Source organism: Eleginops maclovinus, chromosome 1 (assembly GCF_036324505.1).
Source record: "Eleginops maclovinus isolate JMC-PN-2008 ecotype Puerto Natales chromosome 1, JC_Emac_rtc_rv5, whole genome shotgun sequence".
NCBI classification, from domain to species: domain Eukaryota; kingdom Metazoa; phylum Chordata; class Actinopteri; order Perciformes; family Eleginopidae; genus Eleginops; species Eleginops maclovinus.
In genome coordinates this window covers 27,427,496-27,570,223 of record NC_086349.1, presented here as the reverse complement: position 1 = coordinate 27,570,223, position 142,728 = coordinate 27,427,496, and the positions used below count along the sequence as shown (strand labels likewise).

General features: G+C 42.8%; 8 protein-coding genes across 13 annotated transcripts in view; 1 reads left to right on the top strand and 7 right to left on the bottom strand.

Annotated features, from left to right (window-relative positions):
• nr4a1 (nuclear receptor subfamily 4, group A, member 1) overlaps nucleotides 1-7,643 on the bottom strand; it is an 8,204-nt gene extending 561 nt beyond the window's left edge. The window contains exons 1-7 of the mRNA XM_063893613.1: nucleotides 7,448-7,643; nucleotides 4,916-5,633; nucleotides 3,775-3,904; nucleotides 3,429-3,595; nucleotides 3,101-3,303; nucleotides 2,833-3,011; nucleotides 1-965 (exon numbers count right to left, since the gene is read on the bottom strand). The exon at nucleotides 1-965 is cut by the window's left edge and continues 561 nt beyond it. Coding sequence (XP_063749683.1) covers nucleotides 709-965; nucleotides 2,833-3,011; nucleotides 3,101-3,303; nucleotides 3,429-3,595; nucleotides 3,775-3,904; nucleotides 4,916-5,623 — 1,644 coding nt within the window. The 5' untranslated portion in view covers nucleotides 5,624-5,633; nucleotides 7,448-7,643 and the 3' untranslated portion in view covers nucleotides 1-708. The remainder of the gene's footprint in view (nucleotides 966-2,832; nucleotides 3,012-3,100; nucleotides 3,304-3,428; nucleotides 3,596-3,774; nucleotides 3,905-4,915; nucleotides 5,634-7,447) is intronic.
• A 16,502-nt stretch (nucleotides 7,644-24,145) lies between these two features.
• tamalin (trafficking regulator and scaffold protein tamalin) lies at nucleotides 24,146-38,291 on the bottom strand. Its single transcript, XM_063894875.1, has 8 exons — nucleotides 38,014-38,291; nucleotides 34,276-34,328; nucleotides 32,315-32,369; nucleotides 30,412-30,514; nucleotides 28,720-28,813; nucleotides 26,320-26,386; nucleotides 25,172-25,238; nucleotides 24,146-24,896 (listed from the first exon to the last, which is right to left on the bottom strand). Exons 1-8 carry the CDS (start codon nucleotides 38,203-38,205, stop codon nucleotides 24,466-24,468), a joined length of 1,062 nt encoding a protein of 353 aa, XP_063750945.1. The 5' UTR covers nucleotides 38,206-38,291; the 3' UTR covers nucleotides 24,146-24,465.
• Nucleotides 38,292-40,269: 1,978 nt separating this feature from the next.
• dgkaa (diacylglycerol kinase, alpha a) lies at nucleotides 40,270-69,033 on the bottom strand. Its single transcript, XM_063886940.1, is given in 25 exon segments — nucleotides 40,270-41,558; nucleotides 42,005-42,065; nucleotides 42,650-42,744; nucleotides 42,746-42,768; nucleotides 43,859-44,045; nucleotides 44,120-44,210; nucleotides 44,650-44,714; nucleotides 44,799-44,959; nucleotides 45,453-45,542; nucleotides 45,633-45,718; nucleotides 46,124-46,198; nucleotides 46,281-46,354; nucleotides 46,841-46,927; nucleotides 47,064-47,162; nucleotides 47,724-47,843; nucleotides 47,930-48,018; nucleotides 48,539-48,656; nucleotides 51,861-51,977; nucleotides 52,491-52,565; nucleotides 52,666-52,715; nucleotides 52,904-52,978; nucleotides 53,558-53,684; nucleotides 55,253-55,329; nucleotides 56,597-56,676; nucleotides 68,956-69,033. Coding segments are annotated over 24 exon segments (2,193 nt in total). The 5' UTR covers nucleotides 56,673-56,676; nucleotides 68,956-69,033; the 3' UTR covers nucleotides 40,270-41,483.
• Nucleotides 69,034-70,417: 1,384 nt separating this feature from the next.
• Nucleotides 70,418-76,757, bottom strand: rnf41 (ring finger protein 41). Of its 2 annotated transcripts, none has more exons than XM_063894800.1 (7): nucleotides 76,627-76,757; nucleotides 74,783-74,873; nucleotides 74,577-74,692; nucleotides 73,487-73,758; nucleotides 72,846-72,981; nucleotides 72,594-72,697; nucleotides 70,418-71,851 (listed from the first exon to the last, which is right to left on the bottom strand). In XM_063894800.1, the coding sequence occupies exons 3-7, from the start codon at nucleotides 74,664-74,666 to the stop codon at nucleotides 71,497-71,499; spliced, it is 957 nt and encodes a 318-aa protein (XP_063750870.1). In that variant the 5' UTR covers nucleotides 74,667-74,692; nucleotides 74,783-74,873; nucleotides 76,627-76,757; the 3' UTR covers nucleotides 70,418-71,496. The 2 variants fall into 2 exon arrangements, with proteins under 2 accessions (XP_063750870.1, XP_063750861.1); XM_063894791.1 differs by having other exon boundaries at nucleotides 74,774-74,875; nucleotides 76,628-76,742.
• A 1,575-nt stretch (nucleotides 76,758-78,332) lies between these two features.
• Nucleotides 78,333-103,441, bottom strand: ankrd52a (ankyrin repeat domain 52a). Of its 2 annotated transcripts, XM_063878807.1 has the most exons (29): nucleotides 103,240-103,441; nucleotides 101,375-101,458; nucleotides 100,714-100,792; nucleotides 98,344-98,414; nucleotides 98,056-98,256; nucleotides 97,227-97,314; nucleotides 96,405-96,547; nucleotides 95,367-95,543; nucleotides 94,563-94,775; nucleotides 94,341-94,419; nucleotides 94,138-94,252; nucleotides 93,689-93,771; nucleotides 93,494-93,611; nucleotides 93,331-93,399; nucleotides 92,377-92,517; nucleotides 92,215-92,277; nucleotides 91,973-92,084; nucleotides 91,815-91,886; nucleotides 90,839-91,040; nucleotides 90,311-90,398; nucleotides 90,116-90,233; nucleotides 89,526-89,745; nucleotides 89,361-89,448; nucleotides 88,928-89,011; nucleotides 88,676-88,821; nucleotides 88,434-88,516; nucleotides 88,276-88,358; nucleotides 88,062-88,153; nucleotides 78,333-87,877 (listed from the first exon to the last, which is right to left on the bottom strand). In XM_063878807.1, the coding sequence occupies exons 1-29, from the start codon at nucleotides 103,264-103,266 to the stop codon at nucleotides 87,603-87,605; spliced, it is 3,414 nt and encodes a 1,137-aa protein (XP_063734877.1). In that variant the 5' UTR covers nucleotides 103,267-103,441; the 3' UTR covers nucleotides 78,333-87,602. The 2 variants fall into 2 exon arrangements, with proteins under 2 accessions (XP_063734877.1, XP_063734887.1); XM_063878817.1 differs by lacking the exon at nucleotides 95,367-95,543.
• Nucleotides 103,442-104,135: 694 nt separating this feature from the next.
• Nucleotides 104,136-109,353, top strand: coq10a (coenzyme Q10A). The gene is made up of 5 exons (XM_063902297.1): nucleotides 104,136-104,776; nucleotides 105,582-105,731; nucleotides 106,260-106,452; nucleotides 107,015-107,116; nucleotides 107,223-109,353. Exons 1-5 carry the CDS (start codon nucleotides 104,634-104,636, stop codon nucleotides 107,388-107,390), a joined length of 756 nt encoding a protein of 251 aa, XP_063758367.1. The 5' UTR covers nucleotides 104,136-104,633; the 3' UTR covers nucleotides 107,391-109,353.
• Nucleotides 109,354-111,103: 1,750 nt separating this feature from the next.
• On the bottom strand, nucleotides 111,104-124,044 carry cs (citrate synthase). Its single transcript, XM_063902167.1, has 11 exons — nucleotides 123,855-124,044; nucleotides 119,452-119,499; nucleotides 118,491-118,598; nucleotides 117,859-117,924; nucleotides 117,299-117,430; nucleotides 115,637-115,825; nucleotides 115,083-115,282; nucleotides 114,770-114,899; nucleotides 113,710-113,811; nucleotides 113,279-113,488; nucleotides 111,104-112,474 (listed from the first exon to the last, which is right to left on the bottom strand). Exons 1-11 carry the CDS (start codon nucleotides 123,903-123,905, stop codon nucleotides 112,301-112,303), a joined length of 1,410 nt encoding a protein of 469 aa, XP_063758237.1. The 5' UTR covers nucleotides 123,906-124,044; the 3' UTR covers nucleotides 111,104-112,300.
• Nucleotides 124,045-126,169: 2,125 nt separating this feature from the next.
• On the bottom strand, nucleotides 126,170-136,187 carry LOC134865531 (inactive dipeptidyl peptidase 10). Of its 4 annotated transcripts, none has more exons than XM_063885149.1 (19): nucleotides 136,065-136,187; nucleotides 135,138-135,258; nucleotides 134,260-134,414; nucleotides 134,091-134,188; nucleotides 133,692-133,815; nucleotides 133,127-133,168; nucleotides 132,422-132,526; nucleotides 131,616-131,707; nucleotides 131,455-131,502; nucleotides 130,567-130,685; nucleotides 130,338-130,385; nucleotides 129,762-129,860; nucleotides 129,529-129,595; nucleotides 129,252-129,443; nucleotides 129,117-129,171; nucleotides 128,531-128,630; nucleotides 128,382-128,440; nucleotides 128,195-128,267; nucleotides 126,170-127,763 (listed from the first exon to the last, which is right to left on the bottom strand). In XM_063885149.1, the coding sequence occupies exons 3-19, from the start codon at nucleotides 134,374-134,376 to the stop codon at nucleotides 127,540-127,542; spliced, it is 1,662 nt and encodes a 553-aa protein (XP_063741219.1). In that variant the 5' UTR covers nucleotides 134,377-134,414; nucleotides 135,138-135,258; nucleotides 136,065-136,187; the 3' UTR covers nucleotides 126,170-127,539. The 4 variants fall into 4 exon arrangements, with proteins under 4 accessions (XP_063741219.1, XP_063741303.1, XP_063741379.1 ...); XM_063885383.1 differs by having other exon boundaries at nucleotides 127,533-127,763; nucleotides 128,382-128,454; XM_063885233.1 differs by lacking the exon at nucleotides 136,065-136,187 and having other exon boundaries at nucleotides 135,138-135,331.
• Between the last annotated feature and the right edge of the window lie 6,541 nt (nucleotides 136,188-142,728).

The following is a 142,728-nucleotide window of genomic DNA, read 5'->3' as shown; positions in this document are numbered from 1 at the left end:
AGAGACAGCTTACGGAGAATAAAGAGGGGATGGATGTCCGGTGGGTCTGCGGGGGACGAGTGGCAGGCAGCAGGCTGACACTGAGACTGAGATTTCTGATCCTTTCTTTACTCTCCTTTTTTCTGGAGAGGAAGTAAAGAAACCGGAGCTCTGGATCTATTTGTTGTTGGAGGAGCGATATATGACTCACAGCTTGAAGACGTGAAGACACGATTATTTTAATGCAGGATGTTCACCTGAAAGTGGGCGGGGCTTCATTTAAACCGGAAGTGTCTTTTAGTTTCCCCCTGATTGTCTGATTGTGTTCACCTGTTGCCCTCCAGCTGTGTCTTGTGATTAGTCTTGTGTGTGTATAATCTTGTCATCCCTTGAAAATTAATCGCAATTAGATATTTTTCCCCAAATGGTTCAGCCCTGCTTTGATATTTAAGGTGCAATTTAAAGTCAAAAGACTGTTAAAAAAGAAATGTAAGCACTTTTTCAAAATGCTAAATCCTTTGTGCTCGTTACAGATATTAATTGCATTAAATGTGTAACTGTTTTGGCAGTGCAATCCTCGTCCCTCCATCAGAAATGCTTCCAGCTTGTTGCATGTAAACAGTCAGCTTTAGGTCCAGAAGCCGCGGTGCAGTTTTATAACTCACTGCTTCTACTTCTTCAGTCTGTTGTTTTATACAAAGTCCAGATTTTATGTCCCAGATTTCCTTCTCAGAACGGGAGCGTATCCATGAAGATTTTGTCCACGATGGGCGGCGGGGGGACGAGGTCTTCCAGCTTCAGGTAGAAGATGCGCTGCTGTCCCTGAGTGCAAAGAGTCCGGAGCTCCGGAAGCTTCCCCAGCAGTCGGGATAGATAATGAGGCTGGAGGGAGTCGGATCCGCAGCCCGAGAGGTGATCCTTTAGGGAGGTGATGAGCTGGTTCTGCAGGTCCTCCACTCGCTTTGGCTCTTTGAGACCATGTCTGTCTGCAGAGGAGACAAAGAGACAGGTTGAGACTTAATGAAGCTTGGAGTTAGTTATGTTGCTACAAAGCTAAGGTCACATGACTTCACGTAACCACCGCTAAGCTAAAGGAGGCTAATGTTGGGCTATAAAGGAACTACAGCACGGTCACATGACTTCACCTCACCACCGCTAAGCTAAAGGAGGCTAATGTTGGGCTATAGAGGAACTACAGCACGGTCACATGACTTCAGGTAACCACCGCTAAGCTAAAGGAGGCTAATGTTGGGCTATAAAGGAACTACAGCACGGTCACATGACTTCACGTCTCCACCGCTAAGCTAAAGGCGGCTAATGTTGGGCTATAGAGGAACTACAGCACGGTCACATGACTTCACGTCTCCACCGCTAAGCTAAAGGAAGCTAATGTTGGGCTATAAAGGAACTACAGCACGGTCACATGACTTCACGTCTCCACCGCTAAGCTAAAGGAGGCTAATGTTGGGCTATAAAGGAACTACAGCACGGTCACATGACTTCACGTCTCCACCGCTAAGCTAAAGGAGCTAATGTTGGGCTATAGAGGAACTACAGCACGGTCACATGACTTCACGTCTCCACCGCTAAGCTAAAGGAAGCAAATGTTGGGCTATAGAGGAACTACAGCACGGTCACATGACTTCACGTCTCCACCGCTAAGCTAAAGGAAGCTAATGTTGGGCTATAAAGGAACTACAGCACGGTCACATGACTTCACGTCTCCACCGCTAAGCTAAAGGAAGCTAATGTTGGGCTATAAAGGAACTACAGCACGGTCACATGACTTCACGTCTCCACCGCTAAGCTAAAGGAAGCTAATGTTGGGCTATAGAGGAACTACAGCACGGTCACATGACTTCACGTCTCCACCGCTAAGCTAAAGGAAGCTAATGTTGGGCTATAAAGGAACTACAGCACGGTCACATGACTTCACGTCACCACCGCTAAGCTAAAGGAGGCTAATGTTGGGCTATAAAGGAACTACAGCGCGGTCACATGACTTCACGTCTCCACCGATAAGCACATAGCACTTCAGAAAACTTGCAATATAAAAAAGGATAGTGTTAATATCAGTTATGAAGGGGGGGAGTCTCGTGGTGATATCTGTTGGTTATTTGTTTACCCTGTTCATCTGCACTGCCTCCCTTTATAGATTTGTAATCTGGACGCTCTGTGCTGTCAGGAGTGTGTATGACGCTGCGGTGCAACGATTCCCGGCTGTAAATGTATACGGCATTGTGTTGTTCAGCATGCTGTGATAATATATATAACTTCTGTCCCATACATGAGGACGTGTCACATACTATCTCACAGCTGTTGTGTCCGTCCTGTGGTGTGCCTCGTATTGTCCTCTTGCAAACTCTGGGTAAAAATAAGTTGGATTTTTAAGTTTTGGCGTTTGGAGCCTGGTGTAAAATAATCTTTACAATTAAAAAGGTGCAAATTGACCCCTTGTTGACCTGTTTCGCCCAAGTTAAGAAAAAGCAACTTTCTTCCATAAAATATACAAATAAATGTACCTTTTTTTGGCATACATATTTTTGGGGGTTTATTTATATTATTTGTATTATTATTGTTATAAATTAAAACGATTTAGTATTATTATTATTATTATTATTATCTATTTATTCGTCTTTTGGGATATTTATTTTCCTGCTATTTTCTATTAATGTCTTGCGTTTTATTATTAGTAATTTAACAATGATTATTTATTTTCATTTTATTTGTCTTATATTTTTTTATTAAATGTCAAATGTTACTTTTAAATAGTTTTTATTATTTTTGAAATTGTTCCTGTAGCTGACAGAGGCAGGACGAGGTGTTATGATTATTGTCAGAAACCGCTCTTACCAGCAATGAGGACGAGTGCTGTGAGGCAGGAGAAGGAGGACACGTCCAGCTTCATGCGATGAAGGCTCTGAGAAAACTCTAAAATCGAGTCGATCCAGTCCCCGAATCCTCGGACGCACTGAGCTCTGTGCAACACGACGCCGTTACAGAAGACCAGCTTCTCCAGATCAGGGTCCGAGCTGTAGGAGATACATACACAATATTCTGTTAAATGTATCCCGGGCATCAGGAGTATCACATGCCAGCTTTATGATAGACAGGCACTCACCGGTAAGCGAGGCGCAGGATGAAGAGTTCGAGGAAGGCCGACTCTAGCAGCAGCTCCCGGTCCTCGGAGCAGAACTCGGAGAACCCCGGGATGCTCTGAGACCATCTCCTGACGACCTCCATGGAGGAGGTGAGCAGCTCGTAAAACTGCTGGACGTCAGCGGCGTCCACTTTCGGATTCGGACTCACTTCTGTCTCCTCGTACTGAAATACAGACGGTAGGGTTTTTAGAGAGACCGCTCGGGTCATCCATGGTGCATCAGGACCCCTGCTGGCTCTAACCTACAATGGCCGTAATAAACAGCCAGATATCAGCTACGTTTGTTTACCTTGGAGTAATCCAGCTTCCCTATTCCCGGGTTGGAGTCGATGTGCGCTCTGACCAGAGCAGCAATCAGGCTGACCGGAGAGACGGCGGCCGGCATCGCCTCAACAACGACCTTCGGCTTCGACGGCAGACGACCTCTGCGACCTTTCAGACTGTCCGTCCTCACAACTGGAGGACATGGAGACAAATCAGCTGTTAATGAAGGCGTACCCTCTTCATTCTGCACAATATACACCCTGTGTGTGTGTGTGTGTGTGTGTGTGTGTGTGTGTGTGTGTGTGTGTGTGTGTGTGTGTGTGTGTGTGTGTGTGTGTGTGTGTGTGTGTGTGTATGTGTGTGTGACTCACCTTCCCTAACCATCCCCACGCTCAGACACTTCTGAAAGCGGCAGAACTGGCAGCGGTTTCTCCTCCTCTTGTCCACCGGACACTCTTTGGAGGCGAGGCAAACGTACCGGGAATTCTTCTGAACTGTTCGCTGCGAAACCAAAGAGAAGAATTATTCTAAACCTGCATCAAAAACTGGAACAAACCCCCCCAACATCAGCAGGAGAGGACTCTTTAAAGTAGAGACTCTACATACTGATATACACCTGAACATCAGCAGGAGAGGACTCTTTAAAGTAGAGACTCTACATACTGATATACACCTGAACATCAGCAGGAGAGGACTCTTTAAAGTAGAGACTCTACATACTGATATACACCTGAACATCAGCAGGAGAGGACTCTTTAAAGTAGAGACACTACATACTGATATACACCTGAACATCAGCAGGAGAGGACTCTTTAAAGTAGAGACTCTACATACTGATATACACCTGAACATCAGCAGGAGAGGACTCTTTAAAGTAGAGACTCTACATACTGATATACACCTGAACATCAGCAGGAGAGGACTCTTTAAAGTAGAGACACTACACACTGATATACACCTGAACATCAGCAGGAGAGGACTCTTTAAAGTAGAGACACTACATACTGATATACACCTGAACATCAGCAGGAGAGGACTCTTTAAAGTAGAGACTCTACATACTGATATACACCTGAACATCAGCAGGAGAGGACTCTTTAAAGTAGAGACACTACATACTGATATACACCTGAACATCAGCAGAGAGGACTCTTTAAAGTAGAGACGCTACATACTGATATACACCTGAACATCAGCAGGAGAGGACTCTTTAAAGTAGAGACACTACATACTGATATACACCTGAACATCTGCAGGAGAGGACTCTTTAAAGTAGAGACTACATACTGATATACACCTGAACATCAGCAGGAGAGGACTCTTTAAAGTAGAGACTCTACATACTGATATACACCTGAACATCAGCAGGAGAGGACTCTTTAAAGTAGAGACTCTACATACTGATATACACCTAAACATCAGCAGGAGAAGACTCTTTAAAGTAGAGACTCTACATACTGATATACACCTGAACATCAGCAGGAGAGGACTCTTTAAAGTAGAGGTGGTTACCTTGAAGAAGCCCTTGCAGCCCTCGCAGGTCCGGACCCCGTAGTGCTGACAGGAAGCGTTGTCTCCGCACACAGCGCAGCAGCCGTCGTTTCCTGCGGGGTTCTTTAACTTGGGTGATAAGCTTCCGTCCAGCTGCTCGGACCCCCCCTCCATGCCCAGACCGGGGGGGAAGCTCATTGGTTGGGGGGGAGGCTGCTGGGAGAAAGGATCCTGATGATGGGTCAGATCCTCCACGGAGCTGAAGGTGAAAAACGATGCCTCCTGGGGCCCCGAGGGATTGTCCGGACCCCAGAAAGAGGAGCTGTAAGCCGGGTCCCAGCCGGAGGAGGGCTGGAAGCGCGGTGTGGAGGGAGAGGATGTGTAATCCGACCCCACTGGGGAGGCAGCCTCATCGGGGAAGCTCAATGTGAAGGCCCCCCCTGGGTAGCAGCCGTACACCTGGAAGTCGTCCAGTTTAAAGGGGGTCTCCAGGCCCGGAGTGGGGGGGGCCGGGGCCGCCGTGAACTGACAGGAATAAGAATCAAGGTCGTGGGGGTCGGCCAGCGAGGTGATGCTGGGCAGGGCCGGGGCAGTGGGGGGGCCCTGGGGAACGTCCATGATGAGTCTGGAGATAAAGTCCGAGCTCTGGAGGTCCGAGCTGCCCAGGCCAAGATCATAGAGCGGGGGCCCGAGCTGAGGGGGGGCGTGCTGAGGGTGGATGCAAGTCATGACTGCAGGACTGAAACACAAAGACAAAGACAGGTGTTCGGTGTGTCTTCAGGACTAAAGTGAAGTCAGCCTATCGGGCTCTCTGTCTGTGGACGGTGCTCATGTGATCGAGTCATGGGTGGATTATAGAACACAGGTCTTGGGGCCCAAACCGTAAAGGGGGCCCCTGATGTAATCCATCCATTTTTACATAAGTAACTCAAAGACACACGCACAAGCTTAGAGACTCAAATTTACTATAAAACAAAGAAGCAACCACAAAAAGACCGTTCATGACCACAGATGGACTAAAAAAGAAAACACAACAAACTGGAACTACAAAAAAGAGAATCAAAGAGACACAACGACTGAAAGACACAAAGCAAGTTACATAAAACTACAAGGAGACACAAACAGCTACAGAGAGACACTAAGCTACTAGAAAGAGACACAAAGGGACAGAGGAAGACAGTCCATGACTACAGGAGAACCAAACAGCTACAAAAACAAACTACAACCAGACTCAAAATGACTGCAGTGTGTGTGTGTGTGTGTGTGTGTGTGTGTGTGTGTGTGTGTGTGTGTGTGTGTGTGTGTGTGTGTGTGTGTGTGTGTGTGTGTATTAATTCAAGTACATCCAGAGTGTCTCTGCTTATAGCATCAGCAGTAAATCAGTGTGTCATATATTACTATATAGTGTGTGTAGGGGTGACTTTGAGTCTGGAGCTCAGTGCCAACACAAACACACACAATACACACACGATACACACACGATACACACACAATACACACACGAGACACACGTGTTCATACCACACTATAAATACTGTGCATATCAACCGCTTAATGTATGTATACTGTGTTACATTTATCCTTAATATTACATTTAATATTAGTTATTGCATTTTGTAAATTGCAAAGACAAATAAGTTATATGGAATTACAATCAGGTTTACTGCCTTTAAAGGAGTTTAACTTAAAGTGAGGATAACACCAAGAGAACTGACAAGAGACAAACATTAATGTAAAATTAGCAAGTTCTGCAAAAATAACACTGTCAAATTAAGAAACACATCTGTTTAAAAGTGAATTAAGTATCAGACTACAACTACTGCACGCTGTCATTTATCCACATGTGCATGTTAAGTGTAGCCCAATCAGCTGCTGCAATAAAAACATTAGATCTTTGTTCATTTCAGAAGCTTCCATCCTATTGCATCAAACCATTTGCATATCCACTAAGCCATGTGGCACAGTGGAAACACCGGCACACACAGGCTAACAATTAACTGTGTGTGTGCACATTTTTAAAACTGAGACATGCAGGAGCTGTGGAAACACCTAGCTGAGTGTATACAGATGTTGCTCAGTAACTAGAGAAAGGCTGGCTGCTTTCTTTAAAATGAATTTAAAAAAGCAGGTCAAGAATCATGAATATAGATCAGAAAAAAATAGAATTTTAAATATGAAAATGACTATAAATGTGTGTTTTGAAAGTTGTGAATATACAGTAAAGAAGTTCTTCATTTTTAAAAACCTACATGTCACTCCACAATCAACACTCTTACTTTTATATTATAATACATGTTCTCGTACAGTAAATATGTATTTACTTTGAGTACTTTTACTACATGTATCCTATGGTAGGCTGCTGATAGAGTACAGTACAGCTGCAGATAGGTCATTGGTTGATTGACAGAAAAATAACTTCCCAAACTGGGATCAATGAAGTAGATCTACTGCAGTTTACTGCTAACAAACAAGGAGTAAACAGATGCTTCCTCTCTAATTCAAACACATTCCCTTGTCTACAGTGTTCAGACAGACAGCAGGTGCATCTCTTACCTGTGTGTGGGTCTACAGGTGTCTCTCTCTCGCTGTGATCCTCACCGAGCCTCAGTCATCCTCAAGAGTTTCCCGCTGACTCGCGTCTCTCGTTTTTATACCCCTCCGCCTGCCCGTGCCATGACGTCACAGACAGTTTCCATACAAGGCCAAGGTGGGCGGGGAGATTTCCACCCAGCGGCCAATCAGAGAGCCGCGTTGGAGAGAATAGACGTTCGATGACGCACTACGGGATTCCGTTGACGCGCGAGGCAGCGAAGAACCGCAGCATTGTCCTCCTCCTCGACACACACACACACACACACACACACACACACACACACACACACACACACACACACACACACACACACACACACACACACACACACACACACACACACACACACACACACACACACACACACACACAGCAGAGATAATATTTAAAGCAGGCAGAGGCCTCCTCACTGACGGTTTGCAGAAGTCTGTTTTGTTTGATAAAACTGACTTCTGCTGATAATCAATTATTTTATATATTTTTAATCAAAAAGTCACAGACTACTATTCTTGCAAAAACATCTACAAGACACTTCTCAGGTAAGTAAAATCGTGGAGATTGAACATTAAATTAAATAGAGATAAATCTCCATGTGATCGTTTCGTTTTCTTGTATTAAAACATGTTTTAGCCACTGAAAGGTGCAGGGGAGGTATGGAACCACACCTGGCTCTGAATATATAACTTCAAACACGTCAAGACTCTTAGGCCAACCTAAAGGTGTTCTACATACCTTTAAGAAACCCCCTGTCTCTTATTCATGGAACTGACGAACCAAAAGTCAAAGGTTTTATGGAGGTTTTTCTATGTATTTAAAGTATTTCTTGCATGAGACGAAGTTATCTGATGGTACAAGGCTTAGGCTGCAGACTGGAAACCACTAAGCTCTTCTCGCCCTGTGAAGTTTATCTCTGAGGTGAAGCCGGACTTGTCTGCTGCAGACTCCAGCGGTTATCTGATCTACGACTTCAACAACATCCTGCAGCCGCACAGACACAGAGCCTCTGAGCGCTGGGAAATGCATCGTCACAGAAACTGGCTGTTTTTCTGAAAAACTCAAGAAGCTTGACTTTAGAGATAAGTGGTTCACATAGGAAAATCTACAAACATAACGTGATAAATCTGATGATCTGCTGCAGATTAAACTGACCAACAGTGTATAAGGAGGTCAAAGGCAAACACCCTTAAATAGCAGTAAAATGCTGAAGAAATATGTGAAAAAAGTCCCAGAACGTTTGAAAATGTATTTATTAAAATGTCTAAATCATTGAACACATTGTGAAATTGATCAGAAAATCTCAAAGAAAAATTCCCACCAAAAATAAAATAAATGTCAGAGAAACACATTTTAAATAGATCTGAAAAATCCAAAAATAATCTGTAATAATATAAAAAAATATAAGATATAAAAAATATCTGATTTATGACTAAAAATGATCTTATGAAGTGTTCAATACAACACCTCTGTGTGAAGGCTTCTGTGAGAGTTTGGATGTTACAGTGTGATGTGCAGGACATGTGGCCTTTCTGTGCAACACACACACTCACATTCACAGACAGACACACACACACAAACACAGACACACGCTTGTTATGTATCATCACATGTGCACAGCCGGGTCCTCACACCACCTGTTGCTCCTCCACTGAGCTATTCCTGACCGGAGGAGATGTTTGTCATTGCAGAGAAATCCTCCACTCCAAACCCCGGCCCTCAGGAACATGTTAATCCTGTCTGATAATACATCCAGGTTCTCCATATCCTTTATTAATGCATCACAGATCTGATGCCAGGGGTCTGAAAAAAGGTCCATTTACGTGGTCAAAATGAATGAAATGATATCTGTATCTGTGAGGGTTTTATGTGCAGACTATAGCCTGACAGGTACCTTACCCTTACAAATTAAATCACGATTATTTGTAACGTTATTCTTAATAATCACATTTATTTGTATTATTTTTATGGGATTATTCATTTCATTTGTAAAAGCCCAAAATATTGTTTGAGGTATTATTATTATTTTGTTTTTTTGGAAAGGATTATTTAAACATCTTAAATGCCCAATAAATCGGGGTGAAAGGCAAGACATATTCACTCATTCTTATGTTTTCAACTTAATGAAAGTTTGACAAAAACACCTGTTCTAATTCTATGTTTTATTAGATTTAACCGGCCAAACGTCTCATTTAAAATCTGTATGCAGGAGCACTGTGGGGATCCACAGGGAGACGGTAACAGCCCCAGCTGTGGAGTCAGATGTGCAGCAGCTCGTTGGTAGTTTGCATGCTGATGTAAATGAGATGATGCTATCAGTGAAGCGTCTTTTTCCAAACAGCTCAGGGTTCCACTGGTTATTTATAGGTCATAAAGGCTGGTTCTTTCTTTGTCTTTTATTTTAGGATTGGAAATGAACAGAGATGAGACGACGGATACAAACATTGCAGATCTTCTGATTATTTTGGATTAAAAGTCAAATAAAAACATGTTGCCAGGTCAGGCAGTCAAATGTAAAGTCAAATGAATAACAATGAATGTGTGTGTGTGTGTGTGTGTGTGTGTGTGTGTGTGTGTGTGTGTGTGTGTGTGTGTGTGTGTGTGTGTGTGTGTGTGTGTGTGTGTGTGTATAACCATCATACACACTGATGCACCCAGTAAAATAAAGAAGAATACTGTATGTTTCTCAGACTGTCTGTGCTGCAGCTCCTCTTTTCACCCTCTGTCTGAAACCAGAGCCCAGTCTGCTCTGATTGGTTAGCTGGCCGGCTCTGTTGTGTTTTGTCAATCAATTTAGAGATGGATGTCCCGCCCCCTTAGCCTATCACGTACAATGTGTTGGAGCGCTGGCCAATAGGAGTGCGAGTGTTCCATAGTGACGTCACAATGAACTTTAAAATAATAGTTAAAAGAGGGAATAGTCTCAGTAGTCAAAAATGAAAACCAAAATTCAAATTCAGGCTACCTTTATCAGAATTTTGAAACGCTCTTAGACATCCTGCTAGCAACCCCCCCCCCCCCAGTAATCTGATTACAACTGTCTTTATGTAAGAATCCTGATCAAGTAATCCATTTGTGTTTGGATGTGAATGAGCTCCAGAAGGACCTGTCACATTATAATTGAATCCGCTCTATTGTTGCAATCAGCACCGAACACTATCAGTCAGGGTGTCCAAACTTTTTCCCTGAGGACCACATACAGAAAGACACAGGAAGGTCTGGCCCCTCACTGGAGGGGAGGTATATCTCCTCATAAGTGAAGTTATGAGTTAGAAAATTAATCAAATGCAGGTACAAGTTTCTTTATACTTGAATATGCTTTAAGAAACATCTCAGCTCTCCGTAGGGTTTCAGTTCTGTAGCTGGCAGCTCAGTTCTTAAAACAGGAGCGTCAGATTGCTGATAATAAGGGGACATATGAAGGGTCTATTTCAAGTTTGTTATCCAAATAAGTTATTGGGATAGGATTTGTTTGAAACTCAATTTATTTGAAAATTGGTCTTATTAACAAATGAATACTGTGTCAGATATTCATATTTAAGAAGTAATATAGGAAAGGAAGTTTCAGGTGTGGACATATTCCATCATACATTTAGCATTTGCTGAGGGCCAATTAAAAGTGGACCGCGGGCTGCATTTGGCCCCGAGTCGTAGTTTGGACACCCCTGGTGTACATGATCCTTCAGAGCGTCCTGCCACAAAAGGAGGGTCTGCAGAGTCAGCAGAAGTGGAGAAGCCTGACAGCAGATGTCTCTCTGCTCTGAAGTGAATAAATCACCAGGCAGTCATACGGGTTCTCAGGGCTAATCAAATCATGGTTGAGCAGAACAAAGCCTCTAAGAGGACAGTGAAGGGTTTTCAGAGGGGAGGAGACGGAGGCAGTGATTTATGGGATGGCTTTACTCGTGATGTCTGATGTCCTTTTCACCAGAGAGGGGACAGGGGAACCCGATAAGGACAGCAAGGATTTAAACCAGGGGAGGAATGTGAGCGTGTGTTTGGTTAAAAAAAGAGGAACAGTCTCAGGCCGGGTCATGCTGTCGTCATGTGCAGACGCTTCTCCAAATATGTGCATTTCCATGGTCGGCATTTTGAGCTTTGTGTGGAATCGCATGGGAGGGATATTCCAGAGAAATGATCGATGGATTCATTTTTGGTTTAATGACGTTTCTGTAACCGTAGAACAGGAGGTGTAACCCCTCCACACTTATTGTTGCATCACAGATATTACAGTTTACTGTGTCAGTTTGGGAAATACAGACTGAAGTGAACATCAGCAGGAGAGGACTCTTTAAAGTAGAGACGCTACATACTGATATACACCTGAACATCAGCAGGAGAGGACTCTTTAAAGTAGAGACTCTACATACTGATATACACCTGAACATCAGCAGGAGAGGACTCTTTAAAGTAGAGACACTACATACTGATATACACCTGAACATCAGCAGGAGAGGACTCTTTAAAGTAGAGACTCTACATACTGATATACACCTGAACATCAGCAGGAGAGGACTCTTTAAAGTAGAGACACTACATACTGATATACACCTGAACATCAGCAGGAGAGGACTCTTTAAAGTAGAGACACTACATACTGATATACACCTGAACATCAGCAGGAGAGGACTCTTTAAAGTAGAGACACTACATACTGATATACACCTGAACATCAGCAGGAGAGGACTCTTTAAAGTAGAGACTCTACATACTGATATACACCTGAACATCAGCAGGAGAGGACTCTTTAAAGTAGAGACTCTACATACTGATATACACCTGAACATCAGCAGGAGAGGACTCTTTAAAGTAGAGACTCTTCATACTGATATACACCTGAACATCAGCAGGAGAGGACTCTTTAAAGTAGAGACTCTACATACTGATATACACCTGAACATCAGCAGGAGAGGACTCTTTAAAGTAGAGACGCTACATACTGATATACACCTGAACATCAGCAGGAGAGGACTCTTTAAAGTAGAGACACTACATACTGATATACACCTGAACATCAGCAGGAGAGGACTCTTTAAAGTAGAGACGCTACATACTGATATACACCTGAACATCAGGAGGAGAGGACTCTTTAAAGTAGAGACACTACATACTGATATACACCTGAACATCAGCAGGAGAGGACTCTTTAAAGTAGAGACTCTACATACTGATATACACCTGAACATCAGCAGGAGAGGACTCTTTAAAGTAGATACACTACATACTGATATACACCTGAACATCAGCAGGAGAGGACTCTTTAAAGTAGAGACACTACATACTGATATACACCTGAACATCAGCAGGAGAGGACTCTTTAAAGTAGAGACACTACATACTGATATACACCTGAACATCAGCAGGAGAGGACTCTTTAAAGTAGAGACTCTACATACTGATATACACCTGAACATCAGCAGGAGAGGACTCTTTAAAGTAGAGACTCTACATACTGATATACACCTGAACATCAGCAGGAGAGGACTCTTTAAAGTAGAGACACTACATACTGATATACACCTGAACATCAGCAGGAGAGGACTCTTTAAAGTAGAGACTCTACATACTGATGTACACCTGAACATCAGCAGGAGAGGACTCTTTAAAGTAGAGACGCTACATACTGATATACACCTGAACATCAGCAGGAGAGGACTCTTTAAAGTAGAGACACTACATACTGATATACACCTGAACATCAGCAGGAGAGGACTCTTTAAAGTAGAGACTCTACATACTGATATACACCTGAACATCAGCAGGAGAGGACTCTTTAAAGTAGAGACTCTACATACTGATATACACCTGAACATCAGCTGGGAGGACTCTTTAATTGCATGTTACTGTTGGAGCTTGAAGAGGATCTACTGTTGTCACAAAGTAAATCTTGGTTTTGTGAAGTTACCAAAGAAGAAGATAGAAAAAGGGGACTCACGGATTCTAAGACGTCCCAGAGGGCAGGACAGGTAACAGATTAAAACACATAGAAACTCAAATCAGGAACAGATGAGGGAGAAACAGGAAGTGGATGAGAGGAAGTGTGCTGTTATATCCTGCAGGAGAGGGCGAAGTGGAAGCAGGTGAGTCTGCAGGAGGAGAGGCTGAGGACCCCTGGTGGAGAGAGAGGGCAGTGCAGGGGGGGAGGAGGAAGTAAAGATACTCAGAATACTAATATCTCAAAATGTATATTAGCACTTATGCATCACTGGGAACGTTTTTTAAAAAAGTCAAAATGATGTCTTGATTTAATGCTTTATGTTATATTAGCTTTATTTTCAGCCAAATATATTTTTGGCTTGTTTTTATTGTTGTGTTGATTAAAAAATATATATCGACTGTTGTTACAATTATTATTATTATTATTATTATTATTATTATTATTATTATTATTATTATTATTATTATTATTTATTAGTATTATTATTATTATTATTTATTTTTATTATTATTATTATTATTATTTATTTTAATTATTATTATTATTATTATTATTTATTTTAATTATTATTATTATTATTATTTATTTTAATTATTATTATTATTATTATTATTTATTTTAATTCAGTTTTCTTATTTGAGTTTATATTTTTATATCCATATATTTGCATAATATTAATGATTTAAATATGATATATATATGATACTAGTTTGTATGTTTTATATATTATATGTATGTGTTTTTTTAACCCCATTTATGAGTGAATGTCCTTGCTTCATGATAAATACATAGATAATAATAATCCATCAATATATTTATAAAGTGCATGCATGTAATTGCAGTGTTTCCCCACTGGAGGGCAGCACCCTGTTATGACTGAGTTTCTCCATCTGCTTTACTTTGTTGTTTTATGAGGAAAAATAGTAAATCATTGTTATGTATTTAAAAAACACATTAAACAATATTATAGTTGTGTTTGTTTATTAGCACATCACCATACACATGAAATAATACAAATTAAAAAGGACTCAAAGACATTCAGAGGAATGCATGAAATACACATTTTCTATATGAGTTCAACAAGTGTGGAACAACCATGAAGAAAGGGACCTGTTGAAGGACTGCATGTGAGGAGGGGACTTACAGTACACAAGATTTAGATGTGAGGCGCATATATGAGGATGCACTTGTGCTCAAATCCACATACACACACACACACACACACGCTCACACACACACACACACACACACACACACACACACACACACACACACACACACACACACACACACGCTCACACACACACACACACACACACACACACACACACACACACACACACACACACACACACACACACACACACACACACACACACACACACACACACACACACACCTATAATAAAGTGAAGATTAGGATGAATGGGTCCCAGATAAATAGACCTGCCCAAACTGAGGATAAACTGTCTGCTGTCAGGTTCAACAATGCGCGTGTGTGTGTGTGTGTGTGTGTGTGTGTGTGTGTGTGTGTGTGTGTGTGTGTGTGTGTGTGTGTGTGTGTGTGTGTGTGTGTGTGTGTGTGTTCAGATCTCATTAAGTGAGAGTGACACAGGCTGCAGCCGTGATGCATTCAGAGGCTGTCTGAATAATGAGCTCTGTCTTCATGCCTGTCTTTGTCAAGAGAGGACAAAAATCTGTTCTGTCGTCCGTTTGTAGGTCACAAGAATGCCCCCCCCCCCATGTCACCCCCCCCCCCTTTGAGCCTTCCCACTCTCTCACATTTCTCACCCACCCACACACACAGACACACACAGGCACACACACACACACACACACACACACACACACACACACAGAACAATATCAGGGTAACATGTGGTTACAGTAAATGGTTTGTAGTGAAATAATTATGGAAATCTGTTTTTCTTCTGAACATAAAATGCTTTTCATTTGAGGTCAGGAATAAATTGTGTAAAGCTCCTTTATTTCTGTATCGTAAGAAATCTGGTGAGAATCATTGAACACACAGTGAGAGAAATGAGCTGTAACAATAAGAGCTGATGTTGAAAATAACAATCAAAATGTTAGAATATAGAATATCATTAGGGAAATATAATATACACAAAACAAATACATAAATATCTTTACAAATGTTGGCAATTATTGTGCCTTTAACTCCTTAAATAGATTATCATTAGTCAATCAAAATTGTGGAAAAGATATGCTTAATATAAACTAAATAATTTGAATTTGGTTTCATAAACTGTCAGAGTTCATTGTTGCAGACAGAAGGAGATTTTTGATCTTGTTGTCCACGGTGGTATGAATAGATGAGATAAATCACCACTGAGGCACACGTTAATCATTGCTTCTTAATAACTAACAGGAAAATAAGTCTCCATTACATTGTTGGTTCCTGAACGACGGATCCGGGTGCATCCCCAAAATAATCTGCGTAATTCTTAGGATTTCTTTGAGGCAGCTTTTATTCACACCTACGTTTTGAATCACTGTCCTCTCAGTTTCCAGGTCCTCGTGGCTGCAGAGGTGTGGACAGGAATTCTTTGGGAATGTTTTACTCTCTTCCTATGAAGACACTCAGGAAACATGGAAACATTACGTAAGCCAACAAAACTCTTCTTGGTCCGTCCAGAAACCCAGGAGGCAGAAAAACCTCCAGGAAGAACCTCGCTGCTTCGGTTTGATTCCTCTCCAGGCCGGGACATTCGCCATCAGAGACTCACACACACACACACACACACACACACACACACACACACACACACACACACACACACACACACACACTGGCTCTTGGCTGACGTTGGCCCTTTTTCATCTGAAACTTGTGTTTTTTCTTCAATGAGTTTCCTCTTGTTTTTTCCAGATACAGTGTGTGGATGAAACAGCGGTGTTATTGTCTCAAAGTTTCCTGGACCTATTCAAGGTCAGCAGCCAGCATGGGGACTTTCTAGAGTGTGTGTGTGTGTGTGTGTGTGTGTGTGTGTGTGTGTGTGTGTGTGTGTGTGTGTGTGTGTGTGTGTGTGTGTGTGTGTGTGTGTGTGTGTTTGCACTGATGTGAAGTGAATTCCCAAAACAATGCAAAGACTGGCTCGTGAGTGTGAGGCGGGGTTTGCAGAAACTCAGAGGAGAAATGTCAGCTGTTACAACCACAGCTGACATTCAGATGGAGGAGAACGGTGCTGCCCTGTTGTGCTCACTGTCACATTAGATCTCTTTTCAAATCACTATCAATTCCCCGGCTGCACAGTACAGTCAGCAGGAGAGGACTCTTTAAAGTAGAGACGCTACATACTGATATACACCTGAACATCAGCAGGAGAGGACTCTTTAAAGTAGAGACTCTACATACTGATATACACCTGAACATCAGCAGGAGAGGACTCTTTAAAGTAGAGACGCCATACTGATATACACCTGAACATCAGCAGGAGAGGACTCTTTAAAGTAGAGACTCTACATACTGATATACACCTGAACATCAGCAGTAGAGGACTCTTTAAAGTAGAGACTCTACATACTGATATACACCTGAACATCAGCAGGAGAGGACTCTTTAAAGTAGAGACTCTACATACTGATATACACCTGAACATCAGCAGGAGAGGACTCTTTAAAGTAGAGACTCTACATACTGATATACACCTGAACATCAGCAGGAGAGGACTCTTTAAAGTAGAGACACTACATACTGATATACACCTGAACATCAGCAGGAGAGGACTCTTTAAAGTAGAGACTCTACATACTGATATACACCTGAACATCAGCAGGAGAGGACTCTTTAAAGTAGAGACTCTACATACTGAACAGGATGACCTGTGAGATGTTTACTAGTAATCACGTTATTTAAAACCAAAAGCAGAAGAAGCTGACGAACCCCGGAGAGACGACAGCTTTGCAAACTTCCTCTTTCAAAACGTTTGAAAAGGAAAAAGGTGGATCAGTTTTCGACTTTCACAGTCGTCATCCGCGTGTCACCATCACCCATTGACTTTTCTAACTTCAGTATGAAGTCATGCTCACCGCAGATGAGTCATTTCTACCTTCTCGAAGTGAGGGTGAAGGAGTTTGAGGTGAGGTGTGAGATGAAAGCAGCTGCTACCACGGTATGAACCCACACTTTATTGAGGGCACCCCACCCCCTTACTAAGGTTGTGTTTATTATGGTAAATAACTTGTGTGTCTGCCTCGGAAATGCTCCAAAATGAAATCCCCTTTTCAAACAACAAACCAGAAATATAACCTCAGAGGCTGCAGTAGTTACAGGATTAGGGCTGTAATTAACAATTATGTTCTGTATGGAATAATCTGCCCCTCATTTTCTCAGTTAATAGATCACTTGCCTGCTGAAGGAGTCCAAAATATCCCTCTTATAATCAGACATACAGTAGGCCAGGCTTTAACCAGGAAATAGTTGGGGTTTCAGCCTGAAAATGAATAAAACAATAATAAGTTATAAAATGAAATGTGTTCACCCAATCTCAGAAATCGTGTTTTAATCCCTTTATCTGTTTAATAGGATGTTAATTATTGGGTTTGCACAGGACATGACATAAAAGAGTTTACCATGGACTACGCTGGACATGTCTCACTAAGCTGTACCGAACTGTTCGATTATTAAACATTTTTAAAGTTCTTACTTATTTTTTTCAATTTCGTTTTTTATTATTTTTCTAAATGTTTTGTTTTCTTTCCTTTTCTTTATTTTATTATATTTTTTCAGATGTACACTTTTTTAATTTTTATTTATTTGTGTTTTTTCTCAAACCTGTCCTTTAGTCAGTGCTGCCCCCAGCGCAATACGAGGCCCTGCGCACAGCGGGCTCTGCCTATAGGGAGGGCCGGCCCTGGTTACAGTACATGTTGTTTATGTTTCTGTGTGTTCAGGGTTTAAGCTTTACTGAGCCTAAGGACACTCAAACTGAATCTAAACCGCCCCCGTTTGAGTTTCAGGTGGTCTTAAAGATGGGCTGTTTCTGCAGGTCATTGCACTGAAGCATTAAGTCCTCCTCCTCCGAACAGACACAGTTATCAGGCATGTCTGTAATGTTTTCTGGGAACGTGGTACAGTATCTCTGGGCCCCGCTGTTTTCCTGGAGCAAAAATCCCCGGTGAGTCAACATCCTCTCTCCTCTTGGACAGCCTTCCTGCAGCGCTGCATTTCATTTGTTCTGGCTCGGAGGGAGACCAGGACAATATGCTGTGTACAATAAACCCCTTCAGAACAGGGTGATCCCCGCCACTTCCTGCCACTTCCTGTCTTTGGAGACAGGAAGTAGATTCTGACGCCATGCTCTGTCTCTGGGGCCCACGTGGTGATGTCTTCAGACTTGCATGTTGTGGTTAAACTCAGATATTAATTCAGGGCGAACAGTCGAACTGAGGTATTCAGATGTGTCACTGACTGGGAACATGTCTGAGGCCTCGCTGTTTGAAGATAAACTGTGGAACTTCCTGCCGTTGTGTTTGAGGACTTTCTCTTTCTCCCTCACAGCTGTCAAGGTTTTAGGTCTCAGTGTTTAACCCTATGAGGATCAGGGTTGGTTAGATATGACAACCTTGTCACCTTCAGACACTGGGTCCTCGCTTCTCTGGATGTTGTGTATTTAGAGCTGTCAACTGCCCGACTGTATGGGACGAGTGACACCAATGAATCAACGCTCTGCAGTTGATTCTTTCAAACATCTTTTGGAATGATTTCTTCCTTCCCCTAATCCACAGCCTTTCAAATTGTGACCTTAGCGTTTCTGTGTGTGTGTGTGTGTGTGTGTGTGTGTGTGTGTGTGTGTGTGTGTGTGTGTGTGTGTGTGTGTGTGTGTGTGTGTGTGTGTTAGTGATGGTATATACACTTCTGTCTGACTACGCTGGTGTAGTGCTGGCACCCAACAGTGAAGGCCCTGTGTGTGTGTGTGTGTGTGTGTGTGTGTGTGTGTGTGTGTGTGTGTGTGTGTGTGTGTGTGTGTGTGTGTGTGTGTGTGTGTGTGTGTGTGTGTGTGTGTGTGTGTGTATATGTCTGGGAGGGAGGGTTAGTTTTATTTTGCTTTATTTTATTTTTGTTTGTCTGGTTTTATTTTTAGCTGTGTTCTGCATTTTGTATTTTTGTTTATTGCTGTTATCTCCGAAAGGTGTGTTTTTGGTTCTACATGTTGTGTATTAAGCTCAATAAAAATTGTATCACAAAAAAAAGATATGATAACCTTGCTCTGGTCTTTTAATAATAATATCGTAATAAAAATGATTTATTAAAAAATAAATAATAATAATTGATTTTAGGAACCCTTTCTAAACACTCAGGGTCAAACAGTCAAACCAAATAAACATTCATGAGAGCAGTTAAAAATACCTAATGAAATATCTGATATTTCAACTTTTCCTCCAAACACTTTTTCATTTCCCATTAGTTTTTAAATAAAGAAAATAAAGAATAAAAAGTTGAATTGTTGAAGACTACAAAACCTCTGTGAATGGTAGGATCCTTTTACGGACAGCACAGTTCTTATGTGGACCACAAAATGAGCATTGACACAGCTAAGTGTTACACACATTTACACTTTCATTTTTCACTAATATGTCAAAGAGTATATTTTATTAGAGCCTTCTTCTTCATCCATCCATCTTCTCCCGCTGCTCCCTCAGGGTCTCGGAGGTAACAGCTCCAGCAGAGAGCCCCAAACTTCTCTTTCCCTGGCCACATCAACCAGCTCTGCCTGGGGGATTCCAAGGCACTCCCAGGCCAGCGAAGAGATATAACCCCTCCACCTGGTCCTAGGTCTACCCCTCTGTCTCTTCCCAGCTGGACGTGCCTGGAACACCTCCCTAGGGAGGCACCCTGGTGGCATCCTCACTAGGTGCCCGAACCACCTCAACTGGCTCCTTTCAACGCCAAGGAGCAGCGGTTCTACTCCGAGTCCCTCCCGGATGACTGAACTTCTCACCCTATCCCTAAGGGAGATGCCAGCAAGCTAACATATAGAAGACAGTATGTAACTGCTAAAATCAAGTAGCTAGCATAGAGCTAATTAGCTACTGCTAAAATTGAAATGACAGACAGAGAGCAACAGGCTAACAGTCAACAGTAAAATTCAATGGTAGATTTATAATGGAAAAAGAGTAATGTGTAGTGGACCAGAGAGAGCAGGTGGTTCCTTATCTGACTGAACGTCATAAAACAGCCGAGAAAAAGAGGAAGTCGTCTAATAACTGAACTGAAATCATACACCATCTGTACACCCACTCTGTCCAGGTTTCACATATGGAGAAAACACCTCTCAGATAACTCCAAGAGATAACCTGCAAATGATTCGATTTCCAGGTTTATTCCAGGTCTGATGTTTTACTGATGCTTTTGCAGCTGAGACACACATCCACAAATGTGTGTTAAAACCATAGGCGGTAGTTAAAACTGAGCCATCCATTGAATTAGCCTTACATGTCCACTGGGATCAGCAGCATGCAGCTGTTGTGCTTCCTGTGTTAGCATCAAAGCTACATGTTCAGGAATGACACATGAGCTGCAACGGGAAATAAAAGCACACACACCTGTCGCTCTCTTCAACAGGAAGTACTAATTAAAGTGTGGCTTTGCATGTGTGTGTATGGGTGGGTGTGTATGGGTGGGTGTGTGTGTGGGTGTGTGTGGTAGGTGTGTGGGTGGGAGAAGTCATTTAAGGACTTACTGTGAAACTGGAGAACACATAAAGAGATGTGATGTCTTTGCACCTTCATATTCCTGCAGTGGATTTCCTTTGACAAGTGAAATACTGTTCATGTGAGCCCTCTTTCTCGGTGTTTAAGATATCCCTTCTCATGTGAGCTGCTCATTTGACATTTTAATGCACATCACGGTGTGTTTCATACTGGAAAACTGTTATGGACTGTATTTGGGGAAGGGGGGCGGGGTGATACAATAAACAGCTCAGAGGCTCTAACTGTATAACTGAGCTGTTCATTAACGAGCTGCTGGCTGGAAATGATGATCATAGCTTCAGGAGAGAGGCTGTTAAAACAGCAAAGAGACAATAAAAGCTGTATGATCCCAGTGCTGCTGCTGCTGCTGGGAAACCAAATGCACTTTATATTTATTTAAGATGCAGATAATTAACTTCTAATAGGTTTTCATTGAAGGCACTGTTGAGGGTGAAGGCTTAAGCTGATATACTCTTGTCTTTTATGGACATTTTTATAAGTAAAGCACACTTTTTATTGACATTTATGAAGGCATCTCAAATCCACACCTGTCTTCTCTGGAGGCAGGTTTCCATTTTACTGCATGTTACCTGTTTGTCAAACACACACACTGACTGAAAAACATGGAGATACTAACAGGCAAACAGTCTTTTTTTAACCGACGTATTCTCTAATCTTTATGGTGTATTTCCGGCACATTTGTCACCCACATCCTGAGGCTTCACTGTCCTGTCAGACGTGAGTATTTAGATATTTCCACCTCAAACATGCTCTGTTCTTGCGTGAGGAATAATGAAGTGTGGTTCAAGTCTTGTGTCTTTGCTGTTGAGTAAATATTAAACCACTTCCTCATTTTTAACCAACAGGAACATCTGCACTGATCCATTCATTCGTCCAGAGGCAGCAACGGTTCGACAGAAAACTGTGACGCACTGTGTCTTTGAGAAATATCTCAAACACCTTCCAGGCTTCCTCTTACTGCTTCTCCTTTTACATCACTGACGTAGGAGGACCAGCTGCAGTCCAGAAAGAGATCAAAACTTCAGATTATTAGGAAGGAAATCCATCTCCAAACAATCTACCAATGTTTAAATCCTTCGCCCAAAGTTGTAGAAATTGTCCCTCTCTCTAATATGGCACTCAAAAATGTCACTTTTCAAAAATCATGTCCCAGTTTCTCAAGATAATGCAAATGAGTTGTTGTTAGCAGCTTCACGAAGGACCCATTTTCTACTTTACAGACTGACTACACACTTAAATCCTAACGGTGAAAGCGTTTATGCAAACTTCAAGTCAAAATATGAAGAAAAACTTTGAGAACGCATCAAATGCACATAGCTGAAATGAATGGACTTCATCCCAAAATGGTAAACAAAAACATCCCTCCTCATTGTGTCGACTCATGCTCGGCGCAAATGGTCTACATAAGATCCTTCCTCCTGTAGTACTGCGCAGGAGGAAGCATGCACTGAAATGACTCATCTCTTACTACATTTCACCTTTTAAGACTCGGTTATTCTGCCGATGCACGCTTCCTCCTGCGCAGTACTACAGGGGGAAGGATCTTATGTAGACATTATAGTTGGTTAACAATAAACCAAACAGTCTGTGGCTGAATCCTCTTTATTCCTAACACAAAAGAAATCTCACATCAGAAACTGAGTAGAGTTTGGATGAATTGAGTTTAACAGGATCAAACTTTATCCGTTTACAAACTTATTTTCTGATGTTTGTTTTCGGGTATTTTTAGGTTTGAGCTCATTTAGCTGATTAAACGTTGTAGAGTATTCTCACACTCAGTACTTTAACTCGGGGAAAGCTCCTGAATACTTCCTTTAACACCGCTGCCTCTCTCCCTCGGTGTTTGGGCCCTCTGTCTCTGCTAAACGGCCCTTTCACTCGCTCTGTCTTTAGTGTACCCTCCTGAATAATGACCCCCTCGTTACTCCTTCTGAACCCAAACACCGGCGTGGATTCCTACAGAAAACCCTGTTGTGGAAATGAATCCTCTTTAATCTTAGCAGCAAACTTTGTGAGAACCAGTTTACAAACTTTTATTCAGGAGTTTTTGCTTTGCTGCTTTGGGTTCTTCTCACTGTAATGCATCAAGTCCATTCTGGTGATTAACGCTGAACGCAGTGTAGTACTTTAACTCGGGGAAAGCTCCTGAATACTTCCTTTGACACCGCTGCCGCCCCCCGGGTTAGTTGCAGACCTCGGTGTTTGGGCCCTCTGTCTCACTCTGTTTTTAAGTGTACCCTCCTGAATAATGACCCCCTCGTTACTCGCACTGAACCCAAAGCACCGGCATGCTTGCATAACAATCCCCCCCCCCCCGCCCCCAGCCCTCCACTCCACCCAGCAGCAGCAGTTGGGGGGGGCTCGGACACATGGCTGCATACCATCGCTCAGCATCCTCTGCAACAAAAGGGATCAACGAGGAGAAAGTGACCAGCATGACCTCACGGGTCAGCTGGGAATGAAAAGACTCCGTGCAACCCCCGACACACACACACACACACACACACACACACACACACACACACACACACACACACACACACACACACACACACACACACACACACACACACACACACACACACACACACACACACACACACACACACACACACACACCTCGGACAACTGAAGCCCTGGGAATAAGAGAGTTTGGAAGAGGAGGAATCAGCGCTGCGGCGTGGAGCTGAAAGAGCGGTTGTGTTTGGTATTTCGGGTCATGCCTTTTCTCCGCACATTCCTCTGCGCTGCCACAATGCTGCGTGTCAGAGCCGACACAACGGCCTCCTTTCTGCACACCTCCACCACAAAGAGCCTCCAACCAGCCGAAACCAGACACTAACCTCCAGAGCTCGAGGAGCTGTGAGCAGCTGCTATGTTTAAAAGAAGAGGACACTTCTCCTCGGAGGAAATCACAAACACATTGTCTGGCAGCGGCGGGTCTGCTGTGGCGACACAAACAGCTTCTTCTGCACAAAATAACGAGCGCTCGTTCTGAAAATGACACATGTTTTTATTTTCAGAAAACGGTGACTGAAAAAAAAAGGACCAGTCTAAAGTCGATTTCAATCTTAGAAAAACGTAGGAACAATCAGAAGGGGGGGGAGCATGCAGTAAAAAAAATCTGTACATGACAAAGACAATAAATTAAATAAGTTAAAGAACAGGAGGCTGCGCAGTCTTTGGGCTCTCTTTGGTTCAGCGTCTCAGAGACAGACTTTAGTCCACATGTGTCCCATGATGCAGCTCTTCACGAGGCTTCTTCCTGCTGCGTCACGGGGTGCAGAACGATCTGGAAAGGGACCATCAGAGTCACAGTTTGCTCTCCTCCTCCTCCAGGGGCCGGTTCAGCCCCGGGATGAACTTGAGGAGTCTCCGGCGGAAGCTCTTCTGTTTGGGCTTCCTCTGCAGCGGGGTGAAGCCGCCTTGCTTCTCCCCCGACGTGTTGGAGTTCCCCCTCATGTAGCTCCGGGTGCTGGCGCTGCGAGTCAGGTTGGTCTTGGCGCTGGAGAAGAGCTCGCTGGCGGGTCGGACCTTCAGCTTCCGGTCTGGGTCGGCGGTGGTGTCGGGCCTCTGCAGGCGGGTGTAGAGCGGCTCGTCCTCGGTGCTCAGGACGCTGCTGGTGCTGCTGCTGCCGCTGCAACGCAGGGACCGCTGCGCTGCCGGGCTGGGGGTCCCGAAGCTGCCGTACACCCCCGCAGACTCCAGAGACTCGTACACCGCTGCATCACTCAGGACGATGCCTGCAGGGAGAGGAGAGGAGAGGAGGGGGTGAGGAGAGGAGGAGAGGAGAGGAGGATTCAACTTTGTTATAATGCAATTTTGACACATCAGTCAAACAGCTGACATGAAGTTCAACCGACTCAAACAACCCGGGGTTTTCTTCCATCCTTTTTACTACTAAATGTTCATATCTCCTCTCCCTATTGTACATTTTTAAATGCATGTAAAAGCAGCTTTCATACAGAGTGAACTGTCCTGGTAAAAGTCAAATAGAATGATGTAGTAAAACACTCACCGTGCACCAGCCTCTGCTCCTGCACCATCAGCGACCGATACTCGTCCCATTTCTCGTGAAGTGTTTGCTGCAGGAGGAAGACGAAGACACGGTAAAACAAACAGACTAAATGACTCCTGGTTTAAATATAAACAATGCTGCAAAAGGGAAGGATTCTACTTTCATATCTGACAACTTTTCAAAGCGACAAGAGACTAAACGATACCAAAGATAACTTCCAGACGGCTGAGCTGTGGTCAACTAAAAACCCGAATACGCATCTCAAAAGATGCATAATGACTTGTTTAGGACTCAGATGTTTATTTGTGTTGTGCATCTCGATATGACTGCAGCAGTTTATCTCGTGTTGTGCATCTCGATATGACTGCAGCAGTTTATCTCGTGCTGATTTATGAAGCTCTCTATTAGTCAGGGATTTTCCAACATGCGAGTCCACAGATCAGTCACAGAGAAAACAAGAAGCAACAGTTTCCTCTGCAGCAGCAGGTTAATCTGTGGAGCACTGGATTAGTTCCCACAGAGTGTGTGTGTGTGTGTGTGTGTGTGTGTGTGTGTGTGTGTGTGTGTGTGTGTGTGTGTGTGTGTGTGTGAGTGAGTGAGAACAGGGAAGGATTAGAGCGAAACAGCTGCTGCAATCTGTGTGTGGAAATCTTTTAAAAAACAGCCGACTGCTGATCAACAGGTGGGGCTGAGGGGGAGACAGGTGGGGCTGAGGGGGAGACAGGTGGGGCTGCAGGGGAGACAGGTGTGCATGGAGGGGGTGGGGTGTCTATAAGTAGCATGCAACACAACGTGTGCAACGCGCTGACAGACAGGGAAAAAGTGCAGAGCTCATTCTGCTGCGGAGGAGAGCAGCTCTCAACTGAAATCCTTCAGACGTGAGGAGATGCTTTTATGGCGGTTAACTCTGATACCTGCCAGAGTGCTTCATCAGAACTACAACTTGAAAAACAACATGAAAAATAATCACAAACTACTCTGAATCATCGATATGCCAAATAAAAGCGTCAGTTTCCAGCTTCTGATAATATGGAGATGAGCAGCTTTTCTGTGTGTACGATCAAAGCAGAGAGAAGGTGTTTAGTCCTTTAAAGACATCCTCTTGGACTGAGAAACCAGAGGGACTATTTCTCCAGTAAAAGTCTCACCTTCAGATACTGCAGCCGAGCCTCCATCTCCGCTTTCCGGATCGAGTCACTGTACACCGTCTCCAGCCTGTAAACCAGAAAATGAAAAGCGTTAACAGGAAGAAATAAAAGATATAAGAGCAGAAACAAAATGAAAGTCTTTGGGAACGACATGCAGCTACTTCTACTACCGATCCACAAAATGTAGACATGACTTTCTTTCCTTTTACATTTCTGTCGTCACGTTTCCTCTCCCTTCTGTATTTATCCCAAAAATACCCTTTTTTGAAATTTAGAAGCTTCTAAAAGCAGCTTACAAACGTATAAGGAAACACATACGTCCCGAAAGGCTGCTTTTATGAGGGGACGAGGAGGAGGAGGAGGAGGAGGAGGAGGGAGTCTGTAGCAAAATATGCATTTGTGTTTTTGTTGCTCCCATATTTCCTGTCCCTTTCACACTTCGTACAAAATGACTACGTACAGTAAGTAAAAGCAGAATGCAAATATGAAGGGAAGCACTTCTAAAACTAAGACTAATAAAGTCATGAAAGGCTTTTGAATGAGGTGGTGGGGGGGGGGGGGAGTCTATATTTCCTTTCCTTGTTTTGTAGAAGAAAGTAAAAGCAGCATATAAATGCAACAGGAAGCACTTATAAAAACTACAAACAGGGATTAAATGAAGTCATGAAAGGCTGTTTACGACAGCGGGAGAAATAAACAAGTTCCACTGCAACACACACACACACACACACACACACACACACACACACACACACACACACACACACACACACACACACACACACACACACACACACACACACACACACACACACACACACACACACACACACACACACACACACACACACACACACACACACACACACACACACACACACACACACACACACACACACCAGAGTAACTTCATGAGTCTGTAAAACGTGCCTCGCTGTGAGGCGTTTTTTAACACGCGCTAATTCGGCTTCTGATCTTTTACAAGCAGCGGAGGAAAAGAGCACTAACTCAAATCCATCCGACAGGTCGAGATGCTTCAGCCAGGGTTACCTCTATAAAACGAACTACAGACATTAACGAAGGCATCTCTCTCTCGGTTATTTTCAGACGTTTAAGCAGACAGTGTGCATCCTCAGAAAAGTGATATTATGAAATTCATTTTTCACGCCCAAACAAACGTCTCTAAATCTGGAGTGTTACTGCTTTGATAAAAATCATACTGTAGTGAATCTCTTTGGACATTTACAGACTGTGAGGAACTGCCGTGGACAATTTTGTCAACATGTGAACAAGAGAAACGCTGTGAAAAATATGGATCGTTATCAACAATAAATCAAATTAAAAATACCTAATTTTTGGAAGCAAAAGGGAGAAATGTGTCTTGGATTTGCAATTTAAAATGTACTTTAAACCCTATAACACCCTTCTACATTCAAACCTAAATGAGGATGGAAAAGAGGAGCAGTAAATCAAAGTTCAAATACTAAATCAAATTGAAAATCGGAAGGAGAAGCTGGTTCCTGGATGCCATGCTTAATATTTAAGTGTATTTTCTGCAGATGTTTTTCTGTGTCGCTGAAGGTGGTGATTACGTATTTTGGAACCTAAGAAGTTGAAATATTCCTCCACAACGAGAGGACAGTGAGGCCTGTAATTCCACATACCAGTTCAACTACTTTTAAAGTCTTTGTCCTGCTTCAGAAACTCTGATATTGTAGTTTCCCATCCCGCCCTGCCGCTCACCCCCCCTGCAGCCGCTTCGATAAATAACTTCTGCTGTTGAACTATGAAATGAGAATTTCTCACAGCTGGAGGCCACTTTTTCTTCCCTCTGATAATCCAACAGCACAAAACAAAAGCAGTCGGTGAAAAACAGACACTAAATGATGGGGAAGTCCTCACATTACACTCTGGAAACAGAAAAAGGTCAATAACTTTAACCAGGTTTCTGCAATGTACTTCAGTTTTGGAATAAAGGTCAATTGCTGGAAGTTATTTAGCAGGTTGACGTTAAAAGTCAGCGTTTCTCCCTGCACGCTGTTCGGCTAACGCTAACGTTAGCTCAGCTTGTGTCTCTGATAACTTCAGATCCAGACTAAAGGAAGACTTTATTTGAAAGCAGATTAACTTCAGAAGTCGCCTCTTCTTCAAAACAAACAGACCAGCTGATTAAACCCTGTAAAGATACTGAGCGGGTCAGAGGGGCTACGAGCTAAAGGCTAACATTTGGACAACTGGTTTCTCGTTTCCCGTATTTGCATTTTAAACCAATTAAGACCCCTATTTCAAGGTCAATGAAGAACAGAAGAGACTTATTTATCAGCTTGAGATTGAATGCAGGATCAGACAAACATTATTTAAATGAAGTCACATTTATTCAGCTCCTCTGAGTGTGTGTACCTGAGTGCGTTTCCACAGGCTCTGATGAGCTGCACGATCTCCTTGTGCCGAAATCCCTCCACCGTCTCCTCGTTCACACTGGAGATGGTGTCCCCTACACACACACACACACACACACACACACACACACACACACACACATACAGTCAGCATGCACTTTATTTACTGCTTCATGTTTGATTGCATGAAACTTCGACATGTGCAGCACAAATGTGAAGACGTGGCTGATTAATGAACTGTTTGAAAAAAGCTGCACGTGTGTGTGTGTGTGTGTGTGTGTGTGTGTGTGTGTGTGTATTTATATGTGTGGTGTGAAGTCTGATGTCTTTGTGAGGTTCCAGCACAAAGCTTTAATTCTGCTCTTTCAAAAACCACCACCATGTGATGAAGTCAGAGAGACATGAGGACAACAGAGAGAGAGAGACACGTGAGGAATGTAGGAAGTGATACTGAACGTCTGAGGAGGAGGAGGAAGAGGAGGAGCAGGATCCTCTTCCTCCTGTCGTGACGGAGACGTTAGACTGAGAGCAAAGCGGTTAAACCAGAGACAGTTTTAGACCGCTGACGTGCTCAACAACACGCCTCATATTCTCACTGTGAGAAACTCTTTGCTGAACAGGAACTGAAAGGTAGTCGCTAATGTTTTGCATATACAGCCTTTTGTTTAGTATCCTGGTAGACATTACAGATTTAAGATGCTGTCCTTTTATAATCGCCGCACAGCGAGAAATCGGAACGAGTTGAGGTATTTTAACGCTGTTTAAAGACACTTTTTTGCACCATCACTGACAGAGGACGGTCAGAATCATGCTGGCCTACAAATGATTGCACGATTGTATCCTGACAATAATCCAGACATGCTTCAATCTTTAAGTGGCACTAAACGCAAACTTTGGATTCCATTTAGTTAACAATTTTTTTATTGCATCCCAGATACTTTGTCCCCCGGCACAAAAAGAAAAAGAGGACGGTTTTTGTTTTAGTGAGATAATAGGTTTACTTAATTGCAACGAGAGCAAGCACTTCTATTCTATGTGAGGTCATTCACATCCCTCTTGAGTGTGTGGAAGAGATCATCTGAAACTTCAAATGAAGGTAGAAGTACAAAGCTTGCCTCTGAGATGCGTTGGAGCAGAAGTAACGTAACATTATATACAAGAACTTGAGTCTAATTTGAGGTTGTTGAACCTTTAATTACTGAGTCTTTTGACTGAGTGTGTGAAGCATTACGTGGTTAGACCCCATGTTTCACTCTCTATGCTTCCTAATGTCTCTGTAGTTACAAGTGCGTAACCTGCCCTCATGGTGCAGCAGGTCAGTGAGTTTCAAACATCAGTGAGTGCAGTGAGGTCACAATGAGACACAATCAAAAGAAGAACAGATCTAAAAAAAGGTAAAAGGAACTTGTAAATATTTCCTCTTTTAAAAACACGCTGTCACATTTTCCAAAACAGAGACGAGTGACGAGTGCCAAACTTCCTCTAAAACCGAGGGGTCGTATTTGCTCCTCTGTTTTTGGCACTTTGGTAAGAGGAGTTGTCAGAAAGGTGTCGGCTCAAAATACACACACACTGGGGCGTTTGTTGACTGGAAAATGAGAGGGCGTACACACACACACACACACACCAGAATATAAAAGACCTCACTTCCCCTCGTCTGTGTGCAGCAGCTCAGGTTATTTTAGACACTCACCGACTTTGAGTCCCGCCTCCTGCGCTGGGCTGTCCTCGTGCACTTTGCACACAAACGTGCACATCTCCACCGAGTTCTGGTCCTGGTGGTGCAGCCCGTACGTCTGAGGAGACACAAGCAACACTCTTAATCAAGGCTTTGTTCTCCTGCATTATTTTAGTTAACCGGGACAAGACATCTCCGTCAACGCACCAGCCATCAGAGACATGACATCACATGGCCCCCCCCAGAGCAACTTGCACACACTCAACCCCCACAGGAGCGATTTGGGACAGGTGTTGTAAAATCCCCTGAGAAACATCTTAAAAAAAGAGGCATATTTTGAATGCAGGACTTTTTTTGGGGTATTTTTACTCTTTAATACTGAGCTCTTCCTCCTCCTCCTCCTCCTCTGATGCATATCTTCCTGGAGTTTTATGAATCTGTCTCTGGGAGGAAAAGACGTTTTGTTTCTATATCTGGTTTGGATGTTCCCCGCCCTTCCTGCAGGACGTGATGTCACTGAGCATCTCCAGTTTGTGTCCTCTGGTGCTGAGTTCAGGGTCCAGTATGCAAAAAAGGACATTTGCCTGCCGGATATATTTGCGTGGTGATAAGTTTATCTTGCAGGCGGCCGGGCAGGAGGCGATCTGAATCTGTGCAAATTCTCCAAAACAGTCAAACATGGGTCTGAGTTTTAGTGGGAACACACACACACCTCACACACACACAACTCACTTTGAGAGTGTGTGAGCTGTGTGTATGAGGGAAAGGCCCTGCTCAGCTTCAGAGATGAAGTCAGAAAAATAAGTGTGTGTGTGTGTGTGTGTGTGTGTGTGATACTGAGTGTGTTGTAGACTCTGTGGTGACTGAAAGAAGGAAGAGCGTGCAAACACATGTGGAAGCAACAACAAACTGTTTCCAAGACAACTAAATACATGAAGAACTACAGTCCAGAGATCAGGTGAAACTCAGGTAATCGTTGTTTGATCGAGCACAAGGAGAGAGATGATCACTGGAGTAAAGTATAACCTCAGAGGCTCTGATGTAGGAGACGCTGCAGGTTCTTTAGAGGACAAACTGTCAGTGCATGGCTGTAGGAAAACATGCAGACAGAAGGAAGACTTTGCATGTTTTGTCTCCCCTGTCCACTGATATGATCTGCACCACTTCCTCTCGTGATTCAGTTTTTAATCAGCGTTTCAAAACTGAGTTATTGCGCAAAGAAAATCATTTCACTGTGTTCGTCAAATAAAGAGGGTTGTATGCTCTTCTTCTGAGCAGCCCTCCAACCTGTCGTTGCTATGGAATATGTAGGTTTTAATTGCATTTCCAGGACCAATAGCCTCTATGTTGCATGTTTTTACTGATTGTATTAACCTTTGTTATATTTAAAGAGGCCTGGTTCGGCTTTCTGTGGGTGTTGGTGCATGTAAATGGTCTGCAGAGGCTAAAATCCCAGTGTTCCCCTGCAGAGACACACACACACACACACACACACACACACACACACACACACACACACACGTATTAAAGTACTGATCTGATCATGTTTTAGTTCAATACTTGAGGAAAAGTACTTCATTACATTCCACATCTGCTATTTATAGGATGGTGCGTTCGCTGCAGGGCGACACATCGGGAGATTTCAGAGTCTGAATCGTCTGGTGGTTATTTTTTTAAACACATCAGTGTGTGAGGAAACGACACGGCTGAAAATAAAAAATGCCTGGAGAGAAACGGAGAGTTTCCTCTGGAGTCATGAGACCGACTGACTGCTGCCTGACCCCTGACCGCCGCAGCAGCAGAAAGCACGGTCGGATTAAAGGATTTTCAGGATGAGACGCTTCAGTTTATCAGAGAGATCCTGTTAGAAGCACTCCAGAGGTTAGACCCCCCCCCCACCAGATGTTAATCCTCTCACCTGGATTTCAAACCCAAACGCCTCGTCCTCCTTCTTCTCCAGCACCACCACCTTCCTGCAGAACATCAAGAAAATCACTTTAGCTACGAGCCTCAAAGCCTTTATATTATTATATGTAAACCACGCTGTAAACAAATCCACTTAGAGGCCTGTTCTGCTTTTTGGGGTTTGCTCTTTCTTCACTATGGAACACTCGCGCTCCTATTGGCTAGCGCTCCAACACAGTGCACGTGATAGGCTAAGGGGCGGGACATCTCTAAGCAGGTTGAGCAATCACAACAGAGCCGGGCCAGCTAACCAATCAGAGCAGACTGGGCTCTGGTTTCAGACAGAGGGTGAAACGAGGAAAGTACAGGCAGTCTGAGAAACAGGTTTCATAGAGATCATTTAAGTTTGGATGAAAAAAAGCAGAAGAACTGACTAAAGATCCCCGAACTCTTAGTCAGGAGTTACAGAAGCAAATGTAGAAGTCATTTTTCCGGCAAAATGTTGGGAATATGCTTTTCCAGCCTTTGAATTCTGGAGATTTACAGCTTTTCCTTGTTTTATAGGATGAAGCCTGTGAGCTGGTTCAGGCATTTTTTTCTCAGAATTTTGACTTTTCTTAAATGAGGTTTTTAAGGACTTTGACTCTCTATATGCTGCTTCTGATAAGAGTATCAAAGAAACACGCCAGTTGTCTGAAATATATTAAAGTGAATATATTTGCACATTTGAGTTGGACTCTAAGGAGCTGGGATGAACATTCTTTACTATCTATTTACTAACTATGTGTTAGCTGCAGCCCGGTAAAGATGTTCTTACATTAACAGTTATTCATAAATACTTGAATTAAACTTTAAAAAGGACAAAGTGAAGAATATTCCTCCCATTTCTTCATTAAAAAATGACTGGAACAAACGTTTTATTGAAGCTGATCTTTATGACGTTTGGTATTTGAATAACAAACACATCGAACTCTTCATTGTTCAGCCCTTAATCTATGCAGAGACAGTTAGCAGCGTCACTCAGAACTGAAGCCCTTTCTGCGCTCCGTAGAGACGCTGATTGTTGTGCATTATTCTCCGAGCGTGCGTCGTGAATATTGAAGCGTTTTTTCTGCCCTCTGCATGAGAGCAGCAGTGTTTACGCCCTACAGACGGTTACTGTACGTTTGCAGGAAACAGAGGAGCTCTGTCAGCACCCAGATATCTGCTTACGAGATTTAGATAAAGACAGAGCGGAATCCAGAGCGACGCAAGCACGCCCTCCATCCTCCGCCTGCGTAGGTCCAATAAGACTCTGGATATCAGGAATACTGAGAGGCCGAATACCGCTACTAATCCAACCTTCATTTGGGGAATTTTACATATGATTCATTCCCTAAATCATCAGAAAACATGGAGAAATCACTATATCTGAGCCAAGGATGGTGTCTACGAATCTCAAACCCATAAATTCACTCAGAGAAAAGTGTGGAAGAGCGACGTGAAACTCAGAGGCAGAAAAAGCCAAAGACTATAAATCCCACGGAGTCTTTAACTGATTTTGCACACGATTCGCTCCATAAAACATCAGGAAACACTAGACAAAATATCCTAGAGCTACACATGATGCATTCAATGCCTTCATTTATCCGACAAATATTCATTTTATAAGATAATAAAAACAGAAGGGAGCCCGGGCCTGCGCAGGTCCAATACATCTGATGGAGACACTCTCGACTCACATTGGTTTACACACCATTCAGTCTCTAAAACATCAGTGAACTGTGGGAACTGCTGAAGCCTGCAGAGATATATCCTGATTACTGAGAGGAAACAGATACAGATTTCTCACATTTATTTGGTTCATAAAGGGGAATTTTACAGATTTGACACGATGATTTGGTCCAGAAAACGTCAGAGAACTTCTAAATATCCTAGAGAAAAGTGTGACGTAGGGGTGTGTGTGTGTGTGTGTGTGTTTGTGTGTGTGTGTACCTCTGTGGTTCAGGTGTCAGGGTTAATGGTTTCCACTTCTGCACACCGCCACCCTGCAGAAGAAAACGAAACATAAAGCAAGGTGAAACACCGGAGTGACGTTAACCATGACTCATCAGGATTTCCCCCAACACACCTCCTACACACACACACACACACACACAAACACCCCCCCCCCCAACCGGTCCAGCAGGGTGAAACACACACACACACACACACACACACACACACACACACACACGAGTCCCTCACACACACACGTGTTTGTGTTTACTCCGAGGCTTCAGAGGGAGAACCTGAAAGTTGAGTCGCTATGCTCCGTGTTTACTTCACTGTCACAACAGCAGGGTCAAATTAGCCTCAGATCACACAGACGATGCCTTCAGGGACTCACACTGACGGTGCCTTCAGGGACTCACACTGACGGTGCCTTCAGGGACTCACACTGACGGTGCCTTCAGGGACTCACACTGACTGTGCCTTCAGGGACTCACACTGACGGTGCCTTCAGGGACTCACACTGACGGTGCCTTCAGGGACTCACACTGACTGTGCCTTCAGGGACTCACACTGACGGTGCCTTCAGGGACTCACACTGACTGAAACTAAAGAGCATCAGGGGAAGTTTGTCAGAAATCCCAGCCTGGTGAAGAGCAGTGAACCGAGGAGGAGGAGGAGGAGGAGGAGGAGGAGGAGGTATCACTGAAGACTGACCGTCATCTCACTTTAATTGATTCGTTTTTACATCTTGTTTTGTCGTTGATTGCAGACTTACTTCTTATACTTGTTTTTAGTTGAAGCTGTAACAGAACGACCGCCTCGTGATTACTGAAGTCTTTCTGAATCTGAAGTCAGAATCAGAAAGACTTAAAGTTGGGATTTCTGGTCTTTTTTGAGCGTTCGTCCCTCGATGGAAACATGTTTCTTATTAATTAATAGTTAATGTTTGAAGCAGAGATGTCTGTAAATGCTGTTTTATCTCATATTTAAGAGACTATCTTTGGTCATTTAAACATCGCCTTGGGTTTGGAGAAACTGAGAGAGACATTTCATATTTTATACACAACACGTAGAAAATAAACTAACCCATAATGAGTGCAGACTTTAGGACTTCATGTCATTTATCAAAAGGATGGAAGAGTCAATCAAGAAAAGCAACTAAAAATCCAACATATTCGAGAAGCGGGAAACTTTTGCCTGAAAAAGTGAATAAACTAGTTAATTAATCGGCTGATTAGTCGTCCGACAGATTGTTGGAGAGCTAGATGTTATAAATCTAGCTCTCCAACAATCTGTCGGACTATATCAGTTTGTTCAAACTGATATGATTTGTAGAGCTGCAACTGAAAACTTGATTGTTTGGTTTATAAAATGTCAGGAAATTGTGAAAAATGTTCATCTCAGGTTTAAAAGGTATTCAAATGTATTGTTTTGCCAGCCTACGAGTAAAAATATTGACTTTATTTGACCTAAAAACAGAGAAAAGCAGCAGACCTCGAGAAGTAAGAGGCTGTCTGAAGCATTGTGACATTTCTGCATGAGGAATGACTTCATCAGCTGCTTTTTTGCAGAAATCAGTCAGATCTGTCACTCCGTAAGTGCATGACAGCCTGTGTACAAGTTATACTTTAAATTCTGCGGCTGTAAACAAGACGCCGGCGTCACAATCAGCTCTTTGAGAGATAAAGCTTCTACCTGAGTCTGTGAACACGGAAACCCTCCGTCTGCAGTAAATCTGTCTCTGCGCTGCAAATAAAGAACTCTCTGTGACGTTCCTCTGCGCCCTGCACTCACAGGACTGCAGCTCAAAGAGGGCTTTCATCCTCTGAGTGTGTGTGTGTGTGTGTGTGTGTGTGTGTGTGTGTGTGTGTGTGTGTGTGTGTGTGTGTGTGTGTGTGTGTGTGTGTGTGTGTGTGTGTGTGTGTGTGTGTGTGTGTGTGTGTTGCACTGTTGTAGACCCCCCCCCCTCCACATGTGTGCAGATGTGGAAGAAGTACTCAGATAGTGAAGGGACAAACACTTCAGTCTAATGAAGCGTAAAGTTAAGTGTTGCTTTGTCTGTGGATTAGAATTCATACTATTTTTGGTTTGTGTTATTGAGTCTGAAAAAGCTGCTTTCAAAATAAAGTTTGATTGATTAAAACAGTTTTTCAAAATAAAAGCGCGCTGAGGACGATAAACAGATCAGAGTTTTAAACTAATAACAACAAGTTAGTCTGGATCAGTTCAAGCACATTCCTCCTCTTTAATAAATAGAATCAGCATTAGCTCAGGTTGCGGAACACCGTTTCCTCGAGTCTGTGACTTCACTTCCTTTTTGTTTGTTTGTTTGTTGACAGTTGGAAACCAGGTAAAACACAGACAGTGTACGGTAAATAAAACCACCTATCCTCAGTCCTGCAGACACACAGTGAGTGCTGCTTATCTGAGGCAGCAACACGTGATAACACACAACTCTTACTTTATCAAAATATTGATTAAAAGATTCATTTTAAGCCAAAAATGTCTCTAAATTCTGATTTCAATCCGTTATTTCAAAGATGTGCTGCTTTTCTTTGCTTTATATCATATTAAAGTGACACAGCATGACTTTTTATACAATAAACCATTGGAATATTCATCTATAATGACTAATTGTGAGTTTCAGCCATACTTTATTATGTTTAAGCTTTATTTTGAAATTTACAACAAAATCACCTCTAAAATAATAATAATGTAAAAGTATTCCATATAATTCACATTAAAGGAGTTATTCAAAAGAGTGTTAATCTCCAGATCAGTAATTTATTAATATCATTAAACCTCTTTACTGTGCAGACGCTCCATAAATCACTCAGAGAGTTTGGGTGGTCCGCACTGAGGATGAGCTACTGTTGACCTCTGGTCTCTCTCTCTCTCTCTCTCTCTCTCTCTCGCTCTCTCATTCTCTCTCTCTCTCACTCTCTCTCTTCTGGCAGGTTAAATAACTCAAACCTCAAACATATATACACATGTTTGAGGTTTGACATTAGCAGAATGAAATGAAATGTTGATTTAAATGAAGTTTTTAAGTCTTTTTAGGGACAATTACAGGACAGAGAGGGAGTTAGATAACTTTGCAGTGGATTTAAAGGCTGAACAAACTCCTGCTTTGACACCAGAGAGGTTCAGTTTGAGTCATATATGATTCCCTAAAGACGCAGAGGCAGAACTCAGAGGATCATCGTGATGCAGTGAAATAAACACTAACAACAGAAGTGTTGTTTTTGCATCATGTCGCAAAAAGCTGAGCCTGGAAATAAGTCAACCATTCAGCCTTAAAGTGGGAAATATTTAAAGAGGTTAAAGTTGACTAAATTAATTTGAGTGCGGATTTAAAAGTTGAGAAACACTAAACATGTCAGATTAAAATGCATAAAGCTAAGAGTTTAGATTACGTTCATTTCGCTTCTGCTATACCATCTACAATCAAATAACTTGGGGACAAAGTTGATATGAATAAGGTTTGTGTGACTTTAGAACCATTGGAGGGTTTCAACAGTGAGTAAATTAAGAATACAGTGGTGGAAGTTTCTTGTGTGAGTTAAATAAAGCTACATGCACTTCCCCTACCTTCTAAAGCCAATACCGTATTGAAATACAAAGTGTTGGAGACTCTAAGGAACACTGAGAGCTTAATCTGTGAGTGGAGTCGCTTCTGAAAGTACAACAACACTACATTAACCTGGACTTAATTAAGGTTACACGCACTCCTCGTACCTTCATGTAGCTCCGGGGCAGAGTCCCTCCGGAGTACGCCAGGCTCTTGGTCAGGGACTTGTAGTTGTAGACCTCGGAGCAGTTCGTCTCCTGAGTCCTGCAGCTGTCCGACTTCGACGAGAGGAAATAGATGTCATTATCCTGGGACACGGGCCCGCTGGAGTTCACCTTCTTCAGCCTCCTGAACGTCATGCTGGGAAATATGAAAGAATCTGGATCATAGACAGAGGGAGAGATGCTGAGCCTCAACGTGGAGCCGGTATGAAGAGCTCTGAGTGCTGCTGGGGAGGCTGCTGCTGGGGGCGGGGCTTTTATTGTGAAGGGCTGCACTCAGCTGCCAATGGGGATGTTGACGTGCATCCTTCTCGTGCTGCATTCAGGGGTGCCTCGGATGTTCCTGCTTCACTTGTTTGATGTCTTGAACACACATTCAGAGGTGTACAATTTTGAGGTACTTCTACTTTACTTGAGTTCAGACGTAAATGGTGTACTTTTACTCCACTACATGTATTTAGTACCTTTAGTTACTTTACAGATTAGGATTACTGATGGTAAATATAATCTCCCTTAAATCAGACTGTAGTTCACCTGCAGTAAATCCAGCAGCTACCCTGCAGTATACAAAGCATTCAAACTAGCTGCACCTTTACCAGCTCTGAGAACACTTTAATGATCAATCATTATAAAACATATCAGAGATATTATTCTGAAATGGACCAATCAGACAATGACTACTTTCACTGTCGCTACTTTAAGTACATTTAGAGGAGAGTACTTTCTACTTTCACTGGAGGAACATTTAGAATACTTTTACTGTGACAGAGTATTCCTACACTCTGGTACTTCTACTTTACTCAAGTACAAGACCTGAGTACTTCTACTTTACTCAAGTACAAGACCTGAGTACTTCTACTTTACTCAAGTACAAGATCTGAGTACTTCTACTTTACTCAAGTACAAGACCTGAGTACTTCTACTTTACTCAAGTACAAGATCTGAGTACTTCTACTTTACTCAAGAACAAGACCTGAGTACTTCTACTTTACTCAAGTACAAGATCTGAGTACTTCTACTTTACTCAAGTACAAGACCTGAGTACTTCTACTTTACTCAAGTACAAGACCTGAGTACTTCTACTTTACTCAAGAACAAGACCTGAGTACTTCTACTTTACTCAAGTACAAGATCTGAGTACTTCTACTTTACTCAAGTACAAGACCTGAGTACTTCTACTTTACTCAAGTACAAGACCTGAGTACTTCTACTTTACTCAAGTACAAGACCTGAGTACTTCTACTTTACTCAAGTACAAGACCTGAGTACTTCTACTTTACTCAAGTACAAGATCTGAGTACTTCTACTTTACTCAAGTACAAGACCTGAGTACTTCTACTTTACTCAAGTACAAGATCTGAGTACTTCTACTTTACTCAAGTACAAGATCTGAGTACTTCTACTTTACTTAAGTACAAAACCTGAGTACTTCTACTTTACTCAAGTACAAGACCTGAGTACTTCTACTTTACTCAAGTACAAGATCTGAGTACTTCTACTTTACTCAAGTACAACATCTGAGTACTTCTACTTTACTCAAAAACAAGACCTGAGTACTTCTACTTTACTCAAGTACAAGACCTGAGTACTTCTACTTTACTCAAGTACAAGATCTGAGTACTTCTACTTTACTCAAGTACAAGACCTGAGTACTTCTACTTTACTTAAGTACAAGACCTGAGTACTTCTACTTTACTCAAGTACAAGATCTGAGTACTTCTACTTTTACTCAAGTACAAGACCTGAGTACTTCTACTTTACTCAAGTACAAGACCTGAGTACTTCTACTTTACTCAAGTACAAGATCTGAGTACTTCTACTTTTACTCAAGTACAAGACCTGAGTACTTCTACTTTACTCAAGTACAAGACCTGAGTACTTCTTTCACTTGCAGCTCTACATTTGAGGGAAATCTTGTGAGTCCTGATCTTCCCTGCAGCACTTGAACGCAGCCTCATCGCTGGCATACTAACCTCTCATTAAAGGAAAGGGCTGACATTACTGAGGGAAAACTAATATTTATCCTCTGCACAAACTCCTGCTTTGACAACAGAGAGATTAAGTTTTAAGAGGAGGAATTACATTCTAAAGAGGCAGAGAGAAAACTATTATTTACAGTCAGGGGATCCAGAGAGGAGAGGACGGCGCCTCCTGGTGGTGGAAGACATGCTGTACGAAATAACACAGACCGGAAGCAGAGACTGAAGGTAAGGTGATTTATTAAAGTCTTTACACAGTGGGTTAATTCAGGCTTATACATGATCCAGATATATTGAAATGATATGACTGATTAAAGCACTTAAATAACAACCACTTATCTCAAACACAACTCAATTAATAAGTTAGATAACACAGATTCCTCCCCACACACACACACACACACACACACACACACACACACACACACACACACACACACACACACACACACACACACACACACACACACACACACACACACACACACACACACACACACACACACACACACACACACACACACAATGTCCTGTTCTGTTTCCCAAAACACTTTCAAGTATCTTCTGTGAAAGGTACGGAGGCCCAGGAGTGACAATAAGAACAATAAATAAATTAAGACGTTTAATTTTGGACAGCTCTACATTTGTACTATTTCAAACACACTTTCAAACTGTAATAACTGCAGGTTCATTTAAGATGTTTCCTCTGCTCTTGAGTGATTTTTTGTTTACTCTGTTGTCTGGTTGTTGTTGTTTTCCACAGGGAAATTGATTACTTATAGTGACGGACTAAGAGAGAACATGCCCGGTCGTAACCCTAATTTCATTTCAATTCTTCCAAAAATGCCTTAAAATTCCTGCCCTTGATGATCCCTCAGGACTTTACGAATGATGAATCATTTAAGATTGAATTGCTTGTTAATGAATTAATAGTTATGAAGGCTCCTTTTGCACAAATCAGTGAATTCTACCTGTAGATTAAACTTATTTTAAACATGTGTTTTTGCTCTAAAGTCTCTCCCAGGCCTCCGTAGAATGAAAAAAAAGTTCCAAAAACAGAGTAAATATTTAGTTGCACAGCAGGTTAACAGCCGCAGAGAACAGCAACACCACGTGGATTATGTGCACGACTACACTCTGCAGTTCTTCTATGAACAGCGCAGATAAAGGGAACAGGAGGTGAAGGCACATGAAGCTGAGTCTGTTAGCGTGATATATCTTCACTTTAAATACGACTCTACAGAGGCAGCGCGAGAGAGGAGCAGTAATAAAAAACATCTTGTTCCCACGGTGCAAACTAACCGTCGGTCCGTACGGCGCCATGCTTCGGTTACACAGATGCAGGTATTATTCTACAACATCAGACTGATTTGATTTATTCCTAAAAGTGTATTTATTTACAGTAAACCAGAGTGGGGGGGGGAGGAGGGGGTCCTTTTATTTGAAGAAACCGGAAGACTTGGCCTGAGGAGCCATCAGCATGCTGGCCTGGTTCTTGTGAGTGATGTGGATCTGGAACAGAAGGAAAAAGTGTCCCATTAATTCAAATATAATCAAATCATGCATTTCAATTATTTTAGAAAGCTGATAAATGCATTCAATTCTTCAAAGAAAACAAAAGTTCAAATGAATTGCAGTTCTCAAAAAAAGGAAAGAAGGCGTTAAATCATTTTCAAATCTTCCAAAATAAATACAAATTTAACTCCAGAAAAAAACCTCAAAATAAAATAAGATCAGAGTTTAAGGAATGTAATCATTTCCCCAAAAAGAAAATGAAGAAACAAAACAGTTAAATTAATTCTTATTTAATTGATATTCTTAAAAGATAATATTAAGTTGAAGAAGACAAATTCATCCAGCCGAGATGTAAACCACTTCACTAAGCTCTGTGCTCAGATCTGCACGATATCCACAGTTATGAATCATCTGTAAACTTGTAGTGTCGTGTCAGTGTTTACCGTGCAGGGAGGCTGCATCCACGGCTCCCCGTCGATCTGCATCGGTAACGCCTTCTTCACCCTGAGGGAGCAGAGGGTTGGATGAGCGACCTCAGTGTGTGATTTCAATATAAAAGAAGCAGCATGCAGGATGATTGTGATGCAAAAAGACGAGGATCATCGTCAGAGTCGAGCCGTCGTTAAGACCTGGAGCCTGAAGGCAACATGTCTCAGCGTGTCTGTTCTTATTTATGTCCTCTCAACGTGTTAAACACATGTCCATTGTACCAACACATTACTGAATTACAGAAAACAAATCAAAACCAGTTAGAGAACAAAAACACTTTAAAAAAAGGGAAAGTAAATCTTTTTTTATGTTCTTTCCTCCAAAACTAAAATTAAATAAACAAAAAATAAAAAACAGAAATAAATTCAATTATTTTTTTAAAGACCAAAAAAGTTTTAAATATTTAGTGAATACACTTCTTCCCCAGCACTGAAAATAAGTAGTTGAATTCACTTAAAGTCTTCACAGAAAAAGTCTCTCAACATTAAATCCTTGCTCTTGATGAATCCCTAAAATGTGACGAAAGCTCTAATTCATTATTAATACTTTTAGATGCTACTGGGAGACGTAGTGTTTACTTTAAAGGCAGTTTTCCTCACCTGATGGTGATCTGGGAGGTCTTGGCGAGCCTCACGGCGCTCTTCAGCCCGGTGTAGATCTGACCCATCTCCATCGCCCCCTCCAGACCCACCACCCTCCAGCCGCCGGTCGCTCAGGTCTGAAACACACACAGCATGTGCTGTATCATGTTGTGAATGTTCTGTACTTCTACAGCGCTTCATCAGGTCTCCTCGACCCCTCAAAGCTTCACATACTAGAGTCATTCACCCCTCATTCATGCAGAGCAGCACCACTTGCTCTAGGGAAGCTAACACTCACACTCACTCACACACACTCACTCACACACACACACTGTTGGCCATCAGGAGCACCTCAGGGCGCAGCATCTTGACCAAGGACACATCCACATGTTGACTGCAGGGCTGGGATCCAACCAGCAACCTACTGGTTCAAAGACGACCACACTCCCTCACAGCCAATATGGATCTGGTTCAGATTTATTGAGTTTATTTGTTTTATTTACATTTATTTGCTTTATTTGTTGTTTTTTTGTTTAGTTTTTATCAAGTTTTATTTATTTACTTTATTTTGGTTTTCTCCAGATTTATTTATTTAGTGTTTTTTAATTTGACTTAAATGAATGTATTTCCTTTGTTTAGTTCATTTCATTTGACCTTTAGCTAGAGCTTTTCATTTCTCTTATTTGTAGTTGTATTTATTTAGAATATGCTGCTCTCTTGTGGCCAGATGTTTAAAACCAGAGGAAGTCGGACAGATGCTTCCCCACACAGGTTCCTAATTTGATTCAGTGGGTTTAATGGTTTGTGTTAATGGCCCTCTTAAAGCCTCATTAATAGATGTTGTAATCACTCTGCAGCAGCAGCAGCTGATGTTAGCTCCTCATTAAGCCGCTCAGTGAAGTGTTCAGTAAACAGGTTCACACCTCCATTCATTCAGCCGCTGCGGCTCAGAGCAGTGGAAATAAAAGAGCTTCAGTCGCTGAGGGAAACTGAAGACGTTTTTAGAGATGCTTCAAATCGGATTTCTGAAAATGCACATCATGAGCTGTGAAAAGATTATACAAAAATGAAAACACTGAGGGGGGGGGGGGGGGTATTTTCAGAGTGGAATTAAAGTCGTCCATTTAAGACAAAAAATGTTCTAAAAACTTTAACATTTTTCTTCTTACAGGAAATATAAATAAGCACAGTATGAACGTAAAACAGAACGAACATATCGATGAATACCTTGGGAGGTGACCTTTAGGACCTCCGGGTCGACGATGACCTCGGGCTCCTCCGGCCCCCCCGCAGCTTTACCGTCCCCTTTCTTGGTCTCGCCCCACAGGTTGGAGCCGCCGTGCATGCTGGGAATGTTCAGGATGGCGATCCCCTCCAGAGACAAACCGCTGAGGTCCAGAGGAGTGCCCGAGCACTGAGGGGGGGGGGCAGATGCATCAGTACCTTTTATTCAACAAACACACAGAGCCGAGGAAGTCGACGCCTCACCTCGATCTCCAGACTCTCGCTCAGCTTCTTGCAGGAGGCCGAGATGGTTTCTGACGTGGCGAACTCAAAGTACCACAGCTTGTTCTTCATCCTGCAGGAACAGGTGCGTGTTCTCTCATGTTAGTCATACGGTCTCACACAGCACATCCTCTTATCTAACACCGCTCTGCACAGGGGGGTGCAGCACATTACTTTACAGGTAAAAACGAGGAGCTGAAAGAGGTTTAAAGAAACGGAAATGAAGATGAATTTTTTTTAGTCCTTAAATCAGATTTTATTTGCTATTTTTTAAATGTAGTTAAAAAAAATGTAAATATATCTTCTTTCCCTCAGGGTCGCAGAGGTAGCAGCTCCAGCAGAGAGCCCCACACTTTCCTTTCCCTGGCCACATCAACCAGCTCTGACTGGGGGATTCCAAGGCGCTCCCAGGCCTCCCATTTAATTCAGTCTTTTTTTTAATTTAACCCCAAAGTAATCTGATTACTCTGATGGTGATCTTGTTGTGCGTTATAAACCTACTGACTGCGTACCTGCTGTTGAATTTCTGCGGGTGTTTCTCCCTCATGGTGTGGAAGCGGTGAGCGATGGAGGCGTCCTGTCAACACAACGTCTCAGATAAACACACACACACTGAGAGACACACACTCCCTGTAACGCTGTGTGTGTGTACAGGACTCACCACTCCGATGGAGAAGTAGTTGTTGATGATCTCGTACGGCACCGGGTCTCCTTTCTCCTGGTTCAGATCCGTGATGACCTGAACGCTCCAGCGGTCCATCAGGACCTCCGTGCTGCCTTCAATGTCTCTCAGGATCCGACTCAGGTCCTCACCGTCATACCCTGCAGACAGGAAACACACACAGACCACACCACCAGACACAGATTTACGTTTTATTATTTCTTTCTGGGTTTTAGTAGGTTTTCTAAGTCAGGAACTAACATTTCAGATTGTTATGGCAGTACTTGAATGCAGCACAACTACTGAATATTGCATTTATCGTTTTCTGTTTTTAAAACATGTCTCTATAGTTTATCTTTGGATATATGCAGTGAAAATGAAATAATATACACCATATACATATATACTATACATTAGAGGTGGGGGGGAAATCCATAGTATTGCAATATTGTGTAAATATATAGATGGAAAGTACTTTCTAAATTGCACACAAATGAGCTGTGATTATAATACGAATGACTCTTTTCTGGAGCCTTAACTGTGTGATAAATATAAAAATGTGGAGAAATTCCCTTTTAAAGATTGTAATTTGACACAAAAGCAGAAACAAAGCTATCATTATTACTATAATAAATAAGTGTTAGGATTCCTCACCTCCCCCCCAACGCAGACAGCGAGCAAGGTCATTTCCTGTCCCCAGAGGAAGGACAGCGACGGGCGGGCGCACCATCAGGTTGGCTTTGTCTGATATAAAGGAAACAGGAAGTCACAATGAAGCTCACCAGGAGAAGAAGAAGGTCGTCGTCACAGGGAGGCGGGTTTTATTTAATGTACCTATAGCGTCGAGGATCCAGCCCACGGTGCCGTCCCCCCCGCACACCAGGATCCTGAAGCTCTGCAGATTTTTGAAGAAGCTGAGGCTGGAAGAAAAGGAGGAAGATGATCAGACCAACGACCAGTTTCTGTGTCTCAATTGAGATGACACTATTTATTGAACACTTCAAAGTTTAAACACAACATCAAACAAACATTGAAATTAAATAGAAACTATAAACATTTACTTTTCTCAAAAAGTCTGGAAAAGCTTTTGATTTTTAAACTACTTTTATATATTTTCCTAATTAAACAATTTAATTATTATTATTCTAACATGTCTCAAAATACGTTCCGCTTAATAAAAGCTCCAGAGTCACGCTGAGAAATATACAGGACAGTGGTTTTTATTTACAGTTGTATCCCGAACACTCTGACACACGTTATTTTTAGGAGCTAAAAGCTACGCCCTACTCCACCCCTGATCAAATCCTCTGAGTCTCTTCACTCACCCAGGTCCCGGCCCGTCAGTGATCAGGTTGTTGACCTGCCGGGGATTCAGTAAATACTGGAACTTGTGCAGGACTCTGAAACACAGAGGGCCACACTCAACAACGAGCAGGAAAACACCATTTATTGATTATTGGATATCTCCGTCTCTGGACTCACCTCTCCCCCTGCTTGCCTCCACTCTTAGGATTCACGAACACCAGCAGGGGGTGGGTGTTCTCCACCGGGCTGATCTAGAATACGTAACGTTTGAATTCTATTTACTTTACTTTAAGACAGCAACATTAAGAACATGTTCTCGAGTACTGCTGTGTCATTGTTCTTCCCTTTATTGTCATTATTCACTCAACCACATTCATTTACTCAGCAGATTTGAGTTAATAATACAAAATATAAATCAACTAATAAATTATAAATAATACTAAATGATAATACCCAAAAGATCCATTCAGCATTACAAAATACATCTATGTATATACACATATGAGGATAGAGTAAAAATGTGAAGTAGAATGTTCTCGTTTGTCTAATTATAATCCTCTAATGGGATGCGTCTGACTCTGGGCCGTAATGCACCATCACTTGTTTCCCTTCTTCTCGTACACCTTTGAATGCAGACTCGTGATATTTCTTTCACTGTAGTTTTGCTTCTTTTGTTAGAGTCCTTCTCCCCCCTCTGGTGGATATCCAGTATTGATTGATATTATGGGATGTCATACCTGCAGCACCTGTCCATCAGGAGTGGTGTTGAGCTCACTGTCGTCTGCAGCTCCAGAGCAGCCGTTCTTCACGATGACCGGTCTCTCCTTCAGGGAAACAAGGGAGAGACTGAATACATCACAGGTGTGTGTGTGTGTGTGTGTGTGTGTGTGTGTGTGTGTGTGTGTGTGTGTGTGTGTGTGTGTGTGTGTGTGTGTGTGTGTGTGTGTGTGTGTACTGTACCTTAATAACAGGATAAATGGCCCATGGAGGCAGGATGTGGTCCCTGAGGGCCCCACAGCTGCACTCTGTCGGCTCCTGGTCCGCACATTCATCATGACGCTGGAACACAAACAACACGTTATTGATTACAGTCACAGCTGTGTGTGTGTGTGGGGGGGGGGGGGTGATAAATCATCCAGGGAGTAAAAGTCCTTTTTAGTTTGGGTAAAACAATTGCAATAAAAACACAAATTAAAATGTAATTGAATGAATATATAAATATAAGAGGTTGAAGTTAAATTGTGCAGTAAAAAAACAAACCTAAATAATAAAACAAATATGTAAATATTAGAGGTTAAAGAAAATATTTGCAATAGAAACAAAATCAAATATCAATAAAGATATGTATCCAACAATAAGAAGTTAGATAAAAATGTGCCATTAAAAACTAATAATAGAACAAAAATACATATACTACGATAAGAAGTTAGAATTAAAAAACTAATTCAAAAAGTATAGAAACATTAAAGTTTAAAGAAAACAAAGTGCAATAAAACATAAAAAACACAAATATTAAAGTTTCTACTTTGACTGATAACCCAAAGCATCATGGGTAAATTGGCCTGCCATAAGACCATTTAAGTGACGAACACCCTGCTGTGTTCCTCCTGTGACACTCACCATGGTGTGGCACCACACACAGTGCTTCCCCGTCAGGCCCTGCAGACTCTTGATCTTCTTCTGGCATTTCTCACACTTCCTCGAGTCGCAGTTCCCGCTCACCCAGTCGTGAGCAGGAACCTGAGGAGTGAGAGGAGTATTTTAATTCCCACATCAAATCAGCTCAGGAGGAAGGGCTTTCAATCAGGCGGTGAATGTTTTTATACCCCGGTTTCTTTCTTGGACTTCACATACGTCCGTGTGCAGGGCGCCGGGTTCCTGTTAGCACAGCGGCCGTGCACCGTGTACTTACAGCCTGGAAACACATGCTCACATTATTACACATTTATTCTCATGCATCATCTTTAGCTTTTTAATTTGACATTTCTTAATCATTCGGGTGCATTTCGGCTTTTCTTTCAGTTCTCAGATTTAGCAAGTGAACCGCCAGCCTCTTTAATCACAAGTGTGTAATAGTGTTAAACAGCCATGTATTCCCCCCCAGCCTCTACAGCATGAATCCTGCTTTCTGTTTATTAAATAAAGTACATTTTCAGTTTTTTTACTGAGCTTTTCACAATCTTTCTTGAATTATGGGACGAAAACATGACATGTTCCCTGGTTTCCTGCACAAATCAAACACAAATCTAAAATCAGTGTAGTTAATAATTGACCTAACTCACACTGAGATATAGACCAGTTACCCCTGGAATTTACAGAACATTATTCCCTTTTTTAAAATCAGAAATAAGTTGCATTTAAATTATTATCAGAAATATTTGATCATCATCGAAGTGATTCAGTGTCGCCCTCTCGTGGTGCGTTCAGGGACTCACAGGTGCAGCACAGTCCCTGTTTCCTGATTCCCAGCAGCATGCTCTGACACACGTTGCAGTAAACAGGTTTATTAAAATGCTTCATCCTCCAGAGGTGCTGCCCATCCTGCTGCGTCATCTGCAGGGAAACACAGCAAACAGAAAAAAACTCAGCTGATTCTTTCATAATATATTATTCATATATTAAACTATATATTTAGATATAGATATTATTCATATATTAAACTATACATTTAGATATTATTCATATATTAAACTATACATTTAGATATATATATTATTCATATATTAAACTATATATTTAGATATATATATTATTCATATATTAAACTATACATTTAGATATATATATTATTCATATATTAAACTATACATTTAGATATATATATTATTCATATATTAAACTATATATATATATATACATATATATATATAGTTTAATATATATTATTCATATATTAAACTATATATATATATATATATATATATATATTATTCATATATTAAACTATATATTTAGATAGTTTAATATATGAATAATATATATATATATATTATTCATATATTAAACTATATATTTAGATATTATTTCACGCTTTAGATTTTATTTGTATTAATTGTATTTATCCTTTTGCATGCGTTTTGAATTGAGCCCGTTGTTACTGTGCTAGTTGCATGTGATGAGTGTCATGTAAAAAAACAAACCAAAATATAATAAAAAATATATAAATATTTGTAAACAATACGAAGTTAGACTTACAATGTCCAGTTTAAAAAAATGATCTAAAAAGTATATAAATATTAAAGTTTAAAGAAAAAAATTGCAATAAAATAAAATAGAAATATTTTAATGTCCAACAAAAACCAAATAAAATAGAATAATAAATATAAATACATTTTAAAAGTCAGATTACAAAATGTTGAATGAAAACAAATTTAAAAAGAATATAAAAAAGCAAAGATGTGCACATTCTACTCAGCAACAATAAATATGTATAAATCTGAAGACTACAATAATTATAATGTGTGTCAGTATTTAGAACGACACATGTCCAGTGTAACACACACACACACACACAGGCAGAGCGCAGCGGCGGGATATTCCACTATAATCTCAAATTCTCCACACAAGATTAAATGTTGTTTTTTCGATGTGTTTGCGACGGGCGCTTATCCCCGGATTACACACTGAAATGTTTTTATTCCCGACACGATGCATCACTTTCTGCAAAGGGGGGGGGGGGGGGGGGCAGGGGGGCGGAGAGCATGCACCCCGGGCTTCAAATGTGCAGCAGTGTCTGGAAATAGGGAGGGGAAGTCCCTGGCATTGTTCAGTTTCTGACCACAGAGCTGCAGAAAGAGGCTTTCACATTCCTGACACATTAACACACTACTGCTGCTTTAAATAACATGAGGGGACATTACACTCAGAGACTTTTGGGGGTTAAAGCTTCTTTAACATGTCTTTATTCAGGCTGGTGGGAAGAGAACATCCTAAATCCACCTTCAGGAGTTTATTTCACTCGCTCGGCCTGTTTGGATCTGCAGATTTCGCCTGAATTCACTAACAGTTAGCATGACATAACGCCTCATTTGCATATTTAAACGCAACACGTCAGAAAACTTGTAATACAAAAAGTCATTGTGCTACTGTCAGTGATGAAGGGGAGAAGTTTCATGGTGATATCTGCTAGTTAAATGTTTCACCCTGTTCACCTGCACAGATCTTTAAAGGTGCGTTTCTCTCCTCAGAAGAAATGAATTCCACTAACTTCTTTCCCTTGCGTCTCTCGGTTCTGGTTAGTGGAGGCATGAATACCACCAGGCGGTACGTCTTGTTCAGACTTGTATCGAACAATATTAATCAGACACTTGAACGTACAATCAGTTCCTCTCGAGCTACAGAGCCGTACTGATATTCAGTAAGTGCTTCTGAAGCTATTTCTAATTAAAGGGCAAAGTACTGGGCCTGTACTTTGAAGTAGTGTAAGTGAGCAAAAATAAAAGAGCATAGTACATTTACTCTGGTATTTTAGGAACCATTTGATATACTTTATACTCCTGTAAATGACTGAGCTGTGCTATGGTCATTTATATTCCCACTCCTCTCACATGGTCTCATGCCACTAGTGATCACTATTTAGAGGTGAAAGTCCCAAAACTTTGACCTAATGATGACATTTATGAATGACTAGCTGCTAACACTTCTGTACATTTACTGAGGATTTACTTCAACATTTCTGCATCTTGGAAATTAAATACTACAAACCAAAGAACACGGTTCATTTAGGACTGGTAACTCACTCACCAGCTCTAACAACGGCAGGACTTGATTGGAGTGATTATATCTGACCTTTCCTTGTTTGAGTCCTCATGTTTTTTGTACTTCTTGTAAGTCGCTTAGGATAAAAGCGTCCTTCAGCTTTCTGTTACTCTCATACATAAACAACATTCAGAGGAAAGCATGAATGGGAATTGAGTATCTAGGGTTCTTGAAAGGTCACACCTTTTGTCCGTGAAGACATGCAGGACCCCGCTGGTTTCTCTCAGAGACTACATTTCTTACAGCAGGAGGTAGATGTTGTTTTTACAGCTCTTGTGAAACGCCTGCCCTCCCCGCCCTTCAACATTTCTGCTGACTCAGCGCTGCAGGGTGTGGTAATGTCATATTTTCTCAGCGCTGCAGCGTCAGAGAGCTTTATGGTTTCCATTTACGCCGCACGACCTGGACCCTCATTTAATAACGTACTCCCATGAAGCAGCAGCCTTCAAGCACTTGGGGAAAGAAATTGATCAGTTTAATATTGAGTGCAGATATCAAAGTGTTTTATAAAGTAGAGGAGTAGGGGAGCTTAGCTAATACATGTCTTCCCCAGTTCATCCACTGGCTGTACTGGGACATGTCTCCATGCTCTAATGTTCAGAAAGCTCTGTATGTTTCTCAGACTGTCTGTGCTGCAGCTCCTCTTTTCACCCTCTGTCTGAAACCAGAGCCCAGTCTGCTCTGATTGGTTAGCTGGCCGGCTCTGATGTGATTGGTCAACCACTTAGAGATGTCCCGCCCCTTTAGCCTATCACAGACAATGTGTTGGAGTGCCAGCCAATAGGCGAGTGTTCCAAAGTGATGTCATCATCTTCAGGAAGTAATGTGGAATGTTTTTATGCAAGATTCGTCAGAAAATACCAACGTTTTTTGCAAAATGTTCAAGATTTTGTTCATTTAATTATTAGTTTTGGGGCTTTTCCAGGTCTGGAAGATATGATTCCTCTATATTTCTGGATGACTCTCTAGATTTGTTTGTGTGTTTCCTGTTTACAGTACCTTCAGACCCAGCAGCACCAGTAGAGGCACGTTGTTCATGCCGCCCTCCACCCACTCGTCCAGAGAAACCGTGCCGCTGCTGTCAGCGTCGATCGCCGTCATCATGTCCTTCAACACCTGAGAAACACATCTCACTGAGATCACAAGGCAGGGGAATCCTCTCTCAGCTGCAGAGAAGCTTTCTTTATTCCAACGCTGGCAGATGATTAACCAGCGCTGCCATAAACTGAACACAATGATATGTTGTGCAAACAAATGCATATCTTTACAGTTAGAGGCGCCGGGTTAAAGTTCCTATTTCTGCTTTACATTTGAGAACAGAGGAAGTAGAGACGGATGTTTTACCCTAACTCCAAATGTCTTTATCAGTAGTGGGTTACGACATTGTATCTCAAAATAATGAGCTAATATCCCATAATAACGACTCAGTATCTTAAATACTTACTCAGTATCTTAAATAATTACTCAGTATCTTAAATAACGACTCAGTATCTTAAACAACGACTCAGTATCTTAAATAACGACTCAGTATCTTAAATAACGACTCAGTATCTTAAATATTGACCTGTTTGTTTGTTTGATGTGTTTTGCAGAGACGTTTACATCACAGCTCTGAATGTTTGGACTCACCGGCCTCAGCTCTGAAACATCCCATCCGAGATATTCTGCAGCGTGCATCATCTGAGCGATAATCCTGTCCACTTCCTGTTGCAACAACAACAAAACCAACAACAACAACAACACTTATTGTTGATAACATGCATGGTACGACACCAAATACCTGAACTATTTCCTCACAACTCACCGAGCTGTCCAGGACGCCGTTACCGTCTCTGTCGTACAGCTTGAAAGCGACTAGAGAGCAAAGGGTTATTATTTAATCACTAATGTGTTTTCATGTGTATTTATGCTGTAATTGCACAAAGCTTTGGCATCCCTGTGTGTCCTTGTGGTAATGCCAATAAAGCTATTTGAATTGAATTAAAAAGGAGCATTTGAGTGGAACACATCTCATCACAATGGGCAGAATAAAAGATCCTCACACTCCAGCTTGTCTCGCGGCTGTCCGTCCTCCAGCAGAGAGAAATAACACGAAACATCTTTCAGGAAGACTTCCTCTGCAGAAAGAGACTCTGTCACTGAGAAATCTAATAACTCTCCATAAATATCTCAGAATACTGAGGAATGATCCGAAAATATGACATCTCAAAGCAATGACTGAGTGTCATTTTTGTTGAGATGTCATCAAAAAATGACATTTTACCTAAAAAGGATGACGTATTATTTGGAAGAGTTGCTTATTCTCTCAAAATGATAACTTAAAATCTTAAAAGAAGGACATAGGATCTAAAACAAATTGCATAATATCTCCAGGAAATTACTTAACTTCTCAAAATAAGGATTTAATCATTCCAAAACTGACTTAATATCACAGAATACTGACTCTCACACACACACACACACACACACACACACACACACACACACACACACACACACACACACACACACACACACACACACACACACACACACACACACACACACACACACACACACACACACACACACACACGGTGTAAATCAGGGGACGCCAAATAGGCCATGGTGTAAAATGATAAGGGCATGCGTGTGTGTGTGTGTGTGTGTGTGTGTGTGTGTGTGTGTGTGTGTGTGTGTGTGTGTGTGTGTCTCACTGGCGTCCTCCTTCACAGGCTCGGAGTTCTGGAAGGAGAGGAAGAGTCTCTGGCAGAGGTCCACGGGAAAGTCCTCCACTTCTAAGTAGGTCTTGAGGAACAGCTGGAAGCCCTCCTCGTTGATGCACTGCAGCAGGAAGTGACACGGGTTGTTGTTGTTGTTGTTTACAGTGAGCTCATTGTGGTCAATCTCCATTAACAGGAGGACCGTACATATCATCACAACAAGAGGCCTTTAAAAACTGTGTAGAATAGAAGGAAATGACACAAAACCAACGTCTTGTGATGAAAGAGAAAGATCCTGCAGTCTTTATAATGAGAAACTGAGTCATTTCCTTATTGTGTTCGTCTTAGTCACTAATCTGAGATAGTTATTCCTTTATATGAGATATTAGTCATTATTTTAAGTGTGTGTGTGAGTGTGTGTGTGTGTGTGTGTGTGTGTGTGTGTGTGTGAACTTCTGCATTTGTATTTAAATGCATCTCTTCTGATAAATAAGGGAAGATGCCACCGTGTGAAATCTTGGCGTGTCATCGTCTCACACGAGCTTCACAGTCCTGAAGAATAGAGCTCCTCTGAGTTTAAAAAGCTCTCACAATATTTAATCCACCTTACAGTCGGAGTGATGGCAGCAGGCTTTTCAACGACACAAAAACAAATAATGAAATTAGGATTTCTGTCCATCTGTGTCCCTCTCAAGATGTCGCGCTGCAGGGCGAAAAACAAACGATGAACCACAAACCCACTTCTTGTTGACATGAGTCCATCTCCATGTTGATACCCTGCAGACTGCCCCACAACACAACTCAACAATCATAAGGTGACATTGACAATATTAAGTCATTGAGGTATCTTCCACCTCTAATTATTATTCTGTGCAACAGTTTTCCTTGTGATTTAAAAGCTATTCTCTTGTTCTTTAAGACAGTATTTATTTTATCTCCCATTAGATCCAATTATCTGATTAGCCTGCATGCAGCCAAACGATGCATTAGGATTGCCTGCGTCTCTTCCTGAGTCCTGACTCCACAGGAAGAGATATCCTCCATCACATTAGAGCTAACGCTGCAGCACAAGGTGTACAATATGTAGGGATACGTCGTTATCTTCAGATATGAATTCCTTATTCTGAGATATTAAGTCATATTTTGAGAAACTGTCATTATTTTGTCAAGATATTCATCTTTATGCATTATTAAGTAATCCTTAAGAGACACTAAGTCATTGCAATAATAAGTCATTGAGGTATTTACTGTATGCACTTCCCCTCACATGTTTTCATTCTGCACAACAGTTTTCTGTGTGATTGAAAAGCTATTCTCTTGTATTTTACGACAGTATTTATGTGAGCTCCTCCAAGTTATCTGATTGGACGTCCTGTAGCCAGGTGATGCATTAGGGTTCCCTCTTCCTGCACAGAGTCCTGACTCCACAGAAACGATATGATCTCCATCACATTAGAGCTTACTCTGCAGCAGCACGACGCTGCGTGGGCAAAACCATCGAGGTGATTTACATCTGCAGCCTCGCTCCGGAGACATTTCCCTCAGACAGCTCTTCAACATGATGCCGTCTGAATCTAATTAATCAGCGCAGGACAATTAACAGGAGCTCAATGTGCATAAATCAAACGCTTGTGTCTCATTAAACGGAGAGGCGATAACTCAGTGGAATTATATCTGGAGTCGTCTCACCTCTCCGTGCCGGTGCCTCGCCAGGCGGCCGTCTGCGTCAAACTCCCGCAGGACATCCTTCACCTTCAGACGGCAATCTGGGCAGCAGAGACACACAGGTCACACAGAGAGCACACTGGACATGCAGTTATGCAAGATTAGAGATTTACAGAGCATGTTTTTCCTCCAAAGTGAGCCAGCTATCGCTAGTGATAGACAGTTATCAGGCTTGCGGAGTAATGGAGTCTGCAACGGGTAATCAGGAAACAAAAACCTGTATTCCCTTACAGTTTTATCAAAAAGCATAGCATATAGTGTTTGTTGTAAAAGGGTCAGAGGTTATCTCCTCTCTGTAAGCCGTTCTGTTCTGTAGGATAATACTTTAGGTGTGAATCTATACGCCTACTGCCTGAATCCTCCTGAACCTGCTTTATGAGATCTTCATTTTTCTAGGGGCCTGATCATCTTCTTTTGAGAAAGACTTTTTTCTTTTATTCAGAATTATTTTATTTCGACTTGTTTTCAAAGAAATTTGCTCCAAATTTTGACTCTTTTTCAAAGATCTCCAGATTAGATTTTTTTCAAAGCTCTAACTTTTTGAAGAAATGGTGGATATTTTTCAATTTCTGATTTTTTTCTTCAAAATTCTCAAAATATCATTTGATAAAAAAAAACATTTACGACTTTTTTCTCAAATTTCCTCCTTTGTATCGTTTCTGAGGCTGCAGAGCGTTTCTCCTGATGGGAGAGTTTTTGGCGGCTGTAGCGCGTTTGCACCTGTCGGCCTCCGTACTTTTGGGCTACATAATCTAATCCCCATTTTACTCTTTGCTACCCTGCTTCTGTTAGTACTCATCAGATTGGAGTAGATCTTATAATTAACACCTTCATTTACTCAATCCGGCTCAAAATCAAATGCATACAAGAAATTATAAAAGCACCCATTTTCCAAAACTCATCTCCTGTCTCTGATCTCTCTTAGAATCCCCACATAATGAGTTATTATCTAAAAAGAATGACGTCAATCACCAAGCAATGACTTTCTCTAACAGGTTATGAGACTTACAACTTAATATAATCATGATTTAAGAGACGCCGGATGTATATTACGAGCATGATATCAATACTCCACTCACACCGGTTCATCACGACATCCTAACATGTGTAACTCCCCCATGATTCATGTGGAGGAACAACCAAAGCTGAGCACGCTTTATCTGCACACAAAAACCCTGAATGTGGCAGCAACCTCGTGCAGAGATGAGACACCATGGGTGTAAACGAGTGTGTGTGGGTGGAAGTGGAAGTGGAGGGAGGTGGGGGGGGGGGGACGTTAAGCGCTGAGAAAGCCGTGTCTGTACTCACACTCGATGTAGTGCTGGAGCTGGATGAAGTCGACAGGGTTCAGTTCCTTCACCTCTGGGTGTGTGGGGGAGGACATGCTGCTGAAGCAGAGAAAAGAGGAGGTGGGTGAGTAACAGGACGCTTTGTGAAACATAACGGCACGACGGCGAGCAAAAGATAGCATCTCCCATCTTGCTGTGTGAAAAACCCTCTGAAGTGTGGAGAGGAACACATCGACACCCAGAGACGAGAGGAAACCGAGCAGAGGAGGATCCTGCAGAACATCTGCCTCAAACACATGCAATATCAGAGGGGGAGAGGCTCTGAGAGGACTCTTTAAAGTAGAGACACTACATACTGATATACACCTGAACATCAGCAGGAGAGGACTCTTTAAAGTAGAGACACTACATACTGATATACACCTGATCATCAGCAGGAGAGGACTCTTTAAAGTAGAGACTCTACATACTGATATACACCTGAACATCAGCAGGAGAGGACTCTTTAAAGTAGAGACACTACATACTGATATACACCTGAACATCAGCAGGAGAGGACTCTTTAAAGTAGAGACACTACATACTGATATACACCTGAACATCAGCAGGAGAGGACTCTTTAAAGTAGAGACGCTACATACTGATATACACCTGAACATCAGCAGGAGAGGACTCTTTAAAGTAGAGACTCTACATACTGATACACACCTGAACATCAGCAGGAGAGGACTCTTTAAAGTAGAGACTCTACATACTGATATACACCTGAACATCAGCAGGAGAGGACTCTTTAAAGTAGAGACTCTACATACTGATATACACCTGAACATCAGCAGGAGAGGACTCTTTAAAGTAGAGACTCTACATACTGATATACACCTGAACATCAGCAGGAGAGGACTCTTTAAAGTAGAGACACTACATACTGATATACACCTGAACATCAGCAGGAGAGGACTCTTTAAAGTAGAGACTCTACATACTGATATACACCTGAACATCAGCAGGAGAGGACTCTTTAAAGTATGCGTGCATTCTTTCAACACTGATTATTATTCCGCACACCAAAATGTAACGTCTTTGTTCTGAGTGATTCAAAAGATACTCTCTTGTACTGCTGACAGCTTTTATATGTTAAATAAAACATTTCCGTTCTTTGTGAAACATAAAAGCTCGACTGCGACCAAAAGATAGCGTGTCCCATCTCCTCTGAACTGAGGAGATGGGACACATCGACACCAGAACACAGAGGAGCAGAATCCTGCAGAACATCTGAACAAAACACACCCTAACATTCGGGTTCTCTTTGTGTGACCAATAATGCGTAATTATAAAAGCTTTTCATGGCTCCCCACAACCATTATGCATCACTGTGGTGATTTCATTATTTCATTGCATGCTCTGAATTACAGCTCCACTGGCAGGAAACTAATGACTACATTTAGATGAATGATTTGGTTTAATGAAAGATCTTCACTGCGTGTTCACATTATAATACACACTTCATGTGGTGTTCGTGTATTTGCATCAACATATGATGCTCCTTGTTTACATGCATCTCGTATCAGCAAAATATAAACAAAACCTTTCCGCCCACAATGAAAGGAACAGAGCTCTGCCTGTACTTTGACGTAGAGCCACATTCCTGTCTTTGCATCAATATCTGACTTAAGATAAACGTGTTCTTCTTCTGAATTCAATGCATTCACAAACAAGCTGCTCCACTCTGAACAGCAGCTTTCAGGATAGCGTTATAGAAAAGCCTTTTGTGCACACTTCAAATAGTTTGCGGTCAGTTTCTGAAGTGCAAAGTTATGTCTTTATGAGTCTTGTTTTGTCAGCGCAAACGTTCACTCATTATGAAACAGCAAAAGCAGCAAATCTCTTCTTGTTTTGTCTGAAAAACCCACAGATGTTCCCTTGTTTATAGGATATAAAACATAGAAAAGCTCATTCACGAGGAAAAATACTGAAACATGAATCACGATAGAATGCATTTATGTTTCTGTATCTACTAAACATAGCAGCTCTAATTACCGTCTATATGCTGCATTTATTTTAAATCTCTGAAGTCATTATCCACCATGAACTGGGCCAAAAGTCTGGTAGAAAGTATGCCAGGCTAAATGAGCCCTTGACTCTTAAACCCAGGGGATTATCTGCACCCGCATGGCGTGTATCTGAACCAGGAAACAGCCGATAAAATGAAGGTTTAGTGCAAGACAACAGAGTGCAATGAAGTGTTGAACAATAAATCCTGCAGAGCGCTCAAAGGAAACAAAGTGTCCTGTGAAGGGAGTTCCCTGCAAACACAAGCAGCAGAGCTAAATTCAGAGCAGGCCGAAAGCAAAAGCAAAAATTTGAATGTGACAGAAAAAGCCTCTTGTTGCTGCTCTGAAAACCAGTCCTGCATGCTGGGGATAAACATATGTTCCCAGCACATCATGCAAACTTCCATCAGAGGCAAACAGGAAGGAGATCCCAGATGAATAAATGTACAATGCATTAATCATTTAGGAAAGACTTAATGGGGAAATGTTGCCTCCTGTTCGGATGCGTGCCGGTAAAATGTTGCAAAAAAAACCCGGAGGTAGATCGATCAGAAAAGTATATGATGCCTAATGCAGTGATAATCATATGTTAAGCAATTATGTCCGCCAGCAGACAGTGACCTTTGCAGGCTGCGAACACACACACACACACACACACACACACACACACACACACACACACACACACACACACACACACACACACACACACACACACACACACACACACACACACACACACACACACACACACACACACACACACACACACACACACACACACACACACACACACACACACTGCTGCTTGTTGTTCTTAGAAGTTAAAATACACTTTCTTACAGAAAAGGTTCTGAGTTAATAAGCAGTCAAATACAAGCTGTCAGTATTTAAAGAGTCCTCTCCTGCTGATGTTCAGGTGTATATCAGTATGTAGAGTCTCTACTTTAAAGAGTCCTCTCCTGCTGATGTTCAGGTGTATGTCAGTATGTAGAGTCTCTACTTTAAAGAGTCCTCTCCTGCTGATGTTCAGGTGTATATCAGTATGTAGAGTCTCTACTTTAAAGAGTCCTCTCCTGCTGATGTTCAGGTGTATATCAGTATGTAGAGTCTCTACTTTAAAGAGTCCTCTCCTGCTGATGTTCAGGTGTATATCAGTATGTAGAGTCTCTACTTTAAAGAGTCCTCTCCTGCTGATGTTCAGGTGTATATCAGTATGTAGAGTCTCTACTTTAAAGAGTCCTCTCCTGCTGATGTTCAGGTGTATATCAGTATGTAGTGTCTCTACTTTAAAGAGTCCTCTCCTGCTGATGTTCAGGTGTATATCAGTATGTAGAGTCTCTACTTTAAAGAGTCCTCTCCTGCTGATGTTCAGGTGTATATCAGTATGTAGTGTCTCTACTTTAAAGAGTCCTCTCCTGCTGATGTTCAGGTGTATATCAGTATGTAGAGTCTCTACTTTAAAGAGTCCTCTCCTGCTGATGTTCAGGTGTATATCAGTATGTAGTGTCTCTACTTTAAAGAGTCCTCTCCTGCTGATGTTCAGGTGTATATCAGTATGTAGAGTCTCTACTTTAAAGAGTCCTCTCCTGCTGATGTTCAGGTGTATATCAGTATGTAGAGTCTCTACTTTAAAGAGTCCTCTCCTGCTGATGATCAGGTGTATATCAGTATGTAGAGTCTCTACTTTAAAGAGTCCTCTCCTGCTGATGTTCAGGTGTATATCAGTATGTAGAGTCTCTACTTTAAAGAGTCCTCTCCTGCTGATGTTCAGGTGTATATCAGTATGTAGTGTCTCTACTTTAAAGAGATGTTCAGGTGTATATCAGTATGCAGGGTCTACTTTAAAGAGTGACTGACTACAGTCAGTAGTTGAAGGACAGTTGGGGGTTTTCTGTCTGGCCTGATGATGAGACCTCACTGTAAACGGTTTCTCACTGTTCCCTGCAGGTGTGATCACACGTTAAACCGCAGGTATCTTTGACAGCACAGAAAATCTGAGCACTTAAAACGGAACAGAGAGAGAAGAAATGAAACCAGGTGATTTGTGTCGCATATTCCAGACTGTGAAAGGACGACTCGGTCTGAACTGAATTCCTTTAAAAAGTTGCCGGTGTTGCTTAGCTGTTCTGCCTTAATGACTCTCAATACAAAACAGGCTGCTGCTGAAACTCTTTGGTCTGAAAATACTCTCCTGGCTCATCAAACAGACATATAAATAGAGTAAAAATACAGACAACTCGTTTTAGATAAGGGTTACGAGGGGTTGGGTAATGCAAAGCAATAATAGACTTGAACCGGTCACAATTAGCAGTTTGTATATTGGTGTAGGTACACAGAGCACATATGACCTTTTTCATGAGAGATATTATGAATGGGGATAAAGTGTATGAGCATTTATTACTAAGGGCTGGATAAGTTTAAGGGCAATTTGGTGTTTTTTACTGAGTATTGTTTCTGTATAATACATGAAGTCTCTACAATACAAGACGTCCAGTATAGGATCAAATACTTTCTGTACAGTGTCTATCTCTCAAGCTTCAGATCGCTTTACTCACGTCTCTGCATTCTGTCTGATTGTACCTTCTGTTTATGAAATGTGTGTTACGTCATTAGCAGCATCATCATGTCTATTTTCTCTCCCTGAATATCATCATTATTGTCAACAATATATCGGAGTAATCTTATTCCTCACTTCCTGATTAGATAATGATTTGCATGCTCGCTTCAGAGAGGGAATCAGAACAGGAAGAGGCTTCCCCTCTGCACTTACAGACGTAATATAAACTCGGGGGGGAGATTAGAAAAACTGCGTCTTAATGAGCTTTCCTGGCACAAGTATGAATATTTCAGGTTGTTTGAGGAATGTCTAAAGCATGTTAAGACTTAATATGGAGCATGAGATCTGGCTCTTGGTGCCGGGTTTATGAGGGAGCTGTTTATGTTCCGGTACAGAACATTTACTCTGTTGTATTTGCATTAGAGAGATTTAAGTGTCAAGCTAACAGGAGCCAGGGTGATTCGTCTTGCTGACAGACAGCTGAGGGGTAATTCTGTTTGTGCAAAATGTCCCTCCACATAATCAGTGCAGGATAAATGGTGCAGAACAGCAGCTCCAGTGGCAGAGAGGATAAATCAAAGGGAGGGTTGGGATGTTTGGAAGTGGGGTTGTATGAGGTACTTCTACAGTGGATTACTTACAGTAGCTGCAGTCTGTAGAAACAGCAGGGAGCTAATGTGGACAGAGGCGGCATTAACACAGTTAAATCAATGAATATGTGCTCCATCATCGGTTTAAGGTTAACAGTTAACAACAGGTTACAGTTAACCGTAAAAGGCTAACAGTAACCCGTTAACAGTAAAAGGCTAACACCTAACTATTAAAAGTTAACAGTTAACTGAACTTTAACAGCTAACAACAGCTCACAGCTTAACAGTAAAAAGCCCGGCCGTGGCGCAACTGGCTGGGGCACCTGCACCGCACGCCGGTGACCCGGGTTCGATTCCCGACCCGTGGGCCTTTCCGGATCCCACCCCGACTCTCTCTCCCACTTTCCTGTCGCTCTCCACTGACCTATCAGATTGAAGGCAAAAAGCCCCCAAAAAATAACTTTAAAAAAAGTTAACAGCTAACAACAGGTCACAGCTAACAGTAAAAGGCTAACAGTAAAAGACTAACAGCTAACAACAGGTCACAGCTAACAACAGGTCACAGCTAACAACAGGTCACAGCTAACAGTAAAAGGCTAACAGTAAAAGGCTAACAGTAAAAAGCTAACAGCTAACAGTAAAAGGCTAACAGTAAAAGACTAACAGGTCACAGTTAACAGTAAAAGGCTAACAGTAAAAAGCTAACAGTAAAAGACTAACAGCTAACAGTAAAAGGCTAACAGTTACCAGCTAACAATAACTAGCTCTCCTCTGGCTGATTTCAACTCAGCTTTAAGATATTTGTCCGTGCATCCTTTGTGTGGAATAAAAAATAACAGGGAACACTGAATATAGTAAATTATACTATATCAAAGCACCTCGCTACTTCAATCATTTACACCATGCTATAGTGATTCCGGAAATTACTAGCAAACTTGTAAACTAGCTAGCTAATTATCGCTGGGGTACATTACACTTCGTTTAGCGGACACTTTTGTCAAGGCAACTAGTTGAGTGATAGCAAACATCCCGAAAAGTCTAATTCACCAGCCGACTAAGCAGTGAATGAAGACGTTTACTAACCAATTAAATATTACATAAATGGCACACTGATATATTTTGAGTTCACAACAGAAATGAACTATTTAAAGATTATTTGAGGCTAAAGATGAAATCCAGCCCTCACATTAAAAAGTTAAATAAACCGGATACAACAAGGCCATCTAAAAAACCATCATTTCAAATGGACGCTGCATTTAGAATACTTCCACCTGTAGCTGCTGGTCTACCTCTGACTCGTTCTGTCAGTGAGTTTCTGTTATCGTGAGTTTTTGTGGTTTCAAAGGTTAGTTTGAACTCACATGGGTCACACTGTAACACAAACTAAGTAACGCAATGGTAGATTAGCAACCCTTGTGTTATGCAGGATAAAATCACAGTTTCTGACAATGGAGTCTGGTGGCTATGAAGAGAGCCTAGATAATGGTCTGTCTGACAGCCAGGTAGATATGGTTAAAGAACCATAAATATAGCAGATACTTTAAGTTATATTGCACATTTGAAAAGCCTCGGACTCTCATTGGACACAACGATGCTGTAGCTGCTGTGCATCTGACAATTAAGTCTGGCTGGTTCTCCTGTTGTTTCCACAAACTGCCTCTGCTGCAGTGGTTTAATCCACTTCCAAACATCCAAACCATCCCGTTAAATAAGAAAGTGGTTCTTCACGTAGCAACAGCTTGTGAAAGCACCATCTACGCCCCCCCATAAACTCCAAACAAACATCAGTTCAGAGTCTGACACTCACATTCACTTCTGAGATACCAAAGAGAAACTCCCTTTATAAACACATCACAGTGAAACAACCCTTTGGTTGACATTTTGCTCGTTTCATTATGACGTAAAACTGTCTCCAGCCATAAAGCACTCTCCTCATTTCAAGGTACTCAGGGATGACCTTTCTCCTTGCAGGCTAATGTTTGTGCAAGCTGTCACACCGCCCACGCCTCCAGTCACGGAAATCATCGTTCATCGTAGAGAAGAGAAAAGTCTGGTTTATAAAGTACAGGAGTTATCAGACTTATTTCTTATGCAGGGGGGGCCTTGTGATTTTTAAAACTAGAAAGTTCAAATAAATAAAATAAAATGTTTAAATAAACATAATAAATAAAATGTTTAAATAAACATAATAAATAAAATGTTTAAATAAACATAATAAATAAAATAAAATGTTTAAATAAACATAATAAATAAAATAAAATGTTTAAATAAACATAATAAATAAAATGTTTAAATAAACATAATAAATAAAATAAAATGTTTAAATAAACATAATAAATAAATCAAATGTTTAAATAAACATAATAAATAATAAGGAAAAGGAACGTGCAAAAACGTTTTGAACCTTAAAGCATTGAGACATGTCCCAGTTGAGACACTAAAACTACATGGACATCAGCAGGATCTTTCCCTTTTTAATACCTATAGAAACATTCAGAGTGTTCAGCATGTGTTTTTGATTATAGAGATAGTATCGTGAACTTTTGTCATCAGGTGACGCCTTTGTTTCTAAGAAATCGGCTGTTTTGCGTCCCTCTGTGGTTGGAAAACATGCGTCAGAGTTTGTTTGAAGACACCGCGTGTTCCTCCTGAAACCACATCAGCTCTGCAGACGGAGGACGGACATGCTTGTGTTGTTATGGAAAGAGTTTCCCTCCATCAGCTGGTGGGAGGAGAGGTGGGGGCAGCCGTGTTTCCCTGCACCTCCTCCCCCGCTTTGACCTCCTCTGGCCCCGCCTCTGGTCCTCTGAAAGCATTCGGCACTGGGCTGTGACTCCCTGCAGGACCATGGGAAAACTCCCTTACTATAAATGGTGTGTTTGCAGAGGAGGTCACCGTGCAGAGACAGACGTTTCAGCAGCGGGAAAATCATTTCTCTGAAGTTTTGGAGACGTTTCTGCATGTCGAGCTGCACAAACCACCACTTCCCCCTCTGAGTCTAACATCCTCACTTCAGCTCATAGCACTGAGCGTTGTGCAGGGAAACGTGACGCCAATCTGCTGAAAACAGCCTGAAATAAAGCTGATTGTATAACGGTGTTGTGCATGGTGCTGGATAAGCAATCTTGAAAAGGTTCTACTAATTGATTAAGGGCAGCAACTCCTGATCATTTTCATTATCTTTTCATCTGCGATTCATTACCATGTCTCATATTCCTCAAAATCCTGTAATAATGAACATCATTTTGATAATTAAGTGAGTTTTTATGACAATAAGACAATATTTTGACTCCAGCTTCTTAATTGAGAATATTTTCCGGTCACTTTCCTTCTGTATGACAGTAAACTGAACATCTTGAGGAACTTATTTCTCACAATTTCCAGGCCTCTTAAAGTCTTTAAAGCAGGCTGCACAAACTCTGCAGAAATGACTTCATTTAAGATAGTTTGAATGTGTGTGTTTAACTAAAACGTGTGTATGTTGCCTTCAAATCTAGAGCTGCAATCATTAGTGGATTGACAGGGAAATAATCTCCAACTATTGTATGCAAAATGCAGTTTTTGGCCTTTCAAATATGTGGATTTGCTGCTTTATATCTTAATAAAGTGAATATCTTCGGACATTGAAACACATAAACTTTTTTAGAAACTGAAACCGACCTTTTCAATATTGTCTGACAGTTTAGAGGTAATGGAAATATTCAACCAGTAAACGGGGCTTCCCCTTCTCCTCTGTATGCTAATATCTGAAGAAGCATGCAAACTCTGCAGGACTCAAACAAACACAGAGTGTAAATCTGACTGAAACACACTGAGAAAAACAAGAGGAGACTTCACCACGGCATGAATCACCGTCTCTTGGAAAATGTGGGCGAGGCTCGCTGCCTCATTCAGACCTGAATTATATCATCTGTGTGGAGGAGGAGAGAAAACCTGAGGCCTGCTCAGACCTGTGACGGAAACAGCAGCCGAGTCTCTCTACACACACACACACACACACACACACACACACACACACACACACACACACACACACACACACACACACACACACACACACACACACACACACACACACACACACACACACACACACACACACACACACACACACACACACACACACACACACACACACACACACACACACAGCTGAAGATGAAATTGAATGTCACATTTTTCAAGCGTTCGATCAGAAAAGCAATCACACCGGACTCTGCCATCGTCTCAGAAGCTCAGATTCTGCAGACAGGACTGGAATATGTTACCTGAGATGTGAAGTAACAGCATTTTCTATTTATTTGTATATATTAATTAATATTCAACAAATTGAGCTCTGAGAGAAAAAATCAGAAATCTCCAAAATTGAACTTTTTCTGACTTTTTTCTGGAAAACATTTTTTATCTGAAAATCTCAGAATATTTTCTCAGAACCAAAAAAAATACTTTTCGTCAAATGTCACTTTTTCTCTCCACATGTGGCCCTAATCACTTGAACATAAATCAATATATTCTGGCTTGTGCCGGAGGGGCTGTGGTTCGGAGGCTTCCCTCATATATTGTGGGACTGCCCAAAGACCTCTGGAAGGACGATCCAAAGGAGATAGAAACCTATGCTCTGTATCACCTGCAATCTGGATCCAGCTCTTTATATACTGGTTATACCACAAACTGATGTTTCTGGCAAAGATTAGATTTTCATCGTAAAATAATTTTGCTTTTAATAGCAACAAAAAATGACAACAGCTTCCTGTTTGAAGCCTCAGCCCCCCCAGCATAATGCAATGGAGAGACATGGAAAATCACAGCGATGTTACGGCTGGAAACAGATGGGTTTCATCAAAAATGGTCACCATTAATACAAGGGATCCAAGAGCTCTAGTCGCACATCTCTATTTAATGTATTTATTTTATTATTTATTTTTTTAATTTACTTTATTTATTTAATTTACTTTATTTATTTTATTTATTTATTTTATTTACTTTATTTATTTATTTATTTAATTATTTTATTTACTTTATTTATTTATTTATTTATTTAATTAATTAATTAATTAATTTATTTAATTTATTAATTTATTTATTTATTCTATTCTTTTTTAAAGTTTTTATTTATTTATTTTATTTTATTTTATTTTATTTTATTTTATTTATTTATTTATTTAATTTATTTTATTCTTTTTTAAAGTTTTTATTTATTTATTTTATTTTATTTATTTAATTTATTTATTTATTTATTTAATTTATTTATTCTTTTTTAAAGTTTTTATTTATTTATTTTATTTTATTTTATTTTATTTTATTTATTTATTTATTTTATTTATTTTATTCTTTTTTAAAGTTTTTATTTATTTATTTTATTTATTCTTTTTTAAAGTTTTTATTTATTTATTTTATTTATTTTATTTATTCTTTTTTAAAGTTTTTATTTATTTTTAGCTTTTCTCTTATTGTTTTAAAATATATATATTATGCTTTATTTAGATTGTTATATTGTTAAGTTAATAACACAGGTATTGTTTGGTCAACCCATTCATGTGAAGGGAAGGATGGTATTTGAATGATCGGGTTTATCCAAATGAAGATCTATGTCCTATTATTGTCCATGAAAGACACAGTGTCTTTGTGTCTGTCAATAAATACAGTTCCAAACACAAACAATGAGCTGAAACATGAGAAATGTTCCTGAATTGTTGTTATTGTAAATATTCTTCTCTCTTTTTGCACTATTTTATTTATCTTATTTGCACCATGTATGTTGAGTTGTTGGAGGAGCCTGGGACATAAGATTTTCATTGCCAACATATACGTTGTATCTGCTGTGCATATGACAAATAAAACCTTGAAACCTTGAAACCTTGAAACCTGAATAGTTGAAAAGGACTGCAGGGCCTAAATGAATGATAATGAAGGAAGTGCTGATTTAATGGAATAACGACTACTGCATGTGTTTGGAGAAGTAAACACTCAAAGGTGTACATGCCATTTCTGTGATCACGCCACGCAGAAACAGAAAGCACTATAAAGTAAAAGCCCTGATAACATTATCCTCCTGTAAACATTAACAGTGCAGCCTGACCCAATGCACCATTGATTATCTGAGCCTCAAAACCCTCCATGCAGGCGAGAAAACAGATCAAAACCACCAGCTTTTAAAAAAACCTGCAGATCAGAAACTGTAAATAAACATCAAACTAAAAGTTAACCACAAAAGAGAGACTTTCCTGCAGCGTTAGTCCGACCAGTTATTTTTGCATGAGGGCCACATTCATGCATTTGCAGTGAAATGAAGTGTAAGAGGAGCTCTGGGTAAACAATGAGCTCCAGCAGCACCGCGTGCAGGATTTACCCACAAACTGTGTGTGCAGCTGGGATAAAAAGCCCCAGATAAGATCCTGTCCAACGTGCACCATAAACACACTTAATGGGGAAAACCAAAGTGTTCTCACACCCTGAAGGCTCCAGCTTTCTATAGTCATTTAAAGCATAAATGTCTCTACATGCTGGATGTTGGCTGCTTTTCTCTGTCTTACATCTAAATAAAGTTCATAATGTGGGGTTTGGACTGACAGAACAAGACATTTAAGATAAAACTTGAACTTTATTCAATATTTTCTGACATTTTATAGATGAAGGAAATAATCAGACTAAAGAAATAAACTCCACAGCTGCAAAGACCTTTTTTAATAACCGGTTAATCCTAAAGTCATTTTTGAATGCTTTAGATAAGCAATGAGCTCCAGCAGCAGCACCACACTGTGCAGGATTTACCCACTGAACTGAGCTCCACATCCTGCAGCAAACTCAAGCGAGATCCTGCCCAACATGCACCATAAACACATGAAATGGGAGTAAAAAGCAAAGTGTGCTCACACCATGACCGCTCCGCTCAGCAGTCTGACAGCTGGTTCTGTAAATATCCACAGAGGGTTTCCCCACACTGCACAGGGAAGTGAGTTTAAAGAGAGAAGAGCACCAACATTAAAATGTGAAAAGCTGTGAAACACTGTGCAGATCTGGATCCCATGCACGGCTCTGAGCCTCATGCTGCCTCTCTGATTTGACTCTAGAGCTGAAAAACAACCCGAGGAATTCATCCGCCAGCCTCGCTGTGCAGCGGGGATCAATCCGCAGAAACTTTACCCACATTTCAGTCCTTTAATGTTAGTGTTTTTACCTTCTGTCGCCTGCTGTGAGCTCCTCTGCTGCCGGACAGAACCCCTGCTCTCTGCCGAGTCCGTTAACTTTAAATGGAGGAGCGGTGGTGAGTGAGGAGGGAGGAGGCCGAGCACAGAGGCCCTCTGGCGGCCAGGATCCGCCTCTCAGCCCGCAGAGAGAGGCTCATTATCATTATGCAAGATGTGATTATCACAGTGTATGCAGGATCAGCTCTGCCAGAAAAACAAGGGGGAAGGAAAGCTAAAATTGCACATTTTCTCAAAATAACGTCAACATCATGAATGAGTATCAAATGGATTTAAAATCTCAAAATAAAGACGATTACTAAAATAATGAGCATCCCATTAAAGTGACCTAATCTCTCATAAAAAGGACTTCCATAAATTGCCCTAATACCTTAAATAATGAATTGGTATCTCATGGAAATGGCTTTATATATTGAGAAATAAAGTTTTACCTTGAATTCAATGTTTTAAATAATCAGAGTTGAACTTTTTTTGTGCTATGTAAATAAACTTGCGTTGCTCATTTTCTATGAATGTTGTTTGTGGTGAGATTATCATTTTAACATAATGCTGAAACACATTCTGAGTTATAGCTCCTGCAGCCACCATCACATCCCATAATAACTCTAATGTGTGTTCACAACACCAGAGTTCAGTGTTAATGATTTCACATCCCAGGGATCGCAGGGTCATCTGCACAAACAGGAGACATGAGGAGGAGCAGGGGGGGGGCATGCCTCTCCTCCCCACTGATCCCATCATTAAGCTCCATCAGAAAAGCTGCTCTGAATTCACTACTTTGTTTTCCCAAAGGTATCACTTCACTTTGTACAGAATACTAAATAGACTCTTTAGGTTTTATTTTTACACAAATCTTATTTTCTTCCTGACATTTTTCCAAACACATTCATGACCAATTCAGATCCTTTTGGATGTAAAGGGAATCTAGTTATTTTGAGTCAAATTGTCAGGTTTTTTCTTTTTTTCAGACGAGAATATCAAGTTTTCTTTTACTTTGACTTTTTTAGTTAAATATGATATTTTTGTTCTTGTTCATTTACCACGTAATCTCTTCCTGCAGATTTCAGATTTTTTTACAGTAAAATTTTACGTTTTTTTCTCACATTCTTTTGAGGGTTTTTTACACAAATGTATTTCTTGAACATTTATTTTCAGTTGAACGTTTTTCTTCACACATTTATGACCATATACATTCAGATTGGACTGTAAACACAAACAGCTACACAACTACATATTTAGTTTTAGTAAAATATTGAGTGTTTTTTTTATCAAAACAGAATAATTATATACATTTTTGACATTTCTCCTAAATACCAGATTTGTAGTAGAACACGCTCTTATTTCTGCATCGTGTTTAATCCTCAGATCTCTGAGGACATGCTGTGGGAAAATAAGGAACTGCATTTGTTAGTTTAAATAAGAAAAATTGATGAGTGAAGTTTGACATGTTTTATTACTTTGTCTGTACAACACGGTACATAACAGACACAAAACAAACAGAAACATTAAGAGGGGAATATTAAAAATAAAAAGGGCACAAAACAAACTTCCTGTTTCCTCCGAGGGCTTTTTAAACCGAGTCTGACAGCAATAAGGAGCCATTAGAGTGATTTTACAAATACTTTACAGCCTCTGATGTTTGTAGTGATGAGAACAGATGTGCAGAGTTTATAAAGTGAATCATGATTACGATTTGTCAAATAAAACTCAAATGTTAAACTTCAAATTTAACATCCACTGGACCCAACGAACAGACCATATTTACAATCTGAGGCGACAGAAAAACACAGATCATCGTTTCTTCTTCTTCTTCTTCCTGCATGAACTTCAAATGCACCGAAAGGCAGATTTCCAGACATCACATCTTCAAGCATGTGTGTGTAAAAGGCAACACAATAAATAAAACAAATGGCACAGGAGGTTCAGACAATCGGAACTCAGAAGCACAACGTCCTGTTGTTCACAGGAAACTGAAGCGAGCGCGAGAAAACCTCCGAGTCATCGTCCAGAAACACGCTGACTCACAGGAACTCAAGAGGAGGAAGAGACATTTAGAATTCAATATAGTATTTGTATTTACAAGCATTTATACAACTGAGCGCATTAAACAGGGGTTTCAAGCTTATTACTATATCATGAGGACAATCAGATCAAAATATAAACCTGTAAACATCACCTGTCGGCAGGTATCAGTCTTTCTTTCAGCCGGGTTCATCACGTGTCCTTCTTTAAGGCAAAGGCATGAAGCCGAGCAGAGTCTCTTTGTTAACCCCCCCGTCGCGTTCGGGTCAGATCTTCTTCCGTCATAAATATAGTGTTCTACATTTGATCTCTTCGAGGCCGTGGGGTCTCCTCCCTAGCAGGGTGAGTCTACGCTGTGTTGAACTGTGTTAGTGTAAGGACACAACGTGAAGTCTGCCCGGCAACACCAAAGATAGTGGGGGGGGCATCGAACACGACAGGAGGGTCAATAAGCCAGAGTCAGATCAGGAAGTCACCCCGCTCGCTGCGAGTTATAAGATCTCCTCGACGCCGTGAGCGAAGATCATGACGAGTCCAGGCTCGAGAATCATGTCCTCGCCCATGTGCTGGTTCTCGCACGCCATCACCACCACCGCCTGCTTCCCGGGGATCCGCTTGGCGACGTAGTTCTCGTAGTATCGGCGGTTCATCTGCCGCGTCTCCAGCGTGGCGAGGCCCTGAGGCCAGTTCCTCTCGTGGGCGTTCTCGATCAGGTCGTTGACGATGGAGAGCGGGCAGCCGCTGTCGATCAGCGAGCGCTTGATGACGGCCTGCAGCACGGCGTCCGGTGTGGAGATCATCCCCCCCCAACGGGTCACCCTAGCCGGCTGCATGGAGTTCACCCACCTGAAGGGGAGGAGGGGGAGGAAGAGAAGGGGGTCAGGGATGCATTTGCAAGAAAAGAAACTTGAATATTTGCAAAGATAAAAAGTTAAACACTATTTTCTGTCGAGGTGGAAATTAAAGAGGAATATTCTGAGGGAAAATGTGAGACAGTAAAAAAGGTCTTATTCAGAAGAACAACCTCTTCCATCTTAAAATGTTCAACAAGATATTTAAATGTTTCTGAAATCAAAGTTACAATAAAAACTCAAAACACAAAAAAGAGTCAATACTCTTTTCTATACTCCCCCCCCTCCCACCTCTCCCCCGATTGGACCTGGATTTTGAGTAAGAGCAAAAACTCATGTTTGAATATTCCCAGAGAATAAGCTGAAATAATTAGGAGCCGAAAAGTAAGACACCATTTTTGATTCAAATGGTGTGAATAAAGAATGTTAGTCAAATGTATCATCTTAATAAATGAGAGATAAAAAAGTCACTCATTTCTGAGATTTAAAATAAATAGAAAATAGAATTTTTTTCTAAGTTAGTCTCGTAAATGTACCACTTCCTTTCAGAAGGATTGAGGAAATACCCACGTTGATCCGAAATAGTACTCAAGTATCTTAAACTGTGGAGTTTTTCCTAAGGGTGAACATATTTTCCGGATGCCTGTTCTTTTTTTTTAACCCAGAGTAACCCTGACGCTCCTCCGCAGTTAATATGAGATTAAAACCCGGACAGAGGACGTAGTTCGGAGACTCACTCGAGGATCTCGTTGTACTCGATGCTCTCCTCCAGGTTCTGCAGGTTGGGGTTGGCACTGCGGATCGCTCTCATGTACGCCTTCAGCAGCTGGATGTCCCGCTTCTGCAGAGGAAAAGCATGGTGTTCAGAGAGTGCTACAGCTGTAGGGCAAACAAAGAAACTGAACTGTTCTGGAGATATCAGTAAACCATCTTTTCCACAACGCAGCTCAAAGTATTCCTTGGTACCCCCCCCCCCCATGTTTCCTCACCTGCTCCCCCAGCTGGTGCTTGTGCTCCGCCACGGTTTTCTCCAGATCGGAGATCTTGGTCTGCTGCTGACCGACCACCGTCCGTAAGTGTTTGATGCAGTTGTGGTTAGGAACCTCGTCTTTGGGCATCTCAAGCCTGCAGGAGGAGCAGACGGAGGATTCATTATCAGACTGTTCTCTCCAAAGACTGCATCAGGGTGCTGGGAGCAGTGTGAAATACATTTACTGTAGGGAGGAGTTTCTATATTTGGGCTATTTGGTCCTCAATAATCAGCACTAATACGGGCACTTAGATGTTTATGTAATTCCTGAATCAGATTGTTGGTAAGGGACTTCTTTTTGTTGCACAGGAACAAAGCGCTTCCAGCACGATGCGAAGTGCAGGAGTTATAAATGAATACATGTTTCTCCGTTCGATCTGAAATACAGAAACACATCAGTGGGACACGGCTGCAGACGGCCGGCTCGGTCTAATAAGTGATGATGCATCTGTCTAATGTCAGGACATTACAGCTTGATTGAATCTAACCAATGATGAGGGTCCCGCGTTGTGAAGCTAGAGGAACTTCAGCGTTTAAAGCCGGTTGACATGAACTCCTAACCATGCAGCATCAGTTTGAGGACAGTGAACGTGTGCTCACCCGCAGCCCTCCTCGCAGCTGACGGGTCTTTTGGGGTTGTGTTCGCAGTCTTTGAGGTGTGACTGCAGCTGGTCCAGGCGCAGCGTGGCGCTGCAGCCGAAGCCGGCGTTGTCGCAGCTGATCTGCAGCTTGGAGAGCATGTTACGCATGATGCGCGGCACGGGCCGGAGGTGAGCCAGCGTCACCACGGTCCGGTCCACGGGACATATCTGCTGCTGCGCGAACCACTGAGTTATACAGGCGTTACAGAAGGCATGCTCGCAGTGAGGAGCCTGGGGGGGGGGAGAGACACAAGCATTAGAAAAACAAAGATACGGTGGAGGGGTTTTTGTGTGTACTTCCTGCAGTGGATGTAATTTGTAGAAACTACACATGGACCATGGAGCCAGGTAAATATATACATTCGTAAAGATAAAAAGTAACACTCTGTGGAAATTAAAGAGTCATATTTATTTTCTGTTTTAAAATACAAGAAAAAAAGGTCCATATTCTCTGAGACTCAAATCATACAATAGCAAACACAAACTATTTTCTGTTTAAGTGGAAATTAAGGAATAAAGGGGGAATTGTGCTTAATATTAAATAGAAGAATAAGTTCATTTCAGAAAAAGAGGTTTGAAGCAGTAAAAATACCCCTTATTCATTTCATTCAGAATCAGAATCCAGTTTGTATCCAGGTCCGTTTACACATACAAGGAACTTGATTTTGTGTGTGGTGCGAACATAAACAATATAAAGATATTAAAAATGAGTCATTTAAAGAAACTATTTAGCATTAAAAGAGATTGTTTTAATTGCTCATCACCGCCTCGATAAACTGGAGATTCTGAGTTATTTATGGTTTAGTGGGATTCAAACCAAGCCTTCAAAAACACTGAAATCTAAAAATATCCCAAACACAGAAACTGAAGGGGGCGGCGGTGGAACAGCGACTCTGTTTGCTGTCTTTATTCTCAGACAGAAGGAGCTGGAGCACGGTGAAGTGTATAAGTGTGTGTGAATACACCCACAGCTGGTTCTCCTGTCTGTTTCTGAAAACTGGTTCTACTCCCTTTAAGAGGGGGGGGGGGTATCTTTCAGACAGACTCACCTGCACTGGTTCTTCCAGCACTCCACTACAGATGGGGCACAGCAGGTCTTCATCCACCTCCCCTTGGAACCTCGTAATGTCGTACCCCATGGTACATACCTGGGACACACAGCCTCCTGAAACACAGGTGATGTTCAGACCTCTTCATCATGTGACAGCAGACACACACCGCTACAGTATAAACACGCTGAGCCTACCTCACTCACAAAAGGCCGGAAATGCTTCCATTCAGCTCTGGAGGCAAAACGGCGACATCAGGCAGAGAACATCTGTCCGGGAAAAGAGACACCCCCGCCCCTGCAACAGAGAAGATATCCACATTGATTATTTAGTTTTAAAAAAAACACTATGGGATAGATGATGGCAAGGAAAGATTATAAGTAATAATAATAATGTACATTTTGAGTCTCTTTGGTCCATCTCTCTGAAGTAACATCTGATGTTATTTGATGTCTTTTGGGTCTGTGTATTTCTAGCTGTGTTCATTTTGAGTCTCTTTCTGGTTGGTACATGTGTTATAGTGACATTTTGAGTCTGTTTCTGGTTGGTACATGTGTTATAGTGACATTTTGCAGGGCGAGGCCAGCAATCCCTGACATTTTGAGCCCCTTGGCACGGCTGTATCTGGTGGGATTGTTCAGAAATCCGTTCATGGCTGATGCTCAGAGGTGAGTTCTGCTTTATTAACCCACATAATGCAGGAATATTAAAATGGCCAAGACAACACAACTTTGAATCAGACATGTTCAAGCTTTTTCATCATACTATGACTAAACACTATACCGGGATGACTCCATAAGAAGCTTAACCGATAGGGACATACAATTTAAAAAGAACATGTAGTGTTATTACCTAATGAATGAAAGATGTCATTAACACACCGCACAGACAGTAGGTGGTTAATCCTCTAACTCCACAACATGTGAACCACCTCTTGCTGTCCAGGTGCTGCTGACAGACTGTGTGTGTGAATATGTATTAGTATAAAGCTGACCTGGTTTCTCTCTCTCTCACACACACACACACAAACACACACAGGTCCGTGTTTCTCCCATCCGGCTCTGCATGCAAACATGCTAACCACCACTGCTAACGTTAGCCACGTCTCTGGTGTGATTCTGTGACATTTCCCTGTATTTCATTGCCTTTCTGTTAATGATAAGCTAGAGTGGTGTCATCTTGATTTAACACCCTGCTGTATGACTTCAGATATCAGTCTGCTGGCAATGAATTCAATGAAGCTGTTGAAATCTTGTGCAATAAACCTGCATTCTGAAAAAATAAGCACTTGTTTGCAATTGTGGTGCTATACTATTTTCACAATAGTCACAAAACGTATTTTTAAAGTGTTAATGCTTTCATATGTTATTTATGTCACTTAGTTTTACTTAAATTGCTGCTACACATTTTAGCCATGGTTGTGTACTTCATTTGTATTTGATTACTAATGTCTGCTTTTACTTTTTATTATCGCTTGCCTTTCTTTACCTGCTATGCCACCTCTGCTGTAACACTGTACATTCCCCGCTGTGGAAATAATAAAGGCTTTCTGATTCTGATTCACGCTTGCTAACTAGATTTGCTCTGGATTTTAGCAACGAGCTAATGCAAGCTAACAGGTAGCCGTTGGTGTCCTATGGAGGTAAGCATCAAGCTACCACCTGCTAACAAGATACCCGTTGGTTTCCTATAGATGTTAGCATCGTGCTAACGTATGCTTACTACATTTCCTCTGGATGTTAGCATCAAGCTAACGGTTGCTAACAGATACCCGTTGGTTTCCTATAGATGTTAGCATCATGCTAACGTATGCTTACTACATTTCCTCTGGATGTTAGCATCGAGCTAACGGTTGCTAACAGATACCCGTTGGTTTCCTCTGGATGTTAGCATCGAGCTAACACTTGCTAACAAGATAGCCGTTTATTTCCTCTGGATGTTAGCATCAAGCTAACCAGACAGAGCTCAGTCTGAGGAAACTACACCGACAAATGTCTCATCACAACCCGCCACGTTAGGGGAAAACCTCATTACGGAGTGGTATACCTACTTGAACATGTAGTGAAACAGATCCTAATCCCGATGTTTTTGATTTTCCTGACGTCCTACTGTAACTAGTAGCTGGTTAGCCACGTCCTGAGCTACATCCTACACCGCTGTGTCGTGACGCTGGGACGGGGGCGTGCGGGGGTAGACGTCATGACGTAAAAGAGTAGGGGCATTTTTGATTGGACCGTAAAAACGAAATAAATAACTGTATTTGTTTTAATCCAAAAAAGGACTCAAATATTTATTAGAAAATGTGTATTTGTAAATGTGTTAATACATGACAGCGGAAAGTCAGTATGTATATGTTTTTTTATTTAAGAAAGAAAAAGAACACCAATCTTATTTATGTATTCATTTCCAGCACATGCCTCTTTTTCAGCCATGCACTCTTACAATTCTGTGCATGTTGCAGCAGATAAACAGAAAGAAGGGGCACTGCATGCACGAAGAATATTATGGCTGAACAGAAGCAGCAGCACATTGAAAACATGAGTCACCACCAGTCTGTACTGCAGGGACCCCAGCGTCATCATCATGCATCTGATTCTGTTTATATTCAAATCCAATCCTCCAGGCACTGGTCATTTTAAAACTAGCAGCATATATTGGATGTGGTTTCTGCAATATTTACATTTATGTTACCTCATAATATAATGCACCTTTATGATCTATATTATGATCGTGGAAGTGCAGGGTGAGTCCTTTAACCCATCTCTCTGTAGGGTGATCCCCTATAACAAGCAGTGGGCTAGAAAAGATTTCAAATATATATATACATATTTAAATTGTGCATTGAAGTATGTTATAAATAATAAATACATACATTTTGATGGGGATTGAAGTGCTTTGTTACACCCCAGTAACCTGAAAGAATAAATATCAGAATGAATTCAAGGTGCTGCTAATATGGCTCCCTCCTAACATCTGTGTGCAACGTTATTTCTATTTAACAATCCAACGAGTAGCAGATCTCTACAGGTGACGCACGTTTACTGCCAGGTATTTTTCTCCAGATTTTTAAGACAAAAGGCTCAACAATGGATCAGAGATTCATCGAAATTTGCCGTTTGACTTTTCTGTAGTTCTGAAGAAAGAATCGTATGGACGAGGATTCTGGCCCAAAAACTTTAATCTCAGAACTTTTGAGAGAAAACTCAGAATTGTGATTATGATGAGCTGTTCCTCACAATGTTGAATTTTCTCAGAATTTGGACTTTTAGCCAAATTTGATTTTTTTCGCAGAATTTTTAAATTTTTCGTAGAATTGTGACTTTTCACACTTTTGAAATGTTTTACCCAAATTAGATTTTTTTTCAGAATTTGACATTTCACCTTTTTTAAATGTTTTCCCACAAATTACTTTTTTTTCAAGATGTTGACTTTGAACCAAATTTGATTTTTCTTCAGAATTTGACATTTACCTTCATTTTGAATCCTCAGAATTGACTTTTCCTAGAATCCTGACTTTAATCCAAAAAATGATGACCTTTGTTTTTCTAGGTCTGAGGAGGATTACATTCAGCTCTAGCAAACTATGAATTATTATTTACATTATTTCCATCTGTTGTCCCTTTTTCAGGCAGTGTAGTAAAACACACAGCTTTCAGTATAAAGAATCACTGCTTCTATAATAATTAAGGAAGCGCCTCTCTAATGATCAACAGAATCAGTTCATGTGTAAATAAGGAAATAAAGAGTGCACAGAAGTATTTAGCAATAGCACTTTATTGAACACAAACAACCCTAAGCCACAATACTGAATGACAAGACCAATTGGCTGCAGCAAACATTTTATAAAATAGATTCAGGTTCTTAATGTCACTAAATTGTTTTTTTTCCTTTCCTTTTAACGTCAGAAAGACAGATGCAGGTTTTTCCAAAACAGTGAATGATCTTTTACATATTTAACATTGTTGTAACAAATCATCATTCACATGTTCACACGAAGGAATCACAAGGCAAAGTGCTTTCAGGATTGCATTGTCGAGAAAAAAGAAACAAAAAATTAAATAAACAAATGAATGGCTTGAGGTTTCAGGTAGAGGGTGGGGGTCCTGTTCTGGATTAAGGGGGTTTAATGGGGGGTCAGAAAACCTCAAACCTTTCACCTCCTGCCCCCCCTTCCCCACCCCTCACTGTTCAACTGAAGGTCAAGTGGGGCAGTGAGACGGACGCCTGTAGAATTTGGTTTTGAGTGGACAAATGTGTTGAAAGGCATCGTACAGAAATACAAATCCACCATTTTTCACTTTTCTTTTACAGCTGCGGGGGAACAACGGAGCGACGGCGAAGCTGTAAACGTCGGAGTAATGCAAACTACACGGGGCAGTACGAGGAAACAAAAATAAAAGCCAATGCATGGTGAAATAAAAGTCCTCTGAATGTTAAAGGGGATAGACTATCATCATAATCTGCATCATAACATTGTCTGGCTTCACATTCCAGTGGTATTTTGTCGTATAAATGCTTCTCATAAATAGTTTGTTTTTTTAATCAACGTCAAATAAGACATATACACATACAGCACAACCAAGCACACGTTATGTTTTAAACTACCATTGCTTATGATAAATCTGTAATCCCGTACTGTGAGTATCTTTTATTATAGGTGGAGAGACAAACAATACTCAAGGCTGCAAAAACATGGAGGTAGGAGAAATGCTACTGAAAAACAGCAAGTGATGCTAACGTGGAGGAACGCCTGCAGCCGCCGCGGCAGCCCGTCGCAAGGAGATCGTGATCTGTACGACGGCATATAGGTGGCTCTGTAGGTAATAATAACACTTAACATTAGGGAGACGGGGGAGACGGGGGATGCTGTAAGATTGAAGTCAGAACATGACAATACAAAATCTAAATGAAGTAAAACTCAGAATGTAGATTTCCCCAGAATTGGAGTTTTCCTCTGAACTTTGGTTTTCTTTCACCAGAATTTGACTTATTTTCTCTGATTTCTAACCTTTATTTTTCCAGGTCTCAGGAGGAATTATTATCTGAATTCATCGGATTCTTGCTCTTAAATTTAAGACTTATCTTAAAATGCAGTTTTCAATCCCAGAGAACGTCTTGTGAGTTTATGGTTTTATTTGCAGAACTTTTTGTTTTAATTACTCTGATCTGAGCAGGTGTCTTTCTTTAAATCTACCAAATTTATCAGAAACTTTTCCTGCCAAGAAGTACTGATTATTTACACGTTTTTAACCAAACTTATTTCTCGTCACATCAACCCTTTTTTTCTCCGGTTCTATAATTATTATTCTTACCAACAAAGACCTTAATGCGCCGTCATATATCTGACCACAAATCTCAAATAGCACCCCCCCTACAGCTCTGGGTGCAGACTGGTGCAGCAGCGGTGGATATTTTTACAAACTGGAGAAATCTTAGCGGCCTCACAAAATAATTTAAAACGTCTTAACCCTACTTGTCCCGCCCGGGCGTCGACTCTACACTGCTGTTCTAACTTCATTGGTCCTGTCGGCATCACAGGTGCTGGTGATGGCATCGACTCCTTTATCACACACAGTAGAGCAGGATATTTGCAGATTTGTAAATGAGGTAATCAGCGTTAAAGTAGGGAACCCTGTCATTGACGCACTTCTTTCACCAGCAAAAGCACAAAAAAAGATTTCCTTGATCGGCGGAGAAATTAAAGTCGACTTTGGAATGTAGGTCGGACGAGCCAACTCTTATTTTGAAATCCTTTTTTTTTTTTGTGAAGGTGCACTGTGAAACGTTTTGATTGTAACTCATCACACGCCCTGATTCAGCCCCCTCTTAATCCCCCAGATAAGCCACTCAACGTAAAAACAGGCAACCCTTTATCATACGGTTAGCTCGCTGAGTTAAGGCTGCTCTACGTCCAGTCGGGAGGATTGTTTAATAGCTCGTGAGTTGCAATGAGGTGGCGCCGTCTACAGTGAAGCGGACTAAACATAAACACATGAAAAGGGACGACCCGCTACAAACAAAAGTCACAGAACATGCAGAACTACATCCTTTCCTACAGTAGGCTATTCCTAATAGCACATTCAAAGGGGCTCCTAAGGGGCAAATTGTCTGATATGGCTCTGCTTTACAGTAATGCGTGGGACCATTTCCACAGAAGAAGAAGTCTATAAGGTGCTGCATCAGAAGATTGCTGCCTTATTTCACCTGCACAAATACTTTGTGTCATTCAGTTCGACAGTAAACACCGGAAAGTGTTTGTTTTCCTTTGTGGAAATACACTTTCCCCTCCTCTGCTGGTGAAAACAAACGGCACTTTCAAAAAGGGGAATGTTTTTCTCTAAAACCACAATCACAGGACCTCCAGGAAACACATGAGAACACACACAGGCTATACAGTAGATAGAAATCTCAAGAGCGTCTTATCTGCACACGCTTTAGGCTACACGCTGAAGAGGGAGGGACACGGGAAGAACCCTTAATGCTCGACACTGAAAACAAATATAAGGCATTTCATATTTCCTTGTATCCGCACACGTCACTGACAGCAGGTCTAAATATTTTTGAGAAAACATTTCATTCGAGGAGGAGGAGGAGGAGGAGGAGGAGGATGCATATCCACGTCTACACATGCAAATGAACCGGCTAGAAGCAGAACTACTATACCATCAAAGTCCCAAAAGCTGCACCTACTCAAATCTATCAGTCAACTTGTGCAGTCCTTCTCTGAGCAGGCAGCTTTTTAAAAGTCAGATATTATAATCACAGTTTTCAGATGAAATATCAAACACACACACGATCAAATGCCGCCTCTCTGCGCGTACAAACACACACACACACACACACACACACACACACTGTTCTACAGACAGGGACTTTTGGTGTTAAACTGAATATTAAATATGAGTATTTCTCAACCAAAGGGAGCAACGATAAACAAAAGGTTATTGCACTTTTTATCTTTTGTCTATTTTCAAAAAACGAGGTCAGCTTGAGATTCATGCCGTTAAATGACAACGAATGTTACGTCACTTCTATTATTAGTATGATCACACCGTTATTACCACTGCACACAGCTACGAGCGCCAGGCTAACAGGAAACGCGTGTCTACACTCTGCAGCACGGACACACACACACACACACACACACACACTTTGCCTACACTTGATCTTGAATGGATGAAGAGGAAGAATCAGAAGGAGCTCTGACGCCGGTCTCTCTACAGTTCTTGTGTTTTATTTATAACAATCAAACTCATGTTTCTCCGTTCCTAAATTTGGTGCCTTCTTTGGATTTGTGCTTTTTTTTTTAACCCCCATCCTTTGAAATGTGTTGCTGTACCCTAATCAAAAGCAGAGAAATCGCATCGCATGTGCAATTTATTCTGAGTTTTGTCTTCAGATCGGGGGGGGCTGTAGTCAGTGTCATTTCCTTTTCCCATTATAAGGCTTCTGGGAAATACGAATGGAAGACCGTACCTTTCGGTAGTAACAAATAAAAGGCACCATGCCCCCGCTGAGCTCCGTGTCACACACTACTGGTGGGGTCAACGGGAGGGGAAGGCGGTCAAACTAGCGTGAGCCATACAGTCAGATTCAGTGTCTTTTTGACTCCCAGAGGTAAAGTTTTATAGCTACCTTCACCCTGTGTTACCTCTGTGGGCTGCAATGAAGAGAAACATGATCTGAAAATAAGAAAGGGTTTGTAGTTTGAGCACGTTTTAAATATCCGACATGCATATACTGAGAAGCCACTCGCACTATAAGAGAGAAACTAGACGAGAGAAATCACAGAGGAGAAACGTCAGCAACAACATCACTGATGAGGTAAAACTGCAGGTCCGATAGAAGGAGGCGCGGCGCCCCCCCCCCCCAAAGAGGGTAGGAAACATCTAATCTAACAGCTCTCTGATTTCAGGCTGGTTTAAGCATGATTTACACACTGGACCACGAGATTTAACTCTGTTAGCATAGCTGTACAATAAGCAACAGTTTCTTTTCTCATCGGAGGTACACCACTTTACCCCCGGTGTCCCGGCTCTGGATGACGGAGGAGCCAGCTTTGATTGTTTACGAGTGAAATTCATTCATTCAGTGGCGAATATGGCGAAATCCTTAACAATCTCTGCAGCACCGGCAACCGTCAGCTTCCTCCTCACATCCGTGTGCTTGACACCCGGAGATGTCCAACATTAGTTTTATTTAACAATCCGACGAATAGCAGATCTCTACAGGTGACGCACGTTTACTGCCAGGTCATTTTTTTCAGCTTTTTAAGGCAAAAGGCTCAACAGTGGATCAGAAAGTTGAATTGAAATTTGCCGTTTTAATTCAAGTAAGCATCAGACGAGGATTATTGCCACTTGAGGCATTGATTTTGGATGCGAGCAAAATCAAAAGAAGCTGTACCTTTAAATCTCAGAATCTGGAGATTCTTTATTTGACTTTTCCCAGAATTTGACTTTCTCTGAAATTTTGGGGTTTTGATTTTTTTCTTTTCCAGAATTCTTATTAAGAATTTTGGAATTTTAATTTCCCCAGAATCTCGAGTGTTTCTCAGGTTTCTGAATTTAATCTCAGAACTCAACTTTTTTCAGACTTTGTCCCAACCCAAAATGCTTCTCTCATGTGGCCCTAATCCTCTCCCATAGCGCGGTGACATCTGTTTGAGGCAAATCAATTCTATACCATGCTTTTTTATGGACATCAACAATTGGTTTTCCTCATACATGATCTTATTACTCTCACACACACACACACACACACACGATACCAAAGGGGATTAAAAAAAGTCCAATTATACAACCGACTTCTACCAGGTTAACAGAATACTTGCATTCTAATATCCCATGCAAATATTGATATAGTTCTGATAGAATAATAACTGGTGGAAAAACATGCAGCTCCAAACACAGATACTCCTGCCTACTTCTGAATATTTACTGACCATGTGAGTATGATTGATGTCTAAAGGCAAATAAAGGTTTCTATGGCACTAAATGGGTGTAGCTTAGGTGCATTTTTGTCAAATATAGGCTATTAAACGACGAGTGTGTGATCAGATCTACCGTTTGTCCCTCTTTACTGTAAGGCAATCTCAATGGAATGGATGAACGTGTCTACCTTGTACGCTACACACACACACGATACTACACAACAGCAGGCCTATTCAAACAGAAAGGAAATCAATGCAGGAAGACTGCGTATAAATATGTAGAGAGTTGGTTGCTACCTGTATCGTCTTATCTACGCGCACACACGGAGACCGACAGAGTGAAGCGGGGGAACTGAACTGACCCTACATTCACTTCAGTCACATGGCTCAGATTCGATGGTCAGACTGTTAACGGCTAATGCATAAATGCTTTGTTGCTTTAATAGAGAGAGGGTCTCCTCTCGCCCACCTCTCGATGCATTTTGGCAAACAGGCCTTCATTTGTTCCCAAACATCATCATCAGGAGAACATCTTAAACCCGCAGTTTCATTTCTTTTAAATCTTCCATTGGCATTTACGCTCCGATTTGCTGAACCGGCCTGAACGGATGGCAGCGCAATGTTTGTGCTGCACACGGTAACACACACCCTCTCTATTGCTATGGTTGGACCTCTCATTGCTTCACCAGGTACACGCTCCGTTCGGGCTTAACCAATACCAGAGCTGCAACAACGACAAATCAATGGATCGATTCATCGTGGATTTGAAAATGCAGACTTCAGCTCCGGTGTTAACGCCTCTCTCCTGTTTCAGAGTGAATATCTCTGACATTGCAAGACAGACTTTGAGACACGCTTCTCACTAACGTAGAGGGCATGTTTCTCTGATGTTACACGTCTGACCAAGGACTTTTGTGTTGCATCCTATTTCTGACATTTCAAACAGCAAGCGATGAATCGAATGACTGCAGTCGTCCTGCAGCTCTCATCTTTACAAAATCAGGATCTAGCTGCATGCACAATCACTCGCACAAATAAAAAAAGCATGTATGAGAATACTGTGGTTCAACAGAAGGGTTCAGTTTGAGATTTCCGAGGAGCCGCAGCTCGCAGTGACTTCTGTCAGCAGCAGGCTGGGTGACGTCACCTCGTCCCTTTAACTCTGGGCCGTTCGCCCTGAAATATAACTCACAAACACAAGAGGAGGGCAGTGGAGTCCCGTTAGTTTTTTTTGTCTTTTGATTTTTAAATAATGCATCGTTTGAGTACGACTTGGTTGCGCGACCCTTCCTTCCTGTATTCAGCAGCAACACACACACACGCATGTAAACATAAGTACACACTTACATATGCTCCATGTTGCGCACTTAGAACCTGAATGTACTAAAGTGCGTGCTTCACTATCTAATTATTAAGTGCTGTGGGATTTGGGTTTCCAAGTAAAACAATTATCCCGTCACAACAGAGTCGATATAATGCTGAGATCTGATTGGTTAATAACTTCTGCCTGCTGCTTCAGCACAGATCCTGAGATTACAACAAAAAAGGTACCTATTTCTAATGTTAATAATAATAATAGAATGGAATTGAATTTTGTTCAAGAGAACGTAGAAAGGCTGGGGATCATTTCCTTTCATTTCAGCAGCAAATCAACAACCCGGACTGCGTTTACGCGCTCAACACATCACACTGTTATTCCAGATAGGGCGATTCACTACGGGCATCATTATGTTTGGATATTCAGAATCAAACGGAACATTTGCAATTTTTATAGCATCTCATTCTGGATTTTTGTAGCAGTGACACTGGTCTGAAGGAGCAACACGCCTGCTTTAAATGACAGTTTTAGACACCTGGATGTGAGCAGCAACCTTTCTAACAAGGTGCTTGGTGTGTCAACAGGGCCAGGCTTGAAGAAGAACAAGCTCTGCACAGATATCCACTTTGAAAATCTAATATACTGCATTTTGTTGTATTTTTTAACTGTGTTTTTGCTGTTTCTGTATATGTTTAAGTATTTCTTCAATTACTGTTTTAATACTTTCTATTCATAATAACTGAAGCGCCTCCTCTCCGTCTTTTTCTGGAATAAGTGCATAAAACGGATCATTTTGTGCACGTAAACGTACCCGGGTTCTGCTTAAAGTGGACTTCATGTCAGTTTTAATAAATCACGCGCGTCATGATAAACCATCATCCTAGGTCCTCGTCTCTCGTCCGGTCGCCTGTGTGCAATTGTGCCTCTTCATGACCGGCGCTCTGAATCACACCGGTGGAGAGAACAATCTGACTCAGTGTAATCTAGAAAAGCATAGATATAAAGTCACAGACTGACAGCTCTAGTGGTCCGATACAATCATCTTGAGTACCAGAAGAAATGGGATGAGGAGACCACAAAAAAAAAGCACATATTTGGATTTCTGCTATTCCTGAAATCTAAACAACAACAACAACAACAGGTGTTGGCCTCAGCAAAGATCCCCGCTCCTCTGGAAGGGAATCAGCTCCCTGTCTCGGACATATTGAACTATTGGTTTTGTTTTTTCTCTCCCACTACGGGTGCAACAATGCTGTAAAAAGGTGTGTGTGTGTGTGTGTGAAAGATTCTCAGGGCTCCAACTGAAACGATGTGTGACGGAAGGCATGGGTCAAAAAGGCATTTCATGAGATGCCATAGAAGGCGATCCAGTGCATTTGTGTTGACACTGACAGTAAAATGCCCGGCACACACACACACACATACACACAGAGAGCCATTCGTTTAGTCTTTAGGTTAATTATTTCATGAAATAATAAAACAGAAACACATTCCAGGGAAACAGAAGCCCTTTGTGACAGTGATTGTCTATTCATAACAAAACAAAAGGGCCAAAATAAAGAAAATATTGCTTGAAAAACTGCCCAATAAAACGTAGCAGACATTACTCTCTTATCTGTTTGAATTGACCACGAAGAGATGGTTAAGACTCGCTCACCAGCTCCTTTAAAAGCTCCAGAAACACAAACAAAAACAAAAAAGTGCCTTAAAAAAACAAACACCACAATCCGACTCGTCTTTTCTGAAAAACCTTCCAAAGAAAGAAACACTGTTGAAAAAGAGATGGGAAAGAAATTGAAATGGCTTGTTCACTTTATGTGCTCGGATAGACGATGCTTTGATGAGGTGTTGTTGGCAGATATTACGAGTAGAGCCTTCCTCTTAAAGGCCTCAGTCAGTCTCTATCCTACGGTTTCTCCTCCGCCTGGTGAAGATGAGCAGCTGCTAAACGATTGACGAGGTATATCGAGATCTATTGTCTTTCTCTGTACAGTACACTTTATCTCAAATAAATAATTTATAGCCATAATAGTGTTGATCAACTTTGGTCATAAGTTATATGCTTAGAAACATTCTAGCTTTAACAAACACGTATTTTAGCATCTTTCAAACAGGAAGTCGGCATGTGTGAATCAGCAGCTTTTACCAAATCGTCCTAAAATGCCGGAGTTTTTTTTCTTTCTTTAAAGAACACTATGGAATTAATCGAGACCCTTTTTTCCAGAAGGTGTTCGGACTGTACTGTAGTACACAAGCATTGCACTCTGTCAGAATTGAGATTTTTTTTCCCTTGTGTGGTTCCTTCATAAAAATCTAACGGACAATTAAAAAAAAAAATAAGAGGAAAGGAGGAACGATCAAAGGGAGAGTCTTCGATCGTTCTTCAGGGGAGGGTCCTCTACAAGGTCACTGATCACATGATATGGTGTTTCTACTGAGCGATATGACCCCCATGCTTCAGGTTATATAATCGTTATGCTTTTAAAGGGTTAAATTATTCTTTAATGGCCGGATTCTTTTGGGTTTGGATCTGCGTGACCTTGTAGAGCGATCTGCTTTACACTACGGGATGAGGAATGGATCTAATTGCATATAAGGTTTGACTGCACCTCAAGAGAAGACCCCACACACACACACACACACACACACACACACAGAACAGACGTGTGGGCGGTGCTTCCTGGTCCTCTGGGTTAAAGGGAGCCCCCCATCCCGGTGGCGATGGTGGTGGTGGTGGTGTTAGCAGCTGGCTGAGGGCTGGCGAGGGTGGGGGTCCTCACTCAGACAGGCAGCCGTCCAGCCCCACCGCGGCGCCGTGACGCTCCTTCACGTAGCCGTTGTGGAGGCCGTTGCTGGGCAGCGGGGCGCAGGCGGCCGTGATGCCGCAGTGCTTCAGGAGGTTCAGAGCCGGAGAGGGGGACACGGTGGGCGGGGAGCAGGAGCAGGAGGAGGAAGGGTCCCGCGGGGGGAAAGGCTTCATGGTGGAGAGGATCAGAGCCAGGCAGTCCGCCACGTCCTTGTTAGGGGCGCACGCCAGAGCCGGGGTGTGGCCTGTGGGAGGGAACACGTCAGGGATCAGATTCAGCTCATCCAGAGAGCAGTCAGCATTATGGTGCTAACGGGTGCTAACGGATGCTAACGTGCTACAACGGCCCGAACAATTCCACTAGGAGGAACACGCTGCAGCTTCAGAAACGACGCAGATATGAAAACACTCGTCACACTGAGTCCTCACCTTCTTCATCCACAGCAAGCACCGTGGCTCCTCTGCTCAGCAGCGCCTGCACCACCGTCGCCAGCCCGTTACGAGCCGCCAGGTGCAGCGGCCTGCAGAGAGACGGGTTCAATCAGACGTTAACAACATGTGAAGAGCACCCTCTGCGCTCGACATAAAACAGGAAACCCTGGCCTGCACGGTTTCTTAATGACATCTCAAAAAGCGCTCTCACATCTGCAGAGTGCTGTTGGTGGCGTTGATGAGGGTCGGACTGTGGATCTCCCCGAGGATCAGCAGAGCGCACATCTCATGAGCCTGAAGCACAACACACAGGTTAGAGAAGAGATGCATGAGCCCTGCAGGTGTGTGTGTGTGTGTGTGTGTTTGTACCTTGCTGCAGGCGAGGTGCAGGGCAGTGTTCTTGTTCTCGTCCAGCAGCGTCAGGTCAGCCTTGGCCCGGTGCAGGAGGATGGCTGCAGGACACAGACATTTAATCCCTGCGACTACAAACGTCAGTAAGAGCCAATTAAGTCTGGACTGCTCGTTATATGCAGCAGAGATGCACAACAGCCCCTCAGCCACACAGCCACACACACACACACAGAGAAGCCTGCAGCCACTCTGGGACTCACCCACGGTGCCGCTGTGTCCCTTATCGGCAGCCACCATCAGGGCGGAGCAGCCGCTGACGTCCACGGCGTTGATCTCTGAGCCGTGACGCAGCACCAGCTGAAGGCCGGCGACGTCCTCAGCGAACGCAGCGGCATGCAGGGGGGTCCTGGAGAGACAGAGAGACAGGGGGCTCAGGAACACAGCTGCAGGATACATGACTATGGCTGTGTATCAGGACTTCTGAGTCCCAGAGAGCGTCTGTGCAGCCTCACCTTCCTTTGGCATCTCTGGTGTTGATCATGTGAACCCCCGCTGACTCCAGCAGCCGCTCTGCAGCGCCGCTGTGTCCGTTCATCCTGCAGAGAGGAGAGGAGGGAGAGGAAGGAGAGAAGGGAGGGAGAGGAGAGGAAAGGAGAGAGGAGATAAGGAGAGAGGAGAGGAGAGGAGAGGAGAGAGGAGATAAGGAGAGAGGAGAGGAGAGGAACACACAGGGTTATAACATGATGAATTGCTACTGGCTCCACAGTCTCATATCTAACAGGTCTGACCTTCAGGTGATCTTTTAGGAACTGTAATTAACGGACTCAACGTTTCCTTCTCTCATGGAAAGTGAAATTAAATCATGTGTCCATTACCAAACATTCACCTTATACCGTCTGCATCTCATATTTGGTTTAGACGCAGTATCAAAGCATGCATACTCACAGAGCACAGTGCAGGGGGGTGAACGGGTTTCCCTCTTCATGGATTAATGTTTTGAATTCAAGTAAGACCTCCAGACACGCTTCATGCCCTGAGGACAAACACACAGCGTCAGCAGGCGGGTCAGACAAATGTTCAGCGATCAGCGGCACACCGAGCCGAGCCCACCTTTGTACGCGGCCCAGTGCAGGGGGGTGTACTGCTTGTCGTCCAGCATGTTGTTCTGCGTGTCTGCGGTCAGCGCCGCCTGCACCAGCGCCGCCAGGATCTCTGTGTGTCCTCTGGAGGCGGCGTAGTGCAGCGGCGTCCGGCCCTGCACGTCCCGACACACAGCGGACGCTTTGTGCTGCAGCAGCGCACACACACAGTCATCGTGCCCCAACACCGCCTAACACACACACACACACACACACACACACACACACATTTACTTTATGGAAAAACATCTAAACAGTTATGCTTCTCACTCTTGGAACACGGCAGCTGATCAGATCCAGAAAATGATCTTTGTTAATGTTCAATAAACTGACTTCTATTTGAATCTTTACAGAGATGCAAAGGTGACTGCATCTCTGCTTTAGCTGACAGAGGAGTTCCCAAAACTAAATATGAATGATAACGAGCTGAGGGAGACACAGCTACACATGACCGAGATTCAAATTGTGAATTTATGAGATTTGGGGGGGCTTTTCTGGATGAAAAACCCACTATTCACAGAGCTAAAGGATCTGGTTTAGAATGCTCCCTGATGTACCCACCCCTCTGTGCAGAGCCGTGCTGCCCCTCTTGTCCTTGGCGTCGGGCAGAGCCCCCTTCTCCAACAGGAAGTCGACGCAGTCAGTGTGACCCCCCAAGACAGCGAGCATCAGCGGGGTCCTGAGGGGACAGAAGAGACGATCAGGACGAGTTTAAGAGCTTAATGAAGTCACGCTTTTCAAAATAAAATCACTCACTGTCCAAATTTGTCCGCCACGTTGGTGAGATCCCCCTCCTCCCCGTAATCGATCATCATCCGCAGGCAGTCCGAGTGACCGTTGGAGGCTGGTGTGGAAAAACAGAGAGAGTTAAAGATGGATATATTTACAGTATATGTTCTTACTGACTCTAATCCACCTATTATTATTATTAATAAATACATTTATTGAGTTTGCACAGGGTAACACAAGCAGGAGCATGATAGCAATATGTACCTCCTTTTTTTATCCCAAAACAGAACCCATTCTCCACACACGATAATATAAAGAAATCAGGTAAAGAAAAAAACAACAATAATAAATAAGTAAATCAATCCCAAAATAAATAAATGATATAAAGAAAATGACAAACAGCCCAACAGTAGTAATAGTTGGTTTGTTTAGAAAATGTCAGAAAATAGTGAGAAATGTCTGTCATATATTCACTCCATATTCCAGAGGCTACAGAGAACTGCTACGTTCTGCAACACAACATTTCAAGGTGGTGTCTAGATCTCTCAGGTGTACCTGCGACGTGGATGGGCGTCCACATGAGGCGGGTGTCGTTGAGCAGGCAGGACGCTCCCTGAGCCAGCAGCACCTCCACGCAGCGTGGGAACCCTTTCTGAGCCGCCAGGTAGAGCACCGAGCGCCCCGCGGCGTCCTGCATGTCCACGTACGCCGCCGTCTCCGTCAGGACACGCAGCGCCTGCCAGTGACCCTTATCAGCCTGAGGGGGGGAGGAGAGAGGAGGTTGTTAAGAGTCGTGTTTTTGTGTTGGACCCTGAAGGCAGCATCGACATGGTCCAATGGGATTGCTCCATGTCATTTTTGAGTCTATTTAGGCTTCAGTATGAGTTTAAAATGAGGAGGAGAGGAGGAAGGGAGAAGAGAGGAGGAGGGGAAGGGAAGGGAGAGGAGAGGAGAGGAGAGGAGGAAGGGAGAAGAGAGGAGGAGGGGAAGGGAAGGGAGAGGAGGGGAGAGGAAAGGAAAAGCGAGGAGGGGAGAGGAAGAGTAGGGAGCATAGAAGAGAGGAGAGGAATAGTAGGGAGCATAGAGGAAGAGGAGAAGAGGAGGAGCGGAGTGTGAGGAGAGGAGAGGAAGGGAGAGGAGGAGGGGAAGGGAAGGGAAGAGAAGGGAAGGGAGAGGAGAAGAGAGGAGAGGAGGAGGAGGGGAAAGGAAGGGAGAGGAGGGGAGGGGAGAGGAAAGGAGAGGCGAGGAGGAGAGGAAAGGATAGGAGAGGAGGGGAGAGGAAGATTAGGGAGCATAGAGGAAGAGAAGGAGAGGAGAGTGAGGAGATGAAAGGAGAGGAGAGTGAGGAGAGGAGAGGAGAAGAGAAGAGAGGAGAAGAGAAGAGAAGAGAGGAGAGGAGAGTGAGGAGATGAGAGTTGTCGTGTTTTTGTGTTGGACCCTGAAGGCAGCATCTCTCTGGTCCAATGGGATTTCTCCATGTGGTTTTATTTGTATTTAGGCTTCAGTGTGAATTTAAATGCGGGTCACTCACAGCGAGGTGCAGAGGACTGACTGGAATGCTGCTCTCGATGTCTCCTAGTGCGTTAAAGGACATCTCCAGGAGCTGGAACACAGTGAGGTTGATGAGTCACAGGTATGAGACGGGGCTCGGCTCCGCAGTAAGAAGCAGCACAGACAGTAATAACTCACCAGCTCCAGGTTCTGTTTGTTCCCGTGGTACGCTGCGTAGTGAACGGCGCTGTAACCCTTTGAGTTCACCATGGATGGATCCGCTCCGTTATCGAGGAGATGCTCCAAGCAGCTGATGAAGACAAAATAAAGAGCGGGGATTAAGACTTGAAGCGTTAACAGCAGGGGGTCTTCAGGCACAACCTCTCCCTTGGTGTCAGGGGGGTAAAATAGAGTGGATTATAAAACTAAAATAAACTCACAAGTACGACTCCTTGGCTTCGTCCTCATCGTTCTGATGGTTTGCAGAAAAATGCCGATCAGCTCTGAAGAGAACAAGAGAGCTTTGATTCAATAAACTGTCTCAGGGTCAGAGTGTGAACCAATGCTAACGCTAACGGGATCCTAACGAGGACGCGTCTGACCTGCTGAAGGCCTGCGAGGCGGCGGAGTAGTGCAGGGGGGTGCAGCCCGTCTGGTCCGGCTCGTTGACCTCAGCGCCGGCGCTCACCAGCGTCACAGTGCACTGGTACCTCCCATTAGCAGCCGCATAGTGCAACGGGGTCCTGAGGGGGAGGAGGGGACAGTCACATTACAGACTCAGTGTAAAAACGGTGTCAGTAAGTCCCAGAGTGCACCAGCCTTAATTAAGATCTAACGATGTGGCGTTTCTTTGTTACATTTCTTAGAGTGAATGCTTTCTCACAGCTGGAGGGCAGAACTGTCCCCGTGCTGCCATGATGTTCCTCTTTACTGCTTTACGCGCAAAATAACGGAGAAATTTCCCCCAACGAAAGGAATTCTTCCCACCAACGTGAGAGGCCAGTGTGAGACTCGTGTTGGTAAACCCTCTGGAGTCGGTCCGCACTCTCGCAGGAATATCTCCACAGCTGAGCGAGCTTCAGTTTCAAAGCTTCAATGCACGATACAGCCTTTGTACCATTTTCAGGCGACTTGTAATCTATTCAAGAAGCGTATAAACAATGGATGTGGAGCCAGACATGAAAAAAGGGCTCTGACCCCCCCCCCGAGGGTTAAAGGGGTTCATACTCATCTTTATTTCTCTCATACTGCCTGTATGTTTTTTCACCCTCTGTCTGAAACCAGAGCCCAGTCTGCTCTGAATGGTTAGCTGCTTAGAGATGTCCCGCCCCTTGGCGTATCAGGTTCAGTGTGTTGGAGGTTAGCCAATAGAAAACAATACACACACCTACATAACCCACTGCAGTAGAGGGATAGTAATAGGGCCTTCTTTATCTGAAAGACTTCTTGATTTTAAATCCTGCTCATTTTTATCCCCACTGTTTTCTGAATGGTTAGGTTTTTTAAAACATCATTATTCACCAGCGTCCTTTAGTAACACACGAGAGGAAACTCACCTTCCCATTATGTCCCTCTTATTCAAGTCGGTCCCGCTACTTAAGAGCAAGTTCAGACATTCAACGTTTCTGTGAAGAGAAGAGGAGGGGTTACAGATGTGAGACCAACACCACCTTTGGGGTAATTATATCATCCAGTGCTGGATCAGATGGAGCTGCTCACCCTCCGGAGGCAGCAGCGTGTAGACAGGTCCTCCCAAAGTTATCGGGGGTGTTTATGTCAAACCCAGCTGAGAGAACGTGCTCCTTACTCATGGAGGAGACGATACTGTACAGCTGACCTGTGGGGGGGGGGTAAAATTAGCACACGCATCCGATTGTATTCGTAGAATTTAAGGTGATATTACAACGGACGAACCTGAGGAGAGTAACTTGCGACAACAGTCTGAAAACCCGTAGAGCACCGCTAAGTGCAGAGGGAACATTCCATGGATCCCACGCCTGGAAAACACCAGAGATTTAAATGTTAATAATAAAACATTTGTTCTTAATGTGGACTTTCACATTTCAAATTTCTTTTTCAAAATTAATAATTTTTCCTAAAAAATAAATCTGACTTTTTTTCAGATTTCAGATTTTTTTCTAAATGTCGACTTTTTTTTTTGAGTCCCACTTCTTCATCATTATTCCAGCTCCGTCTTCAGGAGGCCCTAATCATCATCTGTTTTCCTAATTTCAGATTTTTTCTTTCTAAATGTCGACTTTAAACATGTCTGATACTTTTTCAAACTGTGCAGACATATCTCATACAAACACACTCCCAACACTCCCAGTAATGCTTCTCTAAAGGGGTTATCCCTCAGGTACCTGGCCGTGTCTGCTCCGTTGGTCATCAGAGTGCTGATCAGCAGTTCATGGCCGTACTTAGCAGCAACGTGGAGAGGAGTATTGCCGTACTTATCCACGCAGTCGATCTCCCCACCTGAGGGAGGAGGAGGAGTGAAATTAAGAGCGCTCAGTGAGGAGCTAAAAGAGGGAGCATCCTCTCCTCTTGGTGCAGGGGTGCTTACCGTTCTGGATGAGGATCTGAGAGCGTGTGAAGCGTCCGTGAATGGCTGCCATGTGCAGGGGGCTCTTCCCTTTTTTGCTCTGGAAGAGAGTAAATGATTAGAGGACATGAGCATTAACGACATGCGTTGGATTACGCTTCAGAAAGCTGTTAAACCCACAGCTGATTATGATGCACATGCTGCACAGACTCCTCTCTATCCGAGCCTCAGAGCGCCTCCTACCTGCTGGTTGACGTCCGCCCCGTTGTTGACCAGCAGCTCCAGGCAGAGGGCTCCGTTGGTGGAGACGGCGGCCAGGTGAAGTGGGGTGTACCCGCAGCGGTTGGGCTGGTTCACGTTGGCTCCGTGGTTCACCAGCTCGTTGGCCACCGCCTCCTGCCCCGTGTAGCAGGCCACGTGCAGCGCCGTGTTCCCGAAGCCGTTGGGCTCGTCGATCTGACGGAAACACAGAGAGAGAGACGCGAGATCAGACAGGAAGCAGTCAGGGAGACGGGTTTACTTCTTTTGTTTTAAACGTACGACCAAACCCATTTTTGATAAACAGAATGTGCTGAAACAGAGAAGATTGGAGCCTAAATTACCCTCTTTTTTACCTCTAAAGGTCAGCTGATTTGTGCAGACACGGAGAGAGAAAGTGACGGTGTAAAGGGGAAACTCTGCTTACGGTTTTACCAGCTATTGGCACAGTATTTTGTCCTTTTCTGACATAAATTCAAAGCTAAATCAGCTCTAATGTAATGCAACAAGCCCTTTCCAGGTCAGTTACACCCCCCTGGTGGATTTAAGGATTGGTGGTTGCTAATGAGTGTCTAAAGGAGACGACTCAGACTGGTGTTAGTGTGTTTGCGGAGAAATGCTGCCTTCAGGAACCACTACAGATATACGTCTTCACTGCACCACTCTGTTCTATCTCCCCCGAACATCTAGAGCTCCTCTGCACCCCCCCCCCCCACCCCCCATCCTGCAGACCCTCTTTCTGCCTGTCCCAGTAGTTACAGTCCCTCTCCGCCTGGAAGCCCGTCCTACCTCGCCGACCTGCTCCACCACCACACTCCTTCCTGCCGCCTTCGCTCCTCTGACGCTCACTTCCTGTCTCCACCTCACGGGGCCGAGCGACGGACCCGGGGGGGCGGAGCCTTCTCCTCTGCCACCGACCCCCCCCTCTGCAGCTCTCTCCCCAAACACATCCGACACCGCACCAATCTGTCCATGTTCAAATCAAAACTGTCCTATCAGAACCGCCTCTACATGTGAGGGTCATGTGAGGGCTGGGTCATATTTAATATCAGATAAATGGTCATTTAAATTGATTTAGAGACGATAATTAAGGGTCAATCAGAGAAAAACACTTGATCAGGAAGGTTAGTGTCAAGAAGGACTTAATGGGTACAGAAAAATAGTAAAAGGTTAATGAATCAAACCTCTAGCAGACCATCAAACCAGCAAAATACAAAACTAATGTGACACTAAGAGACAGTTATTCATCCTATTGTTATTTATTATATAAATGAAGCAACTGTTGCGCAATAACAAGAACAGTAAGCTCAAACTTTCCGCTTTAAATGAAGTATTTTTATTCTGACACACAACGATATACAGCCCAGCCCTGCTGTTAGTTTCTGAACATGTAGAGCGTGTTTTAGTACAATAACAAGCGATCTATAAATACGTCTAAATAAATGATGAAGCGATATTGCATTTCTTTTTATTCATGACTTTAAAAGTGTCATTATAGTTCCTCCTATTGTTAGCCATGATGTTTCCACAGAGCAGCAGGTATGTTAAACTGCAGTCAGAGATCACTGTAACGGCTCAACTTCAACTAGGAACAGCTATTTTTATCATTATTATTATTATCTAGAGTCACTTGAAATATGTTTGATACATAGATTACATTTCTCTGAATAAATCTAAGACTTCTCTGCATCACTTGTCCTCCTAGCTTTGTTTGTGCCGCTCTATAAGAGGTGCAGGACTCCTGAGGCCACAGAGAGTGGAACAAAGCCCCTGAAGCTGCTGCTCTTATGAAATATATCAGACATTATTCCTCAGAGACGCGCTCACCTCTGTGCCCATCCTCAGCAGGTACTTCACGATGTCCAGGTGTCCACTGGCGGCCGCAGCGTGGAGGGGGGTGTAGCCCTGCTTATCCTTACAGCTCTTATCGGCGCTGCGCGACACCAGCAGCTTCACCACCTCCGAATGCCCTGCAGGCACACACACACACACACACTATTAATATACACATAACAGATCAAAAGCAATAACACCTGGATGTCCCACTAGAGCACCATTGTGTTTTTTCAAACCAATCACTCTCAGAGGGGCGTGGCCTAGCAGCAGCTCATTAGCATTTAAAGCTACAGACACAGAATCAGCTCTTCAATAATAATAATAAAGCTTAATATAATGAATAATATAACAGATAATGATCCCTCACTAAAACAAAAACAAAGTAAACTTTCTGATAATTATAATAGAGGATAAACCATTAAGAGATTAAAGAACCAACTTAAAAGGAAATGATAAAACTGAAAGTTCAAACCTTTAAAAATAAATAAAACAAGACTAAAAAGTAAATAATAGATCCTCAAAACTCCCTTTCAGAAGGAGGGTGTCGCTAATAAAAGATAACTATAATCAGATGTGTCTTTAGCTGCAGACCTGTGATACTGCTGAACGATAAACAGGGGAACTTTGAGTTAAAAAAAGCAATAACGTCCTCAAGCTGTCGACAGTCCGTCCCGTTGTTTCTCTGCTCGCTTCATTACGTCAGGACTCGGCCATGATGCCCCCCCCCCCCCTCAAACAAAAGGAGCTTCTTTCTGATTTTTCACAATAAAATGTGTTCTGTGCAGCTTCTGGCAGGAGGAGAGAGCGTCTCACCCAAGTAAGCAGCACAATGGATGGGCTGTCTCTCCTTCTTATCGATGGCGCTCAGGTTGGCCCCTTTGTTCAGCAGCAGCTTCACCATCTGCGGGAGCAAGAACACACGTTTAAAAATCACTCCTCGTTTTAGGGTTTCACTGATTAATAACTGATTCAATAAGGAGCATTCTGCAGCTCTGTGTGTGAGCTGATATTTGAGCACAGGGTCAGCTAAAGATAAGGAGACACAAATATTACTCGTGTTATATAATTAGTAGGATTCAATTCCAGCGTTTGAAGTGACAGAACGTGTGGTCAAGTCGAACAAATGAAACCATTTTCAAAATAAAATACAACCAGTCTTTCAAAATAAAGACAGACGTTTTCTTTTCCAAAAGTCAAAGAAGTCTAATAATAATAAATTACAACAAAGGTTTTGTAATCATTTCCAAGATGTCTACACTCATGTTCCCAAATATCCCAAAAAAGACAAATTTTAAAGAAAAAGAAAATTGAGTAATTCTTAAAAATCAAAAGTCAAATTTCATTTCACAAATAAAAGATGGACTTTATTATTGGATTCACACTGTGGTGATGATAGAAGGGTTTTTCTAGAAAAAGAATACTGTAGTGAAGAAAGGTTTGAATCTGTTTATTTGACCAGATGTTTTGCGTCAGTGCTTTTCTCTGCACTCATAAAAACGATGTGCTCTGTCGCACACAAAGACGAATAACATCATAAAATAAGACGCCAGAACTCTAGAGCTCAGTTTGAACCCTCAATAGAAGCTTTGAGTCCTCTCCCTCCTCATCATGAATAAAGTCTGGCAGTAGAAGCCGTCCTGACCTCCTGAAAGCCGCTCTGCGCGGCGTGGTGCAGCGCCGTCCTGCCGTAGCGGTCGGCCATGTTCAGGTTGCTCTGCTGGGAGAGCAACGCCTCAGCGCAGCGCGTCGAGCGGTTAGCGGCCGCCACGTGCAGCGGCGTCTGCCAGAACTTATCTCGAGCCGTCGCCTCGGCTCCGCGCCGCAGCAGCAGCCCGACGGCCCTCTGGGAAACAGGAAGCGAGCGCAGGAGGTTAGAACAGACCTGATGCAGAGAGGCGTTTCAATCGCACAGCAGGGGGTCAGTGCTTACTTCATTCCTGGAAGCGGCCGCTCTGTGCAACGGGGTCAACCAGACATGGTCCTTAGCATTTACAGTGGCACCTGGAGACAGAGCAGTAACATTAGCCAGGGGTCAGAGGTTAGAAAGGACGCCATAGAATCACAATCAGTCAATAATGTCTACACATTTGACTCTCAAAAAGTCAATTCTGCATTAACGTCAGAAATCAGTTTCCAGCTTCTCTCTCACGTGGAGAACTACTGCTTTATAGAGTCATTTGGATCTGTATGCTTCTGAATCAACACTTAGCTATCTTTGGTTCTTTACTTGCTGTTACAATAGGTACATTTACCCCCTCTGTGGTACCCCCTCTGTGGGACAGATATACAGTGGGGCAAAAAAGTATTTAGTCAGCCACCAATTGTGCAAGTTCTCCCATTTAAAAAGATGAGAGAGGCCTGTAATTTGTATCATAGGTATACCTCAACTATGAGAGACAGAATGAGAAAAAAAATCCAGGAAATCACATTGTCTGATATTTAATGAATTTATTTCAAATGATTGTGGAAAATAAGTATTTGGTCAATAACAAAAGTTCATCTCAATACTTTGTTATATACCCTTTGTTGGCAATGACAGAGGTCAAACGTTTTCTGTAAGTCTTCACAAGGTTTCCACACACTGTTGCTGGTATTTTGGCCCATTCCTCCATGCAGATCTCCTCTAAAGCAGTGATGTTTTGGGGCTGTCGCTGGGCAACACGGACTTTCAACTCCCTCCAAAGATTTTCTATGGGGTTGAGATCTGGAGACTGGCTAGGCCACTCCAGGACCTTGAAATGCTTCTTACGAAGCCACTCCTTCGTTGCCCTGGCGGTGTGTTTGGGATCATGGTCATGCTGAAAGACCCAGCCATGCTTCATCTTCAGTGCCCTTGCTGATGGAAGGAGGTTTTCCCTCAAAATCTCACGATACATGGCCCCATTCATTCTTTCCTTTACACGGATCAGTCGTCCTGGTCCCTTTGCAGAAAAACAGCCCCAGAGCATGATGTTTCCACCCCCATGCTTCACAGTAGGTATGGTGTTCTTTGGAGGCAACTCTGCATTCTTTCTCCTCCAAACACGACGAGTTGAGTTTTTACCAAAAAGTTCTATTTTGGTTTCATCTGACCATATGACATTCTCCCAATCCTCTTCTGGATCATCCAAATGCCCTCTAGCAAACTTCAGACGGGCCTGGACATGTACTGGCTTAAGCAGGGGGACACGTCTGGAACTGCAGGATTTAAGTCCCTGGCGGCGTAGTGTGTTACTGATGGTAGCCTCTGTTACTTTGGTCCCAGCTCTCTGCAGGTCATTCACTAGGTCCCCCCGTGTGGTTCTGGGATTTTTGCTCACCGTTCTTGTGATCATTTTGACCCCACGGGGTGAGATCTTGCGTGGAGCCCCAGATCGAGGGAGATTAGCAGTGGTCTTGTATGTCTTCCATTTTCTAATAATTGCTCCCACAGTTGATTTCTTCACACCAAGCTGCTTACCTATTGCAGATTCAGTTTTCCCAGCCTGGTGCAGGTCTACAATTTTGTCTCTGGTCTCCTTTGACAGCTCTTTGGTCTTGGCCATAGTGGAGTTTGGAGTATGACTGTTTGAGGTTGTGGACAGATGTCTTTTATACTGATAACGAGTTCAAAAAGGTGCCATTAATACAGGTAACGAGTGGAGGACAGAGGAGCCTCTTAAAGAAGAAGTTACAGGTCTGTGAGAGCCAGAAATCTTGCTTGTTTGTAGGTGACCAAATACTTATTGTACCGAGGAATTTACAATGAATTCATTAAAAATCCTACAATGTGATTTCCTGGATTTTTTTTTCTCATTCTGTCTCTCATAGTTGAGGTATACCTATGATAAAAACTACAGGCCTCTCTCATCTTTTTAAATGGGAGAACTTGCACAATTGATGGCTGACTAAATACTTTTTGCCCCACTGTAGGTACCTTTACCCCCTCTGTGGGACAGATAAAGGTACAAATACCCCCTCTGTGGTACCCCCTCTGTGGGACGGATAAAAGGTACATATTGTGTGTTTTGGACTACTAGACAGTTAAAGACATCACAACTTTGAAGGAAATTTTCTAAATTCTACAGAAAGATTCATGGATTCCTAGACAATAACCCTCGGATGGGTCAGTCGAAGCCCTAGTAAATAAATATAAATGTAATAAACATGTATATATAAAAAGGCCCCAACGACCAACAACAAACCCCTAAATCCACGTGTTCTGGGGGTTATGTGCACTGAATATGTAGGTTAGGATGCATTAGTAGTGTGTTGAGATAAAGTCTGCACTGGATGCAACACTGAAACTCAGAGGATGTTAAGCCTCCTGCAGCGCGCTCACCTGATTCGATGAGGAGGTCCATTATATGGACGTCCCCCACACAGGCAGCAGCATGAAGTGGAGTACGGCGCTCTTGGTCCTGCGGGATCAACGGTAGAAAATCTATCAGTATATTTAAAGATATCGAGCATGTGATCACAGCTCAGGGTGCAGATAGGAGGCGTCCCTCAGAGGCTGCACAGCTGTGTGGGATACAGCTGGATGTTGGGTAAGCACACAGTGTTTATATTTTCAGCAAACAAACATGACATTCCTCTAATGCTCGTTGACTGGAAGAGGTCATTCAGCAGCATTTCTAAAACGTATGACGGACAAACTCCGGCACTACTGTCAGAGAAAGACTACCACGGCCCGTCTCAGTTCATCTTTATTCTCCTCTAAAGACATGCAATGCTATTTAATATGCATCTCAGGGTTTAGTCTAAAACAGCCAGGAAACAATCTCTCTGCTGGTCAGAAAGGGTTTACTGAGTCCAGAGATATGGAGATGGGGTCAGATGTCTGGTCAGACGGCAGAGACAGCTTTGTGTTTACAGAGAATAAATATGGGATGGATGTCCGGTGGGTCTGCCGGGGGACGAGTGGCAGGCAGCAGGCTGACACTGAAACTGGGGTTGACTCCTGTGGATATCTGCAGTGTGTCTGCAGGAGAGATACGTACCAGTGCATTGACATCCTCCTTTTTGTGCAATAGTAGTTGAACTTCTTCAGCATTACGATTGAAGACAGCCTGGACCAGAGGAGGCTGAAACAGACACATGAGGAGGGATTAAAGGTGTCCCTTCGACTCCAAACCACAGCTGATCCAACTACTTCCTGTTTACATGGATCCTGTGACCGAGTCTGGGGTCCAGGATCTATTCTGATCTCTGAGACCGGACGAACTGATGGCTCTTAAATCATCCTCCGCCGCTAACGGGGAGTTTATATCATTATTTATTATTCAATAAAAGCCGATCAAATGAAGCTGCTTTCATCCACTTTACTCTACAGCTGGTTTTTCATCTGACAGAGGAGGAGGAGAAAAACAACAACAACAACCATGAGGATCAGAGGACAGCTCTCACTGACGGACGGATTATCAGAGGGTCTCTCCTCTCCTCCGTTCTGCATAAACTCTATTTTATATTCAAAGGAAGGCAAGGCTTCCTCAGAGCTGAGAGCAGGTAACTATCTGCTGCTTCAGGTCTGCTCTCTGTCCCCAGAGTCCTGGTTCACAGCATCGTCACAAAGCTGGTTTTCTGAGGAAGTGTGTGTGTGTGCGTGTGTGTGTGTGTCCAAACATGACGTATAGGATATGATGCTGCAGATTGAACCAGTATGTAACAGGAGTACGGACGTCCACGGCAGTTACATCCAACACACACATTAATGCATCTGGAATATTAATCACGAGTAATAAAGGGTAAGGTTGAAATGCGTGTCTAACTAGTACTGGTGCATGTACAGTGTGTTTGAGGTACTTGTACTGCAGTAAAGGATAAAAAATACTGCCCAATCCTCTGCATAATGGATGTTGACAAGCAGTGTTTGTGTGCTGATGAGGAGTGTTTTGTTTAAGAGTTGAAAAAAACAAGTGTTATTCAGAAACATGAACACCTGCTAAGTTATGTTGCATACAATTCCCATTATGCTTTACTACATTTTTCATATGTTTTACTCCACTACTGTTATTTTAAAGTGTGTTTTAAGCTAATGTGCAGGAATGGATTCATAGCACAGAATATTAACCAACCAATAAATCATTATGCATTATTATAGGTAACGCTTGCCAGCAGTATAGCATTGCTTTGTATGTAATGCATTTAAATAATCCCCACCTTTACCAAGTGCAACCTTGACATACATGTATTAATAATACAAATATGTTATATTTGTCAATCTGAAATGGGCCATTCTGCACAATGAGTACTTTTAGTTTTGGTACCTAAAGTATATCTAAAGCCTGATATTAACGTTTCATTAACATACAGTTAATATAAGCAGGTTACATTTCAGCTGCAGCATTTAACTCTTTAATGGCATGGTTAAATATGCTATGGCTGAGTTTATTAATGCATTTGGCAGGTTTGGTGTGGCGTTAAGCATTCGAATCTTGTTTTTCTCTCCAGCTAATAGACGGAGCCCTGGCTGCGGCCTTGTCTTCGATAGGCTGCAGCTGAGACCCAGAGCTGGGCCTCGACAAGAGCCGCAGATTATATCAGTTAATGTGACTAAAATCTAATAAAGGGGGATAGTAATAGTACGATTACTATTTAATGTGCATGCACTATCAATATATGGAAAACGAAACTGCTCGGTTCGTGTATTAGACGTTGTAGACCAGGAGTGTTCCAGCAATTAGACTGCGCCACTAAACTGTTCCAGGTTATACACTGCACCACAAAACAGTTCCAGCACAAACACCTTTCCAGGAAATAGACTGCGCCACCGCACAAACACTGTTTCCAGCAAATTATGTTATAGCAAACACTGCTCCAGCAAATAGCCCGCGCCACAAACACAGTTCCAGGAAATAGCCGGTACCTGGTCTGCGATGTTTTGGACTCCCATCTCCCAAACTCAGCCGGGACGGAGCTCCTTCATGAGGAGGAAACCTGCAGGTTTTACCGGCGGTGCTACTGAGTCCGCGGAGAGACTACACCCATGGCCGGCTGCGAACTGAAATGCGGTCCCGATGTGTCAGTGTTGTTGTCTCTAGTCGGGTCTGTGGTCTGACGGATCTGAGGGTCCGCCTACAGGCGTGGCGGGGCCGGGGAGCTGAGCGGAGAGGCCGCCCCCGTGTGGAGGGAGGAGGCACTGAAGGGGGACCGAAGGGAGGGTACAACATGGAGGAGCTGAGAGGTCAGGTGATAAATCAGAATTTATGATCACATTAAATGTATTAAATGTATATCATGTCATGTTAAATTATATTATGTTATTTTGTATTTTGTATATTATATTAAAATACATTATACTACATGATGTTATAATATGTTATAGTATATCAAATTTAATTGTATGTTATTATATTTTTGATGTTATGTTATATTATATAAGCCTAGATTAAATTACATTGTACTATTAAATGGGTTTATTATTATTTTGTTTGTATTTATTGTAATAAACATAATAATTATTTGTCATTATGCATGACCATTCTTGTTTATCTGTATTTATTTATTAATAAAATAAATAAAAGATCTATAATTTGTTCGTTTGTTTGCTACGAAACCAAACAGATCCAAATCCAATATAATAGGAGTTGAGGGGATGCAGAATCTAGGTTTTTATAAAGCACAGGGAGGTTATACTGTGCTGATCCACTGCACTCCAGAAGGTGGCGGTAACTGCGCCATTAAGCTGTTTGCCAACTGCCATTAAAACAACAGAGGAAGAAGAAGCCGTTCCTCTCCTGCCCAGAAGGGGCAGCGTTTCCCCGCAGAGCGGTTTGACACCAACCGCCAGAAGAACAGGCTGTCCCACCGGCTCCGGTTTAATCAGAAGGTCGTTCTCTGCGGGGCGGTGTTTAACAACCGAAACCAAAAGAAACACCTTTATAATTCAACTTTATAGTGTACTACATGTCCAAACGCGGAGGGATGTGAACGTTGCCGGTAAAAAAGGGGACAGACGAAGCGCGGCGGAAGGTTGCGTTTAGTCGGGACTCGTTATGAAACAATGCTAACGGCGAGCTAACATTAGCACCGTAACGGCTCTGAAAGCGGCGCCGAGTTACGGTAATCAGTAATAACATGCTAGTTATTCTGGTCGGTCGGGATTAGTGACTAACGTTGGAAATATTACACCGGAAGAACTAGGGTGTTTGGACCAGAACCCGGTCTCAGAGGTTTTCAAACCCCGGACTCAGCTGATCACGCCCCGGGTCTCGAGTCCTCAGAACCCCGGCCTTAGCAGCTCCTCCACCGGTTGGTTTGATGGCAGCCTCGGCCGGAGCCCGGAGGTTCCCCATGGGTGTGCGGACCTTCAGTGACTTCCTGCAGATCGCCTCGGTGGGCTCCCCCCGCTCGGTGCTCTCAGCGGGGGGGCCAAGAGGACAGAGCCTCCGAAAGAGCATCAGGTAAGGGTCACCTAAAGTCCGCCTTGAAACACTGAGAGATCAGTGCGGGCTGTCTTAGGATCACTGTCATAAGAAATAAGGAGTCTATCTTTAGGACTATAATATCAATTAGTCAAAAGTCATTATGACTACAAGAAAGTACAGTACTTGCAGCCGGTCATGGAAAGGGTCACCTATATTCTGCTTATCAACACTGAGAGGTGTGTGAGGGCTATCTTGGGAGCTCCCATACTAATCCAATCATGTGAATGAAATACTCCAAAGCTGCTGTAAAGATGTCGCAGTCTACAGACAGGAAAAGGAAACTTTGAGGGTGTATGTTTCAAGGATTAAAATACAAATAGTGGTACAGTCCAGCTTATTGACCCCCTGAAGTTCACACTGATGAGAGCTACAGCTGCCCTGTGTGATGATTGACTCATCTGTGGAAAACCGATTGGTCTAATGTCAGCAAAATAGAGGAAACGTTCATTTCACACATTCCTATTGGAGATGTGTGAAATGGGACAGCACAATAAGATGTATATTTACATTATAGCATGAATACAGAGAGAGAGTTCATGTATTTTACAGAGACATTACTACCGTACAAAGCTTTTACTGTTCATAAGAGAACTCAGAAACCTCCAGCACACACACACACACACACACACACACACACACACACACACACACACACACACACACACACACACACACACCTGGTGGTTATTGTCCTCTGCCTTCCGTCTCTGGAAGCTGTTTGTTGGCATTGACTCCCTCTTTCCAGAACGAAGCTAATGGGACGTTTCCTCTCACCTTTCAGACACCTGTCGTCATGCGGCATTCTGATGACCAGAACTCCCCGAGTGCTTTGCCTTCAAGACCGCGACACAATGACGGCGGTTCCCCAGAGCAGAAACTTCATCAGCTTCACCAACAAGAGGAAGGAGTACTCCGAGCGCCGGATACTCGGGTAATTCATCAAGAACAAGCTTAGGGTTCATTTAAATGTAATGTTATTTCTTCTCATTTTATTCCCTATTTTACATTCTTATTTAAAAATCTGTATTTATTTTCTTATTGTTTATTTATTAAGTCTTGTTTTTATCCTTATTTTATTTATTACGTCTTGTTTTTATCCTTATTTTATTTATTACGTCTTGTTTTTATCCTTATTTTATTTATTAAGTCTTGTTTTTATCCTTATTTTATTTATTACGTCTTGTTTTTATCCTTATTTTATTTATTAAGTCTTGTTTTTATCCTTATTTTATTTATTACGTCTTGTTTTTATCCTTATTTTATTTTTCTGTGTTTTTATCCTTATTTTATTTATTAATTTAATTATTTTTCTTTTCTTTTTAACATTATTTTAAATTAATTGTATTAAGAATTTATTTTTTCTTTAATTCATTTTGTAATTGTTTTATTCTTATTTTAATATATTTATTTTATGTGTAATTTTTTCCTCACCCTCCTCCTCGCTCTCCCTCTGCTTCAGGTTCTCGATGCAGGAGATGTACGATGTGGTGGCGAACGTGGACGAGTACAAGCACTTTGTTCCGTGGTGTAAGAAGTCCACCGTCATCATGAAGAGAGCCGGTCACGCTAAGGCTCAGCTGGAGGTGGGCTTCCCCCCCGTGGTGGAGCGCTACACCTCCATGATCACCAACGTCAGACCGCACCTGGTCAAGGTGAGTCCACCTGCACCTGCAGATTCACCCTAACCCTGCTCTGTGGAGCAGAACAACACAGCTGGTGCAACGATGAGAGACATACTGTACATGTTGTGTATTATGGTACAATCTGCACAGTTTTACTTTAAGTTCTGAAGTTTTATTTCAATGTTTTTATTTAAGTAATGTTTTTATGCTTTTATCTTTGTATAAATATTTCTATTATTTTAATCTTTTATTAAACATTATACTTTACCTTTTGATTTTTACATAAATATCTGTATTTATTTTTAATATTCCTGCTGCACATTCTTACTTTTAACCTCTGTTTTTGTATTAATTTGATCTTTTATTGGACCTTTCTTTGCTTCTTTTGGGTGTGTGAATATTCACTTTATGTTTTTTATTCATATTTTTATTCTGTTTATTTTATTTTTTGTATTTAGTTTAATTTGATTCCTATTTCATTTGTATTTGATTTCAACTTATTTTAATAGCATTGGTCACAAAACCCATCCCCCCCCCCCCAGGATAAACAACGGTCTCATTTCTGACCCCACACTTCCTCTCTGTCCCTCAGGCGGTGTGCACGGACGGAAAGCTGTTCAATCATCTGGAGACGATATGGCGCTTCAGTCCTGGCATCCCCGGCTACCCCCGAACCTGTACCGTAGACTTTTCAGTGAGTGAACCGAACCCTGTTTTGGGGGTCTCATCTCTGGGTCGGTTCTGATCCATCCCGCCTCCTCTCTCTCAGACTGTAATTATTCCCTCTGTCTGTTCTGCAGATTTCCTTCGAGTTCCGCTCGCTGCTGCACTCTCAGCTGGCCACCATGTTCTTCGACGAGGTGGTGAAGCAGAACGTGGCGGCGTTCGAGCGTCGGGCGGGGAAAATGTACGGCCCCGAGACCCGGATCCCTCGAGAGCTGATGTTCCACGAGGTCCACCAGACGTGATCCATCAGGCCTTAACCCGCGCTGACCTTTAACCCCCCAACCGCCACCTCCTGCATGATGCTGCTTTAGAACATTTACATCCAACTCCTGAACCCACCCCCGCCTCATTAAAATATTCTGTTAAAGGGTCTCTTCTGGATCGACTGCTGTCTGTGTCTGAAGGGGACGGCTTTTAGAAATGTGTCCGATCCTGAGAGAGCGCTGCAGCTGGCTTTATAATCTGAGCATGTCGGGGGGGGGGGCGGGGCACACTCGCGCTCCTATTGGCTTGCTCGCCAACGCATTGCTCTTTTTGATTCAGGAGACGTTTTTAAAACCGTCCCCCCGTCCCAGAATAAAAGAAGGACCCTCTGACTCCGTCTCTACCTCCACTGAAGGACTCCGCCGCGGCTCCCGCTGTGTTTGTTCACCAACAGTCAATCAGTGCATCGTCTCGTGAGCGGCGGCGGAGACTCGCCCCTTATTTTGAACTCTGAACAGAAAGCACCTTTTAAAATGTTTAATTTGATCTTACCCTGTGGTCTCCGGCCGGGCTGCCCCTAAACATCACTTATAGGTCATCGATAGTGGGGGAAACGTGAGAAAATATTAAGAAGTGCCTGCTTCAACTGTCCGAATGTCCCCCAAATAAGACCTCAGAAAGGATCCAACCAGCAGAGAGGTTATTCCCCACACTGAAGGGTTTCCAGTGGTTTCTGCTGCTTGAAATCTGCCTTTAATTTAAATATTCACATTTATAATTAGAAATGTAAAAGTGTTACACATATTTGAGTTCATCTGGTGCAAAAACAATATCTCATTTCATCCTTTTTAATTTATTTATCGGCAGTAATTTGCATATTTTGACAGTTTTATCGAGTTTCAATTATACTTAGAAGAAGGGAAATATTATTTCTGAATAAGTTGAATGTATATTATCTTGGTTTCTTCTTGTTGCTGTGTCGAATTTAGTTTTTGGTCTCTGAGTTTTAATAAGGCTTTATTTTACAGCCCAGCACACAGACACTTTAAACAGCTGCATTCAATAAGAGGGATATTAAGAACCAACTGTGATTGAAGTTCTGCTTGTTTGGCGATAAACACTCAGTCTGATGTTTGAGTAAAATAATGGGAAAGGGAAATGGTTACAGATAAATGCATATTTGCTGAAAATCCTGGACATTTTGTAGTTAACCCAAACATAACAGGTTCTACTTTTATCAGAGTTTTCCATCTGCTCTGTTTGTCTGATATAAAATAAAGTGCTGGGCTGTAGAATAAACCTAAACCATGTCTGGTTTCCTGTTTCTTTTCTGGTGTTTCATTCTATTTACAGACTTTAGGAGACATGTATCTACAGAGGCAGAAGTGTTGCATTCATTGGGAATACATATTTATTTTCCTTGTAATCCTTCATCCATAAAGATCGCAATCTGACATTTTTAGAAATGTGAAATGTTCCACGCCGTTCGTAACGCCTCGTACTGAAATACATTCGTATTTAAAATTCTCCAAACTGGTGAGCGTTATTTAAGGATTGTTATTGCACGAGGAATGTTGATTGAATCCCACTTAATTGATATTTAGATTTGAATACGCATGTCATTCATATTCCCTGAAGTGTTGCATCCTGTTACAAAATCCCCTTCATTCGTTTGCTTTACTTTATCATAGGTGCCAATTTTCTGTATTATTTGAGCCTAAATATTGAGAGTATTATATTCCCACAGCTGTCTGTATTAAAGATGGGACACGGTCTGTCTGCAGAGGAGGTTTAATATCTCCATTCAGGTTTCCTTGTATCTTTGTAAATACTGTGTTCAGAGGTGAGTTATTGAAATAAAAACGGAGCAGTTTATTTCTGTGCTCTTTTCAACCCAACACAAAGCTCTGAATGCTGTTCTTTAAAATGGAATACATATTATTTTCACCTTTCCCTCGGTACACAATTACATACAAATAAATATACTTATTTTCACCTTAACAGCGGATTTCTCACTTCAGTGCTGATCTGAACTACACATATATATTCTAAGACTAACTAAAATTAGAATATGTTAAATACGTTTGTATGAATCGGAGTGACCTTCTGAGTCCCGTGACGAGGACACACTCTTAAGGGAGACACCGGAGCAGCAGCCGGTATGTGGGACAGTTATTAATACCACACACACACACACACACACACACACACACACACACACTCACCTCCATGTCCTCGCTGGGTCTCATGCTATTTCTTCGTGGCTCTGGATCAGGATCCATGTTATGTGTCCTGAGTAACTGTCTATCTTAGTGGGTAATTTATGACCATTAATATCACACACAGGTACACAGACACACACACACACAGACACACACACTAGAAATGTAACCCGATTACTTTTCCGTTACTTTTGGATTATCTCGACATCAAAAGTAAATAAAGACAAGAGAAGAGAAATACCAGTAAGATGTCTTTATTGAAGTGTGATGGGAGACAACAGAACCACCAGACCTTAGAGAAGACTTCTGTGAGACTGTACTTTCATCATACGGGTATATAAATGATTGTTCTTATCTATAAACGTTGCTGTCTTAATGAGGAGGACACGTCTCTGGCAGGTTGTCATTTTTGTAATTTATTGTTTTAGTTTATTTTTTAAATCACTTTTGCTTCGTTAATTTATAAGACGTGTCTCAGGAAGGTTGTTGTTGTTGATTTGTTTGTATTATTTCACTTTTCCTGTTTTAATTCCCGATGATAAACATCAGGAAGGTTGGGATTTTATTTTCATTTTTTCAGATATAGCACAGCTCCAATCTTAAAAAGTGTTCAACCAAAACACCGTCTAAAATGTCCCAGTTTAAACTCTAACCCCACAGTTTGATCCTTCTGCCTTCACAATATAAGACCCTGATTTCTATCTTCACTGTTTTCCAGCGGATTGAGGTTTCCTGTGGACACTGTTCCCCTGTCTCTCCACCAGGGGGCAGAGCTGCTGTATAACCATAGACCGTACAGCGAGCTGAAGACGGAACCAAAATGCTTGCTATTCTTAATTCAGTTTTGGGAAGAGGACGTGTTGTCTATCCAAGGCATCCGACAGGAGTTCAGGTTTTCTTTTTTAAGTTTACAGTCAACCTACGCCTCCTTAATTTCCATGCAGTAAAAAACATATATTGTTATTTAAAGTTTACAATTTTACTAAAAACGTAAATTGCTGTAGATTTTTTCTTTTATATTTGCATCGTTTCTGAAGCCGAGCGTGTTTCTGTTCGATTCAGAACATCCCCAAAAGGATCGTGTTTACTCTGGACTCAACTGTTTCTGAAAAACAACCTTTTTACTTAAAATTCCAACTATTTGGAATTTCTCAAAATCTCAGAAATGTTTTATTTTTCAGAAAAACTCCAGATTTGATTGTTTCAGAGATTTGTCAAAATCCCAAATTTTCTTTTGTCTAGATCTGATGTTTTTGACTTTTTTCTCAAAATATAAAAACTGTGTTTTTTATCAAAATCAGATTCATTTATTTTCTGAATTTCTCATTTGAACTTTTCCTTAAAATTCATTATTTAAAAAGGGTTAAAACTGAAGTTTGGTAGATTCTAAGTCAGGACTGAAGCTGCTCAAAAGACTTCACAGTAAACATATTGCATCATTTGGTATTTGTGACTACAGAAAAACGGAAATGACCCCCGTTTATTTTACAGACGTCTCTACACTTGGAACAAAAGGAGACCAGACCAAGTGTTAATAAAAACCTTTATTGTTTTTCTTTTTTTTGTTAGGTTTCCTCGAGTTTATCTTGCCCTTTTTGACCCTCCTGCCCAAACCCCCACACACTCCGCTCCCGAATCCTGCGGACACGAACAACCTCTACGATCAAAATAACCCCGGACACAAACCAGAAGAAGAAGAGAGTTAAAACATGGAGGGAGCTACTGACTACAAAGAAACTGACGACCTTAAACTACACTTGGAGTGTTGACAAACTGCTTTGAGAGCAAGCGTGAATTATCCCAGTGAGCCTGAACGCACCGGCGAGGAGTCGTGTATTTACATAGCTGCAGCCTCCTGTTTGTTCGACGCTTCTACACGACGCCGTGGGGACGCTACGGGAATCATTGTGGTTATTACGAGCTCATACATCCAAGCTATACATATATATACCTATGTACACAAAGTATAAATAAACCCACCGAATGAGAACCCAGAGATTAGTTTCATACAAATTCAACACCAACAAAAATAACTGTAAAAAGGGGGGCACAATCATCCTGGTTTCATCTAACGCCACTAATTAGGGAGTCCAATCAAGCAAGTGCTTAGTCTGGAGTAGTAGTTTAAAGCGCTCCGCTGCGGGGATCAACACAAACACACAAATAAAGACCCCCCCCATCCCATCACACTTCACAATTCAAGCTTGCTCTTAAAGGATTTACTGCCAATTACACCCTCTCCTCTTTATTACTGTACATTATCCCCCCCCCCGCTCGAGCACAGCCCATAAAAAGCAGTCATTTTGATCATAGAGGCGACTCAGGTCATCAATAAAAGAAAACAAACTACCAGCGCAGGGGGGGGGGGGGGGGGGGGGGGGGTGTCCGGGATCTAAAGAAGCAGTACTTTTCTATGACCGACTCTAAACTGGAGTGTTCGTTAGCGGGAGTGAGGCACGTGGGGGGGGGGGGGACTTTGCATAATGGAAGGTATTCAGCTAGCAGGGGGACATGATTTATTACATCCCATAATTCCCTTTGATGTACCCGCCTGGTCGTCTCAGCAGGGGGGGGGGGGGTCAAAGCGAGTGTACACGTGTGTAAGGGGCCCTTCTTTAGAGGATTAAAAGCGTACTGTCTCTTTAAATCCCTGGATGTTTCCTCCCCCCCTCCTCCTCCCGCCCTGACCCTAACCCCTCCCCCCTCCTCCACCTTTATCCAGGTGTTCAGCCGGACTTGGCGGCCCCCACCAGAGTCATCAGTCCGTCCGTGCTCATGGACTTGGGACGCTCCAGAGGGAAGCCGAGCGCCCGGCTCCAAACCAGCTGGGCGAGAACACCGAGGGCCCGGGACACGCCGAACAGCACCGTGTAGTAGTTCATCTCCGTCATCCCATAATACTGCAGGGGGGGGGGGGATGATAAACATCAGGAAGGTTACACATTATCCCCCCCGATGAAAATGTGTAACAGGGTCTCACCTGCAGCAGCCCCCCCCCGATGATAATGTGTAACAGGGTCTCACCTGCAGCAGCCCCCCCCCGATGATAATGTGTAACAGGGTCTCACCTGCAGCAGCCCCCCCCCCGATGATAATGTGTAACAGGGTCTCACCTGCAGCAGCCCCCCCCCCGATGATAATGTGTAACAGGGTCTCACCTGCAGCAGCCCCCCCCCGATGATAATGTGTAACAGGGTCTCACCTGCAGCAGCCCCCCCCCCGATGATAATGTGTAACAGGGTCTCACCTGCAGCAGCCCCCCCCCCGATGATAATGTGTAACAGGGTCTCACCTGCAGCAGCCCCCCCCCCGATGATAATGTGTAACAGGGTCTCACCTGCAGCCCCCCCCCCCGATGATAATGTGTAACAGGGTCTCACCTGCAGCCCCCCCCCCCCGATGATAATGTGTAACAGGGTCTCACCTGCAGCAGCCCCCCCCCGATGATAATGTGTAGCAGGGTCTCACCTGCAGCCCCCCCCCCCTCCCCCGATGATAATGTGTAACAGGGTCTCACCTGCAGCCCCCCCCCCCGATGATAATGTGTAACAGGGTCTCACCTGCAGCAGCCCCCCCCCCGATGATAATGTGTAGCAGGGTCTCACCTGCAGCCCCCCCCCCCCCCCTCCCCCGATGATAATGTGTAACAGGGTCTCACCTGCAGCCCCCCCCCCCCCCGATGATAATGTGTAACAGGGTCTCACCTGCAGCAGCACCCCGCTGTGGGCGTCCACGTTGGGCCAGGGGTTCTTGGCCTTGCCCTGCTCCAGCAGCACGTTGGGGACGATCTTGTAGAGCTGAGCCACCATCTTGAACAGCGGGTCGTTGGGGAGGTGCTTCAGAGCAAACTCCCGCTGGCAGGTGTAGCGGGGGTCCGTCTTCCTCAGGACGGCGTGCCCGTAACCGGGGACGACCTGCAGAGGGAGGGAGGGACGGAGACATTTAGGGATCAAGTTCTTCCTGCTTCTTCTTGGTTTGCTCGTGGAGAAACACGAGTTAAAAACATCTCACTCTGATTAGTGAAACGCCTCCTGAATGAAAGACGTAGCGCGGCAGATATGACCCCTGACCCCCTGCACGGCTCTATACCCCCTCCTGATGACAGGGGTTGTTTGAGTGTGTGCTGCTCGCTTACCCGTCCAGACTTCAGTGTGTTCCAGATGTAATCCCTCATCTTCTCGTCAGAAACCTCTCCTCCCAGCTCCTTCTGCAGCGCCGTCAGCCACACCAGCACCTCCTACACACACACACACACACACACACACACACACAGTTCTTAGAAACAGTGCATTCGTGCTTAATATATGCACTTTAGCGAGGTACCATCTGAGGTCCCTTTGCGTTCAGATATCAGCGCAGCAGGAAATGTTTCACAGGAGTTTAGAGGTCATGTTTTTAAGAAACCCCTCAACCATCACGACGCACCAGCTGGAAATAAATGCATGGAAAGAGGGATCAAAGGTAACTTCATTTGAGCTCAACGACAACGAGATATGCAAACAGGAAGAGAGGATTTACTCCGGATGAAGCTCTACAACACTCGGTTCATAACATTTTGACAGAAGCAGCTGGGATTAATCACAGAGTGCTACAGTTAGCCAGGTCGTAAAAGACCCTGCAGGTCATCGCAGTCTTTATTCACACCTGATCTCCTCCTCCTGCGACAGCCTGGGAATAAAGAGTGTTGGGACACCATCCTCCAGAAGGGAAGTGTCATGGTTCTTTTATTTGGACGTTTCTTTTTTCCCCAGCATTCTGACTTTAAGAAGAAATATCAAAATGCTGAGAACTTCTGCCTTTAATCGGATAGGACAGTGGATAGAGAGTCGGGGTGGGATCCGGAAAGGACCACGGGTCGGGAATCGAACCCGGGTCCCCGGGAATAACAATCTAAAAGTTCAGACTTTTTTCTCAAAGTCTACAAAATGTATTTTAAAAAACCTCCAAACGTTGATGATTTTTCCTCAATATTATTTCTAGAAACGTTTTGGGTTTGCACCTCATATTTAAAAAGACTAACTACGTTGATTGGAGAGTATTTGGACATTTTCAAAAATTGGATTTTTAACTTCAGAACATTTTATTCAAAATCTTTTTCTCTCAAATTTCTCAGAACTTTGACTTTCTTCTCAAAATGATTTTCCTCATTTTTATTTTAAATTCTGTATTTTCTTAAAATCCCGGGTTTTACAGACCTGGTTGGCGAGGCCGTGCAGGGGTCCGGCGAGGCCGTTCATGGCGGCACTGAAGGACAGGTAGGGGTCGGACAGAGCACTGCCCACCAGGTGGCTGGTGTGAGCGCTGACGTTCCCGCCTTCATGGTCACTGAGAGAGAGGGATGGGGGAGAGCGAGAGAGAAAGAGACTTTCAGATATCAGAACCCAGCAGCCGCAGAACAGAGACCGTTTAGACAGACAGAGAGAGAGAGTGTGAGTGAGTGAGTGAGTGAGTGAGTGTATCTGTGTATGGTGAGGTAGAGTGAGTGTGTGAGTGTGTGTGTGTGTGTACCTGTGTATGGTGAGGTAGAGCCTCATGAGCTCGATGAACTCTGCGTCACTGTATCCCAGCATGTTGGTGAAGTTGTGGGACCAGTCCAGGTTGGAGTCGATGGCTCCGATGCTGCTGCCCTCCCGGTACAGGTTCCGGTAGATCTTGGCTGCGATGCAGGGCAGCTTGGCGATCAAGTCCATGGAGTCCTCGTAGGCAAACTGGGGGGAGGCAACATCAGAGGGTTTAAGTGCAAGTGTCATTCAATCACAGATCTGATCAAACTGAAGTGTAACTTGCTTCAACCTCCGTTCCTGATCAGACGTTGTCAGTCTGACTGAGGGTCGAGATTGACACTTCTTCGGGGGCAAAGACCGCCGGTACTGACACTCAGCCTCATTTAAAAGGAATTATGGAGCAGGCCCCTCACGGTGGAGCGCTGCAACACCCTTTACCGTCGTACAGGTTTATCTTTTATATTCATCTGTCAGATTATTACAAATACATTCTGAGGTGAAAGGCAAAGCGTACGAGACACAGGAGAGGAGGACAGCAGTGTGACGGCGGGAACCCACCTCCCAGTACTTGGACTTGTGCACCCCCTCGGAGTAGGCGCGGGCGAAGCTGCTCTCGCTGTTCAGAGCCGTGATGGCGGCGCTGAACTGGGACATGGGGTGCAGGTTCGTGGGGAAGTTGTCCAGCATGGTGACCACGTGGGAGGGGAGGGCGGCTCTCTTGGCCCACTCTTTGGAGACCCAGGTCACCTGCACACACACACACACACACAGTTAGACAAGGAAATGACTGTTGCTGCATCCTGTGTTTCACTTGCACCACTGATTCCATTTTCCTTCCTGTTTCTTTGTCTTAATTCTAATGTGATGCACTGTATGAGGAGCCTGTCTCCAGGCTTTAGTCTAAACCAGTATCAGGGTTTCTGCTCCCTCTCTGGGGTCTCTGCTCCCTCAAACCAAAATGCAGATTTCCCCCGTAAAATGTTAAAGTGAATCCAGGAAACAATATAATAATAATAAAGTGGGCGGGGCTTAATTTAGGAAGTGACGTTAGCGCCTCATGCTATATTTAGCTACAAAAACGCCTGCATATATCAGACATAAAAGTTCCCTCAGTATTTATTCATTGCTGGAGGTTCCTCTTAATAGTATTTTTAAACTCTGAGCTGTTCATTTCAATGCTCAGTCTTAAGGAGAACACTTAAGTCATCAGATGCAATAAAGCTCAGAAGATCACACATCAAAGGGTTCAGAATCCTGTTGCCGTCAGCTCAAAGCAGAAGTCATCAGAGTGATTACCCTCAGATCACTCCTCGCTGGCAGAGAGATTTATTTAACAGACTGAGTTTTGTTCCCCGGTTATAAAACAATCTGTAGTTTCCTTTGAGGGACTGTGACCTGGAGTCAAAGATAACAGTCATAATAAACACGTCTGGAAAACATCTTGTGACGCTTCAGACGAGGTCAGGCTCGAGGCAGTGCTACAGAAATCAGTTTCAGTCGCAGAAAAACAAGATCATTTCATAGCTTTGGATTATTAGCAACTACAGAATAATGATGAACTGCGTGAGTCACACAAAGGCTTTCAGTGAGAGGAAATGTCCCCATCATTGAGCATGCAAAGCGTTAAAGAGGAACCCCAGATGTCACACTATTTATTTCTGCTTGGAGGCATCCCAGAGAGAAAAGCTGTTTGTTTAAGAAGAGCGACACACTACAGGACAAACTGGGACAGGTTACATTTCAGTGGTGCTGCTCCGGGATAAATTCCTGCAACACTCTCCATGACTCCAGTCCTGCACGATGGACATTTTCTAACTTGGAGGCATGACCTTGTGCTTTAAATTAATGTCACATTTCAGCATTTTTATTTGCATATTTTGCGTCGAGGTAACCCAAAAGTAGACCCACGTGTTTTAGTCCCAGGCTCCTCCCACAATGCAATGCACAGCATATTAAACAGAGGCGTGCAGTGCAATAAAACAGTGCTACAGACCTTAGTTGCAGCAGTTAGAGGAATATACACATCTGAACTAGAACAGGAGTCATCTTAAGTGCCTCCTCTTCATCATCACCCCTCATTCTGCAGGAATATTTCATTTCCGAAACGAAGTGGAGATCCGATCTGACGAGCCCCGACAGATGGAAGCAGATAATGCCCCCCCCCCCCACCTCTTTACAACTCCACTGTAAAAATGATCTCCACCTCCTCCTCCTCCTCACCTGCTCCTCGGTGGGCACCTGTCCTGTGACCAGCAGCCAGAACAGACCCTCAGGCAGCGGCTCCTCTCCTCCCGGGGCTTTAGGCAGCAGACCCTGACACTCGGGGATGCTGTAGCCACGGAAACGGATGCCCTGCGTTTCAAAGCAGAGAGACATTTAATCATGCAGCTTCATGCACTTTATTTGAATGTCTTATAAGCCGGTTTTTATCTTATATGTGTGTTTGCACGTCCACTGTCTGAATTTAAGGTGTGGAGAGTTGACAGAGCGCCTGCCTGTTGTACTGTAAACACATTACTACATTTCCACAAATCACTCCTTATTCTAACTGGCCAAAAATCCTCTTCTTTTAAATACGTAAATATGAACAAAAATCTTAGAGAATCTGCTTAAAACATTGACACTGCGGATATCCTGAAAGGTCTTTCTCTAGCAGGGAATGTGATCTGATGTGCCAACAGGATGAATTACAACACGCTGCTCTGCGTCAGAGCTCTGAGTAATCAGGATAAGAGCCTCAGAGAGTTTGAACGATAAAAGCAGCTCTGAACCAAACTGACCTCATCAGGATCCAGAACGGAGGTCTCGTACACCAGACCCTTCATCCCCCGCATGCCTCCGTACACCTGGGGAGGGACACCAGCAGACAGAGACATTAGGACATGGTGAAAAGTGGAGAAAATACACAACAGAAATAACAGAAAGCACAGGATAAATATTGGAGGAAGAGGCAGAAGAACAGTCAGAATTTTGACTTCAAAAGTTGGATTTAAAAAAGGAGAGAAAAATCGGAAACATTTATTTAATTAGTTTCTGGTTTTTAAATCTCAGAATTCTGACTTTGTAAGACAACGTTTTTTCGGGGAGGAAAGAATATTTTATTTAAATTAAAAAAAATGATTTTTCTGAAGGATTTTTTCTTTTCTGGAAATAAAAAAAGAATATATTTTTAAATCTCCAAACTGTGAGATTTAACATCCCACAAAGTCTCTCTCTTTTTCTGAAATTCTCAACAAAAAAAATCTCCAATCACTTTTTTTTCGGAACATCTCAAAGGTTCACTGTTTTTTCCGCACTGGAAGACATTACATCAGAAAGTGAATGAGGGGTTTACATTAACGGGCAGAGGCTGCTGGACTTCTGTTTCAGCTCTCATGAAGGTCGGGAAATTAAACCGCCGTTTGTCACTCACCATGTCGACGTTGATCTGGCCTATGTTGGTCTTGCCGTACTGCTGCTTGAAGTTCTTGATGCGGGTCTGTTCTTTGGGGATGAGGTCGGCCAGAACATCCTTCAGATTCTGAAGAAAAACACAACTTTATTTAACATCTAGTCCTAAAATAAAACACACTCCTCCCTCCAAAGCTAACCGGGGCTAATCAAACAGAGTTTATGTCAACAATGAAGGGGAGGGATGGATCTGCAGCTCAGCAAAGGTCAGCGTGTTCTATTAATACAACAGAGGGGGAGCCAGGGACACGTGTACGATTAGAAAACATAGAAGGAATATTCTTAGTTGTGTTTGCTGCATACATACACACAATAAAGGAAATGCAATCGTAAGAAAAGGAACAAAAATAAAGCTAAAGACATAAAATGAGCACTATTGGAATTTATTTGTACCGAAAACTACGTACGTGGTTTACAACATCAATATAAACAGGATTCGCTCTCACGATGAGCTTCAATGTAGAATAATAATGACATAATGATGGGACAAGGATGCCTCCCACCCCAACAACAGACTGTTCACCCTCCTCCCATCTGGCAGACATTACAGAAACCTCCGTTCCCGTACCTCCAGGCACAGGAGGAGCTTCTTCCCCGAGGCTGTGACTCTGCTGAACTCCTCTCTCTGTCACTCACCTGCACTCACCTGCACTCACCTGCACTCACCTGCACTGATTAATGTACTTTATGGACATCTAACTTGCACTATGTTATTCCTATACATACTTTTTCATAATATTTGCACATTCAATGCTCCCAGTACCGTCAGTAATTATAATATACACCTTATATTTATTTAGATGTAGCACATTTTGCACTTCTGGTTGGATACTAACTGCATTTCATTGGCTTGTACCTGTACTTTGCACAATGACAATAAAGCTGAATCTAATCTAATCTAATATTGAACCGGAGGTACTTACTGTTGTTGATGCGCTGGCATTTCTGGCAGCCAGAAGGAAGGCGGCATTCTGCAGGAAACACAAAAATCAGATGTTGAGTGAGAAGCAAAAACCCCAAAACACCGTATGGAACCAATCCAACCGTGTACACTGGCTATGTAATGCTTATTGTATTTATTAAATATCGTCGGACACTTTGCACGGTCCTCTTTTGGTTTCAGCCACACGGTACAGAGCTGACTGCAGATGTATTCTTGTTGTTGGTCTCCAGATACCGCAGATGTTATCCGAGTGAAGACAGACTTTAAACTCGTATATTGAAGTGGTAGTCGAGGAGTCCGAAATATTTCTGGCAGTTTTACATCGAGACTAATTATGATTTTTGGATAATATCTGGTGAGGGTCTTTCCTGGTTTTAAGGCAGCATTACAGTAAAGTGACGTCCATATGTTTACCTTAACAGACTCATAGCTCTTGTATCCGACTGATTTTCTCCCCATCGCCCCGCCCTAGCGTGTTCCCCCTGCACTGCAGTACAGACGAGGCGTTACAACTACAAATGAATCAAGGGTCTAAATAATTAATCCCCTCTTTCCTTTATTGACAAGCACTTCATTTCCCCTTCGAATCCTCTGGCCTTCGTCTCTGAAAGCATCAACTGAGATTCATTCAGATCAGCTGAGATGAGGAGGAGGCTGTACCAGGTGAAAGACTATGAGGAAAACTCTGATGTTCCTCGTGGAGGCTAACTGGGGGTTACTGGTTTTGCTGGTTTAGTCTGCCATACGACCTTAGACCTGTTAGCGTATATACAAACATGCAGCTGTCACAACGACATATTCCTGCTGATTTAAAGGAAGCAACGAACAGTTGGCCGGTGGCGTCTTGCTTTAACCTTGCTTTGCTTCATTTAGCCTCCGATTCCTGCAGGTTCTGTGGGGGGTTTGGTAAACCTCACTGGGACCTTTCTGGTTGACTTAAGAATCAATAATATAAACAAAGACCATTTGTATAAAGGTCATTTGTGCATGGCTAAGATAAGACTGGGAATAAACAGGTGATTTTCAATGTTTGCTCAGCATTTATGATTTGGTGTTTTGCCAAGATAAGCTGTGTAAAGGAAATTAAAATCATCCCTCATTAAACTGAGAGAACAAACATCGCTCTGCAGGTCAGGATTCCGTCAGTGTTGAAGGTTCAGGGGGTTTTAAGCGTCTCCTCTGATATAAAAACAGTGAATAAATGGTTGGTTTGAGGTTAAGAATCTGAGTTCCTTCTGCAGGCTGATAGGCAGCCTCTAACGTTAGCTCAGCATCACTGGAATCTTTCATCCGGTTAAAACAAAGAGTTAAAAAGCACCAAGATGTGAATTAAAACTGGATAAAGAGTCAGTCTGACAGCTTCTGGCAGATAACGTAAGCTCAAAGTGGATTCAACTGCCTCACAGGAGAGGATTACAGCTAGCTTCATTCACATCGCACAATCTCTGAAACTTCACTAAATATATATCAGAGCTAGGGTTGTTTTATACACGTTGAAGCAGACTGATTTAAACAGAGTTTTTAAAGGGTCTGTTCAAAACACAGATGTGTTATTAAGTATTAAATTAAGTCTGTAGAATGGGACTGTAGGCATCTGCAAAACCACAATCCTTCATTCAGAATAAAACGAACACATGCATCAAATAGAGCACATTAAAAAAATGCACTAGCCAACACATGTTGGTTAATTGTCCAGCCATAAATGCCACACATCATCCCTTTAAGCCGTGTTTGGGATTAAAGAAGAACCTGCTGCGGTTATGAAAGTGTTTGGACGAGAGTAATCTTGCTAAAGCTCAGCGCTGCTCTCCTCTGAAACAGGACTCCTCTCAGATTATCAAATTTATCAATGGAGAGGGAGGGAGGGAGGAGTCAGGGGGACAGCTGGCTTTGGGATCCCCCCACCACCACTCTACTGACCTGTGACCACAACTGGTGCTCGGTTAAACGCAGACAAAGCTGGTAGAAATACAAAAGGTGGGATGTTGCGCGACACACACACACGTTATGCAACAGCTCAGGGTCTTAAATATAGAGCGGCAGTTCCACCCAGACACTCCCTGCCAGAGAGAAAGGTTAAACATACGACTCTGCAACCAAGAGAGTCGAGGAAACACAGGAGTGTGTGTGTGTGTGTGTGTGTGTGTGTGTGTGTGTGTAAATAAAGAATATCTATGGGAAATAAAACTAAACGTACAAACTAGTGATATTAATGGTGTCTCGTTAGGGATAATTTAACGGCTTTATGTAAAGAAACTCTGCATTTATGTTTGAAATAATAAAATGCCATCATTACAAACACACATGAATACTTTATGAGGTTTGAGTTGAAGTATTTCCACTGTCTCCTCTCTGCTCTGAAATAAAAGTGTTGGCATTTTAAATTCACACCTTCCTCGAAAGAGAAAATTAAAATGACTTGAAATTCCAGGTTTTTTTCTCAGTAACTGAAACAATATTTTATAGAAAGACCTTTAAGGTACAGGTTGGGAGCTGCAACTAAAAAATACATTATAGTCTTGATTGTTTGGTCTTTAAAATGTAAGAAAATGGTTTAAAAAGATGTTCATTTATGTTTCAAATGTTCAGGCATTCAGAAACACAATCATACTTTGTTTGCCCCTTGATTGTGATAATGGGGCAGATAAAAGTGCTCTTTAATTGGGGGGTAAAATGCTGCCCTTTGCTCTACTTAATGTCCTTGCTCTCAACCCGTGTATCACATGATGTTCAGTCATAGCTCGGAGACAAATTATGAAATGGGCAAAGAAAAGAGCTGCCTAATAAAACTCCTGAGCAAAGATTACAGCTGATAGCAGAGAAAGGCTGAGTGCAACAAAGAGGTTTATCTATCTTACTAATGCAGATCACAGGACAGCAGGTGTGCACGGAGTTAACGGAGGGGAACCGTGGAGTCTCTGATTTCTCCTTTAAAATGCACGAAAGTTACATGAAATCGTTCAGAGTGGAGATGAGGGTCATTCAGTGTCAGTCTGAGAGGTCGCAGGAGTAATAAAGTAGATTACTGTCACTGAAGGTCACAGCCAGCATGGAAGGAAATCTACTTGACTGTTAATGTTTCAGCAAGAAAATCTAAGTAGGGGGGGCAACTGTTAATGATTATCCCTATTGATCAATGTGCAGATCAATCGTCTGGCCTATAAAATATCATAAAAACAGTCCAAGGTGATGCCTTTAAATGTCTGTTGTCAGACCAAAGCTAAAATATATTGACTTAAAACGATATATAAAAAGAGGTGAGCAGATATTTGAGAGGCTGAAACATTGTTTGATTAATTAACTTGTAAAATAGATGGTCATTTCTTTCAGTAAACTAATCAATGAATCTCTTAAGAGTCACACCTCTTACGCTACAGGCAGGGTAATCAAGAGATGCCTCACAAATTACTCCTGGCTCCCAGCCTGTTTTAAAGCTGGTTTTAGGCTATAAATGATCACTTTTAAGGCTTGTAGGAGGTCAGATACAGAATATATCTGACCTCCTAAGAGCCTGAATGCAACCTGATATTACACAGAGTCATTCTGTCCATTTCTCAGTCAAACCTGAAAACAGGTTATTGAATGCCCTGCTGGAGCAGAAACACTGTGTCCTTATGTCCTTTTAAAATGTCAGACTTGCATTTTATTTTACTGTTTATAACCTTTGTTGCATGCATTATAATATTGCTTACTTTTATGGTTATTGTCTTTTTTTAATGCATATAAATTACTTTGCAACTTCATTTGTAAGCACTTAAAATAAGTATTACTTCTCAGATATCCCAATTTCTTATCACAAGCTAAAACGTGGAACATGATAACTGATAATGCATATTTTTAACTGATTTCTGTTGTATTAATCCACACTCAAACACCTGTTTCTATCTTATTATATAACTTGAACATATTCAGGAAACAATAAGTTTCTGATGTTACATATTTGGCAGAAATCCTAACCTGAAGGTCAACGCTGTTTGATGAATAAACACAAAGTCTGAGCTGACTGAGAAGCACTCACAGTGTCTGTCAATGATTCATGCTTGTTATATTTAAGGTTTAAAAGAGAACAGGGAAAGTTAACTGGACACAGAAACCCAGAAACTCAGAACACGTTCAGGCAGGACCACCAGGCCAGCTAATGCTAACAGTGGCTAACAGCACGCCCCTTCATAAACTCAAACGTCATTGTTATATCCTCACAATATATAAACGCAGGGAACTGAGACTACCATTACCATGTTTTAGAAAGTATTATCCACACTCTTAGTTAGCAGGATTTCACAATGTGGTTGACAGTGCTAAGCTACCTAAGCTAAGCTAAGCTAGCATCGTTAGCTCAACAACTTTGACATCTAAAGTCTCAGCCGTTTGGATTCCACTCACCTTTGAGTTGAGGAGTTTAGGCGCTAACCTGCTGACTGTGAGGAAGGACATGGTGTCTGTGTACAAGTGTGGTATTTCCACTGATTCTTTAGTAACTAAAGGAAGCCGCTGCCGGTGCGGAGCTGGTTGAAGGTGCCCCTCCAGAAACAGAAGGTTGAAGAGGGATTCAGGCCCGCAGGAAGCAGCGACGTTGATTGGTCGACGGGCTGTACGCACAACCGTTAAGTGGAATTTGATTGGTTAGAAAATGTTGGGCGAGCGCTGATTGGATAGAGGACCTGTCTTGTGTCTGTGACGACAGCTGGAGATCAGGGTCTGTTCAAGAGCGAGCCCAAAATACCTGGTTGTAGCTCCTTTTTAGTCAAAATCCAAAATTGTACCATTTTAACCTTTGCCATCTGTGACCACACACACTGAAACTATCGTCCATCTGTTGCGGAAACATCTTCCGTCCTTTACTCATGAATCAACTGATTGTTGGTTTGTGAGAAGTAGTTAAAAATGCCTTCACAATCACCAGTGGGGTAAAGTAACTGAGTACATTTACTCAAGTACTGTACTAAAGTATACTTTAGAGGTACTTTACTTGAGTATTTCAATGTGTTGCTACTTTGTACTTCTACTCTACAATTCAGAGGTAAGTTGTGTACTTTTAGTTCCTTTATTTAATCCCTTTAGTTCCTTTACAGATTTGGATTAATGATGGTAAATATAATCTCCCTTAAATCAGACTGTAGTTCACCTGCAGTAAATCCAGCAGCTACCCTGCAGTATACAAAGCCATTCAAACTAGCTGCACCTTTACCAGCTCTGAGAACACTTTAATGATCAATCATTATAAAACATATCAGAGATATTATTCTGAAATGGACCAATCAGACAATGACTACTTTTACTGTCACTACTTTAAGTACATTTAGAGGAGAGTACTTTCTACTTTCACTGGAGGAACATTTAGAATACTTTCACTGTGACAGAGTATTCCTACACTCTGGTACTTCTACTTTACTCAAGTACAAGAACTGAGTACTTCTACTTTACTCAAGTACAAGATCTGAGTACTTCTACTTTACTCTAGTACAAGACCTGAGTACTTCTACTTTACTCAAGTACAAGACCTGAGTACTTCTACTTTACTCAAGTACAAGACCTGAGTACTTCTACTTTACTCAAGTACAAGATCTGAGTACTTCTACTTTACTCAAGTACAAGATCTGGTACTTCTACTTTACTCAAGTACAAGAACTGAGTACTTCTACTTTACTCAAGTACAAGATCTGAGTACTTCTACTTTACTCAAGTACAAGACCTGAGTACTTCTACTTTACTCAAGTACAAGATCTGAGTACTTCTACTTTACTCAAGTACAAGATCTGAGTACTTCTACTTTACTCAAGTACAAGATCTGAGTACTTCTACTTTACTCAAGTACAAGATCTGAGTACTTCTACTTTACTCAAGTACAAGATCTGAGTACTTCTACTTTACTCAAGTACAAGACCTGAGTACTTCTACTTTACTCAAGTACAAGATCTGAGTACTTCTACTTTACTCAAGTACAAGATCTGAGTACTTCTACTTTACTCAAGTACAAGATCTGAGTACTTCTACTTTACTCAAGTACAAGACCTGAGTACTTCTACTTTACTCAAGTACAAGATCTGAGTACTTCTACTTTACTCAAGAACAAGATTTGAGTACTTCTACTTTTACTCAAGTACAAGATCTGAGTACTTCTACTTTACTCAAGTACAAGATCTGAGTACTTCTACTTTACTCAAGTACAAGATCTGAGTACTTCTACTTTTACTCAAGTACAAGACCTGAGTACTTCTACTTTACTCAAGTACAAGATCTGAGTACTTCTACTTTACTCAAGTACAAGATCTGAGTACTTCTACTTTACTCAAGTACAAGATCTGAGTACTTCTGCTTTTAGTCAAGTACAAGACCTGAGTACTTCTACTTTACTCAAGTACAAGATCTGAGTACTTTTACTTTACTCAAGTACAAGTTCTGAGTACTTCTACTTTAACCCAAGTATGTCCGTCCTGGGAGAGGGACCCCTCCTCTGTTGCTCTCCCCGGGGTTTCTATAATTTCCCCCGGTAACTGGAAGGGTTCTTTGGGAGTGTTTCCTGATCTGGTGTGAGGGTCCAAGGACAGAGGCTGTGGTATTCATATATAGACAAATGTAAACTGTGTGATATTGGGCTCTATAAATACACTGTGATTGATTCTAGTAGACTATATGTATAGCAGACATAATAATAAGTGAAAGACCCAGACTTCATCTTTTTTGCTGTAAAACAAGAACTTTATTGTCAAGGTTTGTTGGAAAAAAAGGAGAGACCTGTCAGAGAGTCAGGGCAATCGATTCATCCAACGTCATGCAGTTTCCCAGTTTGAGGTTCAAGTCTGTCGCCCACTACCACTGTAGACTATAAATTCAGTTTGACCAAAGATATGATTAAATTCTGCAACACACGAGAAACAAATGATCCGAAAGCCAAACGTTCCAACAGACCGACCTACAGAACCGTAGGTGCAGTCAGAGCTCGAGGTGTAAATATTCACAGTTCCATTCTTAATCACATGATGCAAGAAATGCTAAAGCAACCAGAAAATGGCACATTTCACTTTATCCAAGCCGGGGACACACGGTGTAGAAGACCCAAAATAACAATGATTTTACAATAAAGAAATGGAGTTGAGAATCTCATATTTCTGATGTGTTTCTGTGAAGCACCTTCAGTTTACCTGTGTATGAAATGTCATATAAGAAATAATATAGACTTAACTTAAAGATAATGGAACGTTTTCCACGGACAGTGAGCGTTGGCGTCAGATCACACCTTACTTAAGAGCTAAGATGAAAGTCTACATTATAACAGTTTTAATGACTGACTTTTAGTCCTATTTTAAAGAACTTCTGGTTGGTTTTAGGTTTCTATTATAGGTAAGAAGGTAAAGGTCAAATAAATAAAAAGGGGTTTAAACACGTAGGAATATAGGCTATATTCATGTTAGATAAATACAATTTTAAATAATCTAAAAAGGTTGTAACATTTAATAAAAATAAAGAATAAAAAAATAGAATAAAAAGTAAAATAAATAAGGAATTCCAGTTTTCAGATTTATTAGAAATAAAGATAACATATTTATTGAAGGAAACATGGAGTCTGAGGAATATGGAAATATTTAGCGATAATACAAAGGTAAAAATGTATATATCTATAATATATAAATGAATAAATGAGGGGTTTTAATCTAAATATGGTAATATTCCTGGTAAAATAAGGGTACATTTAAAAAATGGTATTTAGGTCTTCCTGTGTGTTCCCGGCTGTTGGCATAGTCTGCACTTTTCCTCCTGATGGTTGAAACTCAGATCTGCGAAACACAGAAAATGTAAACTGCTCCACGTCATGCAGCCGTTACGACATGCACGCTTTAAAATGTAAACCTTTGGCAGAACCAGAATCCTCCTCAGAAGTGGGTTTTGTAAACGACCATGGCCCGACACAAAGAGTAAAACAGCAGAAACAACGTGTGCAACAAGGTAAACGGTACAGACTCCGCAGGTCTGCAGGAGCTGATCGGATGTGTTTGGTCCCCGCTCAGTAGATAATCCCAAAGTGATGCATAAAGTGACATCCAGTCCAGAGATAGTCCTTCCCCCAGGCTCAGTCCTCCTCTTCCTCATCCTCCTCCTCCTCCGCAGGCTGCAGGAGGGCACTGTTCTGCAGGCAGCTGTGCAGGTAGTTCACCAGCGTCCTCTGGTAGTGCTGGATGCTGCGCGGGGCCCTCAGGACGTGGCCCTCATCCGGGTACAGCTGCAGGGAGTAGTTCGCCTCCACCTTCACCAGCCGGCTCAGCAGCTCCGCGCTGTGCTGGAAGTGAACCCTCGCTGCGGAGAAAACACACACACACACACACACACACACACACACACACACACACACACACACACACACACACACACACACACACACACACACACACACACACACACACACACACACACACACACACACACACACACACACAATTGTAAAGCTGTGTGCAAAAAGGTGCGTCACTGTTTGTTTGGTTCGAGGAAACTGCCTTATTTTAACATTTACGAATCCTCCATGGTGCTGTATTGTGAAGTCCATTCTGTCTTTTTCTTGACCCTGGTTTGGTTACCAGTCTTTAAAGAGCAGGGACTCTCTCAGCCAGATTGTTAAGCGGTCTAGCAGGCTGAACGGTGAGTCACAGCGGGTATCTAGCTCCATGATGAATGAGGAGACCCACGCCCTGCATACTGAAAACCATGGGAAACATTGAACAGCGTCTCACCGTCTGCAGTCCCGTGCAGGATCAGGAAGTTCTCGTCCTTCAACTTGTTCACCTCCTCCAGCAGAGAGGCCGTCTGCAAAGATGTTCACATTAAGAGTGCTTTATTACAGACAGAAATGAAAACTAATGCACATTAAACATTCAGCTTCATCCTGCATGAGTTTTGGTTACGATCCTGTAGCCTCACCGAGTATGCGTGCTCCTCCTTCGCTGGGAGACCCAGATACCTCTCTGAGAACGCAGCGCCTGCAGGACAAACACTGAATACATGAACTGTGTCTCTGTTTGCTCCTCACCTCCACCTGCTGGATGTTTAAAGAGCTGATCTGAACTCACTGTAGAGCCTGAAGTCTGTGATGGGAGCGACGGCCGCCGTGCACTGGAACAGATTCTCCGTCGCTGCTAACATCTTCAGAGACAAATATCCACCAAACGCCTGCAGGACGAGCCGGAGGAAAGAGGTAAACAAACAGGATACGTTTTGTTATCCCCAGGGTCAAAGTTCCTGATGAGGTGAGGTAAACTTGAATAGGAGAAAGAACATGAATGAGACAATAGGAAAGTCTCCTAAATGTGTCGTAAAGAGCCTACACTTCATTCCTTTAAATAAAAAAACTACTTCTACCTTAAAGAGTCCTGATCATAACTACCTACAATTCTTTTTCAGAATTTTAAGCATTTCAATTTAAGGTTGTTAACAGAATTGTTAAATAAATGTCTTTATATGAAATAATAGGAGGATTTATTTTTTAAAGATAGCAATACAAACTGAAAGGAGAGAAACTCCCTCTGCAGGCAACACGGGATTTTAGTCTTTCCAGACCATTTACATGCACTGAAACTTTATCACACACTACCACAAATAGCAGAATAGGGCCCCATTAATGTGGACTATTGATCTTCGACGGTAAAATGCTGTCACCTTTCCGTAGAGAACGATCCGGCGATCATCGATGTACGGCAGCTTCCTCAGCAGCCTGTGGAAACATCATGGATAAAGGTCACCAATGAACTCCTGACTCTGAGCCATTGTGCTTCCTGTTGGTGCGTCACTGACTCCACCACTGAGAGGTAGTCCTTCACTCTGATGGAGCCCAGCTTGCGAGGATCCAGGGAGGGGCTCTTCTGTCCTCGGCCCCCCCCGCTGCGGCCCTCCACCCAGGCCAGAGCAACGCCGTGGGCCCCGGAGAGCACCTGGGGCCAGTCCATGGAGAACTCCTCCGTCACTGCCTGACCCGGCTCTCCGTCCCTGAACAACAGGAGGAACAGGGTGAGCAGGGACAGGTGTGTGTGTGGGGGGGGGGGGAGAAGGTCACATGACAGGAAACACTTACACCATGAAGAGGAGGGGGTGCAGGTTGGCCTCGTAGCCCTGAGGGAGGGAGAGCTTCAGGTGCAGGTCTGAAGAGAGAGACAGTCAGCTGTTCATGAGGACTAACTGTATCTGATACATTTGAGATTCCTGCAGCTTATTCGAGTCTGACTGCTTCTGAAAGACACTGGAAATGATCTGTGAACGTTTGTGATTTGTAATATCCTTAAGGTTATGTTAAAGGTCTGTCTGTACCGTGGTTTTCTGCAGAGACGGTCCTGAACAGAGTCTCAGGAAGCCTCTTGTCCTGCAGAGCTGCAGACAGAGGACTGTTGTCCTCCAGCACCACGAACCCTGTAGGACACAAAACAACACGTCATAAAAACTGCATTCATAAAATAACAAACGAATACAATAAAGTTATACAGCTTTAATGCAGAATAAAAGCAACACTTATAAATAAAAACAATCAAAAAGAAAACGGTATCATTAGATAATGAAATGAAAGATCCATTACATCAAAAACAATGATCCACCTTTAGAATCACTAATTAAAACAGACCAATCAAATACTCTCTAATCCGCAGACAGAGGGCAGTGTTCTCACACAGGGGACAACATCTGAGGCGGGTGTGCGCTCTGCAGGCTACAGCTGGAAACTGCAGTGTGTGAGTGTGAGTGTGAGTGTGAGTGTGAGTGTGAGTGTGAGTGTGAGTGTGAGTGAGTGAGTGAGTGAGTGAGTGAGTGAGTGAGTGAGTGAGTGAGTGAGTGTGTGTGTGTGTGTGTGTGTGTGTGTGTGTGTGTGTGTGGTTATTTAGGTATAACACTCACTGTAGGGGTCCGTTGTGCTGTGAACTGTCACTTTAGGGATTCCTGGTCCTGGGGAAGTTGGAAAAAAAAACCAACAACATTAAACTTAATCAATTTCACTGTGTGTGTGTGTGTGTGTGTGTGTGTGTGTATGTGTGTGTGTGTGTGTGTGTGTGTGTGTGTGTGTGTGTGTGTGTGTGTGTGTCAGTGTGTGTGTGTGTGTGTGTGTGTGTGTGTGTGTGTGTGTTACCTCTGCAGTACAGGGTGAAGTGTGTCTGGTTGGGGCTGAATTCAGCTGAGAAGAAGCGACACCCATCGATGAGATTACAGGAGAGACAGCGGCGCTCAAACTCTCCGTCCACTTCCACACTGAGAGAGAGAGAGAGAGAGAGAGAGAGAGAGAGAGAGACAGAGAGAGAGAGCGAGAGAGAGGGAGAGAGACAGAGAGAGAGCGAGAGAGACAGAGAGACAGAGAGAGAGAGAGAGCGAGAGAGACAGAGAGAGAGCGAGAGAGACAGAGAGAGAGAACGAGAGAGACAGAGAGAGAGGGAGAGAGACTTTACTCACTCATATGAGAGAAAAATTGACTTCATATCAGAGAGAAAAAAGAAGGAACTTTTTATCAGAGAGAAAAAAGAAGGAACTTTTTATCAGAGAGAAAAAAGAAGGAACTTTTTATCAGAGAGAAAAAAGAAGGAACTTTTTATCAGAGAGAAAAAAGAAGGAACTTTTTATCAGAGAGAAAAGGAACTCTTTACAGGGAAGAGGTTGAAGGCCGTCAGCATCTGTAGTTAGATTGTCTTTCAGGAGGGAGTCAGTAACTGCAGGGAGTTCTGGGTAAAGTGATCCGATGCAAACGACTTGACTTTTAGGAAAGACATGAGGTTCAATAACGCTCGACACTGAAGCCTTTACAGAGGGTTCTGTGAGGAGTCTCTGAAGGACGTCCTCCACTGGAATGTCAAACAGGATAGATCACAGAGCCTGCTCCGATGTCTCGTGTTGACGTGTAGTGTTTATTATGGGCTTTTTGTTTATTTTGAAATGCATATCATTTGTCATTTCGCTGCGGAAGGACAAACGATATTGTTCCGTCTGTGTGTTTCTAGTTCTGTGTCGGAGAGTTGTCCCTGTTTACCTGTACAGGTGTCGGCTCTGTCTGGACTCCTCTGCGCTCAGGAAATATCTAGAGATGAAGATAAAATAATCACAGACAAGAGAGGATCGTTTTAATGAGGATAATCTAAACATGCTGCTGTTGGAGGCGCTGGATATTATTTAACTCGTCTCCACACTCACAGCTTCCCGGCCTCCTCGTCCAGAGCGCAGAGCGAAGAGACATCCCAGCTGCCCGACGTCAGGAAACGAGGCGGGATGGAGGGGACGGCCGCCTGAGAGACAGAAACAACAGAGGGGAAAATAATTGGAAAAGTTACATAATAATACACCAATAAATACATAAAACCAAATGACAGATAATAATACATATTTTAAATATCCATTACTATTTAAAACGTGTATAACATTAATAAAAGCTGATTTTATTTTCTACTTCCATTTAAAATTAATTGTAGAAGAGGGTAAAATTATATATTATACACAAATAAATACAAACACTTAAAAATGAATTCATTTAAAAACAATTCAAATAACAATAAATGCAATAATATGTTTTAATTGATCTAAACCCCTGGGGAAATCAAATAAAATGCATGTTTTAAACAATGATTGTTTAATGGATAATAACTGAACACAATGTCATTAAAGCCGGTGTTGAGTATGTTTCTCTATAAACAAGAAACCATTGACACATTAAAGAGCTCCACTGGGGAGGATTGGAGAAAGTTAATGTGAATTGAACCGTGTTGCTTCTATAACGTAAAGGCCATTAAGGTCTTAACGAGTGAGTCACTCCTCAGATAAGGTGCTTTAGTGATTATGGAGGAAAAGTGATGCAAACAAATTGCTTCACCAACAGAGCAGACGGGGCTCTGCTCTGTAATCACCCTCTGTAACGAGACCCCGCTGGATGTTAACGAGCGGCTCTGTCAGGAGTCCTGGAGGCTGACCCGAGGAAGCGAAGGTTAACGGAGCTGAAAACCGACCTGTGCTGAGAGAGCGGCCACGTGGAGGAACTCCCCCCGAGCCCCCTGCTTCGCCGGGAGGATCGAGTAAAACATAGAGGCGTCCGAAGAAAACAACGGCACGTCCTGCAGGGGGAAGGAGTAAACAATAAAGGAAAATACTGAGGAAAATAACAGATAAAGAAAAGACCTGATTTAAAAAATGACAAGAACTGAATGAAAAATAAAGTAAAGCAACAGGTCGAAAATAAAGCAGAGACCTGATTAAAACAGAAAGGAAATACTGTGAATGAATTAAGAAAAGTCAAGAGTCAAAAATAAAGATAATACTGAGAGAAAAAATAGAAATCTGATCAAAAGATGAAATGACTGAGTGAAAAATACTTATAAATAATAAATAATAAAACACTAAATACATGATCAGATATGTAAGATGATGCACTGATAAAAATGAAAATAGAAATGGTGAAAAATAAGAAACATATTGAATAAACAGAAAAGAAAAAGCAGGAGGTAAATAAGAAATGTACTGAGACAATGAACAGAAGTACTGAGTCCAAGATAAAGGAACATCAGGATGAACAGAAGTACTGAGTCCAAGATAAAGGAACATCAGGATGAACAGAAGTACTGAGTCCAAGATAAAGGAACATCAGGATGAACAGAAGTACTGAGTCCAAGATAAAGGAACATCAGGATGAACAGGAGGAGTAAAACTACACAGACCTGTCGCTGGTTCTGCATTATGTCCATGGCCATTTTGTGTTTCTATCAAAGGAATCACACGTCACAGAGAAAGGTGTTAGTCACAGCGGTAACTGAACAGGAGCTCATTAGGTAGCATTGTGTTAATGAAGCTGATTATGGATTTGAGCGGATTATCAGACAATGTAACTGTACATGGGAGCGAAAACGCAGACGTCAGTGATGTTTCTGCTCTCTGTGACTCTTTGAAGTCGTCACGTTGGTCTTTTAGCATCGCTTACAAGTCAGTTTTGTCTTCCTGGTTGGTCCATATCTCTGTAAGTAACAATTTGCCGTTTGCACTTTCTATGCCTGTTCAGTAATCCATCCATAATCATGCATATGAATAATTAAAGCCATAAAAATAATTCAACATGGGCTAGCTGAGGATTTACAGAAAGAGAGAGAGCGACAAATCCAGCAGAACATCACTTCTGCTCACGCAGCCGACCACCTTAAATATGCATCCAGTCCACAGAGAGCTACAGGAAATCACTCCAGCGTAAAATCAGGAGCAAAATCCTCTGTTAAAGTGTGTGTTCCTCACCTCTGAGCAGGCTCCGGTGGTGGCCTCACACACACACAGCACCGACTGGTTCTGGACCCGGTTCAGGAAGCGCACGGCGAGGCGGGTGCTGCTGATCCAGGACACCATGGAGATGTAGCTCTCTCTGGGGAGGGGGGGGGGGAGAACATCAAAACAAGGGGAGCGAGAGAGGGAGGGAGGGAGTTTCCTCAGTGTGGGCTATGTTCATGTTGTGATTGGTCAACCGCTTAGAGATGTCCCGCCCCTCAGCCTATCACGTACAATGTGTTTGAGCGCTAGCCAATAGGTGCACAAGTGTTCCATAGTGATGTCACCGTGTTCCAGAAGTAAAGGAAGGAGTCCAACGAGCCCAAACAGTTCCCTTTAAGGTTTATTTTGAAGTTCATAAAGCTGTAGTACCTGGCTCTGAGGGCGTCTGGAGGAATCATCTCCAGGGTGTGAGCCGGGCCGTACAGATTCACCACGAACAGGCTGACGGACGGGATGCCGGAGCCAGCCTGAGGGACAACATTTATCCGATCAACTCCAGCAGCAACGTCTGAAACCTGTGGTAGAAGGATCTCTTTACCTTGGGGTAGGGGAAGACCATGTTGGAGGGGTAGAGCCCCCCTAGGAACCGGGGGATCTCCATCACGGGGGTGGCCGTGTTGTTGATGGTGAGGTACGCCAGCCGAGCTCCGTCCATCGACCACCAGTGAGCGGCGTACGACAGCAGTACCTCCTCTGTTCAACACACACATCATTCTGTTATCAGACTCAGAACCTTCAGCTTCAGCCATAAATGAGGCTTTGAGTTCTAGATGAATAATAAGGTGTTCTTCGTCAAAACCGGAGTTTTATTCTTCATTTTTTTGCAGGAATGAGTCAGAATATCCTGAGTTCTGAAGGTTTTTATTGTTTTCGTTTGAAATATGATCTTCGGTTATCAGAAGCTTATAAAATGTTTACCTCCTGTTCTCCAACATACACATGCCAGCAAATACCCCACTGGTGTTGTTCAGAAGAGGTGGAATACAGGTATCAGACTCAAAACATGCACCTGCAGATTAAGGTTATTCTGTCACCATGAATGCAGAATTAGGAAGAATCTGTGTGTGTTTACATTTTCAATCAACAGTTTTTTCTCACCAGGATAAAAACAACCCCTCGATTTGAATCAAACTGGGTGTAAGGCTGCAGGCTGAGGAAAACCCATACAATTTGAAGTGGATCAGATTCACAAAAGGGATAAACGTGGAGGTCTGACTTCTCTAGTTCCTCCTATAATCTCTGCAAAGCACGGCATCAACAGTCTGCAAGAATCCTAAAATCTGGGGTTTAGCCTTTCTAGTTTCCTCATCTGAAGGTCATTTGGTTAGTTATATGATCTGTGGTTATCACAAGCTTTAAAAGGCATTGCATATTGCCATCAGACTCAGAGGACTTCACTGCAGGAGACCCTCTCACCCTCGTAGGTCCAGTCGGAGAGTCCGTTCCGCAGGTTCTGCTCGGGCTCGGAGTCGGTGAGCCGCAGCGCCCTGCTGGACACGCTCGGCTGGTAGTAAATATCTCCATCAAACACGAAGGCCTGGCAGGAGAACACACACACACACACACACACACCAATCCATTTCACACACAACTGCCAGTGCAGGACGCCGGCCAAGAGCGGATAAATCAGAGCGCAGCAGCCGACACATCTTTACTCTCAGTTAATAAGCTGCAAGAGCCAATTACATCACAGGGAGGGATATGAGTTACATTATGAATGTAAAACAGGATCATTACAGCTGCTGCAGCCCCCCCGAGACCCCCCTCTGCTGACCCTGTCACTGCATGTTGCAGGAGTCTGATAATGTGCACTGAGGCAGAGGATATATCAAGATGTGCACGATACCACACAGCACAGATACTTCTGTTCTTTGGTTTCTGGTATTTGTTGATTTCTGGTGTTTCCTCCTTTCTCAGATGAGAGCGTGGGATTGCTTTCTAACCGAGATAAGGCGGAACATTTTACAGTCCCCAAACAACCCAAGAAAGCGCAAGATTAATTTAGGAATCGTGACAACAATGCACGAATATCAAACAATCGCATTTGGATTTCCCCGGGTTTAGAGAAATGATAATGTTGTGATACAGATAAACACTATAAGGTCCATTCATCCTAATTAAGGCTGACAGGCTTTGACTGCCAAATCCTGTTAACGTGAAGTTATTGAACAATCTGCTGCCCCTCTGTTCACCCTCTGTCTGAAACCAGAGCCCAGTCTGCTCTGATTGGTGAGCTCTGTCTCTATCGGTTGTGATTGGTCAACCCCTTAGACATGTCCCGCCCTTAGTAATAACTTGAGAGAGTTGCTGCAGATATATTCCAGGTGTTAGAGTCGTGTTTACCAGCTGGTTCCCCTGCGGCCCCCAGGAGGCGAACTGCAGCGCCGCCTTCTCGTTCTCCGGAGGATTAAGCTCCTGCAGATCTCTGCAACACACACACACACAGATTAGCTACCCCCCAAATTAGGGACCAGCGTCTTGCTAAAACCCCTCAGAGGTCCGTCCACTGCAGGACAAACAGAGCACGATGCAGATGGTGGGAGAGGGGGCGGGGGGGATGAAACAGAGAATGGGTTCATGCAAGAGTTTCTGTTTCCATTTTCCATCTGCACATTCTCCTCCAGAACAGGCAGTGATCTGCAGCTCCTCCCGGAGTCAGTCCTCAGAGAGAGAGATATATAGACCTGATTAAAGAAAATGACAAGAACTGAATAAAAAATAAAGGAAAAATGTAATCTAAAATAAAGAAAAGCAACAGGTAAAAAAGGAACGAGTGAAAAATAAGGAAAATACTGAGTACAAAAAAAAAGATACCTCAATAAATAAAAAACGGATTGAGTCCAAAAAATAAAATGAGTGAAAAACAAGAAAAATACTTAATAATTAATAATAATAATAAACACAATACATGGTTAGATATATAAAGAGTAGGTAAAAAAAAGAAGATACCTGAACAAATAATAAAAAGATCCAAAAAATAAATAAAAATGAGGTCATAATTTCAGAAAAGTACTGAGTGAATAAACAGAAGAGTGCAGGTTTCTCCTCCTGAACTCCACCGTCCTCAGAGAGTCTCCTGAGTTAATGCAGGACATGAATCTCAGGCAGTGAAATCTGACCCTGTCGGGATGAATGCATGTCTGACAGAAACATGAGGCTCGGATTCGATGGAGGAGGGAAGGCTTTTCTATCCTGCCAAAGGTCTGCTTGCAGCGACGCTCATGCCCGGGTCAGCCCATGCAGTAGCATTCCGTTTTCCACCTACCCATTGTTCACACTGTAGATAGCATAGGAGGCAGAGAAGGACTGAGAGAACACCTGGAAGAGGTAGAGGAGGTCAGCCGAGCTCAGAGAGAAACTGCAGGTAAAACAGGGGCTGTGAAGGAAGCAACTGAAGTCTCCTCAGAGCAGTAAGGGACTCTTTAAACGGTAGCACCATAGAACCGGAGGATGAAACCCTCTTTATTAGTCACACACATGCACACAGCAGAGCACACACAGTGAAATTGGTCCTCTGCATTTAACCCATCCTAGTACTAGGAGCAGTGGGCAGCTATCGTGCAGCGCCCGGGGAGCAATGGGGAGGGGGGATTGGAGGTGTCTGGTGCCTTGCTCAAGGGCACCACAGCAGGGCCTAGGAGGTGAACTGGGATCTCTCCAAGTAGCAGTCCACTACTGACTGAGCCACTGCTGGACTATGATGACCATGATGCTACGAATGGGAAATGTGCATTTATTTACACTTTAATAACGATCTACCCTTTCAGCTTAAAATGCAGCTGTGCCATCTGAATGCTGGATAACTTAAAAAACACCCGCCAGATTTCCTTTAAAATTGGCAGAAGAACCAGCAAAGGAGGCGTTTTATCCTACGCGTTTGCCACAGAGATCACGTTGTCCAATAATATAAGGACATTGTATTCGTTTAGGAGATGAACCAGCTGGTTTTCAAGGGGGTCCTACAAACAGTACGTCAGTCACAGGAACAAAGACAAACTAAACACAATCACGAGACCCACACAGCCACAGTAAATTCAAGAAACGAATTCGGATTTAAACACTGTACGCAACAATCCAAAACCACACAGAGCAATCCCATTGGACCAGGGAGATGCTGCGTTCAGGGACCAACACAGAAACAGGGAAATGTTCAATCAACCCTAAAAAAGTATATTACTATTAATTTAACAAATATTTAACACACCCCTCGAAAAAGTAATTAAATAGTGTGTACATTTTAATGTCAACATGTATGTATTGCTTTGGTGTCACTGATTGAATGTACGTTTTATCCTGAGAGTCAGTTGCAGTGTTTTCACCCACATTACATCATAGTCGAGATCACGTCTGAAGAAAACACACATTCTGATCACAAGAGAAATCACAAGGGAGTCACAGAGAGCAGAAACTCAGACGGCTTATTACATATCACAGATAATCTCCTTTCTCCTCAGACTAACATCAACCGCTCGATTGAATACTGAAATGAGCACGTGGGGGATTGATTAATGTGTGTGTGTGTGTGTGTGTGTGTGTGTGTGTGTGTGTGTGTGTGTGTGTGTGTGTGTGTGTGTGTGTGTGTGTGTGTGTGTGTGTGTGTGTGTTAACCACGATTGATCCCGGCATTATCTGATGAATGTTCAGTAATATATAGATTGACTGCCCCCCATGCTGTGTGCACACTGCCCCTGCAGAGTCCCAGAAGACATTAAACGTCACCTCCTCTCTGCGGAACACTTAGCGCTGGAATTGGATTTTTCCTCCGTGTGTGTGTGTGTGTGTGTGTGTGTGTGTGTGTGTGTGTGTGTGTGTGTGTGTGTGTGTGTGTGTATGGGGGGGGTTAGAGGAGGGGGAATGAATGCTAAGGCCGTGTAGATGAAATTGGAATCTGATTGCAGTGTGTGTGGGGGGGCAGCAGGGGGAAGAGGAAACTGAAGGAGAACGGGAAGGGGTTTCATGTTCCATTAAAGGAAAACTAGGTCTGAATCAGGAGTGTTTTTATCAACCTGAACAGACCCATGCTCTGCTGGATTTAATCAGAAACTAAAGGAGACACGTACGATAGTATTCATAGTCCATTACTCCATACTTCTACTGCACTTCATATATTTATCACCTTCAATTGCTAGGCCGATTCGGATTAATGATGGTAAATATAATCTCCCTTAAATCAGACTGTAGTTCACCTGCAGTAAATCCAGCAGCTACCCTGCAGTACACAAAGCCATTCAAACTAGCTGCACCTTTACCAGCTCTGAGAACACTTTAATGATCAATCATTATAAAACATATCAGAGATATTATTCTGAAATGGACCAATCAGACAATGACTACTTTTACTGTCGCTACTTTAAGTACATTTAGAGGAGAGTACTTTCTACTTTCACTGGAGAACATTTAGAATACTTTTACTGTGACAGAGTATTCCTACACTCTGGTACTTCTACTTTACTCAAGTACAAGACCTGAGTACTTCTACTTTACTCAAGTACAAGACCTGAGTACTTCTACTTTACTCAAGTACAAGACTGAGATACTTCTACTTTACTCAAGTACAAGACCTGAGTACTTCTACTTTACTCAAGTACAAGACCTGAGTACTTCTACTTTACTCAAGAACAAGACATGAGTACTTCTACTTTACTCAAGTACAAGACCTGAGTACTTCTACTTTACTCAAGTACAAGACCTGAGTACTTCTACTTTACTCAAGTACAAGACCTGAGTACTTCTACTTTACTCAAGTACAAGATATGAGTACTTCTACTTTACTCAAGTACAAGACAAACACACACACACACACACACACACACACACACACACACACACACACACACCTCGCTTTGAATAAACCTGATGTGATCTGGTGGGTAAACTTTCGGGCCCCCGGGGGACTCAGTAAGCGGGGATCAAACAAAAACCCGAGAGGGGGGCTGTTACCCTTCATATCTCTGTATTGGGAAACCCAAATGGGCTAACGGTGGAGGCGGGCCGGTTGAAAAACTCCCCCCCCCCCGGGCCCCGGGCCACCCGGGCCCGTCCCTTCATTTACTCGTCCTCATCAGTACGCGTCCCCCTTTGGGCCCCCTGGGCCTCTTCGGTACTCTTCCTCCACAAAATCATCCCCCCCGGAAACTCGTCCCCCCCGGGGCCTCTTTCCTCTTGGCACTCGTCCTCATCGGACTGGGTCCTCTTCGGAAATGGGCCCCCCCCCCGGTACTCTTTCCCCCCTGGCACCCCGGGCCCTCATCAGCACTCTTTCCTCTTCGGCACTCGTCCCTCATCGGCCCCCCGCCCTCTTTCGGTAAACCGTCCCCCCCGATACTCCCCCCCCGGTTTACTGGGGCCTCCCGATACTCCCCCCCTCTTGGGGTTCCGTCCCCCCGGGCCATCCTCCTCCGTAATCTTCCCCATCAGTACTCGTCCCCCCGGGCACCGTCCTCATCAGCACTCGTCCTCTTGGGGCCCTCGTCCTAATCGGCACTGTCCTCTTCGGTACCCCGGGCCCCCTCCCCGATCTCATCCTCCCTTTTGGGTACTGCCCTCCCCGATACTCGCCCTCTTGGGTTTACTCTTTCCCCCCGGGGACTCATCCTCCTCAGTAATAGTCCTCTTGGGTTTACTCCCCCTCCTCCCCCGGTACTCGTTCCCCTCCTGGGGACTCGTCCCCCCTCCTGGGTTTACTCGTCCCTTCGGAAACTGCTTTTCTCGGTACTTGTCGCCCCCGGGTTTCCTCCCTGGGGGTTGGGCTGCAGAAAACAGCTCTCGCATCTGATTGTCCCGGAACTCTTTCAACGGGCTCCGTCCCCCAAACCAAATCTCTCCATCACTCTTTTAGGCCCTCCTATCATCTACACCAGGGGTTTTCAACTGGTTTTTTGTCCCGGGACCCCCCCTTCGGACTAGAAACCCAATCCGGGCCCACTGATTGCCTGCGCTTTGGGGGCGTGTGTATTTGGGTGTTACATGAAAAGGGTTTTCAATGCTTTAAAAACCTGAAAGAGGGGCCCACGCGATTTTTTTATAATAAAAGTAGATTTATTAAATTAAATTAAATTAAAGATTATTTTAAAGAAAGAATAAAGAATTAAAAAAGTGGTTGCATTTAGTATTGGGGGAAAAAGGGGAAATAAAAATTTTTCAAAAACAAAGTCCGGGCTAGGTGTTTTTGACAAAACAAAAACGGGAAACAAAAATTCCCAACAAACCCGGGGAACCAAAAACCAACCCAAAAGAAGACCCAAAGGGACCTCAACTGCGGGGGGTCAGGGGCTTTTATTAAAACCCGCCCGGGGCCGACTGTTTACCCCAAAAACCCGGGGTTAGAGCCCGAGAGATTGAGAAAAGCAGAGGAGATTGAGAAAAGGGAGGGAGAAGAACAGGCTTACCATTAACACAGGGGGGGGCCTAAACCCGCCCGGGTCGTAACAGTGGAAAAAAATGGGAAAGAGGCCGGGTACCCCGTCAGTGTTTATATCTGGGGGGGTGAAGGGCCACCAGCCTGTCTTTTTTCGTGGCGAAAAAGGTAGACAAAAGACTTCTGTCATTCTCTGGATCAAGCCTAGGGCCCCGGGATTTTTCTTTAAGTACGCCATGTAGAAAAACCCTCTCACACAGGGATGGGGGTTGGGAAAGGGGGAAAAGACACCTCATTGTTTTTTCCAAGCTGTGGAAATTCTGTCTGGAACTTTTTCCAGAATTTTAAAAAGGGGGGTGTGTGTGACATATGCCCCTGAAAAGAGGCTTTTGGAAAATCTCAATCAAACTTTTCCTTTTCCACAGCCCGTCAGACTTGACCCCTTTCGAAAGCATTTGTCAATGGGAAGGGGGGCAGGGTTTCCCCTTGTGTCCACGGGCCCCCCTCTTCCGAATCAGTGAAATACTTTGGGGGAATTTACGCCAAAACTTCCTCAAATGGTCACATTTAGGGGGCGTTGATGTCAGGCTGTCAGGGTATCCTCAACTGAAGGAAACACGCCAAGTTATTGCTCTCCACTCGGGTTTGATCCACTTTGACTTTTTTTTCCCCAAATGGGGGCGAGGGGTTTTTTCCCTGAGCTGCATGAAGTTTGAAAACTCTCCCTTGCAGGGAGGGGGTTCAACTTTTGTTCACTCTGGGAAAACAAACGTGGGTACGCCCGCTTAAATTAACCAGTAACAAACCCTTGAAATTGGAAGCCAGATCAGAATTGGGTTCTCGCACAAGAACCGTTAAAATAGGGGGCCCCCGTAGTTCAAAACACGGGCAGCCCCGGGCCGGGGGAACTGCCAACGGCACCTTTTGAATTTAAAAAAGGAGAGAGGGTGTGTTCACTTCCCCAAATCATGGCCAAAAAGGGGGGGGGTATTGGGGGAAAAAGGGGGGGGGATTAAGGGGGTTTGTTTTATTTAGGGGGGGATTTTAAAGGGGTTAAAAATGGGGGAAAGAGTTTTGGGGGGGGGGGGGGGGGGGGGAATGGGGGGTAAAAAGGAGGAATTTTAAGGGGAAAAAGTAAAAAATTTGGGGGGGGATCAGGTGGGGAGGTAAAATGGGGGGGGGGGGAAATTGAGAGGGGGTTTATTTTGGGGAAAAAATGGGGTGGGGGGGGGGGAAATTTTTAAGGAATTGGGGGGAGGGTTTGGGGGGAAAAAAGGGAAATTTTAAAGGGGGGGGGGGGGGGTTTTTTTTGGAAAAATTGGGTAAAAGGGGGGGATATTTGGGGTTCCCTTGGGGCTGTGTTTGAAGGGGGAAAAAAACTGGGGGTTTGGGGTTTTGTAAAATTTATTGGGGGGGCCCCTTGGGGGTTGGGGGGGCATAATTTTTCCAACCCAATTTCGGGGTAAATTTGGGGGGGCAAAGGGTTAGTTTTTAAATTTTTTGGGGGGAAAAATTTTTCGCTTAAAGTTTGCAATAATCTTTATTGGGGGGGCGGCTTAAATTTCCTGGGGGGTTTGGGGGATGGGGGGCTTTTTTTCAACCCCGGGGGAAAGTTCGATGGTTTTTTGTGGGGGGGTTTTTTTATTTTTG

Bases quoted from the DNA above. Each gene is read 5' to 3' on its own strand.
- tamalin (XM_063894875.1), bottom strand. From the start codon at position 38,205: ATGACGTTCAGGAGGCTGAAGAAGGTGAACTCCAGCGGGCCCGTGTCC. The intron at 26,387-28,719 runs GTACACACACTC...TCTGGTTTACAG, and splicing joins GCCTGTGGAAACGCACTCAG to GCTGGAGACGGTGTACAGTG. The intron at 24,897-25,171 runs GTGAGTGTTTTA...CTCTCCCTGCAG, and splicing joins GGAGCAGAGGCTGGTGCACG to GCATCGTCCTGAGTGATGCA.
- rnf41 (XM_063894800.1), bottom strand. From the start codon at position 74,666: ATGGGGTACGACATTACGAGGTTCCAAGGGGAGGTGGATGAAGACCTG. The intron at 72,698-72,845 runs GTGAGGAAACAT...TTTCCTCTGCAG, and splicing joins AGCACCAGCTGGGGGAGCAG to AAGCGGGACATCCAGCTGCT. The intron at 71,852-72,593 runs GTGAGTCTCCGA...CCTCCCCTTCAG, and splicing joins GAGTACAACGAGATCCTCGA to GTGGGTGAACTCCATGCAGC.
- ankrd52a (XM_063878807.1), bottom strand. From the start codon at position 103,266: ATGGGAGTCCAAAACATCGCAGACCAG. The intron at 92,278-92,376 runs GTCAGACGCGTC...TGTTCTCTTCAG, and splicing joins GCCTCGCAGGCCTTCAGCAG to AGCTGATCGGCATTTTTCTG. The intron at 92,085-92,214 runs GTGAGTTTATTT...TGTCTTCATCAG, and splicing joins GAAGCCAAGGAGTCGTACTT to CTGCTTGGAGCATCTCCTCG.
- coq10a (XM_063902297.1), top strand. From the start codon at position 104,634: ATGGCAGCCTCGGCCGGAGCCCGGAGGTTCCCCATGGGTGTGCGGACC. The intron at 104,777-105,581 runs GTAAGGGTCACC...CTCACCTTTCAG, and splicing joins AGCCTCCGAAAGAGCATCAG to ACACCTGTCGTCATGCGGCA. The intron at 107,117-107,222 runs GTGAGTGAACCG...TCTGTTCTGCAG, and splicing joins CCTGTACCGTAGACTTTTCA to ATTTCCTTCGAGTTCCGCTC.
- cs (XM_063902167.1), bottom strand. From the start codon at position 123,905: ATGTCCTTCCTCACAGTCAGCAGGTTAGCGCCTAAACTCCTCAACTCA. The intron at 117,925-118,490 runs GTGAGTGACAAA...GTCCCTCCCCAG, and splicing joins GCCAGATCAACGTCGACATG to GTGTACGGAGGCATGCGGGG. The intron at 115,283-115,636 runs GTGGGTTCCCGC...GCCTCCCCCCAG, and splicing joins ACAAGTCCAAGTACTGGGAG to TTTGCCTACGAGGACTCCAT.
- LOC134865531 (XM_063885149.1), bottom strand. From the start codon at position 134,376: ATGGACGGAGCTCGGCTGGCGTACCTCACCATCAACAACACGGCCACC. The intron at 130,386-130,566 runs GTAACACACACA...CAACTTCCCCAG, and splicing joins CTTCACCCTGTACTGCAGAG to GACCAGGAATCCCTAAAGTG. The intron at 129,596-129,761 runs GTACAGACAGAC...CTCTCTCTTCAG, and splicing joins CGTCTCTGCAGAAAACCACG to ACCTGCACCTGAAGCTCTCC.